This window comes from Amphiura filiformis, chromosome 10 (assembly GCF_039555335.1).
Source record: "Amphiura filiformis chromosome 10, Afil_fr2py, whole genome shotgun sequence".
NCBI lineage: Eukaryota > Metazoa > Echinodermata > Ophiuroidea > Amphilepidida > Amphiuridae > Amphiura > Amphiura filiformis.
Genome location: NC_092637.1, coordinates 35,953,164 through 36,097,342, shown reverse-complemented (window position 1 = coordinate 36,097,342; position 144,179 = coordinate 35,953,164). Strand labels below are relative to the sequence as shown.

Here is a 144,179-nt window from a genome sequence, read left to right as displayed (position 1 = left end):
TCATTCATATGTTTATTTATTTTATACAACCTGGGCCATTTCTACTGGTGCACATGCATTCTAATAATTTGTCTATAATACCTTATACAAGCATCATCAAGCACAATTTGTCACAAGATTTGAAAAGTAAATAGCCTATGTACACACTGAACACAATGTACATACAAGCTGTATTTAAATCCATACAGAAGCTGTCAGTATAAAATGATATATATGACCTTCACGATGCTGTTAATTTAGCCCAAAGATTAGGAAAACTAGCAAAACTGGTGAACTGGTACTGTTCAAATAAAAACATCTGCAAATCTTGCTGCAATTTCCAAATAGTATTTCTATTACTTAAATAATTATTTTTGTTATTTCTTTTAATACAAACACATTACTGCCTATGACGACTTTATCGTATTACTTACATATCAAAATCAAGTAATAATTACAAAACTCGCCGTAAACTATCACCTCTGTGGGTGTTTGGGATATAACCGACACGAATATTTTCTCAACACTGCGGCATGTGAAAAAGTAGGTCAATAGTCAGAGAATACAGGGCGGGTGCGGCACGCCGCACCCGCCCAAAAAGGATCGATTGTGCTGATTTATTCTAGCCGATTGGTTTTGGACAAAGTTTTCTGTCACCGGTCTGGAACTAAATCGCGATAAAAATCACTCGAAATTGAATATGTTGCAATTACATGGATTGGGAAATAATCAAAACGTTAGCACAATGCGATGTGAGGTCTGCTTCATAATATTGTAAATAATTTTACTTGTATGATGTATGAATAAGGCGATTAAGATTTATTTTTTGTGCTTGTTCAACCAATGTAAACAACATAAGAAATTAATCCCCCGCCTATTAACTTTAACATGACAATAATAATTGTCTAATGTTGAGACGAGAGTATTGAAAAGATACAAAACGTATTGATCAATATCTATGATCTGATTTTAAAAATCCAAGTTTCTGTAAATCAACAACATTGAATAGGCATATTTGTTTGGAAATTGTTCCCACACTCTACGTAATTCAATGGTATACAATGTGCATACGTCTTTTGAAATATTATTGTCAACGTGCGACCAATATCAAAAAGAAGAATTACTTGATGCGAAACCAGTAGCCAGCCATAAGTTTTCTAAATTGAAATTCATATCATTATATTTAAGGAAAGACAGTGCGCTTCATGTATTTACGCACACAGGACAGGACCAGGGCCTTGTCTTCCCTAACAAATATACCGGCATTCACAAATCAGTGTTTATATCCTTAGTATGGCCCAATTCCCCTCTTCATCACATGATCAGATATCCCCACTCTTCAGAGATACTATCTTGTATCTTGTATCTTGTATCTTGTATCTTGTCCCTCGATTTGTGCCCGGGATTTGGGTCATGCCATTGATGAGGTCAATTTTGCGGAAGGATATTCAGATATTTGCAATGGGGCTATGCAGTAGTTAGTTATCAGAAGATGTAATACTTGTGTAGAATAAGATAGAAAGAATCACTGCTAAACCTATACAAGTCTTTTAAAATCAAATAAATCTTTATGCCGTAAACAAAATAAAGAAGTCATAATAGTATTTATGGCTTCTTCGCATAACAAAAGAAAATCATCATGGGTATCCATTTCTTGGAATATTAGAGAAGATATATTATACGGATCACCCTGTCTTATTTTTTCATGCTTAAGGGATGGGGTATGAACGTTTAGACAGTATTTATTGTGGGACATTAGAACACATCAGACATATCGAATTGCATTCTGAATACGAAGAATGTCCTTCTGATATCAAATAATTTTGATTTTTTGAAATTCGCAATATAATACATATTATATGGCAAATGATTAAAAATTGATATTTTTGATATTTAACAGTACTGAAGTAAACTTTATAAATCTGATGATTTATACTTAAAGTGTATGTAGGTGGGATGAAAAGCCGACGATCAATTGAAAATTTTGACCTTTCGTATTGAAGATATGGATTTTTTCTCAAAACACCAAAAAAATTAGGTCTTTTTGGGAAAAAATTCATATCTTCAATATGAAAGGTCAACATTTTCAATTGATCGTCGGCTTTTCCTCCCAGCTACATACACTTTAAGAATATATCATTAGATTTATAAAATTTACTTCGAGGACTGTTATATATCAAAAATGTGAAAAATATCAAATTTTAATAATTTGTCATAAAATTTGTATTATATCGTGAATTTCAAAAATGAAAATTATTTGCTATCAGAAAGACATTCTTCGTATTCAGAATGCAATTCGATATGTCTGATGTGCGCTCATGTCCCACAAAAAAATACTGTCGAAACGCTCATTCCAGATCCCTTAAAGCCACAGCTAGAAACAACATGTGGAAATGAGAGTATCTGACCAGTAGATACCAGTTGTAATTCATGGCACATAGCCCAGGAGAAAGTTAGCCCATATTTACAAGACTATCCATGCCTTGAAGGTGAAATAAACCTACTAATGTTACAGCCTGACCATGGTCTGGCATACTGTCTGATCTTTCCCTGGGAAACGAGGTTTTCCAATTTGGGCCTTTAACTATCAGACTCGACTTGGGCACGGGGAAAGGCGGCATCAAAATGATAGCTACCAACATCATGAACATAGCGCTGTATATACCAGTTTCCAGTGTAGGCTAATGGAAGACCCTTTAAAAGGTAAAGCCAGCTTCAATGCAGAAGAGGCCTTGTAATTAGTTTGGGTGGTGGCATTTTTAGGATCACTCTTTTTTTATGATCCATCATGTTTCATGACAGTCCACCAAACCATCAATATGATGAGAACATGCACACAGAAACAGCAAACCAAACATTAACTCCTATAACTTCCTGTCAACTCTTTAATTAATTACTCCAAATTGTCTTTTTGTCGTTTTTGCCTTTTAGGCTACCCTTAGCTCATTATTAATATAAAGAAATACACTGCAGTTTTTAGTTAATTGGCTAAAAACGGCCATCCTACTTGCCTTACACATGCACATTCATTTTATATTAATTCGCAATTTATACTTAATATAGCACATTATAAAATGTATAAAGACTGATGATATTGTTCAATAGGCCTACAGGTATATAAATTATACCCATATCAAAAATAGGCCCTGAAATTGCATCGAATTTTTCCTGTTGAAAAGACAAAACTGATGTTTAAGATATCAATTATTTCATAAATGACATTTTGAGTCATTTTTATCCAAAAAACGATACAGGATATAAGATATTTTTACTTTGACTTTTATGTCCATAAAGGTTTTAATCATGTTATCAATACACTCACATCTCATGCTGTGCTGATCTCCAGGAGGTCTGCAAATGTAAATCTAAGAACGCCTGATAACAAGGATACTATAATTTTCTTTAGTTGATATGCTGTGGAAACTATTATAGGCCTGGCATCATAGGTATTAGTTTCCTCTAATACCTATGCTGGCATATAACTTTTAATGTCATATTTCCTTCAAACCATAACTTTTGAAATTCTCACTCGTTTTCATTCGTTGAAACGGCAAAACATACTTTCTGTTTCTTACAAATCGAATAACAGGTCTTACATATGTGATGCGATCAAGCAAAATCAGTCGGAACTCGGAAATATTGATTTTGAGATATAGCCAAATAAAGGAATTAGTTCCTTTTGTTTCTTCTTGTTTTGGAAACTCTTTAATTGCTCATATCTTTGGAACTGGTTGTTCAATTTCAGTGGGGTTTTCTGCAAAATCCAGCTTTGTAAATGTTTTTTACTACCCTGTAAGAAACTGAAAATTTATTATTGCCGAGTTCCGGCTGATTTTGCTTGATCGCATCACATATATTTTCACCATTAAAGGTTCCGCAAAGTAATTCAAACCAATACTAGTACCCCGTAATCTCTTTAGCAAACAAAAACGATCTCCGAATTAGATAGCCAGCTCTTAGCTGGCGAAAAGTACAGAATATAATAAAAATAAAAATTCCTTTAAAAAAGGAATGGGGCGCCCAATGTGAGCTTGGTCGTGATGTGGTGAATTTCATGGTGTTTAGATTTGGTATTATTATCTCTTGCAAACCCGGTGACACCTCATTATAGAAATCAGACCTGTTGATAGGTTGTAAGAGGGGATAGCCTTTTCCAGGCACAAATTGCACCATATATAAAGAAAGTTTTGCTACTTTGCAACACAATAAAAACTTAAATGCAAAATGAGATCCTGTAGGTGGCTCCCGATGGGGCTTAAAAAACTAAATGCAAAATGAGGTTTTAAAAAAATATTGTTTTGCAGAGTCAAGACGCAGGTATCATTATTAAGCCTCATATCACTTATTTATTGTCGAATAAGTGCAGAGTAGGTTAGATATGAATATTAAATGTTAGACCAAAGTAGCTCAAAGCACATGTACTATACACCTGATCCGTGAACTAGTCTTTTTTAAAGACAAATTCTTGTTTAAAGGTAGTTCTTGTTTCTGTTGAAAAGACAATATTGATGTCTAAGATCTTAATTATATCATTCATAGCATTTAAATTCAGGATATAATATTATCTATAAGAGATGGACAATGGATCTATTCCCTGATCCAGCATGTCTGCAAAATGTATATCATTAGAATTAACACCTGATAACGACTGTTGACTAGTATTATAAAACTTCGAACATATTTATATCTGCCTAAATTCTTCTGGTAGAATAAACAACCTTATCTCTGTTTCTGTTAGCCAATTTATCTTGAAGGTCATCACAAAAATAATGCATACGTAGTGGTGATGATTTCTTGTTGGTAAGAAGAAAAGCCCAGCATCATTTCAAAAGAAAATATCACATTTTCATCAAAATGTACCAACTTTTAATGTGTTTGGTATCAATCTGGACTGAAATTGAATCATTCGCCAGATTCCGTTGATTACAGCAAAATTCATCCACAAATAAAAATCATATTATTGGGTCACCATATTGTAAGTTTGGCAACTGTAGTTTGACAATAACCACTATATAGATTTTATGGTAATTAACAAACAAAGGCCATCGGTTTAACCCCAATACATTTGTACATTCATTGAATGACTTTGACACTTTGGGTACAAAAACTCATACTCTGCAACTTAGGTCAAATTTTGCATTGTTTAATTGAGGTTATTGGACTATGCCATTGAGATTAGGCTATTGTGGTCCATGGTGTTGGTCACCGTCTATCGGGTTCTAAGAGGCGGTAAACTGGTTTTTAAACCAGTTTAAAAGCCTTACAATTGGTACAAAGGTCACGGATTATTTGGTGTTTTTACAAATCCATTAATTTTGTGTTTTAAACAAAGAATATACGCACACCATTTTATCCCGTGCATAACAGAAAACAATAATAAAATAAAATCCAAGCATATTGTGGTTTTATTTCTGAGCAAGGGCATAATTTTAGCAAAACAATTGCGGAGTAAATCTAGTAAGAGTGAAATTAGAAACTACTCACAAACTCATGCCTATATTGTGGGACGCCTCCGTAGAGGGCGCCCCAAAAATAATTTCCCCAACGCAACGGAGGTGCTACTTCTCATAAGACTCTGGTAAATATTCCTATTTTGGGTCTCTATCTCGAAATGCCACATGAGGTATCCGTGTTCTATAAGCTGCATATCCTATCAACGACTGCTATACCTTGTTTAGGATAGGATAGGATAGGATAGGATAGGAAGCTTTATTTCACCACGGAGGCCCAAATCAACAAAGTTGTTCTTCCTTGGGGCCGTGGACATAACATAACATACAAAATATATTAATAAACAAAGTACAAAAAAAAAAAAAAAAAAAAAATTACATCATCATAAAATTGATAGATTTAAACAACAGTTAAAAATATACACTTTTAGCATTATTTTTGAAAATATGTAAGGTCATGGATTTTTGAATAGTTTCATCTAAATTGTTCCAGATGATGCCACCTCTGATAAACTATACGCTTCTTATAATCTGTCCTCGGTTGAGGGATCTTAACATTAAATTTACTCTGGCGAAAGTTGTAATGATTCTCTGGAATTGAAAATATGTGAGTTAAGTACGGAGGTGACAAGTTATTCAAAATCTTTAAAACAGAACAATTGTACTGCTGCCTATTAGAAACTGGTTTCCAACCAAGTTGATCAAGAACGATATTACTAGATGTGTCCCATTTAGCATTACAAATTATACGTGCAGCTCTGTTTTGGATAATTTGTAGACGTTTTGCTACAGAAATACTACAATTTCCCCAAACAATGTTACAATATTCTAGATGAGGCAGAACAATTGAATTATAAACCATCTTCAAAGTATCTTCAATGAGGAAATTAGATCTACATTTTTTTAACATGAACATTCCTTTAAGAGCTTTTTTACGCACAGTATCAATTTGTTGGTTCCAAGACAAAGTATCATCAATAATAACACCAAGGTGTTTGCTCTCTTGCACCCTCTTAATATTAACACCATTTATATGAACATGGACATCTGCATATCTTGTTTTACTGAATGTAACCTTTGTCTTGAGCCTATTAACATGAATTCTGTTTTGTCAGTGTTTAGACTAAGTTTATTACTTTGACGCCATTTGTTGATGGTGTTAAGATCATTATTTATACTGCTAAAAATATCATTAATTTTATTAGAAGAATAATATATTACAGTATCATCAGCATACATACTTACTTTACAATGTGTTACATAATTAGGAAGATCATTGATATAAATTAGAAAGGCAAGAGGGCCATCAATTGATCCTTGTGGCATGCCACATACTATTTCACATTGATCAGAGAGTACACCATCTACAGAAGTACATTGTTTGCGACCAGTAAGATAGCTTTCAAACCATTTAATACAATAATTACTTAAGCCATATATTTTCAGTTTTTTAAGAAAAATTTCATGATTTACTGTATCAAATGCTTTTTTTAAATCTAACATACAAAGTCCTACCATATTACCTTTGTCAATTTCATCATACCAGTCTTCAGTTATGTTAACAAGAGCAGAATAGGTTGAATGAGATGGTCTGAACCCAGACTGGTTGATATCAATTAATCCATTAGTATTTAAATAGTTGTACAGTTGGTCAAACACTGCCCTTTCAGCTATTTTTGAAATTACAACAAGTATGGAGATGGGCCTATAGTTACTGGGATCACTAGGGTCACCAGCCTTAAAAACAGGAATGACTTTAGCTCTTTTCCAGCATGTTGGAAATTAACTTGTTGTGAAGGAGTGATTGATTAAATGAGTTATAATTGGTGTAATGATAGGTGCTGCCAATTTGAGCAGCTTTGAAGGAATATTGTCTAAACCAGTTGCTTTGTTATCAGATAACTTACAAAGTTGATTAAAAACATAGTCATAAGTAACAGGAATAAAATCAAAAGTAGGTCCTTCCATATTTTGGCTGTTTTCATGGTTATAGTTACAAAAATCATTATCACTAATATTATCTGCAAGATGAGGACCAATTTTAGAAAAGAAATTATTTAGTTCATTAGCCTTTTCTTTTGGCTCTGTAAGCGAACCTTTTTCAGTCTTAATAAAAGAAATTTTTGTACCTTTACTTTTTGAAGGAATGACATGTTTCAAATGTTCCCAAGTCTTTTTAATATTATTTTTGTGTTCATTAAGACCTTGATTTAGAAATTTTCTCTTGTTATCTTTGATCATTTTGTTAGTTCAGTTCAGTTCAGTTCAGTTTATTTCATCCATTCAAAATTCATGTTAACATAATACAGAATAATATTTTCTTGTATAAAACAGTGTGGAACATTTTAAATTATATGACAAAAGTATAAGAAACAGAGGATGAGGATGCCACCAAACGCACAGCGTGATGTTGTGGCACCATATACATAATGTTTCAATTTTACAATAAGCAAAACAAAATTTAATACATTAGGAAAAAAAACGAACAAAGACAAACAAGCCTTGTAAGTAGAGAATATACAACATTTACAAATTATGCAAAATTCAAAGTATACAATGCATATTAAATATGAAATAATTTTATAACCAGTAGGCATATCTAGAATATTAAGTCATTTTAGGCAATTTCCAAAATATTACATGAAAAAGATGTATTGTAAATGTAACAAGTATTGGATATAGGCCTACAACCTTGAAAACAAAACATGCATGCATGAGCAAATCAGAGGCCTAAATCCAACATTTACATGTGAAATTGTAATAAAAATTCCTTTAAAAAAGGAATGGGCGCCCAACTGTTTGGATACTTTTTTTTTCTCTTTAAAACAATAATGTAATATTAGCATAGAAAGAAGTCCATTAATTTTGTATTTTAAACAAAGAATATACGCACAACATTTTATCCCGAACATATCAGAAAACAATAATAAAATAAAATCCAAGCAAATTGTGGTTTTATTTCTAAGCTGAGCATACTTTTAAGCAAAACAGTTGCGAAGTAAATCTAGCAAGACCGAAATTAGACGCTCTTTGCAAAGTCAAGCCAAACAAGAGAAATGTGTCTGATTGGGGAAGGTGTTCTGACAATCCAAATATAAACTTAGTCCACCTCAAATGACCTGTAACAATTTGTGATTGACATTACTTAATTCACCTCGGATGACTTTGATCTGACATTCAACTTTTTTTTTCTTACACCAATCATATCCATAACAATTTAACTCATACAACTTCCTGTCAACTCTCTAATTTAAAACTCTAAATTTCTATCTGTTTGCCTTTTCTGTCTACAGTTTGTTACAATTATTATGATAAGCAAACATTGCTGGGTAGATAACAGGATTTAGTTATTTACTTAATCCAATCATGGAGGTAGTATAGCTACAACCTTGGCGAAAAATGTTGCCACACCTGAGCGTTAATTGGCCAACATCCTTCCCCGCTCCCCTATTGCAATGTTGATTTGGACAAAATCGTCATCATTTCTACATTACAGTCTCCCAACATTGGAAAATGGGGGGGGGGGGAAGGGGCAAGTGTAATCTGAATGTGCATTTGCAACTATTATACAAAATAATACGGAACTATCCCATATTTAGCTTCGATTGCGTGCTTTTAACACCAGAACGTGCTGGTGTGGCCCTGGTGTGGCAACGAATTTCCGCCAGAGTTGTAGTAGGCTTACTACCTCCATGATCCAATCATGGCAATAACGTCAATTTTGGTCTTCAGTGTTTTAAAATACAACAATGTAGAACATGTATAATTAATATGCCGTGTTGTTTGCATACAGTTTTCCGCCCAATTGTGCCACCATATTGCAACTTTGGCAATAACCGCTATATAGATTCTATGGTAATTAGCAAACAAAAGCCATCAGTAGAGTCCTCGTTAATTGATTTTATCACTATGGACCACAATAGTCTCATCCCAATGGCATAGTCCAATAACCTCAATTACATAATCATAGTGCAAAATTTGACCTCAAGTTGCAGAGTATGAGTTTGTGTACCCAAATTTTAAAAAGGATGAAAGTAGGCCTACAAATGTATTAGGGCTTAAGAACTGTTCCCATGATAGATGAGCATGTTGTGGATCCTAGTGTATGGTCAAATGTCACCGTCTATCGGGTTTCTAAGGCACACGGTAAACTGGTTGAACCCATACAAAGGTCAGGATTTATTTGGTGTTTTTATAAATCCTAATTTTGTATTTTAAACAAAGAATATACGCTCACCATTTTATCCTGTGCATATCAGAAAACAATAATAAAATAAAATCCAAGCAAATTGTGGTTTTATTTCTGAGCTGGGCATAATTTTAGCAAAACAATTGCGAAGTCAATCTAGCAAGAGTGAAATTAGAAGCTTTTCACAAAGAATCACAAAGTCATGCCTATATTTTGGCGCCTCCGTAGAGGGCGCCAAATATTTTGGCGCCTCCGTAGAGGGCGCCAAAAAGGCTAGTACCTACAAAGTAAATGATAAATATAGCAAATGATAATGATATTCAATATTGGAGTTACATACAAAAAATAGTTGGAAGATAATTTATTGGGGACAAACTCCAACCAAGATCTACCCGCAAGGCAGAGGGAACAATATAACACAAACACACGAAAACAAGTCCAATCTGAGATATATTTTAATATAATAATAATAATAGAAATATAAAAAAATATTTGATCCATTAGCCAGAAATGTAGCTACTGATGAGATGCTTTTCGCCAGCCCATAGGGCTGGTACCTAATTCTGAGATGGGGTTTGTGTACACTAAAGATTAGCTAAGATTATAGCCTTCTTCTATTGGTATGAATTATTTTTTTTACTTCTCGTGGTGGAAATGTTTTTGATGTCTGCTAATTCGATTTGCAAGGAAAAGAAAGTATGTTTTGCCGTTTCAACGAACGAAAACGATTGAGTATTGCCAAAGTTATGTTTGAATTAATTATGACTTAAAAAGTTATCATAGGTTAGGCCTACACATATAAACATAAACTTGTTCAGCAATCAGCATATCAAAAAATGACATGGTCAAAGCGGGGGAATGATCACGAGGTCATATCAGTGGACTACTGAGTATAGCATGATGTTTGATTGCCTGTGAGTGCATAATTGATATGTTGATAACAGATCTAATAATGTTGTAGAATCAAAATCTTCATTATATGGACCACATTGAAGTCAAAGTAATTATCTATCCTATCCTGTATCGTTTTATGGATAAAAATGACTCTAAATGTTATTGCTGATATTATTGCTATCTTAAACATCAGTTTTGTCTTTTCAACGGGAAAAATCCGATTGAAAATAAAGTTTTTAGGGGCTAGCTATAATATTGAACAATATATCCCATATTTTGACATGCACTTAAAGAAAATAAATAAATTATTGTCTTACTTTATAAATTATAAATACTGTAAAATGACACATAACTAAAGTGAGGCCAATTTCTATCTTTTTTATTTGATTCATAAAATTACATTCAACAAAATGATTGAAGACTGAGAAAACACACAATGCAGACTATTACAGAATGGAGTAGGTAAGATGCCATGTCCATAGCTTTGCAGGAGTTTCGGACTAACAATCAACACATTCAAAAAATACAGTTTAAAAGTGAAGATTGTAGTGAATGATCAGTCCTTTATCATGCGCTTGCCACTATCTACTTTATAGTAAACTATACATTGCGAAATAATATAAAATTATTTTAAAATAAAATGTGCATGTAAGTTGAGTTAACATAGCGAATTAACTAACAACTGCAGTGTATTTCTTGATTTTAATAATAAGCATGGGTAAAAAGCAGTAAAGACAAAAATACAGAACAATTTGGAGTAAAGAATTAAAGAGTTGACAGGAGTTATAGGAGTTAATGTTTTTTGCTGTTTCAGTGTGCATGTTCTCACCATTGATGGTTTGGTGAACTGTCATGTAACATGGATGTAAGCGTGATCCTAAAAAATGCCTTTCACGGTGACCCAAACTATTTACAAGACCTCTTCTGCATTGAGGCTGGGCTTCCCTTTTAAAGGGTATTTTTATTAAAATTAGTTTTGAAGGATGACACAGAGGGGCTGGATTTGATTGACTGGGGAAGTGAATTCCATAGTAGAGCACCTTGAATCTTAATGGTATTATCAGCAAGTTTTGTTTTGGTTAAATTGACATGGAAATTACTGGCTTGTCTTGTGAGGTGATCGTGAATACTTGCGTTTGTAATGAACAAGTTATTTAGAGATAAGTCAGTTGGAAATAATTTGTGGTGGAAATTGAACATGAACGTTCCAAGTTGGTGAAAATGTATATCTTGAATCTTAAGGGATCTAAAATGAGCGTTTATTGCGTTTCGACAGTATTGTTTGTGGGACATGAGAGCACCTCAGACCTATCGAATTGCATTCTGAATACGAAGCATGTCTTTCTGATATCAAATAATTTTCATTTTTGAAAACCACAATATAAATACAAATTTTATGACAAATTATAAAAATTTGATATTTTTCAAATTTTGATATATAACAGTCCTCGAAGTAAATTATATAAATCTAATGACATATTCTTAAAGTGTATGTAGCAGGGAGGAAAAGCCGACGGTCAATTGAAAATTTTGACTTTTCATATTGAAGATATGGATTTTTTCCCAAAAAGACCTAATTTTTTTGGTGTTTTGGGAAAAAAAATCCATATCTTCAATACGAAAGGTCAAAATTTTCAATTGATCGTCGGCTTTTCATCCCACCTACATACACTTTAAGAGTATAAATCATCAGATTTATAAAGTTTACTTCAAGTACTGTTAAATATCAAAAATATCAATTTTTAAAGATTTGCCATAAAATGTGTATTAAATTGCGAATATCAAAAAATCAAAATTATTTGATATCAGAATGACATTCTTCGTATTCCGAATGCAATTCGATATGTCTGATGTGCTCTAATGTCCCACAATAAATACTGTCCAAACGTTCATACCCCAGCCCTTAAGTGTGTTTTAACACACTTAAAAGTTGCTTGAAGAGGGGTTCTGTGTGGGCCAGCCAAAGGGAGTTAGTGCACGTGCGGATGATTCTTTTTTGGAGGAGAAAAAGTGATTCAAGGTGCGAGTTGTTTTTGTCAGCCCAGATAATATTGCAGTATGAAATATAGGGAACTGCAAAGGTGTTGTAAAGTGTAAATAAGGATTCCTGAGGAAGAAAAGGACGAACTTTACGAATAATGCCATTATATTTAGAGACTATTTTAGATATATGGGACGTATGAGATTTCCAGGAAAGATTATCGTCAATTAGTATGCCAAGAAATTTGGTTGTGTGGACTTTTTCTAGTTTATTATTATTAATATGAATATTAATTTCCTTTTGATGTTTGGTAGTATGTTTATTTTTAAAAATCATGAAATTAGTTTTTTTAACATTTAATGAGAGTTTATTTAGCTTAAACCAGTTGGAGATAGTTTCCAATTCATTATTAATCAGGGTTTCGAGAGAATTTTGGTCCTTGTGAGAAAAGAGAATATTTGTGTCATCTGCAAAAATGATGAAGTCAGCTGTGGTAGAACAAAGGGGAAGATCATTAATGTAAATTAGAAACAAAAGTGGACCTAATATCGATCCTTGCGGGACACCGCATGTGATTGATGTCATTTCAGATGAGGTTTGATTGAATACAACGAACTGTTTCCTGTTATTAAGATAACTACGGATCCAATTATTAGCAATTCCTCTAATGCCGTAAGTGTCAAGTTTATTTAAAAGAATTTCATGGTTGAGCGTGTCAAAAGCTTTGCTGAGATCAAGGAAAATACCTACAGTGTGAATTTTATTATCTAAATTCTGGGTAATTATGCTATAAAGTTCATTAATTGCCATATAGGTTGATCGTTTTTTCCTTTGAATCCAAATTGGTTGGGACTAAGAATGTTGTGCGATGAAATGAAATCATGGATTCGGTTATAAATAACCTTTTCAAGTAATTTAGAAATGGCTGGAAGGATTGAAATTGGTCTGTAATTCGAAAAATCATGGGTGTCACCAGATTTAAAGATTGGTGTCACTTTGGCAATTTTGAGTTTATCAGGAACTAAGCCATGTTTAATTAAAATAGTGAAAATGTGGCAGAGGACCATGCTGACATTGTTTATGATTGATTTCAATAAGATGGTGCTGATGCCATCCATGCCTGAACTATGACTTGATTTTATAGGTTAGCACATAATTTGATTAGTTCCTCCGGTGTTGTTGGGGATGAAAAAATGCTATTCATTAGCATGATTAGTGGCGGTTTTGATGGAGCCTGAAAATCGTTTTATCAGCAAGGGAAGCACCAATGTTTGTGAAAAAATCGTTGAATTTGGTGGCAATTTCATGGGCATTGGTGATTTTGCTACCAATGTCATCAGTAAAAAGGTCAGGAAGTTTTGAATGTTTGTTACGCCCGAATAAATTGTTCAAAGTTGACCACATTTTTTTCATGTCATTATTGTGGAGCTCAATTTCTTTAGTGTAGAATGATTTTTTGGCAACACGGAGGAGACTATTAAGGTGATTTCTATATTATTTATATTTAATTTCATTATTATCAGTAGGTTTAGAAATATTTTTTGTATAATTTATCTTTAGTTTTGATCGATTTAATTAGACCTTTAGTAACCCAGGTTTTTTTAGGAGTATTGCGGTAGTTAGATTTAGTAGTTTTTATTGGGCAGTGAATATCAAGTAAAGTAAGTAATTTATCATTAAACTTATTATAAGCTTCCTCAGGGTCATCAATATCTTACACAGAATGCCAGTCGGATTGAGAAAGAGCATTATTAAGGCCTTTGATGTTATCAGGCTTGAATTGTCTAGCTTGCCTAACAGTTGGTTTGGGTGGTGGGAACAAAGTATTGGTGGGAAGAACCTGGAGCCCTTTGGTGATCCGAGAGATCTGTAATTAAAGCACCAGACTTGTGATTAGTTGACACAACGTTGGAGAATACATCAAAACATGAATAACCAGTGACGCCATGCCGGTTGCGATATACACGAGTCGGACGATCGATGCATGGATAAAAATCATGAGAAAAGAAAAGGTTAACAAATCTGTTAACTTTAGGCAATTGATCGTATTTTAGAAGATCGATGTTGAAGTTTCCCATAATATAACATCTTTTCTTTTCTTTAGAGATAGTTTCAAGGGTCTTTGTCAACTGATTGATAAAATCGTCAAAAATCACATATTCCGGCTTGTATATAATTCCAACAATAGTTTGTTGAGACTTGTGGTTAATCTCAACGAACACAGAATCAGATTCACAATGTTGGCAATCTAATTTAAGATCACATCTTTCGCGAAAATTGATACATGGATTGATATAAATTGAGGCGCCGCCACCATTCCTTTCATGCCTTACACAATTTACTGATGAATAATTGCTAAGATCAGCCAGATTAGCCAGATTTGCATATATATAAATCATCATGAGAAAACCACGTTTCCGTGAAGCCATTAATATCAAAGTGATGATCGAGCCTAGAAAGATAGTTTGCAACATCGTTGGTATGTTTGTTGAGGCTCCTGATGTTAAAATGCAGAATGGAAAGGTCGCTGGCGCCTAATTCAGTCGCGTCGGGTAAATTCTCACTACTATAATATTGACAGTTATTGATCTTGTTATAATTGAGGTTCAAGGTGTCATCAAAGAAATCATTATGAGAATTAAGTGAGCAATTAAAAGAAAATGGATCAAATTTGATATTGGACATGAAATCGGACATTATACGAATAACACAAAACTTAAACTACCAATAAATTTACTTAAATTACAACTTGTAAACAAATCAAAAGATTTGAATAATTAGTATAGAAGCGGGAGAGGCTGTGCCCAGTGATGAAAAAAAATGCACCAGTCTCTTAAGCTCTCAGACTCAAATATACATGTAAAATATGAACGAAACGAACTTGAATAAAAAACCAATTAAATGAACTGAATAATTTAAGCAATAACCAAATCATCAATAGAAAAAACAAATATAGCTCAAATGTGAGCATGGTATAGTAAATCAAACTATTTTGGTATCAAAATGGAAAAGATGAAACAATAAGCACATGTTAATAATACCTTTCGACATAGAGAAATATGAAAACAATTCTAATAGTCAGATCAGTCATGAAATAACAGAAACATAATGAAATAATAATCTGACGAATCATGACGTCATATATAGGTATTAAATTGTACAGATAAAACAAATAATCAAAATGATGTGGATGACATAGAATATCTGCAGCGTTAATGGGGGATGGGAATGGGAAGTGAGGATTTGAACTCATGTACACAGATGATATCAGAAAAGATCAGATGAAAATGGTAATGTGGTACGAGCAGCAGACCAGATACCAGTAGGTGTACAAGAGAGCAGATCTGGTTTCCACATAACACAGTCTCTGGTATTATGTTTTTTAATTTACACCAAGGCCATGGAAAACAGCAGGCACAGGAGTGAACCTCAGAACATTAAAACACAGAACTTATTAATAATCATGACAAGCATATAGAATACAAAAAGTAGTAAGATCATGGAGATTGAAATACAGTTAATTCACTGAAATATGTTTGTACGGATAAAACAACTATACATATATAATAATACATCCAAAATAATCAAAAATATTGATGTAAATGCCCGGGGGAGTTACTCCCATTGTGGCCTGTACACCATCCGCGATAATGAAAACGCGTAAATAGGGTCGTTTTTCGTCGGTAGGCACGATACGCGCGTATCGCGTTTAGGGTGTCAAAAACATGAAAAATTGGATAAAAGGGTAGCAAAATTGCAATTTCTAAATACGCGGAAATGAAATTTAGGGTATGAGATTTGATGTTAGGAATGAAATCCCTGTTTAGGGTGTCGTTTTAGCCAAGGGTTAAATCCTTGTTTAGGGTACTTTTCAAAAGTTGATTATCGCGGATGGTGTACAGGCCACAATGGGAGTGACCCCCCCCCCCGGGTGTAAATGACAAAGAATATTTGCAGAGCTAATGGGGGGATGCGTAGCTAGGGGTGGGCAGGGTGGGCGGCTCGCCCACCCTGGAAAAATCTGGGGGGAAATTTTGGAGCGAAAAGGGGAAAAAGAGAAAGGAAAGGGGGAAAGAAATAAGATAAGAATGGGAAAAGAAAGGAAAGAAGAGAAAAGAAAGGAAAGAAGAAAAAAGAAAGAAGGGGAGAAAGAAGAGAAAAGGAAGAGGGAATGGGGAAAGAAAGGGTCAAGAGGGAAGGAAAAGCAACAGAGAGGAAACCTGAATAAATATTTAAAAAAAGAGGGAAATGAAAAAACAAAAGGGAAGCCTAAGAGGGATGAGGGAAGGAATGGGGAAAGGGGAACGAAAGAGGAAAAAACAACTTGCATGTTTATTGTGGGGACGCAATAATGCACAGGGGGAAGGAGTGTAAGAAAGGGGAAGAAATTGAAAAATATGAAGGAGGACAGGGAATTTAAGGAAGTGATTTGAGGGGAAGTAATTTAAGTGAGTGTAATGTAAGGGGGAAGGAATTAGACAAAGGGGAAGAAATTGAAGAATATGAACAAGACGGAAAGAGAAAGAATGGAAACTTAGGAATATAAAGGGGAAGTAATTAGAAAGTAATTTAATGGAAGGGGGAAGGAATGAGAGAAAGGGGAAGAAATTGAAGAATGTAAAGAAGAAGGAAAGAGAACGAAGGTGAGAAGGGGGAAATAATTTAAGTGAATGTATAATAGTGAATGTAACTACTTGTTAAATCAACTCAATAATATCAATAATATTGTTTTATTGTATTGTTCTTACATTGTAAATTCACTTTTGTTTCCTTTCAGATAATTCTAAAAACAAAATTTACATTTTTTACATGGCAAAATTTTCACATAAAAACGTTACAAATGTATGCAAGGAGGCTTCTCCTCATGGTATAAAAATGCCCAAACCCCATGAGCTTCCAGGGGCTTCGCCCCCTGAACCCCCACCAAGGGCCCTAAAGCGGGCCCCTGGACCCCACGCCAGTTGTCGCTTCGCTCTATTTATTTATTAACTTGGGGAAACATTTTGGAGCCTTGCCCACCCTGGCAAAGAGGTCTGGCTACGCCCCTGGCCGGGGATGGGAATGGGAAGTGAGGCCCGGGGGGGCACTCCAACTTTGGAGGTGACGCGTATGTAGGGCTGTTAAGACCCCCTTTTCAGCATCGCTGTCACCCAAAGACCCCATATTTTTTACGAACACATGCTCTGTCCATGCTCTGTCACCCAAAGACCCCCTATTTTTCCATTTGATCTGTCACCCAAAGACCTTTGCAAGTCCAATTTGAACAGCAACTTTCATTTATCATGGATTTTGTTACTTATTTTGAAAAAACAAGGAAATTTGAAGCCATTTAGAACTAAATACTCAATTTTCGAGGTTTCTGTGGCGCTTTTTCGGCTCTCACCCAAAGATTCCATTTAAAAAAAAGGTCATGTTCTCACCCAATGACCCCATATTTTTCACATTTTGCTCTCACCGAATGCCAAAAATCATGCCCTCACCCAATGACCCCATATTTTTTACATTTTGCTCTCACCGAATGCCCCTTAGTGCGAAAGTGCCAGCCCTACACCTATATCCATTTCATATTGAAGTGCCCCCCCGGGAAGTGAGGATTTGAACTCGTGTACACATGTGATATCAGAATAGAGCAGATGAAAAGGGTAATGTGGTACGAGCAGCAGACCAGATACCAGTAGGTGTACAAGAGAACAGATCTAGTTTCCACATAACATACTCTCCGGTATATATATGTGCATTTATTTCGTATTAAGATCACGCGTAACAGCAGGCACAGGAGTGAACATTGAAACACAGGACTTCATTCCTAGCCTTGCGGTAGGTTTCCCAACAAGTGTGATCATTTCCTGATTTTATTCCAATAACTTTAAGTTTATCTCGTTTGAGCATTGCATTTAAAATATCATAATTTAACCAAGGGGCAGTTTTCTTTCGTGTTCTACGCTTCTTATAAGGTGCATGCCTGTCAATTATACGAAGAAGTATTTTCTCAAATAACTCAGCACTTTTGTCAACATCACTGCTATTTAAAACAACCTTCCAATCAGTATTTGCTAAATCATTCAAAAATATCTGTTCATTGAATTTTTTATAATTACGAGACTTTTTAAACTTGTGATTTTGCTTCTGTGTATGGTTACCATCTTTGCTATCAGTATTACTAGATTTAGTCTTACCCCAAATTGATGCATAAGTGAGTGAGTGGTCACTAATTCCAGTATGAATAACACCTGATTTGCTTATCTTGTTAATATCAGAACAATATATTACATCAATTAAAGTTTTACTATTTTTAGTTATCCTTGTTGGTTCAGTTATAACTTGTTTAAGGTTGAAATTATCACAAATTTCTTTAAGTTTAATTGTATAACAGTGGGGTGTGGTTGTCAAGAGATCACAATTAAGATCAGGACTTTCAAAAGAAGTACCTGCATGTGCAACCATGACTATTTCAAACTAACCCACTTAGGGTCAAAGGTCATTAAGGGGGTAAAATCTTACAATTGCCTTATCTCGACATCTGTAAGGGGTGTGGGGCTCAAACTCAGTGACAACATATCTCATGACCAGGGGAACATTTTACAGGGGTCAGGTCAAAGGTCATGCAGAGGTCAAATTTTAGAAATGCATTTTCTGAACATCTGAAGGGGTAGGCCTACAGGGCTCAAACTCTGTGACAATAAACTTACTGACCAGGGGAACATTTTTGGAACGCTATTCAGGGGTCAGGTCAAAGGTTATCTGGGTCAAATCATATAATTTAATTTTCTGGGCATCTATAAGGAGTATGGTAGGCCTACTCAAACTCGGTGTTGTGACAACAAACTTCATGACCAGGGGAACATTTTTGGAACAGTTTGCAGGGGTCAGATACCTCCAAACCACTAACATGCCCCAGCTAGGTTTGTGGTCTATGACCACCATTTGCCACTAGTGAAAATTTGATCGAAAAAGCATAAAAACCTGTGTTTTTTACCCGTAACACGCGCAAAGTGGATTTTTTTTTTTGAATGGAGGGTCTGGATGCGCGACCCCTGTGTACGATCATGGAAATAGACTATCTGTTATTTCCATGGTACGATGTGCCTTAATAAATAATCGGCGAAATTATATTAGTTTGAAAGCGAAAATATTTCACTATTAGACACAATTCTAATTTTAACACCAGAATATGTTTAAAAGATGTGGTTTTTCTGACATTACTGAAAAATCGAACGACTGCTTCCACCACGCCTATGCTTACAATAAAAAGTGCAGCTGCAGGTCAGTAGCGTTTTGAGTGAGTCCATGGTGATGCAAACTGGCCTTCAGATATTCTTTATTACCAACTTCTATTATAATGCGGCATTAAATGTCGGCTCAGCGTCTAGTCAGCGATAACAAAATTATAATGACAATTGCAATATATAATAATATTAGTCTAATATTTAAATGCTAAATCTGTGTCAGAATGCTACATGTAAGACGACGTTTAACCTTAATAATTAAGAAAGCGATCAGATTGATGATTTTATATCTGTCATTGTTAGGTGAGATCCCGGGGGTGAGATAATCCCACAGATTCAAGCAATTCCTACATTCAATCAGAGAAGATGAAAAGAGAGGAGATTTAAGGCTGGTTCAAAGTGAATATTCGAAGGCGAATATTCGGCTTCGAATACTTTTTGTGACGTCAAAATATATACGGCAACGAATAAAATATGATGACACGCCGAGTTGAACCGGATTAAATATCGCGCAACTGATAGTGAGATACTATTGATTTATATGAAAGGCTCGAGGTCACCTGAATATCGTTCAACGAACGATGATTTCAAAAATCCCCAATGAAAATTAAGGCATCTGGAATGAGCGTTTTGAGCGTTTCGACAGTATTTTTGTGGGACATGAGAGCACATCAGACATATCGAATTACATTATGAATACGAAGAATGTCTTTCTGATATCAAATAATTTTCATTTTTTGAAATTCACGATATAATACAAATTTCATGACAAATTATTAAAATTTGATATTTTTCACATATTGATATAACAGTCCTCGAAGTAAATATTATAAATCTAATGATATTTTCTTAAAGTGTATGTAGCTGGGAGGAAAAGCCGACGATCAATTGAACATTTTGCCCTTTCATATTGAAGATATGGATTTTTCCCCAAAAGACGTAATTTTTTTGGTGTTTTGACATGCTCTCAAGACTGCAAACCCGATTCTGCCATTTTTAATTCGCGGACCTATTTTCTCAATAATGATAAAAATGCGACTTTTTGGTGACTCAAATTTATGTATAGGCTTTCCACTTTTATTTAAGCTATAATTCGCCACTCTTTCTGATTAATAAGTCTAAAGCCTCAAATAGTTTCTGTATTTTACCGGAACTCATTAGGGTTACACAAATGGCGCATTGATTTAGTGGTGTGCCCCTTATTAGTGCAGTACAAGCATACCCATTTTTATATGATATGAAAATAAAGGAAAATGCCTGGCAGGCAATAGCATTCCAATGCTGTAGTGATGGTAAGTAATGTTTTATGCAAATAATATGATATTTAGGCTTACAAACATAACCTAAATGTACAAGTGAATGTTTCCATACTAACGTAGCTCCATTTAAATCGACTGATGCAGAAAAAAATTCAGATTTATGCCTCCACCCCGGTTTTACATAAATAATGTTTGGCCCCAGTTCTAGGTCCCCATATGCATCTGTCCCTGGCAGAGGATGTGTGAGGGTCTGGGGTGGTAAATCATTGGTTATTGATATAAAATGCATTTGCCATGGAGGTTCACCCATTTTTGTCATCTTTTCCGCACTAGCGGAATTCTTGACGTTTTTGGCACCTATAAACGATGTTATTTTGGGCGGACGGAATAAAGATGTAATGCGTTGTTATCAGTCAAATTCATAATTATAATTAATAATTAAGAGGGCAAAATAAGTAATATGTAGGAATGGATATATAGCGCTTTGCAATGAATATCTTCATAAACTATGCAGAACAACCAAAACCACGAGCGTTGGTACCATATCATTGCGTGTTCTTTTTAAATAAATTCTTGTTTATTTCTATAATTTGTGAATCAGGCATTAAAACACATTTAGGCCCTAGCAATGTAGGCCTACACAAGTCCGGAACGAGACCTTTTATCTTTTGACGCGTATTTCGGTCAAATGCCAAAATTGATTGCTCAATGAATCATGAAATGAGAGCAATACTACTTTGATGATACCGATCACAAGTGGATATCAGCCAATGAAAAAAGTATTCACCTGAAATATATTTGTAGGAGTTGAATTTTGTTGAACTCGACAGATATATATTTGGTTGGTCACCGTGGGTGGTCTCATATATAACACTTGTGAGGGCTGTCATATTTGTCGTCGCTTCAATCATATCTTATGATATTGATATATTTATTTATTTATTTATTTATATTTATTTATTTATTTATTTATTTATTTATTTATTTATTTATTTATTTATTTATTTATTTATTTATTTATTTATTTATTTATTTATTTAATTATTTATGTATTTATTGACTTATTTATTTATTATTTATTTATTTATATCTATTGACTCATTAATTTCTTGATTTGCTTTGCAGTTGAAACATACAAGAAGGTATGGGTCAACCTCCGCGCCTGTACGTTACAGGCAGGTCATAAATGCCCCGAAAAGCGTTAAACGGGTGGAGTCGGTGGGGTCTACTACGGGGGGTCCAGGGGCAAAGCCCAGGCGGGGGTCAAGGGGGCTGAGCGCCATGAAGCTCCTGGTTTTTGGCATATTAGAAAATATCAGTGTTTCAGAGTACAAATTTCACAATGAAAGTAGTAGGCCTATAGATCTTCTTCTCTCTCTTTCTTTCCTTTTCTCTTCTCCCTTGAGTCCCTTCCCTTTCTCTTCTCCCTTCCCCTTTTCTTCCCTCTTTTTCTTTTTTCTTCTTTCCCCTTTCTATTCCCTCTTTCTTTCCCATTTTTCTCTTCTCCTTCCCTTTTTCTCTTCTTTCCCTTTCTCTTCCCTTCCCTTTTCTCTCTTTCCCCTTTTCCCCTTCCCAATTTTTGACTCTTCCAGGGTTTTTTTCCGGGGGGCAGCTTGCATCCCCCCGGCCCCCACTGGTTACGCCACTGCTCCTATTTAGACCCATTTATATAGACATTAAATCATGACAATAGTTCAATGGAGTTTACCTATTATGATTTTATTTACTTCGTTAAGGAAATTCTCTAAATTTTGCTTACCTTGGTCAACGGGCAATACTTGTTAACAGTAGGGCAACGCTGTGAATTGTAGAAATATATCTTTCTCCGGTTCATAGTTTTATATTCGAAGCCGCATATATTTTGACGCCCAAAACGTATTCGAAGCCGAATATTCGCCTTCGAATATTCACTATGAACCGACCCTTAGATTAAGCTGATATCCCAATTATTGACTCCCACGTCAGCATTTGAAGTAAACATTACCGGGAAACATAAACCTTCATGGTTGAAAAGTTTCATCCTTAAGGGAACAACCCAAAAGTTCCATGAAGCCCTATAAACGAAAGTCCTTTCGTTAGGGAGGCATAGGAGGGAAGGGGTCAAAAAGTCCGATTACGTTTGTAAAAAAGTAGTTAAAACATCGCTCAAAGTTGATCTTTTTTAAGGATTTAATATATAAATTTTTGTATTTTCTGAAGTACGATATTGACATTTTACAGTGGTTGCTTCGAAATAATTTCAAATCTAGAGTGCAGTACTCGCAACCTGCAATTTGTAAGTTCATTTTTAATCAGCTGTACCGCACCTTGATTCTTTTTTATTTGACAATCCAGCAAGTCATAATTTTTTTTCGTGCCAAAAAGGTATGAAGAAAAATATTTTAAAATAAAATAGAATATTGGTTTCTTCCATAAACGTGATCAATATCATTGCATTGTTGCACTCCTCCACATCCCCATCCACCATAGCGACGGTCCTGTATCCTATGAATCCGGGTTGGAATTTTCGATATTTGAAAACTTACGTTAGAAGGGAGGGGGGATGGGGTTAGCCTTCTAACGAAAGGACTTTCATTTATAGGGCTTCATCGAACTTTCTAAGGAAAATTGTATGTTTTTGATCCATTGTCCATCAAATTGCAAACATATTTGAATTGGTATCCAACATCTTACAATCAGGTTTTTATAAAATCTGACTTTTTATATATATATGATATATCTACTATACTAAAATAACCAGCGAAGTCTGTGTGTCTGTCTGTCTGTCTGTCTGGTTGTCCGGCTATGCGTTTCGCCGCGCTTTGACGCATCGATCCGATATTTCGGATATGGATATGTATCGGGAAAAGCATGTTGACCGGGTGGTTTTGAAGGTCACCGGAGGTCAAGGTCAAAGGTCAAAATTTCAAACTTTGTCCGATCGGGCCCAAACTTGGTGGGTGGAATCCTTGATACGAGGGGAATGTATGCGCGAAATAAAATCCGAGGTCAACCGAGGTCAAAGGTCATTACGGAGGGTTCAAATTTCAAACTTTGTCCGATCGGGCTCAAACTTGGTGGGTGGAATCCTTGATACCAGGGGAATATATGCGCGAAATAAAATGCGAGGTCAACCGAGGTCAAAGGTCATTACGGAGGGTTCAAATTTTCAAACTTTGTCCGATCGGGCTCAAACTTGGTGGGTGGAATCCTTGATACCAGGGGAATATATGCGCGAAATAAAATCAGAGGTCAACCGAGGTCAAAGGTCATCATGGAGGGTTCAAATTTCAAACTTTGTCCGATCGGGCTCAAACTTGGTAGGTGGAATCCTTGATACTAGGGGAATATATGCGCGAAATAAAATGAGAGGTCAACCGAGGTCAAAGGTCATTACGGAGGGTTCAAATTTTAAACTTTGTCCGATCGGGCTCAAACTTGGTAGGTGGAATCCTTGATACTAGGGGAATATATGCACGAAATAAAATGCGAGGTCAACCGAGGTCAAAGGTCATTACGGAGGGTTCAAATTTCAAACTTTGTCCGATTGGGCTCAAACTTGGTGGGTGGAATCCTTGATACCAGGGGAATATATGCGCGAAATAAAATCAGAGGTCAACCGAGGTCAAAGGTCATTACGGAGGGTTCAAATTTCAAACTTTGTCCGATCGGGCTCAAACTTGGTGGGTGGAATCCTTGATATGAGGGGAACGCGTAAAAATATAATCCAGGTCATCCGAGGTCAAAGGTCATCCAGGGGCTGCATTTTAAACTTCGCCTGATTTCGGGTAAAACTTGGTGAAAGTAATTCTCCATATCACGGGAGCATGAACAAAATCAAACCGAGGTCACTCGAGGGCAAAGGTCATATGGGGTCAGTATGCCCAACTGGGCTTAAAAGTCCCAGCAAACACAAAACGTTTTCGACATCATTCGCAAAGGGTTATAAAAGGTTGTCAGAAAACGTTTAAATGTCGGGTTATATAAAGGGTATATTAAGGGCTGGGGTATGAACGTTTGGACAGTATTTATTTTGGGACATTAGAGCACATCAGATATATCGAATTGCACTCTGAATACGAAGAATGTCCTTCTGATATGAAATAAATTTGATTTTTTGAAATTCGCAATTTAATACACATTTTATGGCAAATCATTAAAAATTGATATTTTTGATATTTAACAGTACTCGAAGTAAACTTTACAAATCTGATGATTTATACTTAAAGTGTATGTAGGTGGGATGAAAAGCCGACGATCAATTGAAAATTTTGACCTTTCGTATTAGAGATATGGATTTTTTCCCAAAACACCAAAAAAAATAGGTCTTTTTGGGAAAAAATCCATATCTTCAATATGAAAGGTCAAAATTTTCAATTGACCGTCGGCTTTTCCTCCCAGCTACATACACTTTAAGAATATATCATTAGATTTATATAATTTACTTCGAGGACTGTTATATATCAAAAATTTGAAAAATATTAAATTTTTATAATTTGTCATAAAATTTGTATTATATTGTGATTTTCAAAAAATGAAAATTATTTGATATCAGAAAGACATGCTTCGTATTCAGAATGCAATTCGATAGGTCTGAGGTGCTCTCATGTCCCTCAAAAAATACTGTCGAAACTCAATAAACGCTCATTCTAGATCCCTTAAGAGTGTAAAACATTTTCATAATCTTAAAACACATATTTTGATAATCTACTGCTCAGCACACAAAAATGTTTTACAGAAAACGTTTAAATGTCGGGTTATATAAAGGGTATAAAAGCGTTTTAATAACATTCCAAAAACATTCTTGAAAACTTGATACAAAACATTCTAAACAGAATGTTATTTTAGGGTTGAAAAAATATTTTGCGAAAAATGTTTGCCCAAAATATTTTCAATAACGTTTTAAAAACATTTTCATGACCTTTATATAACCCGACATTTAAATGTTATTAAAAGGTTTTGAAGAAAACATTTAAAGAACATTTCTGTGTTTGCTGGGTTCAAATATTTTAACATAATGTTATCTAAGTATTGACACAATATTTGGCAAAAATGTTTGCAAAAATAGTTTACAATAATATTTTTGAAAACATTTAAAAATATTGTTGTAGTGTGTTTTCATACAAAATGTTCACACCACCACATTGGGTTCGTATATTTTAATGCACTCGGTGTTTCTACCGTCCCGACTCAAACGATTCTAGAAGTTTTTCTCACAAGCCCCGCCTACTTTCCCTGCCTTCTCGGCAACCCGGAAGTAACTTTTTCCATTGGTTTGTGTGGTGCAAAATGAGGAAAATACCAATATTTGGCAACGAATTACAGGAATTCCAGTCATAGATCTCGACTGAAATGGATACATTTAGGTAAGTAACACTTTCATTTATGTCATATCAAAAAATTGTAGGAGATCTATGACCAGTTTGGTAGATAATCGAGTTGAAATGTGGGCATGTTTTTGGCATGGTCTAGGTGGGAATAACAGGTTCGTACATGTAAACTCAATGGGAATCTCTTACGACTAGGCTAAAATACAACAATATTTTGTAAATTTTCCTCGTAAAGAAAAGATCGGTCAAGGAAACCTATATGAATATGTTGTCAATACTTCACTTGACCCAAATATATGATTTATTTTTGTAATGAGAGAATCGCACATGGAATTTTAGAGGATTTTGATAGCAGTTCCGCACCGTAGAAAAGCTGCTCTGTCATGAGCCGGAAATTCCATCATGAGCCTAGATCCTGATTTGTTTTGCCAATTGAAGCTTCTAATGTTGGCTGAATGTTTTTGATGATATCATGAAAGTCAATCTGTGACAAGATGTAATTTTGCTACGGAAAGTGCTATGACAAAACGATTTTCAGTTTTGGCTTTCTTTATAATCAAGGAGTTTAATTTGATATAAAATGATGCAGTGTTTGATGGCAAAATTTGACTGAATTCACCTTTCAGGGGATGTAATTTTCTTCGGCAGGGGTCATGAATATGTCGGTGACTGAAGTCAATTTTTATGACCCCCCTCCATCGCGGATCGCGAGCTAAAATTTTTACGACCCCCCCATCTGTCAAAATTTTAGAGCGGAGTACACGAAACGCGTTAAAATTTTTGACCATAAGCGTAAAGAAGGCGCACGGAGAGCGCAAAAATCTTGCATTGTATAAAGATTGTGTGCACATTTTGTTCAAAAAAGTGTAAGAAAAGTTACACCAGTCGCCAGCCCTTAATAATTCTATAACCCCCCTATTTTGATTGCTACAAAAATTATAACCCCCCTATTTTTGGTCTTAAAATTCTATGACCCCCCCAGTATCCTCATGTCCCCCCCTTCTGAAGAAAATGATAGCCCCCTTATACCTATAAGGGGCTCAGCTGTGCAATAATTATGAGCCCTGGAAGGAGGGTAAAATTGGGGGCAAGCAAGCGATCCGAGGGGGGGCAAGCAATTTTTGGCACACATTCATGGGGTGCCTTTTAAATAAAATGCTCTAAAAAGGCTTAGGAAAACAGTATGGAAACGCTGAAATATGCAAATTTTCATGCTCGCTGTGCTCGCAACATATCTAGACCTTTTAAGGTTTGTAAATTGGGATCCCAAAAATTTGGCATGTGTTGGGGGCAAAGATTTTGGCAGGCCAAAAGAGGGAGGAAAGCGATTATTTTGCAGGCTGAGAGGGGGGGCAAGCTATTTTTGGTGGGTCGTTCGGACATTTTATTACCCCCGTTAATTATTGCACAGCCCCTAATATGGCACATAAATGAACCCTGTGGTGTGCAACCGATGGTGGAGGGGGATTGGGGCACCAGTGGCAAAACTACACTTTCATTGCAATCAAGGAACAGCTAGCTGGGGTAAATCTGCCACCACCGCCAAGGGGGGGGGGCCTGGGGAATACAGATGCATGTGCTCATTTGGGGGACGTGGGTGGGCAAGGATTTCAAACCAAGCCGCTGTAACAGCCCCATGCGGGGGATTGTGCCACTGTCCCAGCTTTACCCTGACAAATTTTCTAAAATCCTCTTTTTCTTTTTCAGGCCTAATAAAAGGTCAGAGCTACACTGTACAAGTAACAACCAACTGCCAGACACCATTAACCAATGCCACTGTGAGCCATTTCATGTCACATTTTGCAGCGGAGGCAGATGGAAGTCATGGAACAAATGAAATATTAAAAAGGACTGAAATAATGACCGGATTCAGAAACGCACTTCAATCTCACTAATTGAAGAACAATACTTGTGTTGAAAGTCGGGACTCATAAATTAGGTGTAACAGAATGTGTGAAAATTTATTAAGATCTATTAGAAATATTCAATCCAATAGATTAGAATTCAATCTAATTCAATTTTAATATATGGGATTAAAATTGCTTAGATTGATTTTTAACCCCTTAGATTAAAATCAAATTAGATGTATTCAAATTAGATTTTTAAAATCCATCCAAATGTTTTTTAGATTAAAAATCAAATAAGATTGAATTCTAGATTGAATATTTCTAATAGATTAGATCCAATTTTGGATTTGTCCCAGATCACAATCACTTAGAGGGAATATGCTGAATTGTATTATAAAAATAAAGACTGCACAAAAAGTAATAATAATAATAATAATAATGGAGCGTATTTATAACGCGCAAAAATCATCAAAAAGATCTCAGGGCGCGAAAACAAAAAAGAACCAAAGGACACACAGTGAAACAAAAAAAACCTTAGGAATCAGGGAAAGCATGTTGGAAAAAATGAGTTTTTAGACTACATTTGAATTGAGCAAGAGAAGTGATATTGCGGATGTTGTTGGGAAGGGAATTCCAAGCTACAGGGGCAGCATAACGAAAGGAACGCATACCGGCAGATGATAAATTAACACGCGGGGTCCTGAGTAGCTTTTCAGATGATGAACGGAGGGAGCGTTGAGGAACATAAGTACAGAGAACCGCGGAGAGGTAAGACGGAAGGGTACCCTCAAAGTGCCGGTATGCAAACACACATAATTTAAACTGAATCCGGAATTTTATGGGTAGCCAATGAAGCTCATAAAGTATGGGGGTGATGTGATCATATTTACGTTTTTTAACAATGAGCCGGGCGGCAGAGTTTTGGATCCTCTGGAGGCGGAGAATTTGATCAGAAGTGATACCAGCCAAAGTGGAATTACAGAAATCAAGGCGAGACGTGATAAGAGAGTTAACAAGACACGACGTCGCTTTCTCAGACAAATATGGACGGATTGTGCTAAGTTGTCTTAAAGATAAATAAAGAGAGCGACATATATCGCTTATACCGTAAACGTTCGCCTAATGGCGCTATGGAGTTTATGGAAATGAGAGAGCGCCATCCCTGTAAAAGCCGACTATTATCACTGATCATTAAGGGTACGTGTAGTTAAAGGGTGAAACCTATCGACACATACAATTATGAACAAGATCGAACAAACTTGTTCATGATAACGCGGTAATCATTCACCTGATACGTTGTGGCCCAGTGAGCAGAGCATTAGACTATAGTGCGAGGATAAAGAGAACTTGTGGAGAAGATTGATGGTTCGAATCTCATGCAGTAATTTCTGACAGATAATGATGTCTGTCAATGGTTTTTTTTTTTTCTGATTTTGAGGAAATTTTATTCTCTATTTTCTTGATTTTATCTTTAACATTGATTATATAATTATATTATTTTATTATTTTTTTTGTATGTGTCTTTTTTTCATGATTCTTTGTTTTTATCGTTTCATTTTAGAGTAACTCAATCCATTCAATCAAATGTTGTAATGAACCTATTTGATTGTATAGGCATTTGTTATGTGTGTGAGACAAGTCTTTCAATTCGCGCGAGTGTCCTTGCCTATGCATCATATCAGTGGTCATAAGAGGTATATCATTTTATTCGAAAGGGGGGGGCAAATATACGGGGGTCATAAAGTCTTGGAAAGAATAATAGGATGGGGTCATAAAATGTTTTATGACCACAATGTAGGAGTCACACGATGACCACAGAAAGTGTATTATTTTATTCAAAAGACTGATTTCAATACAATTTTGGGGTTTGGGATCATAAAATTTTGTTGCCGAAATAGGGGTGCGCAATTTTATTGACGCAGACTTTTTGTAAATTTGGGACCCCCTCCGAAAAAAAATGATAGCCCTCTAAGAGGATTCAAAAGATAACCTCTGCCCCAATAATCCCTAGCTATATTTGTTTGAAACTGTTCCACGGAGGATGTATCATAATAGGCTCAAATATAAATAAAATTTGAATGAGTGAACGAACAAAATCATACAACGACCAACTGAATAGAGGCTGTGCATATGACGTATCATCCCGTTAATATGGCGGACTACTCAAATGCATTCAACAAAAGCATGATTGCATCTACCGCGACAGTTCGTCTCACACACATAACAAAATGCACTACGATCAAATAGGTTGATGACAACATTTGATTGAATGGACTGCACTGCGCCATGATTACGGGGAAGAAACCGGTTCAAATCCTTTGTTTGGAGCCAATCGATAAACGCAAGGCCTCTATAGCTATCATTGAATACTGGCTAGGATTCCACAACACAATGAGAACATGTTATAAGGCGCTTTGGAAGGCACACAATACCCCAATGGCTTTCCATATTATGTGCACTCAACAACTATTCAGTATCGAAGCCCGGTATCGAAGTTACGTAATGTTACTATGTCAACGGGATCACGCACTTAAGTAATGAACCACGATCGAAACAATCAGTACACAAAAAAGGCATACCAAATAGCGTGATCGTAATGATCGCCATACAAACAGTGCTTGGTTCCGATACCATCACGGAGTTACGTAACTACTTCGTGGTCTGATAGTTATATGATCAATGGTCTGATCTACTTGGGTTCGATCCTTTTAAGAAAAGAAAAAAATAGCTGATCATTTATAATGCATAAATGAATAAATTAATGTAGTTACACAATTTGCAATATTGAGGCCTTTCTATTTTTCAAAGGTCATTTAACTGTTAAATATAGTGGAATATATCACGCATTGATAGGTAGCAGGTGGAGCAAATTTTGTCAGCGGTTTTTGTTGCCGTTTGTTCGCAGTGCCTATTTATGTAAAAAAAAATAAGAAAATTAAATTTAAAAAAATTCATAATATTCGTTCGTAAAATGGGGACAAAATCCAAAATCATTTCTTGACCCTTCTTCACATAAAAGTGGGTGCAGAAATCAAGATTCGAACAAGTACCATTCACCATTCAAGGCGCACCCTCTACCGACTGAGCTAACGGGTCAGACAATAGAAGGGTGTAATTTTGAACTGAAGAATATTTAAAAAAAATGAAGAAATTACAATGTTATAAAAAGATTCACCAAAATGAGTTAGGTATAACGTATGAATCGATTTACAAATTAAGTCCAATGGCACTTTGAGAAAGAATACCTGAAGAAACCCCAAAACATTTGCTGTTCTAGCAACTAACCTAGTGACCTAAAGTATTGGGTCATGTCACGATATTTTTTTCTGAGGCATTATGTCCAGGTTGCTCAATTTAACATACACGTATCCTTAATGCTGTTGAGATTTTACAAGGATGGCGCTCTCACATTTCTAAGAATCCAAAAGCGCCATTAGGCGAACGTTTACGGTATGGTCAGACATGGACAGCGTTTGGTCCAGCCGAACACCGAGGTATTTAACAGATTGTTGGAAAGATATGTCAGAATTCAAAATCTGGATGGTATCATCTTCTTCTCTGTCAACTTGTTTTATGCGAGAGGACGTACCAACAGTTAAGATCTCAGTCTTGTCGGTGTTTAACAAAAGTTTGTTGCTATTCATCCAACTCAAGATGGAACTGATACAGTTTTGAATGGAAGATATGGTGAGCTCAAAGTTTATTGGGGTGTCAGATTGCGAGACTTCCGTGTCGTCGGCGTACTTGTGGAAATTACATTTGTGCATTATAATGATGTCGGATAAAGGTTGAGAATAAAGAGTGAATAAAACCGGCCCAAGTACGGAACCTTGAGGGACTCCGTACTGTAATGGAAATGGGTCCGAAACCACTCCATTAATATTAACAGATTGAAACCTCTCAGTCACGTATGAAGTGAACCACTCAAGTACAACTCCTTGGACACCGAAAGTGGTCGCCAGCCGCTCAATGAGAATAGAATGGTCAAGCGTATCGAACGCGGCGCTGAGGTCAAGGAGAGCCACAAGAGAAACTTTTTTCACATCGGTGTTGTTAAGAAGGCCGTCCAAGACACTCAGCACCGCGGTCTCTACGCTATGGCCTTTTCTATACGCGGATTGGTGAACTTCAATAAGATCATTGTCAAAGAGGTGTTTTTGGAGCTGTTTAAGGACGACCTTTTCAAGAACTTTAGAAATAAAAGGTAAGTTAGAAACTGGCCGAAAGTTCTTAAGACAGTTATTATCAAGACCGGACTTTTTTTGGATTTGTCCCAGATCACAATCACTTAGAGGGAATATGCTGAATTGTATTATAAAAATAAAGACTGCACAAAAAGTAACGCAGCTGTTATAAACATGCCTGTAGCGTTTGAACTAATAATTGTGTTCACAATATTTCAACATAGAAAGAAGGATGATTTATTTACGCGCATTTTGATACCCCATTAGTCCAATCTCGTTCAATAATAACAACACAGCAGTGTTTTTAAAGAAAAATACCGAATTGAAAGTTGCGGTTATTTGTATTGATATGAAGTCATTGATTGAAACCATTGATTGCTGTAAATGGCAACTTTTAAATTTGTGGTTTTTCTTTAAAAGCACTATGTACTGTGTTATCAGTATTGAACGACATTTCACAAATGGGGTATCAAAATGAGCGTAAATAAATCATCCTTCTTTCTATGTAGAAATATTGTGGAAATGATTACTAGTTCTGAACTTATAGGCATATTTCAGCTGTGTTACTTTTTGTGCAGACTTTTTATTGGATATCTTCCATCACACAATAGAGGATACATGTAGTAAAAAATCCCCATCATTTATTATCTATTAAGTAGGTGTGTTCAACTGTTTTGGTTTGTTGGACTTCCTTCTTCATACTTTTTAATGAAAAAATAGTGCTTTTATTTTTTCACTTCCTTACAGATCTCAAAATAAATTAAAACAATGATCAAAGCTACATATTCACCATGCATTTTTGTTTATTTCATGAACTCTTGTCTTTCTAATAATTATGTACCAGAGAAATAGGTGTAAAAAATACATTTAGTAATGAAGTATGAGATAATGAGTGCAAAAAGACCATTTATTTACAGTCTATTGGCAGCCACTAGTCTTTTGAGAAGGCTTTTGTTCAGACCTTCATTTTGGGGGGACCTTTGTCAAGGCCATTTGGCACCACTTGTCAAGAGGAATGAAGAACACCTTGAAGTTAACAAAGATCAGGGGCACAAAGGCCAAAACTGAAAAACTGCAGGCAATGGCCCTGACTGAAATTCGAGTCCAGTTTGTGTGTTAATATGGTGCCTTCACAAAAGACTACATTGTAGCATTGACTGACATCGGCTAGTCTTTCCTGAAGGCTTTGGGTGTGAATGCATTGATGCACAGTCACAGCTTTCATGAAAGAAACAGTGTCTGCCAATAATAAACTATGAACACTTAATTCACTCCTTTAAAAGCATTTATAAGTCAAGGGTTTACATGTAGGACCTTCTTTTATTTTAGTTTTATGTTAAGGGTTTACATGTAGGGTCTTCTTTTATTTATTTAATAAATAACAGACATTAACGAGGCCTTATCTGCAATAGCTGCCAAGTGTCATATTTTAGATAAATTATCAAAATGTCTATGGGGCAGCTATTGCAGTTAGGCCTTCTGGTCCTAAACCCTTGATTAGTGGACTGGATACTCATCATATTTACGGGGATGAAGGTAAACCAGTAGCAGCTACTAAACAATTTGGTCTACAATTACTCTATCCTGCATCCGCTAATCCTAAGGTGCGCTTAGTCATAAATGTCACTAGTCCAAGAAAAAAATGGTCGCTAGTCCTAATGGCTGCAGATTTTCCATTGCTAAGGTCTTGTAAACCTTATTTATTTTTGGACTTGTGAACCATTCCCTATTTTTTCGGACTAGCGATCCGTATTTTTGGACTAGGGAACCTTGGCTATACATTGGTTCCCCTCAAGTTCAGTAGTGACGTAGGTGCATATTTTAGTGGGCGCCGTATTGAATCGTGTGCTTATAGTTAATTGTGTAGCAAAAAAGGGTGGTTCGTGTGGCGCAGCCATGAAAAGACATTGACGTCACTGCTGAATTTGAGGCAAACCAAAGAAAAGTGCCTAGAACATTTCCAATAATTCCATGCAACTTTTACAGCCTGTAAGGAACTGCATTACGATTACATCACATGATGTCAGAGTCATTTGTTGAGGTCCTTATTATTTTAATAATTGGAGCAAACATTTACTAGTTAGTTTATGCACCACATAAATTACTATGCAAGTATTTAAGTTCTCATCAAATGTTCACCCTCCAGAAAAGATTTTCTTCAAAAATTTAATTGTTGACATAATGTTGGGAAAGTTTTCAATGCATGCAGTGATAGCCCTACTACGGCCTTTTGACTGTGGTGGTCCAAAACCATGCTATATCGTAAAACCTGGCTATATCCAGAGAACTGCTAAACCCAGACTGCTAATTCCCCCTTTTGGGTGGAGCGGTTAGTGGGTTTTAGCAGTTCTCGGATATAGTGTGTTTAACAAGCCCTATAGTACGGCTAGCGAGTGATGCGACAGATAAGAGATGCCAGCTGTTGACTTCCAAACCATCATCCTCTTTGTCTTTCACGAAACCAGTATCCTCAGTAGTACTGCTGCACCTGGAAATTGGAATAAAATAAAATAATAGCCAATGATTAATTATTACACATTATTATCAGGATTATGGTATCTAGGTTGTTTGTGTGCCTTATAGTAATTACTACACCTGCCCAATTTGTGCCTATTTGTGCATTTTCTCAAAATTATAGGGCATTGGGGACAAGTAAGATATGCATATTATAGGGGCAAGGACTACAACTACTGCACTGGAAATTTTATATCAGCACAGACAACAGTTGTGGAGTTACAGTCAAAAATGAGGGAAAACCAATATTTGATCAAAAAATCAATAACTACTTGCTTTGAGTTGCTGAATTTTCAGTACAGTAGTTGGGAGTCCTTGCCCCTATACATATCTTACTTGTCACCAATGTGCTATAATTTTTGAGAAAAAATGCAAAAAAATAAGCACAAAATTGGCCAGGGTGTAGTACTCCCTTAAAGCCTTAATGTACTATCTTTTTAAATTTTTAGATTTTCCTTCCAAAATGATAAATTATTGTAGCAGAGTCATGATATACTATTTCAATAGGTGTGAGGTCAAAGGTCATAAAATCAAAAGTAGTCACTTGCAATCATTTTGCAATTTTAATTTTTTTTTATGAACTGTGAGAGCGGAGACAGATTTAAAGCACTAATCTGTAATTTACTAAGTCTACTAGTCGTGCATAGTTTCATGGGCATAGCCATCTTTTTTAGTAAGGAGGGCAAAATAAAACTTAGGTGGTACACAAAAAAACTCTGCATTGCAAAAAAAGTTGCATCATACAATTATACATAGAGAGATTGTATGTCTTTGAGCTTCTAAAGACTAAAAGAGGGAGGAAAGCGATTATTTTGCAGGCTGAGAGGGGGGGCAAGCTATTTTTGGTGGGTCGTTCGGACATTTTATTACCCCAGATAATTATTGCACAGCCCCTAATATGGCACATAGCACGCAAAAATTTCGTATTTTACACTATTTTCGGTCATGATCAGGTTAATTTCGGTAGAAAAGGGTTCCTTGTCCCTTTTCTTTTCTTTTGCCCTTCTGATTTTCTCTTTTATTTTTTGTCAGTGGGGCACTTTCATTTCATATATACCTGTCGTGCCTGAGAATTAAATATAGGAACACATTGGCATTTTGTGTGGTGTGCTGCACCCCCTTGGCTACAACTTTGTAAATGAAATTACTTACATCCTCCTCAATAAGGAAAGCTGTGCTGTTCGGTTGCAGGTGCTTTGCTTCAGCGTGTGTTTATAGTTCAGATTTTTGGAAGATATGCCTTGCAGAATGGACCTTTCGTGTGCCAGTTTCTGGAAAGACAATACAGTATGACATTGTAATTAAAGCCATTGTAACATTTGCTAAGGGGAAAGCCCTGAATATTTTTCAAAATTCTGTTTTTACACGATTGCTTTGTAAACATATAGTAGTAGGCCTACATACTCTGCAAAAATCAAGACTTTATGTTTGCTCACTTGCTGTGGGTTGGGATTGAGACTGAAGATGAAGTCAAAATCATATTTTCCTATAGATGAATCAAATTTCACGCATTCCTGCACCACAATGGCGGCCATAGCCGCGACGGGGACCAAACTATCTCACCTAAAATGTGAAATGATGCGCCCTTGAAGGATATTTTCAACTGCATTCTACCACCCGTGTTACACGCAGACAAAAGAATGATGACAGTTTACAACACAAAAGAATCTCACATCAAATTTTAAGCAGGTTTAATCCACCCAATTGGGCACTCACAACACCTGTTTGGTGCATGCAGGGACCCTAATAAGGCCAAATAAAAAATAAACATGTTTCACGTCCCTCCCGCTTCCTTTTTGAGGTTTCTTCAAATATATTTTTATTTTTTGAAATTCGGTTATAACTTTTCAAAATATATGTCTAGGAAGTTAGGATGCTTTCTATAGCCTTGTTAAGATACAAGAAACACGTTAGGAAGGTTTTGTGATCATTTGAGGGGTGTAACTCTCCTCCTTTTTCCAGGCATTATTGTATACCCTAAAACACTGAGCTCTAAGTATGGCTATTTACACCAATTTTGTGATAAAAATAGAAAATAAAAAGACCCTCTTCCTCCTTTTTTCGAAAACCGGACGTGAAACATGTTTTTATTTTACTTGGCCTAATGGCCGACCAAATCCTGACCATGACTTGGCTCGTTGTCGTTGGATTCGTCTATATACTATAGCGAATCCTCACTGCCAGTTAAAATTAATGTTGTGTCGTTTAGTTTTACTTGTGCATTAAAAAAATTAATGAGTTATAAAAAGAAACTCACCTTGCAGAGTCGTGTACGTACAGACAACACACCCAACATACTCAGCCAGGAGAACGGTATACACATACACGACATACACTGTATTGCAATGATCATGAATGTACAGTCATGACAGTGCATGAACAACAGATCTGTGTGATGCAGTGGTGAATGGGACAAATCTCGTCATGTTTTCGTGTAGTCCGAGGTGCTCTGACGATAACACTCCGATCGCCAGGCAATCTACGTGTAGTAGGCCAGTGGGACAACGAAAACGCTACGTGAACGAGCTAGTTTTCGTGGTATATTCGATGTCCGTGGCCTTAAACTGTCCTTATCCATCATGTCATTTGCTTCTCTAAATATTCAGTGAATTGAATACTAATATTAGGCCTACTATTGCAAACTAGTCCAAGCACGTCGCTAAAATGAGGCAAATAATTCGATTTTCGCAACTGGATACTTCTGTCAGTGTTATGACTGTCGCAAAAACAGCTGATCGAGGTCAGAGGTGAAATCTGTCAATCAAACTACTTTCGCGCATGCGCAAATGGCACACCTGAACTTAGGGAAATATTTTGCCGAAGGCATTGAGGTGGTGTGCAAAATGTTTTAAAACGTTATCATGACCTTTATATAACCCGACATTTTAATGTTATTAAAACGTTTTTACCTAAACCAAAAGCCAAAATATAACTTATTTAAAACGTTTTTAAAACGTTTTTGTGTTTGCTGGGGTGGTAGAAAGAATCCTCGATATGAGAACGTGTCAAAAAGTCATTAGGGGTCAAATAGCATTGCCATCAGTTACTCTCACAGCAACGGGTGAACTAGTCTATCTATCTATCTTAATACTAATAACGGCGTGTCCGTCCGTCCGTCCGTCCGTCCGTCTCTCTGTCCGCGCGCTATCGCGTTCGCGTCCGCGCGGTGCACAATCGCGTGCTCGCGGGGCGCTATCGCGTAGTATCAATGCGGAGTGCCGGCCATAGACATCCGGCGGGAGCAGTGCGTGCATCGGAAAGCATTAGGCCTACTTTCAACATGACTATTCCCGAGGTCCTCAATGGTTAACATTATGATAAAAATAATCTGTTAATAAAATAATCAGGTAAGGCCTATAACCCGTAATATTAGGCCTTATTGGGTTGACATTTCTCCCGATTGATTTCATTACTTTAGTAACGGCCTACATCCAATCTAGATACTAATTTCGGGGTATTTTCGGGGTCCTCCAACGTAGTAGCAGGACACTCAGAGCTTGGAAGAGGCGAACGATGGGTTTCCAGATTATGGTACCGAAGTAAGCGTCACAACTACAAAACAGAGTTGTGTCAAGTTGGATCTTGATCATTGAGAGACGGCGAGGCCTATTAGTAGTTTAATAGGTCAGGGCAGCTATATGAGTAACGGGTGTTGGGCAATTAGAGATATAGGCCTAGCTATTACGAGAACCGCACAACCCGAGAACCGCGAAATCTAGTACTATAATAATCATAAGCGTTGTCTGTCTGTCCGGCTATGCGTTTCGCCGCGCTTCGCCGCATCGATGCGATATTTGGGACATGGGTAGGTGCCAGGAAAAGCATGTTGACCCTGTGATTTTGAAGATCATCGGAGGTCATTGGAGGTCAATGTCAAAGGTCAAATTTTCGAACTTTGTCCGATCGGGCCCGATCGGGCCCAAATTTGGTGGGTGGAATCCTTGATACGAGGGGAATATATGCCCGAAATAAAATCGAGGTCAACCGAGGTCAAAGGTCATTACGGAGGGGGTCAAATTTCAAACTTTGTCCGATCGGGCTTTAGGTCCGTTCATACTACCACCGCATTTGCGATGCGTTGCTTTGCGATGCCGATATATCGATTACTTTTGCCGCAACTCAACGCAACTCGTCGCATTTCCAGGTTAAAATGTATTTAACTTTATTGCGATATCGCAATGCAGTAGATGCGGTGCGACAATGCACCGCATCGCAAAGCAACGCATCGCAAATGCGGTGGTAGTATGAACGAACCTTCAAACTTGGTGGGTCGAAACCTTCGTATGAGGGGAGCATGAAAAACATTATATGGAGGTCATCCGAGGTCAAAGGTCAAAGGTCATGGATTTCATACTTTGTCCTATCGGGTTCAAACTTGGTGGGTGCAATCCTTGATACGAGGGGAATATATGCGCAAAACCAAAATTGAGGTCAACCGAGGTCAAAGGTCATGTAGGGGCTAAATTTAAACTTTGCCCTATTGGGCTTAAACTTGATAGGTGGAATCCTTCGTATGACTGAGGCACACCGACACCACCTGGCTAATAATTATTTGGTGGAGCAGAGACATTAAAATGAATACACGGGATCGATACACGTGAATTGCTATGCACGATTTTGATATCAGACGAAAATCTTCGGATAGTGGGTTAGAAATTGATGAATATCTCCCGCAAATGAATTTTTCTCAAGAAACCAGATGTGGTCTCATACACTTGAAAATACGTGTTGAACAGATATGATAGTCGCTAGAATGCGCTTTGAAAATTGGCCGTGCGCTTTGAACTCAAAATCTGACAATTTTATATTGCGTTGGTCCTGTATTACAGCGTGTAGTACAGCTGCACTCACTGTAGGCAGTATAAAAGTCGATGACCATTGACCTCAATGGGGTATACAAGCTTATTCACGCACAACCAAGATCAATTACACGGCTATTGTGTATAGCCTTAGTTATGTCCCTCGACTAATTATTGGTTTTAAAGAGCTTTAAAGGTTTGAACCAAATGGCTAATCGTGGCTGTGGATTCAACCTACCATGGCGATTCCTGCCATGAAGATATAGGGTCGATGACACTGTGTGAGGGGAGCATGAAACAGTATCGCTATCATGCCAGTGCTCTCACAGCATCTGGGCTCTCATAGCCGCAGGTGCACTAGTAGCCTACTAATAAAATAATGAGCTCCGTGTGTCTGTCTGTCTGTCTGTCCGGCTATGCGTTTCACCGCGCTTCGACGCATCGTTCCGATATTTCAGACATAGATGGGTACCGGGCGTGCGCTGTTTACCGGGTAGTTTTAAAGGTCATCGGAGGTCAAGGTCAAAGGTCATGGATTTCAAACTTTGTCCGAGCGGGCCCAAACTTGGTGGGTGGGATCCTTGATGCGAGGGGAATATATGCCCAAAATAAAATCGAGGTCACCCAAGGTCAAAGGTCATTACGGAAGGGTCAAATTTCAAACTTTGTCCGATCGGGCTCAAACTTGGTGGGTCGAATCCTTGATACGAGGGGAATATATGCCCGAAATCAAATCGAGGTCAACCGAGGTCAAAGGTCATTACGGAGGGGTCAAATTTCAAACTTTGTCCGATCAGGCTCAAACTTGGTGGGTGGAATCCTTGATACGAGGGAATATATGCCCGAAATAAAATCGAGGTCAACCGAGGTCAAAGGTCATTACGGAGGGGTCAAATTTCAAACTTTATCCGATCGGGCTCAAACTTGGTGGGTGGAATCCTTGATGCGAGGGGAATATATGCCCGAAATGAAATTGAGGTCAACCGAGGTCAAAGGTCATTATGGAGGGGTTAAATTTCAAATTGTGTCCGATCGGGCTCAAACTTGGTGGGTGGAATCTTTGCTACGAGGGGAGTATATGCGTAAAATATCATTGAGGTCAACCGAGGTCAAAGGTCATTACGGAGGGGTCAGATTTCAAACTTTGTCCGATCGGGCACAGACTTGGTGGGTGGAATCCTTGATACGAGGGCTTAAACATGGTACAACAAATTCTCAATATGACAGGAACAGGACGACTTCACCACTCCCTGCGAGGACTGCAATGTCCTCCCAGCATTCATAGCTGAAAATGATTTTTAGATTTCAAACGGATGTATCAAATAAAACTGAGGTCATCAAAGGTCAAAGGGGATCAAGCCAAGGTCATCTAGGGTCAGAGGTCATATGGGGTCATTGGGGGTCAAACAGCATCACTATCTGATGCTGGTGGTGCTCTCACGTAGCCTATCCAGCTATACAGTGCCCTCACAGCTGCAGGTAGGCCTACTCTAGTTAATATATAAATTTTGACCCCTGAGGAGCCCAATGCCCTAAATGTGCATGACTTTTGACCTCTTTGCGTATAACTCAAGTTGAGTTGAGAACATACACTCTGGGTAGGTCAAACGAGTCAGAATTTTTGGTAACACTGCATGCAAACGACTAACTCGTAATGTTGACTTTGTTATAACAAGATCTGAGCAATTTTGAAATTTGACCCCTGTCTGATCTCGAGCTATCTCGCACACCGACACCGCCTGGCTAATAATTATTTGGTGCAGCAGAGACATTAAAATGAATACACGGGATCGATACACGTGAATTGCTATGCACGATTTTGATATCAGACGAAAATCTTCGGATAGGCCTACCGTGTTAGAAAATGATGAATAGGCCTATCTCCCGTAAATGAATTTTTCTCAAGAAACCAGATGTGGTCTCATACACTTGAAAATACGTGTTGAACAGATATGATGGTCGCTAGAATGCGCTTTGAAAATTGGCCGTGCGCTTTGAACTCAAAATCGGACCAAAACTCTAATTTTATATTGCGTTGGTCCTGACTACATCGTGTAGTAGGCCTACAGCTGCACTCACTACTAGGCAGTATAAAAGTCGATGACCATTGACCTCAAGTAGGCCTATATGCCTAGGCCTACAAGCTTATTCACGCACAACCAAGATCAATTACACGGCTATTGTGAGTAGCCTTAGTCATGTCCCTCGACTAAATATTTGTCTCAAAGAGCTTCAAAGGTCTGAACCAAATGGCCAATCGTGGCTGTGGATTCAACCTACCATGGCGATTGCTGCCATGAAGGTATATAGGGTCGATGACACTGTGTCTCGGGTGTCTGTCATGTCTGATCTTTTCTCTTTTCTGTGCACGGGATTTTCTGACCGGAAATTGATTTGGGAAGGGGGGGGGGATGGTATGGTATGGTGTCCGTCAAATGACGAACTTTTATTAATCCTTGTCGCCCCCTTCCGGGGTATGAAAGATGCATAAACATTACAAAGACAACAGAGGGCGCAATGGCGCCAAATAGTTAACCAAATAGCAGTCTGCCAAATAGTGCAGTCAAAAAGATACATACATGTACATGTAATTTCTTAGAGGTACAATGTATTATGTAATACAGATTTTACTTGTTAAAGACTAATACTAATTAAGGTTGTTTGCTATGAAAGAAAATAAATTTCTGAACAAATATAAATACAATTTTATGTACAGGGTGAAGATAAAATAAAATATTTAAGCACACAAGTAATAATACCAATTTTTAAACCATACAACAATATTCACAAAAGGATGAAAGATAAGTGAGTTGAATCATGAAAAATTTTTAATGATAATTTTGAGTATTTTGAGTATTTGGGTTTTTGTAGTAATGTTTACTGCAATCACTTTTAATGTTTACTGATGTCTCTATCACTTTTATCTATGTTTACTGATATCTCTATCACTTTTAATGTTTACTGATTTCTCTATCACTTTTAAAGAAACTACAGGTAAAGAGATAATGCATTTCATCACCCACTAAGAGGCTACTAAGTCTTTTGAGCAAAGGTCCGGGGGGGGGGGGGGGCCGCTAACTTCATTGTTAAATCTTTTTAGATTTACAGGTATTCTAATATTACCGGTACTAGGCCTACATCTAAACTTACACAATGCTAATCTATTACTATAATCTAAGTTAACAAGGTAATATTCAAATGATTTGTTTTCTTTGAATATCCTGTACACTGTTGGCATGCAGGGCACCCTTTTAAAGGGTGCCACTTGGAAATTTGGAAAATCCTTAAAAGGGTGGGGGTTTAAACTTTGTTGGTAAAAAGGGTGGATTGATATAAAGGGTGGGAGTAAAATAAAAAGGGTGGGAGTGTCAGCTTACAATATAGGCCTATTTTCATTGAATGATAAAATAACCACATTCCATTTGATGCATGTTTACATCCACTAGGTTATCGTGTGATGATAGGTGCAGAATGCGGCGTACTTGATTTACTTCAAACCAAATTGCCTGTGACTTCATTAATGTAAACAAATTGCAATAGGGGAAAAAGCAAAAAGTGGTGGGGGTCAAGGATTTTCAGTAGCCTATAAAGGGTGCCTCAGTAAAAAGCGTGGGGGTCAGGTATTTTAAATATAAAGGGTGCCTCAATAAAAAGGGTGGGGGTAAAATAACAAGGGTGGGGGTCAAACCCCACTGCCAAGTATGTGTAATTGAGGCAGATTCTGTTACTATTTACATCATTGAGCCAGTTTTGTTCATCAATATCATCACTGATGTACGCTGATCAAGGCAGGGGGGGGGCGAGAGACGTTGGACAAAAGGTCTGGCAACCCAATTAACTAAGGACGCGCACCACTAAATACTTGAGATAATTCCAGATATTTAGACAAAATTATTATTGTTAAATTGTATTAATTGTTTTACTATTTACTAGGCTTTTTTATTAAGATCAATTCACAAATATTTACCAGTAAACTTAGCCACCAATTTAACATTAGAAATCAGAAAACACATTTTCGTGCACCAAAATCGAGCAAAAGCCACATCGAAATAAAGCTTGACAATTTTTAGCGCAGACCGCCCTTGCCCTTGGTTGAAAACAAAATGGCGTCCTAATTATCATTGGCCGTGGAATTTCGATGAACTGTTTGCATGCAATTTAGCAGATCGTGAGCAGAAAAGACCTCATTAATAAGCAAGAATTGAAACCATTTCAATCGCTAGGTATGTGCATAGAATTAATATCTGAAGGACATTCAAAAGATGCAAAAATGTGGCGTAAAGATAACGATCTTTTCTACTTGTGCAAAATTCGGAAGCTTTGCATGTTTGCTACAAAGTACTTCTTCCACTTCTACGTTGATACTACAGCATAATCCTCCAGAGGCTGTGGTTTAAACTGAAACTGTAGAGTAGGGTGCATCAGGAGCCCCATAATTTTCAGAAATGTTTGCATTGAACTTCTACCTACCCTTAATTTGTTCCACTTCCTTCCTAATTCATTGAACCCATCAATACAAAATTTGGTTGAAGTAGGGGGTGATCGTAGGCTAGCCCGAAATATCATGGCCCTGTTCCTTCCTCACTAGGGCCATGAGTGCCATACGTATGTAAAAACGGGGCACCGTGAACTCACGTCGCGGTGATGACGTCACACTGACAGCATTTATTTGTAGGAAGAATTCAAAACACGGCGACGATAACAGTCACAAGTCTGGTCTTTTACATCCTCAAATGTGCTCAAAATTTACGAACATGCACCAAATATGTTTTGTTTAAGTCTCATCTTCATGTGAGGAATGGTACTAGGAAGTGGTATTTATGAGAAAAAGTGGAATTTTATGTGTACCGTACCCTGGACCAGCTATGCTTAGGAGTCTCAGACCTTCGTACGGAGAAGGACAGTGGAAATCGTAATGACGGAGGTGTGAGTACCTCGGGCTAGGGCGATCCCAGTTGTAGAAGGTGCCATAGGGTGTCTTCAGTGTTAATTGTTTTCATTATAAATGTCGCAAAATATTAATATTTGCAATAATTAACAACCAGTTTGACCTCTCCATATATTCATGTATTGCTCACCTGTGTTTTCATATCATATTTTGTGGTGAAAAATGATTACAAATGTGTAATTTGCAATCATTTTTGCGGCAACGATTTCTTCATACTGACGGCTATTGTGTGTATGTGAATGCACATTAAACACATACAAACACATACACAGCACCTGTTGGAACTCCCGGTCGGAGCCGGGAGTTTCAATTATTGGAACTGGGGCGATCCTGACTTTTAGACCACCCGCGCTACATGTATATAGGGCTCAAATATTATTATTTCATTAAGGTTTAATATTCTAACAAGCTTAAACTAAAAGTTTCATCTAAGGAGTCAAGCTTTAAACTATTTTAAGCAAAAATATCCAACAAGCTAAACAATTTTTTACCCGTTTTTTAACAAGCTAAAACCAATTTTTGAAAAGAAGCTTAAAAACATAAATTTTTTCATCGTAAAAATCATCTAAAAATCTTTAAAAATACAGTGACCTACCTAATATAATACTAATCTATGTTTCCGATGATATCCAACTAAGCTAAAATATTGTTTAAAGGAGTATTTCGTGATCCTAGCATCCTCTTTTTATGACATTTATCAGTTCATATTCACGAAAACAGCCTATTCCAAAAATTCCAGTTGATTCGATTTGGCGCTTTGCGAGTTATGCATGATTATGTGTATTACACTGCTCCATAGACAATGCGTTGTAATTTCGTTCTGGTATACCAGAGCGAAATTCAAATTTCACGATATCTTTGCTAGACTTAATTAATCTGCAAGAAATATTTTGTACATACATACATACATACATACATAAAAGAATTTATATTGCGCCTTATCATGAAATATCAAAGCGCATTACAATAGTCTTAAGCTACAATAGTCTTACGCTACAAAAAACATGCAAAGGAATATAAACAAAAACAATATTATTAGGGTGGGGGCCTCACGGATATGCTGTGGAAGAGTATTCCATATCCGTGGGCCAGCAACATGGAAAGCCTGATCCCCTAGGCAGCGATTTGTATATGGAATGTGAAGTCTGGTTTTATCAAGAGAAGAACGAAGCAAATGATGTCTGGTGTTAACAGATGAATAAAGGTGAACATAATCCTGCAAATAAGTTGGAGCTAACCCATGTACCGTACACACTGAAATATGATCATGAGAAGTTTAAACTTTATTTGTTCTTTAACCGGAAGCCAATGAAGCTCAGTAAGATGAGGAGAAATATGATCACGACGCTTTAAACCACAAATAAGACGGACGGCCCGATTTTGGATGCGTTGAAGCTTGTTAAGATTGGTTTCTGTAGTTCCAGTTAAAAGTGAGTTGCCATAGTCCAGGCGAGAAGTAACAAGTGCACGAACAATGTGATTACATGAGTCATTATCTAAATACCTCCTAATGCGTGAAATGTTCCTTAGTTGAAAAATCAGAGTTTTACACAAATGAGAGACATGAGTATTCATTGATAATGTTGAGTCCAGGTGAATACCTAGATTGCGAACAGATGTAGACGGCATTACAATAGAATTTCCAACTGTCAGATGATCGGTAGAGTGTGTTCTGATATTATGTGATGAACCAAATAAAATGAATTCAGTTTTGTCCATATTTAACTTTAATTTGTTTAATTTCATCCAGCAACTAATTTCCTGTATACAAGCTTGAAGACGATGAATAGTAGAGATGTTTTCACCCGGTTTCTTTGGATCATAGGCACAGTATATCTGGGTGTCGTCGGCATAAATGTGAAAAAATAAATTGTGCTTTCGAATGATGTTACCAATAGGTTGGATATACGTAGTAAATTGAAGAGGCCCCATGATGGATCCTTGGGGTGTTCCACATTCAAGTTTGACTTCTTCAGATAAAGTTTCTTTGAGTAATGAGGGAAATTAAGGGGTAAAATACATCACGTTTTTCGAGAAATTCGCCATAAATGCAGAATTGCGTCACGCAGTAAAACGATATCAATCACGCTTGAAATTGCATGATACGCTAGCGTAAATTACCGTCAAAACGAGCGCTTGTGGGCATGTGTCATATGGTGGGGCACATTTGCATTACAAACACTGATTTTGATCATTTGTCCTCCTTTTCAGTTAAATTGTTACATGTCTAAAACTATACATCTCACACCAACAAAACAACATTTTTGGAAAGCTTATGTTTCAAGGAATCCAACTATGCAAAAATGAAGTTGGTATACAGGGTGCGTAAGAAAAGATATAAGGTGATATCATGAAAAAAACCTAATTTTACTAGTAAATTGATAATTTATTGCATTTGCTGCTGATATAGAATGTAGTCTTATTTTGTGGCAAGCAACACTATGAGCTTAAATAAAATGTATACTTTTGCTATGTTATGATTGACCAGTGGTGATACAGGGTGTGAAAATACCGTATTTCGTCAAATAAAGCCCCCCAGGGGCATTACATTTTCCCAAGGGGGGGCGTTTATTCAAGGTCAATTTTAGAACGATAATTCCCGTTAAAATCATTAGGTAAAGTAAAAACACACGCTAAAATGACGAACTATGAACTAAAAACACTGACTTCTGGCTCACTTCCGGGTTTCTGATCCAGATTTTCGCCAATTATTGACACTATTATCTTACTACACAAGATAGCATGGAAATATCGGCATTTTTGAAACATCTTGGTTGAAAAAAGTGGTGGGGGGCGTTTATTTGAGGGGGGGGGGCGACTATTTGACGAAATACGGTATATGTAACTTCGCACAAAAAATGTTGATTACATGAAATATTTTCTTTAAAGTTTATCCTACATTTATTTTAACTGCATATATGGATTCCTGGGGTAAAATGCTTTCCAAAAATGTATACTTTTCCTCTCTTAGGGTGTATAATTCTCAAGATACAACAATTGAAAGCCAAAACGCATGTTGTGGCTAAAAATCTAACATTTGTGTGTAAGTGAATAGGAAAAATTGAACTTCTTGTGACTTGCGGTTCTCAGTGAATACTTGTAAACATGATTAGATAAAATTAATAGCTGAATAAGAATAATGAATGATCAAGCTTTCATTTGAGGTATGATTTGCAAGTATAGCACACAATTTGGCAATGATATAATTTAAAATTAAAAAAGATGCCATATGTCTCCCATAGAGAATGCACATACTCCACTACCGCTTATCCACTACCGCTTATCCACCGGGTTTATCCTCGTTAACATTTTGGTATTTTTCACCAATTAAAAAAATTGGCATTCCAAATTGAGAAACATATTTGAAAATTAGAATAATCAGGCTGTATAATGAGCCCAAACTTGATGCAATTGGACCAAGAATAGCCCTGTGACAACAAGTTAAATCAGAAAGAGGAGAGAAAAATGTAACGTCACCAGGTATTTTGGGGTCCCACCATAAGACACATGACCTTGTGTTACGCTGAAAACTTCGGTAATTGGTCACTTGGGCCAAAATTTCAGTGGTTGTTGGATGGAATTTGGCCTGCTGGCTATCTGTTGAGAACCTGTTTTAGAGCTCATTGATCCTTACATTTCTTTGATTTTTGTCTTACAGAATTGAAACTTGCAACCATGGAAGGTAGCAGACTAGGCTCATCTTCAATCCCTGTATCTGGAGTGGACTTGAGGCATCACGTAAGTAAACTATAGTCTGTGCAGTAGAAGATCGACCATGACCCCATCCATTGATGTTTGTTATCTCATACACCCTATCCAAAGTCATGTTCCATCTTTCTCTAAATGATCTATAACAACTTAACAATGATCTGTATATGTGACACGATCAAGGGAAATGAGTCGGATGTCGCTAATATTGATTTTGAGTCTGAGATATTGGCAAAGAAAGTGTTAAAATTCTTTTGTTTTATATTGTTTTCAGCGATTGATAAATTGACGTAACTTCACAAAGAAAAGTCGTATCAACATGGGGTTTCCAGTTTCTGAAAGCTCTAAATGTCCTCTTTAGAAATGTGTGTATTTTCGACCAGACATGTAACTCATTCCCCCATATATGTACCATGGGTTCAGTTCAGAACCCGGTTCAAAATAATTTCTACAGCTGCCTTCAATCCAATGACTGTGTGATTTAAACATGAAATAATGTGTGTCTGACTGTGTGTTCTTGTTATACAGCTTCATCAGGTTCAACGTGAACAAACAGCATGGAGGGCAGTCCACGTATCAGACACGGTATGTATCTTTGGGATGCTTGTATCCGCATTCACTCTATAGAGGTTTACATAAATGTATTATACATGATATATTCTAGCTGTGGAGTCTAATCGCAACTGTGGAGCTCCTCAGTGGAAGTTCCACACTTGAGATGTCCACTGTTGAAAAACAGTGTCCTTGAGCCATAGAGGAGGGTATAACACCTCCCATTTTGAGATCCCTCCACAGTAAGTCGATTATGTACGGATGTGCGTGTATGTAACTCCACTGTTAGCATGCAGGTGTTTGAAACTCCACGGTTGGAAACACACATAAACTTCACACTTGGTGGGGGGGGGGGCATACAAGAGGGGGTGTGTTTATTTATTCCAACTTTCTTTACAGACCAGCTCCTTCAGTGTAAGAGCGCTGCTATTCTTGGATGTCTTGTGACATACAGAGTGTAATTTACTTAAATATTACACAAATATTACAAGAAAAAATAAACAATACCATCATAAAGAAATTACACAAATCATGAAAAATTATATACAAGTGAAAATCAATGAACAGAGAGAGCTCTTGATTTAAGTTCACTTAGGCTCAAGGAAATATAATTAGTGCGAGTGAGTACTCGGGGAGCTAGAGGCACCTCCTGTGCATCCCCCAGGACTAAACCAAACCAACTTTTTTAGGTTCCTGAGATGACCCCAAAACATAATCAGAATGTTCCCAAAAATATAAACTGGCCCCAAGTGGGTTTTTCCAAGATGGCGTCCAAAATGGCCCCCAAATGCAGGTAATCACTATAAATGACCATATATGAATACTTTTCTGAATCAAACTAACTTTTCTAGCTTAATTAAAGAGCCCAACATAAACTCAAGTTGATATAACGGATAAAGCGTCTCAAAAGTCAGTGTATTTTCAAAATGGCGCCCAAAATGGCCGCCAAATGCAGGTAATCACTATAAATGACCATATATAAATACTATTTCTGAATCAAACTAACCTTTTTAGCTTAATTAAAGAGCCCAGCATAAACTCAAGTTGATATAAAGAAAAGGAATTCCCAACAGTCAGTATATTTTCAAAATGGCTCCAAATACTGAAAAAAAGACTATAAATTATCATATAACGGGATTTTTCTGCACCAAACTATAACTTTTTGGCTTGATTTAGGGCCTAATATACTTCTAAGATAAGATAAAGGGAAAAAGCATCCCAGCCATCAGTATCCTTCTGTGATACCACCTAATACTAAAAGTGACTAAAAATTCTCAAATATTAATGCTTAGTCAGTCACATATAAAGTCAAACTTGAGACATCTTTGTCCCTGAATAAAAAAAAATTCAAATATTACATCACTGATGATATAAATAAATAAATGGGAGTTTCCTATAGCGGGTGTATACTTTTCTCGTTATTGCACAGGTTAGCATCAGCAATGACATATGTAAATAAATAGACATTTTCTAAAGCGAGTGTCCACCGCTTTCTACTCACGAACATTTAAACCTGTGAAAAATGAATATATAGCAAGTATTCTTTTCTCAATATTGAAGAGGTTAACATAATTAATGACATAAAGTGCCCACTATGGTTTCCGAGAGTGTGTGGTTCCCAGTAGTTTCTCTCCCTATATGGATAATACAGGCACACAGACTATCCCAGATCTGACCACACTCTTAAAACCATGCCCCTCCCCCTGTGAAAAATGAATATATAGCAAGTATTCTTTTCTCAATATTGAAGAGGTTAACATAATTAATGACATAAAGTGCCCACTATGGTTTCCGAGAGTGTGTGGTTCCCAGTAGTTTCTCTCCCTATATGGATAATACAGGCACACAGACTATCCCAGATCTGACCACACTCTTAAAACCAAGCCCCCCCCGAGCCGGCACCAAGCAGGGCGCAGCACGAAGGAGGAGACCAGCGCGCCGGCCGGGCCACCGCCCCTGCCATCCTAATCATAACAGGATTCCAAGACAAATCCCTGCAGAGGGCGAGACCAAGGAGTCCAACACCATCCGCCTCCGGGAGCCCTACACCAAGGAATTGGAGGCCAGGATGACTACCAGCAGAATCTCCGCGGCCGGAAACCGCGATGGATTGGCATCCAGCTGCCCCGGCCTAAAAGCACGTCCCATGCAGAGGCCCACACCTCGATCTTCAGTAGGTCCCTGCCGAGAGATGCAGCAGCAGCTTGTCTGTCCTCTCTAGACTCGATAAAGGTCATCAGGGTAATACCGTCGGCATACAAGATGGAACCATTTGTCAGCCTCCGAGAGACGACACCAATGAACATTACAAACAGGAGAGAACCAAGGACGGACCCCGCGGGACACCAGTACCGACTGGATGACCTGCCATTCAGCACTACCTTCACGGAGTGACCCGAGAGGCAGTCAGCCAACCATACCAACAGCCCTCCAGAGAAGCCAAGAGCAGAGAGCCTCCCCAGGAGTCCAGGGTGCCAAACTCGGTCGAATGCTTTGCCGACGTTCAGGCAGACAACAAAAGCCTCTCCCCTGCTGCCCAAGGCGCTGGTGAGACGCAGGGAAACATAAGCGAGGGCATCTGATGTCGAGTGGACAGCTCTGAAACCAAACTGCCGTCTAGACATCAGCCTCCGATCGCCGAAATGTGTCCACACAGCCCCGTTGACCAACTTCTCCATGATCCCGGAGAGAACAGGGAGGAGAGAGACGGGCCGGCAGCCGCTTGGAGAGTGCCTGTCCCCTTCTTGAAACATGGGACCACACCGGCAACCCCCCCACCAGGCCGGCATGCGTTCTCGCCGAAACAGAGCTGGAAGAGCCGCGCGAGAGGAGTGGCCAGCCTAGGTACCGCAGCTCTCAGAACCAGCGTGGGAATCCCATCAGGCCCACCTCGCTGACATCCAACCCTGTCAGCTGTCCCCTTACCCTCCCAGGCCAGAAAGCCACACTGGAGCACCCGGCGGCCGCCCTCCCGGAAGGCGAGGGAACTGCTTGCCACCCTCAGCCTCAGCAATGGCTGACCCGTCACCGGCTTTACACGTTCGTGAGTAGAAAGCGTGGACACCTGCTATAGAAAATGTCATTATCTATGTTAACCTCTTCAATAGTGAGAAAAGAATACTATATATTCATTTTTAACAGGTTTAAATGTTTGTGAGTAGAAAGCGGTGGACACTCGCTTTAGAAAATGTCCATTTATTTACTGATGTCATTGCTGATGCTAACCTGTGCATTAGTGAGAAAAGTATACATCCGCTATAGGAAACTCCCATTTATTTATTTATTTATATCATTAGTGATGTAATAGGGAGGAAACAATATTTGCTATATATTTGAATTGGTTTTTTTTTCATTCAGGGTCAAAGATGTCTCAGGTTTGACTTTATATTGACTGAATAAGCATTAATATTTGAGAATTTTTATTCATTTTAGTATTGGTGCCAATTTCAAGTGCCACTTTAGGTGCTATCACAGAAGGACACTGATGGCTGGATGCTTTTTCCTTTATCTTATCTTAGAAGTATATTAGACCCTAAATCAAGCCAAAAAGTTATTGTTTGGTTCAGAAAAAATCCCGTTATATGATAACTTACAGTCTTTTTTCAGTATTTGGCGGCCATTTTGGGCGCCATTTTGAAAATATACTGACTGTTGGGAATTATGTTTCTTTATATCAACTTGAGTTTATGATGGGCTCTTTAATTAAGCTAAAAAGGTTAGTTTGATTAAGAAATAGTACTCATATAATGGTCATTTATAGTGATTACCTGCATTCGGCAGCCATTTTGGGCGCCATTTTGAAAATACACTGACTTTTGGAACGTTTTATCCTTTATATCAACTTGAGTTTATGTTGGGCTCTTTAATTAAGCTAGAAAAGTTATTTTGATTCAGAAAAAGTATTCATATATGGTCATTTATAGTGATTACCTGCATTTGGGGGCCATTTTGGACGCCATCTTGGAAAAACCCACTTGGGGCCAGTTTATATTTTTGGGAACATCCTGATTATGTTTTGGGGTCATCTCAGGAACCTAAAAAAGTTGGTTTGGTTTAGTCCTGGGGGGGATGCACAGGAGGTGCCTCTAGCTCCCCGAGTAGAGTGTCAACATCAACAGAACTATTCCACAGATTTGCTCATTTTGCTGCTCTTACCTGAAACAATCTCTTACCAGAGTTATTGTTAAATTGTATCATGATCATGAGTGCATTTGGTAAATGAAAATTTGGAATCAGGAGCTCTACCAGTACAGTAAGGCATTTATATAACATAATAAGAATATGATTATTCCACCTGATATCTAGTTTGAGCCACTTTAGAGAAGACATCATTATAAATAGGCCTGGCATTTTCGGGTAATTTTGTACCCGGGTACCCGGCGCATTTTTCGGGCGGGTAACCGGGTACGGTACCGGTACCCGAAATTGCTTTAAAAAAATTTTTTTTTTTTTTTTTCGGTTTTGTAGTGTCGGTGGACCTAGACCTAAATGCTAGGATCATTCATGGTTGACCTAAAAAAAAAAAAATTTCGGGTACCCGGACAGGGTATTTCCTGCCCGGGTAATGTAATCTCGGGCGGGTACCCGAATACCCGCCCGAAAATGCCAGCCTTAATTATAAATGGCCTCAAACTGGGCCAAAGGAAGATGAACATTATACAACTTTTGGTCAATTTTGTCCCGGTATTTCTAGCCGGGGTGAACTTGCCCTCTGCTCTACCCCCCACCACCCCCACCACCACTCCAAACCCCCCTGTTGGTACGCCACTGTGACCAGTATTCATCCATTTACAGTGTGGTATGTGAGAAGAAGCAGCCAGTGCAAAGCAGATTGGGGTTATGTGACTATCAGGTTATTTGTGTGCATGTAACCATTTTCAGTGATAAACACACATTGAATTGAACTGTAGTTGTGGTCATTAGCAGTTTACAGGTGTCGAATTTGACCAGAAACTCATCAATCGTCATTTGAATTAAAATGAAACTTTGTCTGTATATATTTTGGCACATAATGCTTTGGTTTCCCTCTATTCTCACCATTTTTAGCTATTCCAGTTGTAATCCATACACCCCCAGGAAATAAGGCTCATGTCTTCCATAGGGATTGTGTGGAATTCCCACATGAGACTGAATTGAATTGTACTGATATTAAAAAGGCGCATACGTTGCCATTAACGCCACTCTAATCATTCTCTTTACAGGATGTTCCGTCAGACATTCGTCACCCACCACCAATGCTTCACAAGGACCACCAACAGCAGACCATCTTGTGGTCCAATGCCGCTGGCATGTCTGGTGGCCACCCTGTCCCGGTCAGCCTCTCCACCATGCAGCCCAATATGCCCCCACCCCACATGACATCAAACATGCCCCCTATAATGCAAGGACCAAACATCCCATCAATATCCCCGAATATGCACCCTCATCAACCCCACAACCTGTCAGCATCACCGCCCATTAGCATGCCCAACATGTCACAGGGCATGCAGGGTATGCCCCTTACGCATACAAGTCAAGCTGACATCATGCATGCTTATCATAGGGGAGAGATTCCTTTGGAGAGGAATGGAGATCCGCGGATGATGGGCGATGTTGGCGGTGGCAGCGGTGGTGGTGGTGGTGGTGGTGGGATGGGGGGGAGGAAGCAGAACGTATGGAACAGCCTGCGGTGAAGAAGAGCAAAGGAGCGAAAGAGAAAATGTAAGTTGATAAGAAATCATAATTCTCCAAAATCATGACATGTACACTACACTACACATGTATATGAATAAATACCAGGCACTTATATATTGCACTTTTCAAAAAATGCAGAACATACAAACCATACACACAAATAGTAGTAGAATTCTAACTCTATCCAACTCGGATATACAACAAAAAGTGAAAAAATCTAGACCATGAAAAGAGGGATTGGTAACCATGGTAACAGAATCAGGACACAACTTCTTAACTGCAAGATAATTATTGATATACTAGGGATAGAGCCCATTCAGTGACTTATGCCGTATTGTTTGTAATAAACGCCCCAGGGGCGTTGCATTTTTCCAAAAGGGGGGCGTTTATTGAAGGTGAATTGTCAATGAAAAAACTTAAATATCGGGTTAAATTTCCCAATGGTGCTCCTGTAGAAAGGAAGGGTTTACGGCTATACTAATTATAGTATTATGGCAATGCCATGGAAAATATCATTTTTGTGGTAAATTCATCAAAATTACACCTGTGACTGCATAAATTTGGCGATCGTCACTGACAAGGCTGACATGACTGATGCCAGTTTTAAGCTTACTCACACGATATAGCATGGAAATGTTTGCATTTTTGTCAATTTTTCACAGAAAAATTGGACAGGGGTGTTTATTAGATGGGGGGGATTTATTACAAACAATATGGTATACATACTAACAGGATTGCAAGCTTGATATTTTCACTACTTGAAATGAATCTTTGTACAAGTCTTTGGTGTTGATTGTAACAGCATATGAAAAACACCATCAAAATGAATGTTTTTGGCCCGTATTTTACAAATTGACCAAATAGTAAAATTTACTTTTATTGCCAGTTAGAACTTGTGAAAGGATTAGGATTTAACTATGTTTCATTTGGCAAAACAAGATGATAATTTATAAATTCCAAAAAGTTAGTGTTGCATTTTTCATGTTTTTTCTGGAATAGGAAGTAATGCACAACCAATGGATATATCATACAATAATTCCCTAACCACTTAAGGGAAGGGGTATGAGCGTTTCAACAGCATTTTTGTGGGACATGAGAGCACATCAGACCTATCGAATTGCATTCTGAATACGAAGAATGTCTTTCTGATATCAAATAATTTTCATTTTATGAAATTCACGATATAACACAAATTTTATGACAAATTATTAAAATTTGATATTTTTCACATTTTGGAGATATAACAGTCCTCGAAGTAAATTTTATAAATTTAATGATACAGTCTTAAAGTGTATGTAGCTGGGAGGAAAAGCCGACGATCAATTGAAAATTTTGACCTTTCATATTGAAGATATGGATTTTTCCCCAAAAAGGCCTAATTTATTTTGGTGTTTTGGGGAAAAAATCCATATCTTCAATACGAAAGGTCAAAATTTTCAATTGATCGACGGCTTTTTATCCCACCTACATACACTTTAAGTATAAATCATCAGATTTATAAAGTTTACTTGAGTACTGTTAAATATCAAAAATATCAATTTTTATCATTTGCCATAAAATGTGTATTACATTGCGAATTTCACAAAATCAAAATTATTTGATATCAGAAGGCCATTCTTCGTATTCAGAATGCAATTCGATATGTCTGATGTACGGTACTCTGATGTCCCACAATAAATACTGTCCAAACGTTCATACCCTACCCCTTAAGTGTAGGTTTCTTTTTTATGAGATTATGCACAGAAAAGGAGGCAGGCTTATACCTGCAAAAAAACAAGCAAGAAAACATCATTTCTTGCAGGGATAAGAAACTATATGGGTAACAGTTAATGCGGGCAAAATGTGGGATGTGTCCCTGCACCGATTTTGGAATTTTTGGAATATCTGTTTCATTGCATACTAGTTCTTCAACATGAATGATAAATGTCTACTTAATAACTAATTTTGTACTTTTGTTTTAGCAAAAAGGTGAAGAAACCACCCAAGGAGAAACCCCCCAAAGAAGCTGGTTCATCTGAACAAGATCCTAACAAGCCCACAGAGAAAAAGGTTAGTCACATTGTCTTCTTGTAGAGTCAGTCCAGCAATATTCTATGTGGCACGGTGTCCACAAGACCAACAAATATGATAGAGGTGGATTTCTTGCACGTTTAAAAAAAATTTCAAGAAAAAAATAGTGATAGTAGTAGTACCAGTCTTGTTTAGTGAGTTTTTCAGAATGATAAACAGTTTACTATTATAATATTAAGGGGGTACTACACCCATGTGGTAAATTTGTGACTATTTTTGCATTTTCTCAAAAATAATTACACACTGGTAACAAAAGTTATGCATATTATTGGGGCATGGAATCCAATTACTACACTGAAATTTCAGTGACTCAAGACAAGCGGTTCAGTATATATGATAGAAAACGAAGTACATCCTAGCGGTACCTTATTTCTGATCATAAATAACAAACCGCTTGTCTTGGGTCACTGAAATTCCAGTGTAGTAATTGGATTCCTTGCCCCTATAATATACATAACTTTTGTTACCACTGTGTTATTAGTTTTGAGAAAATGCAAAAATAGACACTAAATTTATCGAGGGTGTAGTACCCCTTAACCTGATCTAACCTGTGAAGTTTATTACACAAAATTTTAAAGTGAAATTTGCAGCATTTTCTGCTATTCTTAACATTTAAATTTGCCATCACTGAAATTTTCAGAAAGCAGGACAGTCCCTCAAAATGAGGGACAGTTGGCAAGTCTACCATACTGATAGTGATTGAATAAACTCACTAATGTCAATTGTTGATGAATTGTCATCTTTGCAGGTATCTAAGGCCAAGGTTTGTGCCTGTGAGCGCTGTGGTAAAGGATTTGTGAGCTGGCAAAATATGAAGATCCATTACACCAATGTACACAAGGAAGACTGTGTGGAGAAGCAATACAACACCAAATGCCCATATGTAAGTATCATGTCATCACACAAATAGAGAAGGAGAGTCAGCAGATCACATTTGGGCAAAATGCTCATTTTTGGAAAAAATATTTAAAAAACCAGGTTTTTGGCTCAAATTTTTTGGACCACGTAACAAAAAAATTCTTGAGTCAAAAAAAATTGTATGTGTTGTTAAGAACTAGATAAAAATATCTAGGAACCGTTTTTTAATTTTTTGATTTTTGATCAATTTCACCAAAAATATTTGAAAATTGGGTGAAAATCAGGCTTTTTTGAACAAAATTTAACATTTTGGTGCAAATTTCTCTTTTGATTCAATTGACGCGAGTGCCCTGTTAATGAGCGACATACGTAGAGAGCACTGTTTTGCGCTGACCAACGTTTTGATGCAAAATCAGCAAATCAGATTATCTGTTTGTTGATTGAATCGGCCAATCAGAACCCCACTTAGACCGTGTTTACACTGTGCGTGCTCTCAAAATGTAAACAACTGCCGTTCTTCTCTACCCGAACTGTAGAGCAGCACTAATGACAAGAGTATTGAATTTATTTTTGTTTCTTTATTTATTTTATAGGAAGGATGTGGTAAGTCCTTTTTTCATCGCAAGACCATGCTGAAACATTTGGAACAGGACCATGGTGTGCAAACAGAACAAGAACATTACGAGTTTGAAAATATGGATGCTTTCTTGGATTGGAAAGAAAGCGAAGAAGCAGAAAACCATGTTTACTATGTCAAACAAAGAGGACTGCGATTCCATAAAGGATGGTACGATCAACATTTCTACTGTCAGCGAGATGGCTCGGCGGTAGGGCGCACGTCAAAAGGGACAGCCTGAAAGAAAGACAAATAGAAGGGCGAAAAGGGTGTGACAAAGACCGGTATAGCGTGTCCAGCCAAAATGTCGGTTAAATACCAAAAAGGGGAGCGAAAAGTAAGCGTTATTTATACAAAAACTCACAGTCATGCGATTAGTATTACAGACACTCAGTTCCATCCGATTCCTAAGAGGACAATTGCACAACTAAGTGAGCAGTTTGCGAAAGGAATTCCGGTAAAGCAGGTACATCGTGAAATCAAAAATGTTGTGAATCAGTTTTAAATCCCCCGGAAGAGCCTAAAATGGATGAAGAAGCAGAGACAGAAAAACCTGAAGGAGAAAATGAAGAAAAGAAACCTACAACTCCTGATGAAAAAAGAAAAATACGTGAGTCCCCGCGTAAGCATCAATCACCTTCTGAAACTGAAATGTCACCACCGGTTACACCAGCGTTGATTCGCGTTTTAAACAAGCGTCAATTGCACGCCATCAAAGTGCAGGCGGATACGGCGAGGATACGCGACGCTTGCCAGAAACTCGTCTCGGTGTTTGAACGCAGCGCGAGAGTTCGGAAGAAGCTTCTCGATCAAGCGACACAACAGGTGGAAGACTTACTGGAAGAATGCATCTCCGTTGCTCTGGCGCCCTCGTCAACACCGACAAAACGCGGAAAAGGAAGGGGCTCATCCAAGAGCGGAAAAGGAGCAAAAAGGAGGAAAGTGCAACTCAAAGATGTCATTCAAGAGGCAGCACAGCAGGAGAATATTCCAAGTGATATACAAGAAGTTGAGTTGGAAATGGAGGTTGAAAATGTCCAGGAAACTCTGGTGGAGGACAGGGAAGACTCACCAGTACCTGAAGCAGGAGAATCAACCAGTAAAGAGGAAAATCAAGAAGATATTCCACATGATGAACAAACTGTTGAAATTCCATTGACAAACCTCGCTGAAAGCACAGCACAACTCCAAGAAGCCCTTCCTGAAGAAGAGAGCTGCGTCGTTACCCTCCTGGCGCAAATGGAAGGTCAAACTGTCATTGACTACTATAAGGATAAAGATCCAAATGTTCAAACTGTTGTCACAGAAGTCCGCACCTTTGACGGCGACGCCGAGTCGAGTCAGAATCAGTCATCTTATCAGGTTTTAATGGAACAATCTTCGGAGATAGAAAATCAGCAGTAGTGTTTCTTCGACATTTCAAGGCGATTTGTAAATTGCTTGCAGTTTGGAATTGTGCATAACTGGTTTCTGGAAGGTTAGTATGATATTTCAGAACTCCTCACAGAAGGAAAGAGGGAATGCCTCTGATGGTATGATCAAACCTAGCTTATGTACATGTAAAAGCCAAAGGAAGATATTTGTAGCATTTCACAATTACATCATGTTCGTCATATACAAGGGTGAAAATAAGCGGGCTACGGGCCATCATTCATTTGTTGTCTAGGCCTACTGTAGCCTATTGAGATATCACAATACCAGGCTACACTTTTTGTCCTGAGCAATAGTCTGTCACCATACAGTCTCAGAAGCAGATTTAGGGGGGCGCTTGACTTTGTGTGGGCGCAAAGCACAAAAGCATATGGCGGCTTCCCTATTGAAATTTCCTGGATCCGCCCCGGAGTCTATTAAAAGATAGCCAAGAAATACGAAATTGTGAACCAAAATGGGTTTTCTCTGCAGTGTGAGGTCAGAATTTGAGCTGTTATTGTTGAAAGTAAACCATTTGATATTAGACCATTCTGGCATCAATTCTGACACTAGCTAGAACAAAAATGAGTCATATTTAGACTAAAGCGAGTCCTGGTCCCACCTAAATCAGGTGAACCAGGACTTACTATTTTCCCAAGCTGAGTTCTGGTACACATGATGGACAAGCTCTTATTTTCATCCTTGGTCACATAACATAAGTCTAGTGTGATAGGACAGATTGAGAATGATACATGAGTTACAGTTTTCTCAAAGTCAAGCACGATACCGTAAAAACTCGATAGTTAGCATATGTGCTTACAAAGCGCTTTTAAAAACATGAAATTATACCAAAGTCTGGTGCTTTACCAACTGAACTAATGGGGTTGAGACCCACATATGCAGGTTTAGTTGTTTGTATAACTACATGTATGTGTATCGATGATTTGCTTAAAACCCATTACCCTTTTGTGGATGGGGCTCTTCATGTTTGCATGTTTTAAAAGCACTCGATAGTAAGCACATATGCTAGCTATAGAGTTTTTACTTACTTACTCTATCGACTCTTGCTGTCGGGCATCAATGATTGCTCGCCATAACCGCCTATCCTGCATGCTGGTCTCAATTTCTGCCATTGTTTATCCTGTGTCTACTTGAAGCAGGTCCACAAAGGAACGTCCTTTTAGTTTTTATGGTATTTGAAAACTTAAGGGAGGCTGATAAATTCATGTACCATGGGAAATCTCCATCCAATTTTATCATTATTATGTTTTCAGAATAAATAGCCTTTAAAATTATACAAATACGGCTAATGTCCGAGTGGTGAAATAATCGGACAGCTTGGTTATGTACAATGGTATAGGATGCAAGATTCTGAAAACATAATGATATAAAATTGGATCGATAGTTGAGCTATGAATTAAAATATTGGACAAGACATAGTCGAGTCCAATATTTTAAAAACTCATAGTGAGACCAATAAATATTGGGCGCAAAGCATCCAATTTTATCATAATTGTTTTGGATCCAATATTTTCATACACTTGGATTCATCAAAACATAATAATGATGTTTATTGGTCAGATCAAATACCTTGGGGTACTCAATGGGTAATTTAGGGTGTCATCAGCTAGCCACCTGTCTACCTGTAATTTTGGACGGACACACGCCGGGCGGAGTTTGCTCCTGGGACGGATGGGCACATTTTCTACCTGTAACAGATGCCCAATTGTGGGACACTGCAAACATCTTCTTTGGTGTAAAAGCCTAAAAGCTATCCAAAGTATCCAGTTGAACCATGTTTGACTTGAAATATACAAGTCTTGTGAAATTTAAAAAAAATGAATTGATTATTATATTTGATTGATAATAAATTGTAAATGTATATTTGCCAATTATTTAAGATGGAAATTTCTCCTGCAAAGATTGGGGACTTCATTTCTTTCTGGTCTATAAATTTTACAGTAGGAACTTTTTGTTTGCCATTTTATCTACTTTTTAGCATGTCATTTACAAATGTATGTAATAGAATATCATCTGCATATTCATCATTATTTAATTAGTTTTAGTGTCATTATATACTTTGTTCATCTGGTAATGGGCAAAGAAAAAAAGACGATAAATGATATGCGAACCAATCACAAAACATAGATAGTACACTAGGTGAAGGCCCAGGGTTTCTAATCTTATTTGCTCATGGGCAGGGACAGGCGATTTGCACGGAAAAAAAGAGCAAATTGCACGGAACTTTTTTTTCAGTGCAAATCATGTATCCCTGCCCATAGGGAAAAAAAATAGCCAATTGCGCGGAAAAACAGTTCCACACAAATCGCCTGTCCCTGCTCATGGGTCAAACTCTGTATTTGAGTGCCAGATACACTCCTTTTTGCTATGTTTACATTTCAGTGCTAGGGCCAACGACAATTTGTTGACAGGCCGAATCTGGCCCACGCGTCGCCTATTGAGAGCCCCTGACGTATGCATTGCACACCCAACTGCATGTAAGCCATTTCATGTCAATGCGACAATGTTAAAGAGTCTTTCCCATTAAATGCTGAACAAAGTGTAGCATTGATAAATTATAATTAACTAAGATACTGCCAAAAACTCAAATATGAACCATTTGTATTTTTTCTTGTTTTCTTCCTTTTTATAAACTTGTGTATAAAGTCGGGGTTGTTAAACAATGTACATCATTGGCTCAGCGGCACAAAGACGTAAGTCCCTAAGCTGCCCTATGAACGATTTAACAACATAAAGATGTAGGTCCACAAGGACAAAATGGAGTTATGTTGCACATTGTCTTTTGAACCCTTGGCTACCTAGATGCATTTATTTGTACGTCAGTTAATGGACATACGTCTTTGTGCCTCTGAAGCATATAAATCCTGATGGAACTTTTCAAAAATCTGTGTATATGAATATTTTTTGTATGATATCAACTATTGTTCCTGTGAAGACTTGTACAATACTTAATCATGTCTGCAACTTATTCAAATCTGCAACAGCTGTATGTACATTCAAGTTTTGTGTTTGTGTGTTTCCTGTAGGGTAGCACATTTTGTTGTCTGCATCACATACTGCGGTATCTCAAAAGGCTGCCTTGTGCGATTTTTATTATCATTGTTGTATTTCATATTGTTATTTTATACCAGTATTTCAGCATGCTTCTTGCTTTTATTAATGGACACGAGATTGTAATAATACCTGGAAAAAAAAAAAATTTTAATATGAAAATTGATAATTTGTATTCATGTCATAGTCTATTAATGATTTCAAAATGCATTGAATTTGAATGCATTTTGAAATCATTAATAGAGTATGATTTATGAATACAAAGTATCGATTTTCATATTAAAAATACAAAATATCTTGAATTTTTTTTAATTTTATTTTTTTAGGTCAACCATGAATGATCCTGGCATTTAGGTCTAGGTCCAGGGACACTACAAAACCGAAAAAAAAAAAAAAAAAATTAAAAAAAAAAAAATTTAAAAAAAAATGCCAGCCTTAGTTATGAGATACTGTAAAATTATCTTTATATATTAATTTTGAAGTATTATCACAATATTACAATCTCGTGTCCATTAATAAAATTACCCGAAAATGCCAGGCCTACTCCTAACTTATTAGATGACACTAATAAAAAAAATCACACAGGGCAGCCTTTTGAGATATAACAGTATGTGATGCAGATGGCAATTCGTGACTTTAGTCTAGTGTTGTCAGCAGGTGTGACACTTAAGTTAAAACAAACGTGACCATCCACCACGAAATGTACTGTATTGTCAGCAGAGCTTGTTTTGAGATATTGTCCATTAAGCTTCTCTCAGAAATAAAATTGATAATAAAGGATTTCTTAACTCATTTTTGAAAACAAACAACTGTCCCATCTACAAGTTTCCACATGGTGCCCCTGGACTTCACGAAGAAGAAGAAACAAGCAACAAGGACATGTAAGGCAAAAAAAAAGTTTTGTCTCAAAGCTTACGAGTGGTTTGAAAACAACTGTGAAATACGTTTGTTTTGGTTTTTTTCTTTTATTCCCGACTTGGTATTTTTATGGTGTTTTGAGAAAAAAAGTCTGATTTTCGCAGAATTTTTCCGGAAAAATCTATTAAATTTCTGCATTTCCTTTTTTTTTTCAAATCTCGCGATTTTACAAATGCGCGGGCAACCTTTGAGACAAAACCTTTTTTTTTTTTTTGCCTAATATATCATTGTAAAGCTTATTTTGAGGAGAATTTGCCTGTCCAATATCTCAAAAAGTGAAAACACCGACATTACAGCCAAATTGTGGCGGACAAATTTCTATCCCAGTAACGTTATATTTCTATAAAACTTTATTTGGGCTTACTCTGTTGTATGTCATATATATTTTATATAACACTCGCCAAACTCTCGTTTGGCCTGGCTCTATCAATCTGTTTGGAAAGATTCCACATTATTTAGTGGATTCCACATTTTTTTCCAAGCCAGAGTGCTAGTTTTCATGAAGAGCAACAATTGAAGGATAAGGTATATTGCTGATAGCAATTGATAGACAAAAGTGATGCATGCTGGGAATGAAAAGGGCTCAAAATCAAATTGGCTGTCGCGGGTGATGAATTCGATAACTTTTGAGCCCTATTCATTCCCAGCATGCATCATGTTTGCCTGGTGATTGCTATCAGCAATATACCTTATCGACCCATGTTGTCCTGAATAGCAAATCGGTGCAGGAAAGAAATGTATTGTGCGAAGTGCAAGATATCTTCTGAGTGCAAGTATTCATAAGAGCAAGTGGACTATTCCTATGGACGAAAAAGATAAATGAAATGCGACTTGCAAAACTGCTTTGCACTTACGGTGACTTACCGCGTATTTTTACGGCCTATCATGAATTTTATTTTAATATGTCAATTTAAATTTATAGTGGTGTAAACTGATTGGGAAGTTTGATTGATTTGGAGAGAAGTCCAACTTTTACAGCATGAAATTATTACACAATTCATTTCCTTGATATGTTTATGCAGGATGAGCTGTACCAGTTGAAATCATTACACCCCCTATGGAAGACATGACCTTAATCTCCCACACAGGGGGTGTAGATTTCAAATGGAGTCACCTATTCAGATAACCCCATTTGAAATCCACACTCCCTGTGTGGGAGATTAATGGTATACGATGTTTTGTTTGTCGAAGCAACAGAAAGAAAAGTAGTTCACAGCATCTTGCGAATGGTAGTGAGCTTTAGCAAAAATTGCATTGCACAATTCATAGCGAGCATGTAGAAGAATTCAAATATCACAGATATACTTTTGTAGGTCCTGTGGTTCTTGAGTTATGTTGTCAAGAGGGCTGAAACAACAGCACTTTTGTTAAAAGTACATAACTAAGTATATGATTTGTAGAATGAACTTTTGCAAAACATCAAAGTATCATTTTTCAATAATATATTGATTCAGATAATGAAAATCGATTTTTTTTGTTTGGCTGCTTCGACTAACAATACCTCGTATACCCTTAAGGTCATGTCTTCCATAGGGGTGTATGGATTTCACCTGGAAGAGCCTGATGCATATGACTTTGTTACAGTAGTACTCCTGATTCCAGAAAAATACAGCAGTAATTTTTTGGAATTAAAAAAAAATTATCTTGTTTTGCCAAATGAAACATAGCTAAATCCTTCAGTTCTAACCGGCAATAAAACAATATTTGTGCAATTTGAGGGAAAATGTGCCAAAAACATGCAATTTTTAGTAGTCACAAAATTGTAAGCTTTGGCACAAGTCTAAGCATTCAAAATCTTATAGTATAGGCTAAGAGTTGGCTCATAATTTCAATATTTTATGTTATTTTGGATTTTTGATAATTGGTTTTGAAAAATGTTAGGAAATGTGTTTTCTAAAAATTAAATTGCGTAACTTATACAAGTCTTTCGGGATTTTTGTCTCAGTATACGAAAAAATGCCCTAAAAATGCATGTTTTGGCCCCAATTTCCAAAAATTGACCAAATATATCATATTAAAATTTGTCTTTCATTGCCAGTTAGGACTAACTAAAGGATTATGATTAGCTATATTCCATTTGGCAAAGCAGGACAACATTTTTTAACCCCAAAAATTAGTGCTGTATATTTCTGGAATATGGAGTAGGTCATGCTTGTGTGCACAGCCCTTTGACATACTTTATTTGCACCATTTAGTCTATTGGCAATGGCGTGATTTAATAACAAAGGATTTAAAGCACAACTCACGATTCATAGACTGTTGACATGGTTTTGCTGTGGAGTAATTCACCTATATTGCTCTGTGGTTAAAAGTCTGATTTAAATGGAAAATATTGCAGAATAGATAACAATATTTACTACAAAATATGTCGCAAGTTTTTGCTTTATTTTGATTTTAGAATGTTCATGTAAAATGTACATGTATAATGTGACATGATCAAGAGGAATGAATCGCATGTCAACCCTGGTCGAAAATGAGTTTTACATACGTTTATAAAGAGGACATTTAGAGCTTTCTGAAACTGAAACTGAAACCCCATGTTGATATGACTTTTCTTAGCGAAGTTACGTCAATTTATCAATCGCTGAAAACAATATAAAACAAAAGAATTTTGACACCTTCTTTGCCAATATCTCAAAATCAATATTTGCGACATCCGACTCATTTCCCTTGATCGTGTCACATATATTGACTGAGGAAATGGAAGTGGGGTCCTTATTGTTGCTAATTGAATCTTATTGACTGAGCAAAGGACATGTGCCTCATGTGATCCAAGAGACCCATATTTACTTGAAGATGTCCAATTTCAGGTAAAGTTTGGGATTTTCCAGATCTGTTCTCACAAAATGAGCGGAAAGTTGCTAGGAATGAAAAGGAGATTATGGTTCATTGTAGATGTTAGAAAAGAATAGAAAACAAAATAATTTTTCATTGAAATATTGACTTTTGAAGACCAAGTAGAGAGCAACCCTGACTATAGTCCATATACTAAAGCCATGATTTTTCCGTGTTACAAAATTTAAATTCTGTGTTACAAATTGGACGATTCCGTGATTTTCCGTTTTACATTATAAAGCACTGAAAGTGCATACATTCCCATACAAGCATGTTTTTAAAAGTGTAATTTGTCTTATATAATTATATGTACCTTTTTACTGTAGTCTCCCCTCAACATCCCCATTAAAATTAAGCATCATCAATTGTCTTGTGTGTACTTCCGATGCTGTATCGGACAGAATCTTGCATCATAGGCCTAGAATAAATGCTAGAATGGATTGTTTACTGGTTGATTACTGCTAAATTATCACTTTTCTTTGTTTTGTTTTTTGCAAATCAACACAAAAGTTAGACATTTTACACAGATTTTTACTACTTTGTGGCATTTTCAAATTTCCGTGAGCAAACCCCGAATTCTGTGAATTTTTCCGTATCACGGAAAAATCATGGCTTTACAATATACCTTGCTAGAGTTAGTAATTTATATGTTGTTTTTTATTGTATCTCTAAATCTAATGATGAGAAGTGTATAAAAGTATACATTTTCAGAAATAAAATGATGCAAGGAATCCAACTAGAATAAAAGATTCCTGCCAAAATAAAAAATCTCAAAATTTGATTTTAATTTACTGACTCTAGGAAGGTATATGGACTATAGCTATATATCATGGTAAAGCTTATGATCCAGAGAATATGAATCGGGACATAACTCAAAATATAAATTTGCAATTTTTAGTCTCATTTTGTGGGAACAGGTTTCAAATGTGCAAGAACATTATGTAAAAGTGGAGATTTGTGTGTAATTTGTTTTTTGCTCTTTGCTAAATTTGGAACTGGGTCACATTTTTTTAATATTTGCAATTCTAAGCTTCCTTACATCAAACTTTACACAAAAGGAATATATTTGTGCATTGTTATTTTCACTTTAGCGGGGGTTGGGGGGGGGGGAACCCCCAGTCAGAATTCTAACCCCCCTTAAAAACCCAAAATTGGTTAATTTTGCTCCCTGAAATTAATTTTTTCCCCATGCCCCCCCAAGAAAAAATTCCTGGCGCCGCCACTTTAGCTGCTTTTAACACATACAGTGTGAAAATAAATGCCTCACAAAAATGTCCACAGTTACAGCGCTGAAAGGTTTAAAATAGATGTTTGCTTGATAACAGAACAGCATATAACTTTCAACATACTGATTGAAAATATGTTATACTTGTTGTAATGAATAAGTGAGTACTTTTAAATTCACTACTATTTAGTTGAAACTAAAGTAAAATAAATGCTCCATAAAATATTTTGCTAGCTGTAAAAAGAAAATGATTGGAATATAACCTTGAACTTCTATTGTATTGTCAGACTGTAAAGTGTTTTATTTATGCCAAATCATGCTGTTATTATTAGATTCTAGATGTCAATAGGTCTATGTATGTGAAAGAAACTCCTCCAACTATTATCAGCAACATGGTCCAAAATTGATTATAAAGTTCGACATGGATGGGGTTCAATCAAATTGTTACTCAAAATGTGTACCAATTCATATGCTGAGTAGCCCAACTATTACCAAATAAACCAAAAGTTCAATGAAGTCCTTTAAACGAAGTGCTTTTGTTAGGAATCGAAGCTGACCCTGTTACGGAAGTGTGAAATATTGGAAATGTCAACCTGAAAAGATCAACATTTACCAATATTTTATTACTATTTTTTTTACAAATATACAATCCCTGCCCCTAACGAAAGGACTTTCGTGTTTTGGACGTCATCAAAATTTTGGTTGCTAAAATAATATTAGTAATAACTGTTTCTGTATAACCAAAAGTACAAGGTAAAGTGAAAGAAACCTCTCCAACTATTTATTATCAGCAACAAGGTCCAAAATTGATTACAAAGTTGGAAATGGATGTAGTTCAATCAAATTGTTACTCAAAATGTACCAATTCAAATGCTGAGTAGCCCAACTATTACCAAATAAACCAAAAGTTTGATGAAGTCCTACAAACAAAGTGCTTTCATTATGAAGCTGACCCCTCCCTGAAGTGTGAAATATTGAAAATTTCAACAAGAAAAGATCAACATTTACCGATATTTTAACTAGTTTTTTACAAACATAATCAGACTTTTGACCCCCCCCCCCCCAGGACTTTCGTGTTTAGGACATCATCAAGATTTTGGTTTGTTCCATACATATAGGTTATGTACTCAAAGTGGACCCTTGTCTGTAATATATTAGAGAGCTTTATATCTTGTGTAGCATATGTCACGTGAAAACTTTGTCGATAAATTATTTGTAATAATGATTTCATGTGATTAAAATTAGTTATCATGTATTAATATATGATAATAAAATAGGTGCTGCATGCATGGTGTCCGATATTCAAGCTGAATGAAACTAGTTGTTGTGTCTTCATTGTTATCCTTATGAGAAATTTTTGCAAGCTTTTATTTTTGTGTGTTTAATGGTTAATTTCAGAACCGCAAATTTAAAAGCCCACAAAATATTTTTTACCCATAAGGCTTTATGTGTAACTGTTTGTTATCGTAAATGTTACAAACTGAAAATCTGCTTTGAACTGTTCTTCTTCTTCCTATATACGTGGCCGTGCATACCTCAAATTGAGTATTGTCGCACGGGCTTAACGTGCAGTTTTTTTTTACCTATGCACGATCCTGGAACCTAGGATTGATTGCAGATATCAGAACCGGGGATGGTCCCCCTTCTCTTTTCGAATAGCTCTGACACTTAACGTGCACAGGGTTTGAGTCTTCCTGTACACGGGACCAATGGCTTTACGTGACTTCCGTATCATGGACGAAGCTCATACACTACCTATATCTGCACGTGATAAGCAGTGTATGGGGGCGAGAAGAAATTCTTCAATTAAATTCTGAAATTAATAACTGAATTGAAGGATTCCTGACCATATAGGAACTTTTTGGGAGGGAAGAGAATTTTCACCTAAGGCAAGCCCAAGGCTCGAACCCTCGTCGATCGTATCTCCCGGCCGGCAGCGCAACGCCTTAACCACTCGGCCATCTCACTCAACTGTTCAACTCACAATAAAATTAATACGGTAAAAATATAGGGATGCATGAAAGCACCTGACACTGTGACATACCAATGTCATGAGTAACAATTTATTTCAGTATGCGTGTACAACTGTACACAAGTTATGCTAAACCCTAATCCCGTAGCGGAAATGATCTGGGATTTTGTACTACAGGCTTCCAGCCCTTATACTGAATTTATACTGAATCTTTATCAAGATTTGTTGCCAAAGAGATTAAACTTTATATGGCAAGGTTGAGACACATGTACAAATTGCAAGGCCGAATGTTGTATATTTTCTCTTACCCCACTTGCTGTAACACATGTACAGATCTAAGAGGAAAAAAAGGAAATCAACCTGCCGACCCACTCCTTTCTACCCCATGTCTGGGCAAACAAATAACTTTTTTTTGGCCTAACCACCATGAACATTTTTTGCAAATTGAGCTATTCCAGTTGAAATCCATACACCCCTGTGGAAGACATGACCTTAATCAAGGGGTGTAGATTTCAAATAGAGTTACCCATTCAGGTAAACCCATTTGAAATTCTCACTCCCTGTGTGGAAGATTAATGCTCTGCAATGCTAGCCATGCACTTCAATGGAAAAAGTTTTGAAATATTTTCTCAAAATATCAAGAACTATCTTAAGAACTACCGAATTCAATACTAGGCTTGTTTGTACTCATTTTAATGCAATTTTCATGCTCATTCCAAATATGGTCATGAAAATTTACATTTCTGAAATTTTTGAATTTTTTATATTTTTTTTTAACTTGTCGTCTGCAGTCGACACCCGCGTGAAGAGAGTTAAGGTGTATAGATTTCAACTGGATTACTATCCAGTATCCAATGCACTTCAAGCAAACAATCAATTGGTTAATAAAGCACACAATATACAATTAAATTATAATTGATACAAAAATCATCTTTATTTATTTAATTTGCATATAAAAACAAAATATACAAATGGAAGTACTTTATGTTATTTTCTTACAATAGAACTATAAATTTCTTTCAATATTTTACAACCATTGATGGTTTAAAAATCTAATTAAAAACAGTGATTACACAGAGAGATGGGACTCTACCATATTTGTGTGTCACTTATTGCGGACAAAATAGAGTACCGTATTTGTTCCATTTACCGCCAAGACCACTTAACAAAGTCATTTAGGTGGGCGCTTATTTTTTTACATTGTTTAAGCCGACAATACGTAAAAAGGCACAAAATACTCATTGATCATCATCAGTGTATCATAGGTTTTAGACCATTATTTAGATTTGCATGGGCATTTAATAAACTAACATCACAGTTCGCTTGTTGTGAAGTTACTGGGTGGGCGCTAATAGGGGCATGGGCAATTAATGGAATGAATATGGTATCTGTAGATTATTTTACCATGGGCTATTCCAGTTGAATTTAATACACCCCCTGTGGAAGACATGACCTTAATCCTCCACACAGGGAGTGAATTTCAAAAAGGGGTTACCTCAATGGATGACTCCATTTGAAATCTACACCCCCTGTGTGGGAAATTAAAAGTCATGTCCTCCACAGGGGGTGTATGGATTTCAACCAGAATAGCCCAATATCACACCTGAGCATTGGGCTATTCCAGTTGAAATACATACACCACCCTATGGAAGACATGATTTTAATCCTCCACACAGGGAGTGTGAATTTCAAAAGGGGTTCCCTCAATGAATGACTCCATTTTAAATCTACACCCCCTGTGTGGGAAATTAAAGTCATGTCCTCCACAGGGGGTGTATGGATTTCAACCAGAATAGCCCAACATCACACCTGGCAAACTTTGATATAAAGCATAGTGCCTGTTTGCATTATGCATGTAATGCACTGGGCCAATAATGCACACTAGTGCATCGTATGCAAATAGTTGTAAGGAGTCATACCAGTAGAAAATCCATACACCCCCTATGGAAGACATGACCTAAATCTCCCACACAGGGGGTGTAGATTTCAAATGGAATCATCCAATTCAGGTAACCCCATTTGAAATTCACACTCCCCATGTGGAAGAATAAGGTCATGTTTTCCATCTAGGGTGGTGTATTTCAATAGAATAGCCCAATGCTCAAGCTTTACAACACCAATAGCTGGGTTCCAAATAAATGCATGAGACACTCTATTTTAGTCCCCCATGCATGACAAACCAATATGGGGTTATTCCGAGGCAGACTCATGTAGCATTTTGAAATCTTAATTGTCATCATTTCTTTCTTTTTAAGTCTTAAATTGTAGATAGATATATAAAAACAAAATGAAATTATTTCTTTACTTTAGAATTTCTCCATGGTCATAATTTGTCATAACTATTGTAAATAATATTGTGATCTGAGTACTATTTTTGTTTTGTCATCTGCAGTACTGAGTGCTAATCAAAGATACCAGAAATCACAAGGATTGATACTGTTGTATAGCATTACATGCCACTGCCTTAACAGAATTGATCGCAACTTAAATTCTCTCCTGTGGTACTGAGCTGACCAGATCACCATGATATTATTATACACTATGGACCACAATAGTCTAATCCCAATGGCATAGTTCAATAACCTCAATTAAACAATATAGTGCAAAATTTGACCTCAAGTTGCAAAGTATGAGTTTTTGTACCCAAATTTTCAAAGGTCATTCAATGAATGTGCAAATTGTATTGGGATTAAAGAATTGTGCCCTGATAGATGAACATGTTGTGGATCCTAGTGATACTAAAGGCAGATGAGTCAATGAGTTAGATACGATTATCTTGAGTTGTGTTTAGTTCCCAGGAAGTGAGTTAGATAAGATTATCTTGAGTTGTGTTTAGTTCCCAGGAAGTGAGTTAGATAAGATGATCTTGAGTTGTGTTTAGTTCCCAGGAAGTGAGTTTTCCCTGAGGCAATTTGTGGTTAAATGTTGGCAGTTCACTACTACCATTGATTTGGTTGAAAATGGAGGCGAGAAATGATAAATTAAGGCAGTGGAACCTAATGCTTTACTTACAGGGACTTACAGCATGATCATATGATAAGTTCTTGCATCGGAAGCTCACCGACTCAAATGTGATTCATACTTTGATCTACACATTCAGAGACAATAAAAAAGTGTGGCCTTATAATTACTTGTTTGTTTTTTGTTTTGTTTTATATAAATCAGAATAATTAACAAATGCAGTGTACACCCATACCAAAAGTTATACATAAGTTTTAAATTTCAGAAGAAAATATATGTTGGATATGATTAAATACTGTGAAGTGCAGAATTAAGAATATATTTATTTTAAGTACCATACCGCCAGTATTCAACATTCTTAGTCAGTGGGCGTGGTTCAACTTTTAAACCTTAATTTTAATTGGTTCCTGGGTGTCGTCTATGAGACAGTGACCACATTTTCTCCATGCTTTTTAGAAAATGGCACACTGGTTTATAGAAGGGTGCTTTCTCAAAATGTCAGAATGCTGGTTTGGGTGCTTTCTCAAAATGTCAGAATGGTAGTTTGGGTGCTTTTTCAAAATGGCAGAATGCTAGTTTGGGTGCTATTTCAAAATGGCAGAATGCTAGTTTGGGTGCTTTTTCAAAATGGCAGAATGCTAGTTTGGGTGCTATTTCAAAATGGCAGAATGCTAGTTTGGGTGCTTTTTCAAAATGGCAGAATGCTAGTTTGGGTGCTTTCTCAAAATGGCAGAATGCTAGTTTGGGTGCTTTCTCAAAATGGCAGAAAACTGGTTTGGGTGTTTTCTCAAAATGGCAAAAAATTGGTTTGGGTGCTTTTTCAAAATGGCAGAATGCTAGTTTGGGTGCTTTCTCAAAATGGCAGAATGCTGGTTTGGGTGCTTTCTCAAAATGTCAGAATGGTAGTTTGGGTGCTTTTTCAAAATGGCAGAATGCTAGTTTGGGTGCTATTTCAAAATGGCAGAATGCTGGTTTGGGTGCTTTTTCAAAATGGCAGAATGCTAGTTTGGGTGCTTTCTCAAAATGGCAGAATGCTAGTTTGGGTGCTTTCTCAAAATGGCAGAATGCTAGTTTGGGTGATTTCTCAAAATGGCAGAAAACTGGTTTATATAGAAAGGTGTTTTCTTAAAATGGCAGAAAGCTGGTTTATAGAAGGTTGCATTCTTAAAATGGCAGAAAGAATTTGCCGCGGTTCACATTTTTAATTGCTTTTTCTATAATTTTAGAAAATTACTGGGTTTCAGAATCCAATTTGAACATCTCCTGACCAAATCAAGACACCACCCTCCCAGGAATTACAGAAATGTTTGATGTCTTTTGAAGACATTCTAATATGTGATCTGCTACCACAAAACAAGCTGAAGTTGAATGGGGCAAAATGGGCCATTCACAAAGGACATACTACTGGCTTATATAGGTGCACAACAAACAAAGAACATCAGCTCAGCTCAGCAGTCAGGATGTTTCAAAACTACCAACTTGCGACTTTACTCTCATTTGTGGTAGCAGGTCACATATAAGGTAAACGTGACTAACTTAAATATAAACTTTATGTTTCACACATATAATAATCCCACTTTACTGTAAGGCAACTTCAGACTACCAATTACATTTTAGGCTTTAGGAGGCATTCCAGCTACGATCTGCGATTCAATTCCGCATTCGTCCTTGCCTCTGAGGATCTTGAAGAAGCCCTTGTTACCCCAGTCTGGGTTCCAGGAGTTGGCAACAAGCCAGTATGGTGTACCATCTTCAGTACCCCAGCCAAGGATCCTGATGGCATGACCTCCAAGGGCTTCGCCTGATGTATGCTGGTACACACCTGTGGACAGAAAGTAGAAGTGGAATCACATAGTCTATTTCACAGAATTAGATATCGGAGCCAGAGATAGAATACTAGTTTGCATCTGATGTCATCTGTCAATCAAACACAGTTGTTGTTATGATTTAGCTTGTCTTATGATTAAACACATAATGGTACATTTTTAGAGAACCCTACCCCACTAATGCCCTGTAAGGCAACCCGAAAATCCAAAATACTCAGGACCAACTCAGACTGAAAGCGGATTGGATTTTATAAGTCAGACGGATCGGGGAATATATATATATATATATATATATATATAATTAAATTCAGGTGAGTTGAAACCATCCAAAAGAAAAGTACTCAACCCGTTAGGGGAGCATAAACATAAAGAATTTGGATTTGGTTGACACTACATAGTTTTACAGAGCTGTTTCGTAAGGGCCAATAGGCCCTCACTCATCAGAAACTTAATGCAGAATGAGGCCAGTGTTGCCAAAACTTTTCAGCGCCAAGGCGCGGCGCATTGACTCGCCAGGCCGCGGTAAAGGACTCTCAAGTAGCCCAATTTTTTAAGCTTCCAAAAAAGCGCCCAATACTGAATATTTGGGCGGATTATTACGCAATTAGAACGCAAATCACCCAATTGGGCGGAAAAGCACTTGCCTTTGAAACTTCCGGTACTTACTAGGAAGTTACTGATCGATCAATAAATGGTCACAAAACCCATTGTAATTGCCATTTGGAGCTTTAGAGACTCAAAACCTTTATAAATTGGCTAAATTGAAAGAAAAATACATCAAATTACTGCGCTGCCTGACACTGTCAAAAGTAGCCCAACTTTAGGCAAGTAGCGGCATGCTTTTTTGAGTAGCGGCAAGTGATCGCCAAGTAGCCCAATTGTGCGCCTAAGGCGCGGCGTTGGCATCACTGAATGAGGCATAAACTAAAATATCCACAACACCTAGCTTCAAGAATAATCATGCACAAAAGGATTACATAATGTTACATAAAATCAATAGACAACATGTCATAATTTCAAGTGCGTAAAACCATAGAAGTCAATATGCCATAATTTCAAGTGCGCAATACCATAAAATTCAATACAGATTGTCTGAATAGACATCATAAAAAACTTGATCACAAAGGAATATAAGTGAGGAATCCACTTCAATATGTCAAGTGGACAGGATCACAGGATCAACAACTCTCAGTGAGTATGTATGGTCACTGAAAGATTCCAACATCCCATTCGCAATCAAGTGGAAGATCATGAGCAGAGCAAAATCTTACTCGACTTCCAGTAAACGTTGCAATTTGTGTATTGAAGAAAAGTACTTCATAATCTACAAACCTGAACTATCTACTTTAAACAAAAGGAATGAACTCGTTAGCACCTGCCGTCATCGCAAAAAACATTTGCTCTGTAATTATAATTAATTAATTGCCTGACTCTGAAACCAATATATTCTGAAAGACACTAATCATTTGATTGATGATTGTTTGCAATTTGTGTATAAGCCTTTATAGTCAATATCATTTCTGTGTATGATCAAGTGTCATAATGTTCATTATCTTATTATGATGTCTACCTGGTTCCACAATTGTTATCATTTTGAGTAATCAAGTGTATTGTGTTCCTCTTAGCAATGATGTCAGAATCACCAAGTTTTAGTTTAGTTTAGTTTATTTGGTTCGCTCCTTCAGGAGCCGGGTCATTGCTGAGAAGCTTGACCCCTGGATTGCTAAAGACTATTCATAGAACAGTGACTAAGTTAACTAAAACTAAAATCCAAAACAAATTAGCGCTGTTGGCGCGGTCTGAAAAACTTGAAGTTTTTAAGTTCCTGGTATTCGCGAAGAGTTTGGGTGGACAAAATGTTAATTGCTAGAAGCTGTTTATCGATAACATGCTGATCAGGTTTTAAGTGCTCAAGGAGTTGTTCGCGAAGCGCCGCTGTTCGTGGGCATTCGGTGAGATCATGAACACATTGACATGTGATATCCTGGTCGCAGTATGCGCAAGTGAAATTATTTTCTATAACTATCCTAGCAGTTTTTGCTTTAACCCTCAACGAGTTGATTGCGATCTGCGTTCGTCTTGGTTGCCTGTTTAGGGCGCTGCGGCGCCTGGTGTGTTCGGAAGCGAAAGCCTCCAATTAACAGACCCGGACTGCGATTGCTGGATATGGTCTTGCCACCTGTGGTGTGCAGTGTTATGGAAAGAAGTGCGTGCTTGACGGCGGCTAATTGGAATAGTGATATCTGGTTGTTCTTTAGTCGTTCCTGTTTTCGCTGCGGCATCCGCTTCCTCGTTGCCTGGTATACCGATGTGGCTGGGGATCCAATTAATGATGAAGTTTTTGTTGCTTTGCCGAATAGCTGTTTGAATATCTTTGTTAAGCAGAATATTGTCGCGGTGGGGCTTTCATGAGATTGTCAATTGCACCTTGACTGTCGGTGTGAATGGCGACTCTTGTTTCTGGCTGGCTGTTGGCGTCTCGGACTGCCTCACGAATGGCTGCTAATTCTGTTTGCACGGTGGAACAACCATCGGATGCTCTAAAAGATTTTTTCGCATGAGGGGCTACAAACGCAAATCCACACGATCCGTCTTCGTTCACTGAGCCATCGGTATAGTACACTAGTGGTGGTGAACTGAAAGCTTGTTCGGCATCGGTGATACTTTTTATCGCGCGCCGCCGCTACAATTTCTGGAGGAGCTGATGTTTTGCTGTCATAAGGACGATGGACGCGCAAGTCCGCGGTAGGAGACGACCATGGATTAGGGACTTGAACAATTTCTGGCGCTGGAACTTGGTCGCTATTGCTGTGAAGATGATAGGCATCAGATGCTTTTAGTAGCCAAGTCCTGTCGGTAAATACTTCTCTGGACTTCTCTATGCTTTTTGAAATTACGCTGTGAATAGCATGATCAGGTTTTCGAAGAACTTTATCAACGAAAATGGCCTGGCGCGCTTCATGACGAAATTGGAGTGGCAGAATTTCAGCTTCAAGTTGGCAGGCTGAGGTACCGGACCATCGTGGGACGCCTAGGATTGTACGAATTGCTTGGTTCTGGAGTTTTTCGAGATGGCTATAAGTTGTCTTGGGGGCGAAGGCCACCGCTACACAGCCGTAGTCCAAAATAGGGCGAACAGTGGCTTGATATACTTTACGAAGAACTTTTGAGTTAGCACCACCGGTGATGCCGCTGATAGCTCGCATAGCATTTAGACGACAGCGAACTCTTTTTGTCGTGTACTTAATGTGACTAGAGAAGTTAAGATTTCTGTCGATTATGACACCTAGATATTTGAACTCGGAGACCCACTCGATGGGATCATTGCGCAATTTGAGATGGGAATCTGGAAAACCCGTCTGGAAATACATGGCTTTTGTTTTTGCCGTTGAGAATTTAAGCCCAAGGGTGTCTGTGACACTTTGAAGCGAATCAAGTGTTTTCTGACAGTTGCGAACTGAGTTCTTAGTAGAAACGATAACCAAGTCGTCAGCGTAAGCGAACATATGCGTCATTGGCGGGAAAGTTGTGGTTCTAAGGATATCATCGATAAGAAAATTGAATAGAGTTGGGCTGAGCGGGCTGCCCTGTGGGGTCCCGTTGTGAAATGTTTGGTAGCCTGAAAAGGCTCCTTGGAATTTGACTCTGGCTTGTCGATTAGTGAGAAAGTCTCTGCACCAGCCAAGAAGTTTCCCGCCTAGACCCGCGTTGATCATGGCCTGAATGATAGAATCTTTATTTGCTAATTCGAACGCTTTTTCAAGATCAAGAAAGACAGCAGTTACTTTACGGCTAGTTTTAGCATTCTTTGCACTCGAGATGTGGCTTATAAGAGATGCGATGGCGTCTTCAGTGCCCACGCCTTTACGAAAACCAAGAAGGTTAGGGTGGAACGGCCTAGCAGAGCTATTAATGCGCTGGAGAACCATTGACTCCATAATCTTGCTGATGCATGATAATAAGGAAATTGGCCTAAAAGCGTCTTGCGCAGGTTTTGGGATCGCCGCGAGGTTGGCCTTTTTCCAGGTTTCAGGGAGTGTCATTTCATTCCACGAGTGGTTGATCACTTGTAGAATGAAAGACTTCAGGGATTTCGTTGCGTGCCTGACCATGGAGAAGGTCACTTGATCTTCTCCAGGGCTTGTATCTTGCCTATGCGCTGACGCATTATTGAGCTCGTGCATGGTGAATGGAATGTCGGCTGGGTGATCTTTGCTAATTGCCTCGTCGGCCTGTTTATTCCTAGAAGCGCGGAGGGTCTGAAGTTTTTGGAGTACATCTGCAGCAATGTTATGTGAGCTTGACCGATCGGCAAACGTTTTACACAGTTCGTCAGCTTTGGTAGCAGGGTCTGGGTGACGTGGCGTAGACAGCGTTTTACAGCCATTAACCATTTTAACGCGCTGCCAGAGATCTCTGGCATTTGTTTGATCATTTAATTTTTCTGTCCAGTTGACCCACGATTGGGTTTTTGCCTCTTTGCATGTTTCGCGGTGAATTTTGAGCGCTGCTGTCAACTCGGCTTTTGAATTTTCCGTAGGATTTGTTCTATGTCTTTTTAAACGGTAGTTGACTTCATTTTTGGTGACCTTCATAGCATCATTCCTAAACCAATCGTTTGGGTGTCTCGAGCCAGGCGAGCTTTTTGGGATTGAATCGCTAGCCGCTGCGTTAAATACATTTGTAATATAATTTGATTTTGCCTCCAGGGATTCGATTGTCGCCGGGCGCGGGATGTGTTGACATATATTCCTCAATCGCTACCTGAAAACTAGACCAATCGGCTTTGCGGAGTTGCCACCGTGAGTCGAAGGACTCGGGGGGTGGAAGTGGTGTATTACGGATTGTTATCTGGACTGCGTAGTGGTCGCTAGCCAAAAAAGGGTGAATTGACCACTCACTCTTCGCCGCGATGCTATTTGATGCAATTGTGACGTCAATACCTGTGCCGCTTATATGAGTAGGTTCGCCAGTGTTCAGAACAGTGTGACTTGATGAAGATTCAATTTGATCAAGGAGAGCTTCGCCTGCGCGGTCTTGGGTCGGACCCCAGACCAGATGGTGAGCGTTAAGGTCGCCGCAAAATATGGACGGTTCTTGGTTGGCAATGGCTTGTCGTAGATCAATATTACCGTCTAAACAATAAATGTTATGAACAACGAAAGTGGAGGACTTGAGGTGGACGCGCGTGCTGACGTGCTCGGTGGAAGTGCCAAAATTATATTCTGAGCTAACGTCTTCGTTCGGAAAATCTCTACGTATTGCTGTCCATATGCCATGACAATTATCAGATTTTGGACGCTGGTGGATATCGAAATTAGTAAGATTGAATTTTGAGCGCGCAGGGTTATCTTCTCTAGGTTCCAGACGAGTATCTTGAAGGCAAATGATGTCGAAAGATCCTTTGGAGACTGCTTCTTCGATTGCTGGTTTCTTGTTCCTGGCTGACTGGCAGTTGAAGTGAAGTAGCTTGATGTCCCTTACGCTTGATGGCTGAGTTGGTCGATGAGATTGATGGTCTTGGTGAGGCTGTCGAGTAGTAGGCAGGTTGCTTGGCTGACGTAACGGCCGTTGAAGTTCCTTAGGAGTGCCCTGAATGAAGGTACAATCATTCTGAAGACCTCGTTGTCGCGTCTCTGCTTTATCCTTTGTTGTTCCTTGTCCACGGGTGGTAGCTTGTAGTCCATTGGGTCCTTGTCCTTCTTTTCCTTGTCGGGTTGACTTGCTGGTGCGGTTGTCGATGAAGGATGATTCTGTGTCTGGAGTGCTTGTAGCCATGCTGGTTGGGTGGGGGCTGGTTTCTTTGCTGCTTGTTCTTGTTTCTTTGGTGATCTGGCTGGTTGCTTGGCTGGTCGTTGTTCCTTGGTTGTCTTGATGGTTTCCATTGTCTTTCGTGGTTGTTCCGTCAGTTTCGGTGCTGGAGTCGCCTTTGGTTTCATAGCTTGTACTTGTCGTCGACGAACTGGGCAGGATGCAGATGCTGCTACGTGATTCCCTTCGCAGTTGGCGCATTTCCGTTGTACGTTCTCTCCTTTGGTCCTCTTTTCTAGGCAAATCCTGGTATCGTGGTTGTCTCCGCAAATTCCACATTTCTCCTGTCTGGCCGTGCATTCCCTGGCGATATGTCCGTAATTCTGGCAACGGTAGCATCTGGTTGGGTCTGGTGTCCATGGGCGTACTTGGATGGTTCCTAGGAATCGTGTCCGTATGAAGCTCGGTAGATCTCGGCTGTTCCATGTAACACGTACCGATAGTGTGCTGTAGTTCCGTCTCGTTTCTTTGTCGTATCTCATTAATCTTCTTGCCGTGCTTGCCTCCGGTATGATGTCCATTATGTCCTGTTCCGAGATGTGTGGTGGAATCCTGAAGAGCACGGCTTGCCTGGTTTCTGGGAGTCGGTGGAGCTGGATGGGTTTTGAGTCTGGTGCTGTCATATCCTCTAGCTTGGCTGCTGCAGTGGCGTCCTGTGGTTTCAGTAGTCGTTTTCCTGATGTAGTCCTGGTTGTTTTGACTTTGAGGTTCTTGAAGTACTTCTCGAATATAACTAGCGCTAATGATTCTGCGTTGACTTGCTTGTTGAGTACTATTCCATACGTTGGCCATTTTGTAGGTCCTCTCTCCTGTGGTGGCGCAGTGGTCCTTCGGCGTTTTGCTGGGGTGCTGATCCTGATAATCGATGAAGCCTCGTTGCTGATGTTGCTGGTGTTCATACTGTTGTGTAGCTCCTTGGCGCGTGGGCTGCGGCGTCCTTTCTTCGAGTATGTTGCTGTAATCCATTCTTCCTCGTCGTGTACCCTCTTGGTCATGGCGGAAAAGCGCTGAGTGATTTGAAAAGCGTGGACGATTTGATATGCGTGGCGTTGTTTAAAAGCGCTGAATGACTTGAAATACGTTTACTGGGAAAGTGTGGATAATTAGATATGCGTGGCGTTGTTTAAAAAGCGCGGTATGACTTGAAATACGTTTGCGCGATTAAGCTGGTGGCTCTGAAAAGAGCTGTTCAAAAAAGCTGGTGGCTCTGAAAAGAGCCGTTCAAATTTACTTACAATGTGAACTGCATATACTGTAACAGAAGTATACGGCTTACCAGGAGTGTTTTGGCCTCTTATGGACCGTACTGTATATACTGCAAAGTAACTAGAATCGGTGTAAAAACTGACCAAACTGTTTAGAAAATTGATTATTATTTCCTCAGCTCGTTAACCGGTCAAGCCAGTACAACGAGTTTGCTGAAATAATAGTTAGTGAATTTGTAATTACTATTCCCCCAGTCCGTTAACCGGTCAAGCCAGTACAACGAGTATGCTGGAATAATAATTAGTAGATTTGTTATTATTATTTCCCCAGTCCGTTAACCGGTCAAGCCAGTACAACGAGTTTGCTGAAATAATAGTTAGTAAAATCTAGGTTGCTAAAAAAGAAAGAACAGTCTGGGTTGCTAATACACCTGATGCTGATCACTGTTTACTGAACAATGCAGCTGACTGACTGCTGACTGAAAATGCAGCTGACTGATCACCAAGCAATTTGCATTGACTTTTATATGATCCTGTCCACTTGACATATTGAAGTGGATTCCTCACTTATATTCCTTTGTGATCAAGTTTTTTATGATGTCTATTCAGACAATCTGTATTGAATTATATGGTATTGCGCACTTGAAATTTAGTGAGGGAGAGAGAGCTCTGGGAAGGTTGTCTGCTGGAATTAATTCCTCAATCGACAATTTTTGTACTGGTAGACGTGGCTTCAATTTTTCTATCACATATCCAAAATCGACCAAAATCCACCCTGGGCAAAAATATCTACAGGCATTTGAAAATCACTATATTTTACAGTAAAAATACACAAATCACGTAACGTTTCCGACTGTTAAGCGCAATTACATAAACATGGTTACGCGGCGTCCACGCTTACTGTTTTGTATTTGCATCGCGCGCAACAAGTGAGCGTGTTGGCGTTGCATACTGCGTAAACCAGAGCGTCGCGATCGCGTCACACGACACAAAGTCAGTGTCTAATTGATCGACACCTTGTGTAAGTTTTACCTGTCATACCTGAATTAAAATGTCCCCATTTGTTGAATGGATATAAAAAAATACATATTTAAGTACCAGTATTGGTCCGAGTATAGTCCCACCCGCTTTTTATGTGAAAATTTTTCACAATTGGGGGGTGGGATTATACTCGAATTTAAAAAAAAAAAATTTCAAGATATTTTGTATTTTTAATGGGAAAATTGATAATTTGTATTCATGTCATACTCTATTAATGATTTCAAAATGCATTGAATTTGAATGCATTTTGAAATCATTAATAGAGTATGACATGAAAACAAAGTATCAATTTTCATATTAAAAATACAAAATATCTTGATTTTTTTTTGATTTTTTTTAGGTCAACCCTGAATGATCCTAGCATCTAGGTCTAGGTCCAGGGACACTCCAAAACCGGAAAAAAATAAACTTTAAAAAAAAAAAAAAAAAAAAAAAAAAATTTTTTTTTTTTTTTACAATTCTGAAATTTTTCGAAAAATGGGGGGTGGGATTATACTCGAACATGGGACTATACTCGGACCATTACGGTAATACATTTAATGTATAAAATACATTGATGTCAATTCACCAATTAATTGTAATTAAGCCTAGTCATTAAACCTAGACCTATACGTCATTATAGTATAGGCGTACTAAACGTCTAATCAATTTAGACCTTATATAGGTCTATAAATAAGCCCATAGGCCTTAACACTTACAGCCTAAATAAATACAAACTTATCAGAACGATCGACAAGAATGTAGGCCTATATTGTTTTCTGTGGAAAAAGTATAGGACTTTGTTATGAAAAAGATATTAAAGTATAGGCCTACATGGTATAGGCCAGACTAGATCGGTATATCAGACATTACAAGAAGCCTACAAGTTAGGCCCTACAACGGAAATTAATAGTTATTTAAACCTAAGTATCTCTGTGGATTGGCTTTCTCTCATTTCCCCTCTTTTTCCATGCACCTTTATTCCGTTTTTTAACCAGTTGGTTCGATAACCATTTAGTTAATTCCTATAAGTCTAAAACCATTTGGTCTAATAACCTTTTGGTCTCACAATTGGTCTAATAACCCATTTGATCTATAAACCATTTGGTCCGACAAGCATTTAGTCAGCTAACAGATTGGCCATATTTGTTTTCTTGTAGTCTTTAGTTGTAGGGTAAGTTTTCTGTAAAGTGCAATGATCATTTCTTTGAAATTGCGCTATATAAATGCCGTCGGTATGTATGTATGTATGTATGTACTAACTGGGTGGTCTATAAGCCTATTTATATGCAATTATTTTGCTAATGCAATAGATTTATCGTGTTTTTATTTTCCTAATGTCCCGCCTAATGTAGGCCTATAATATAACTGACGTCCTATTAGTAATAGGACTATAGGCCTACGTCATTATATACCTGCATGCACAGTATGCTTATGATTTCACACCACCAAATAGTATTATACGGTCGTGCGCCCTGAATGCATTTCTCAGAATTAAGCATTAAAATGAGCAGAAATTTGCATAACTTTGGCTAAATTTGGATTGGTCATGATTAGTAATATCAAATCCTGCAAGTGTAGGCCTACCACAGATGGGAGAGATCGAGTATTTTTTTAATGATTTTAATGATTTTTTGGGGGTAAATTAGGACAATTCCCGGACATCATAGACTTCGAGGGCCAGTCGTAAAAAATAATGACGGTCAACATATACTTTAATCCAGTCAGAGGGATCAGGCTAGGGCTAATTTCAACCATCATAGCTGTCGCTAAGAACTGAGTTGCTCTTGAAGCTTCATGAAGAAAAAATGACGTTTTTTGAGGTAATTTAGTACATATCTCTATGGGGATTTATTTGGTGGTGTGATATTGGGCTGTGTATAAGAACATTGGTGTATAGGCGACACGCTTTGTTTACATCTCTGTGATAGAAAATTGTCATTTACAATAATATTTAACCAGATTAAGTGCTTTTCTTCTGTTTTGGGTAAGTTTTCTGTTAAATGTAGGCCTACAATGGGGGGGGGGTGCTAGATATGACGACTTTAGACTGAAGTGTTGACTTTAAGCTTACAGGAAATATTCTTACACTGAGCTGAGCTTGATAATGCTAAAGTACATGTAGACAGCTAATCTAGAAAATTCAACTTGCACATGACTGACATTCAAGGCCTATAAACTGAAAAATCAGGGTTTTGTCGAGTAGGCTTGACAGCGTATGACTGAGTTATGTTAGGTCTGTGTAGTTGCAGAAATCTGTCTGATTTCAATTTTGTTTTTGTTCAGGTGTGTGACAATCATGGCATCAGGGATAAAGTGATAGAAAATATCCCTTTAAGCATTTGTGACTATTTACCAGCAAGATTAACAAAGAAAACCCTGAACAAAAAAGCCTTTAAAAAGAGATACTGGTGTCCATGAGTAAGTTTAATTATGGTGCTGCCTACTTGAAAATAGATCTGGATATATTAACATTTGTTTCAACTTTTACATGTGCCCTGTGACTCAATTGAAAACATCTAAAAGATTGAGATACAAAGAATTAGGCCCTGCCTAATTATGATATCTGAATGTTGCTATCTTCAGTAGATAGCATGTGGTTAGCAATGCACATGCTGTATTAATTTGAGTCAGCATCATACTTAAACTTGAATTATTTAAATTTTAATGGTCAAGATATGTTGAGATAGGCCGAAGATGATGTAAAATAATCCTTTTGAAAAATATTTGCTCCCTTCAGATTTCACACCACCAAATAGTATTATACGGTCGTGGGCCCTGAATGCATTTCTCAGAAATACACCTGTGATATCGCATTTATTTGATAATTATTAGGCCTATACCATAATCCATGACTATAAGCCTAAATGATGATCTGTTGATTAAAATAATTGTTGGCAATATTATCCGATATCAGTTTAATGATACCCAGCAAACACAAAACGTTTTCGACATCATTCGCAAAAAGTTATAAAAGGTTGTCAGAAAACGTTTAAATGTCGGGTTATATAAAGGGTATATTAAGAGTATTAAACGTTTTCATAACCTTAAAAAACATTTTTTGATAATCTACTGCTCAGCAAACAAAAATGTTTTACAGAAAGCGTTTAAATGTCGGGTTATATAAAGGGTATAAAAACGTTTTAATAACATTCAAAAACATTCTTGAAAGCTTGATACAAAACATTCTAAACAGAATGTTATTTTGGGGTTCAAAAAAATATTTTGTGAAAAATAATTGCCCAAAATATTTTCAATAACGTTTTAAAAACGTTTTCATGACCTTTATATAACCCGACATTTAAATGTTATTAAAAGGTTTTGAAAAAATCATTTTAAGAACATTTCTGTGTTTGCTGGGTTCAAATATTTTAACATAATGTTATTTAAGTATTGACACAATATTTGGCAAAAAATATTTGCAAAAATAGTTTACAATAACATTTTTTGACAACATTTAAAAATATTGTTGTAGTGTGTTTTCATACAAAACGTTTTAAAACGTGATCATGATATATAACCCGACATTTTAATGTTATTAAAACGTTTTTACCTAAACCAAAAGCCAAAATATAACTTATTTAAAATGTTTTTAAAACGTTTTTGTGTTTGCTGGGTACTTATGGTAATTAATGTTATTTTGTTCGGGAAGAAATGTAGGCAAGAGTTATTAAACGTGAACGTAGCCTATTGGGTCATTATATTGATTTGATTGAAATGTTATCGCTCCATGAAATTGAGTCACTGACAATGATGGCGGATTATCATTAAAACAACCTTGCTCAAATATTATTTTATTTCTAAGCGAAAGTTGACGGAACTTAGTTTAACCTATAGCTTTAATACATTTATTTGTAGATTTGTATAGGATTGAAGTAAAACACGTTTAGATTTTTATGATTGATAAATCCAGTTTCTACTCTATTAGACTTTCACCATCTTGACACCGTGATTCACGAGGGAAAAGGTCAATCGGGACACGTACTACACGCTACCCTGGACCCTGTGCCTGGACATAGGTATAGGCCTACGATCCACTTAAAAGAACCAAATATCATGGAAGGTTCTGTGATCACATATAGGCCTAGCCAAATTAGATGGGCCCTACCCCCGGGGGCCTACCTCTCAGAACAAATAACTAGGCCCTAAGCCCTTGTCTTTTTCCAGACATATCATTTTGTATACGTTAGATTATTCATAAGAAATAAAAAAGCAGCTCTTCCTCTTTTTGTTTTTAAAAACCGGACTAGAGCCGAGGGCGAGAGACATGGTTTTTTCCTAATAGACCTAGTGGGGTATCGAGCGTAGGTGCATAACATAATTATTATTAGACTAATACTAAATACGACACCTTGAAACAGCGTGCCTTGAAATATCTTGTAAGCTAAAAATATGCTGAAGATCCAAATTAACAACCGCATTTCATTGGTAAAACAAACGTAAACAGTCCGCCGTCAATAAATGGCAAAATATATTATGCAATCAATGCTGCAGCTGTGTCAGCGGAAGGATAATTAGGCCTATAATAAAATGTGATTCAGCGCGGAAAACGGTGTATGCACGCAGTATACGCAATTTGACGCTCATGTATCAGCGCGTAATGCCGTCGCGATAGCCGATGCGACCACGCTCATAAAAGTATTTTTATTTATCTCTTGAATTAAACGTGCTCAAAGTTAAAATAAGTGCAATTTTCAAAGGTTTGTAAATTTTTTTGCCCAAAGTAGTTTTTAGTCGATTTTTGTTATACAATATTACAATATATTCTACACCCATTGGTACAAAAAAATCGTCGACTGAGGAATTAATTCTACCTAAACTGCTTTCACTCCCTGACTAATTATGGCATATTGACTTCTATGGTTTTACGCACTTGAAATTATGATTTTATGTAACATTATGTAATCCTTTTGTGCATGATTATTCTTGAAGCTAGGTGTTGTGTATATTTTAGTTTATGTCTCATTCTGCATTAAGTTTCTGATGAGTGAGGGCCTATTGGCCCTTACGAAACAGCTCTGTAAAACTATGTAGTGTCAACCAAATCCAAATTCTTTATATATATATATATACAGATAAGTTGGGCTGCATTGGGGTGATTTATTACCAAGTTTTAACGAGCTAGTGTTCTTTCAGGTCAGGATCAGCAAAAAAATATATTAAATCTCAATATAATATCAAATAAACAATAAAAAGTACAGATCGATGCTTCCATCAGCCATGTGAACTGAGTAAGAACACTATGATTGTTGTATATATCAACACAACATATGATGTTCACTAACTTTATTCACTTCAGGTGAGTACAAGTGCATGTGGTATCATGGCATGAATTGGTCACCATTCTAGCTTTAAATTAACATTAATGATAGGATTAGATCTGGAAATCAAATAGGCCCGGAGCGGGCAGAATCAGTCCAAATTGTTCATGGCGGGTCAGACCGGTTTGGTATTATTCAGGCAACGCCAGGACCAGGGCATTATTACTCCTTGGTGTTTTCTTACCCGATTTGTAGGTTGGGAAGTCGGCGTAGACGGTGAATGCAGCCTCCACTGGTCCATTTGTCATGATCTCAGTCTGAATCTGATCTACATCAGAGCGGACTGAGTACGCAGATGCCCCTGTTGATCAAGAGGTCAAAGGTCATTACAAAACAGTGATTTACAGATTGAGAAATATATAACCATTGGGACTCGGCGACAAAAAAGTTAGTCCACAATTTTACTTTTTATATCAGAAGAGGGAGGTCCTCCGGCATATGAAGTATTGTACAATGATTTCATAACACTGTACGTACATTACTTACATACACATCAGGTCAACCAACCTCAGTCATGATTGACAGAGACACACATACACACAGGCGGCACTGGAACTAAATAGCGATTTTCTTTGTTTTATCTCATCTGTTTGCTTCACGATTAAACTGGGACATATCTGACAGTGAAAACTAACATTATGTGGGTAAAAAATAAAAATCTAAATCTCTTTTTATATAACAATATTGCTTTAATAGCCCTTAAGGGATCTAAAATGAGCGTTTATTGCGTTTGACAGTATTTTTTGTGGGACATGAGAGCACCTCAGACCTATCGAATTGCATTCTGAATACGAAGCATGTCTTTCTGATATCAAATAATTTTAGTTTTTTGAAAATCACAATATAATACAAATTTTATGACAAATTATAAAAATTTGATATTTTTCAAATTTTGATATATAACAGTCCTCGAAGTAAATTATATAAATCTAATGACATATTCTTAAAGTGTATGTAGCAGGGAGGAAAAGCCGACGGTCAATTGAAAATTTTGACCTTTCCCATATGGATTTTTTTCCCAAAAAGACCTAATTTTTTTTGGTGTTTTGGGAAAAAATCCATATCTTCAATAATGAAAAGGTCAAAATTTTCAATTGATCGTCGGCTTTTCATCCCACCTACATACACTTTAAGTATAAATCATCAGATTTATAAAGTTTACTTCAAGTACTGTTAAATATCAAAAATATCAATTTTTAATGATTTGCCATAAAATGTGAATTAAATTGCGAATTTCAAAAATCAAAATTATTTGATATCAGAATGACATTCTTCATATTCAGAATGCAATTCGATATGTCTGATGTGCTCTAATGTCCCACAATAAATACTGTCCAAACGTTCATACCCCAGCCCTTAATAGGCTTTTAAAAAATCTTACCCTTGTGTTTGTCATCTTCATATGAGCCCTTATAACTAGCTTCACATGTCTTCTTGCACTTAGGTGTTGGTAGGGTTTCACCACATGGCTTCAGTTTGCCAACAACATGGTGATCACAAGCTGGGATCTCATAGGGCTGACATCCTTCATTGCTGTTGTATTGTCCTCCAGTGACAATGCCTTCACTTTTCCAGAAATCCCATGCAGCCATTGGGTAGCCCCCTTCACATCTTATGAGTAAAAAGAAACAAAAACAAAATTGGCCAATGTTGTACTACGCCTCTTGCAGCAAAAGCCCGAAAAGGTTGACCCAATTTTTTTCCATCCAGGATGGTGCTCCAGAATTAGTTTTCAATAATTTTCCGCACTTTTTCATTAATAATTCTTCTTGTCGCCAATTCTACCCTGCCCTTTTTTCTTTAATAATTCTTCTTGCCGCCCCTTCCATCTTCCGCCGCCCCTGCTTTTTTGCCGCCCCTGCTTTTTTGCCGCCCCTGCTTTTTTGCCGCCCCCTGCTTTTACCCCGGGGGCTCACACCCTCAAAGCCACCCCAAAATATGTGCGTGCTATGATACCCAGCCAAGATGATCCCAATGTATTGCCTTTACAGGTTATACAAATACAAAAGTGTTTTATCAAATTCAAAGCCTCAAAAATATCAAAGTTTATTTGATCAGCCAGGACCGACCCAGAGAACATAACTATCTTACCTTCTCATATTACAGTGGCAACTAGTTAACACGATAAGGAGTGTTCAGAAATACTTTGGTGGGGGGGCTGGAATTTGACCCCCCTCATATAAGTTTCAAAACTATTTTGCCCCCCCCCCCCCCATTATAATGTGCCATTCTACATTAATGATACTAAAATTTGTATTCATGCAATGAAATTGTCCCGGGAAATTGTACCCATGTCATTGATATAAAATATGTGGAATTGTGGAAATGTTTTATCATTTTGTAAAGTAGCTCATAAGTATGTTTATGCAACCCAGTATTAATAGCATTTATGATTGGAATCAGTGGCGACGGAAGCATTACAATTTACAATTTAGGTGAGGTCGGGGGACGAGTATATTTTGTTCTGGTTTTACTAGGACTTTTTGTTGCGGCGAAGTGTGCAAAAATCTTAAGACTATTTTAGCCCAAAATACAGGGGCGCAGCCAGTTTTCTGGGGGGGGGGGCAAAATAAAATTTTGGGGGCACAGACGAACATTGTAGTTGCATTAAATACATATACCAGTTTTGTTTTTAGAGAGACTGTCTTTTGGCTTAAAAGAAAGGCGTTACTTGGACGATGTGTGAAAAGGGCTCCATTGTGACAATGTACGCGCGAAGTGCGCAAAATTGTCGTAATTTACATGATCGGGGTGAAATTTTGTGGAAAAGGGACTCCTTGCCCCTTTTCCTTTCCTTTGCCCTCCAGATTTTGTCTTTCATTTTTTTTTTGTTTTGCACTTTTTTCTTTCATTTTTCGTCAAGGACACTCTGCCCCCCTTGCCCCCCTGGCTATGCTACTGCCTCAAGTTATAGACAAGACAATTTTTAACACTTTATAGTTATATATCTCTGACTATTGAATGATTTATCAAAATACATAAAGCACCCTATCAAATGTTCTGGTTCAGAGTCTTAGCTAGAAATTGAGGGTTGCCCGTCATTTGAATAAAATTGCCTGTCCTAATTTGACCTTTAAAACATTTATCAGACGTCTAAAGCCCATTGGGGTTCAAAGAATTAAAATATGTGCTGACATGGCTTTGTTCTACAAATTGGGTTTACTAAAAAGGTCAATTAGCTTCTCAAAACATACAATTTATAATATAGCATATCTGTCAAAGGCATTAATTTTGCCCGTCCCTAAAATGACAGCCAGACGGGTGGCTAGCTAAGGGGCCGTCCATAATTTTCGCCATTTTCACTTACGTACAAAGCGTATGTAACTTCTTACCCCCCTCCCTCCCTCGAGTTACGTACAAATAAAATGGCGAAAGATTTCCACGAGTAGGCCTACTACTAATAGCAAAATTGAGATGTCGGGTTGAGGTGGGGGGTTAGAGTTTAGGTTAAAGGTTCGATTAGGTTTGGGGTTAAGGTTATATTAGTGTTCCAGGAGGGCAGTTGGTTTTGCTTAATGTTTTTACAGATACGTAAGTTGAGAAATGTTGAAAAAACTTTTTTTAAACCATATTTTCATGAAAGAGAAAGCCATCAATAAATTAAAGTACAGCTTAAAATGCAGCCGGAATCTAAACTAAATGACTAATGCACTCCAAAATCTGCTGAACATCCTATACTCTCTTTTCCATTGATTTTCCATTGAGAATCCCCGGGGTCACATCGAACTGACAGGGGGACATCCCTTTGGTATGTTTGGTGTATGTTCTTGCCATTAAACTATGGGGTTTATGTCTTTTGTCGCAACAGTGACAATCCACACTAGAGCCTTTGCTGCGATTGATCCTAGCGCAGATAGAAAATACTTTGTTAAGTATTTTGGTATGAAATAAATTAAGTATAATGTAAAATAGGACCACTACTGTGCATATTAGACTCAAAATTAAAGAGAAATCATTGTTTGCATGGCATGTTATAGAAACTGTTAAAACGAATTGAACCATTTTAGGTCAATTGGTTATAACTTATGAATAAAAAATATATTGGAAAATACCATAATTTTTCACTTTCATTTTTTTATTGCTCAAACAAATCGCCATTTTTCTTACGTACACATGCCCAGAATTTTTACCCCCTCCCTCCCTCTTACGTACGCTTTGTACGTAAGTGAAAATGGCGAAAATTATGGACGGCCCCTAAGACCCTGTTCTGGTTTAAGTGGAACATTTGCGCGCACAGCGCGCGAAATTTTTACCCCCCCCCCCCCCACGGGCTATTTTTTTTAAACCCCCTGTTCATACACCCAAAACTTTTTAACCCCCTATTCAGAACTCCTAAAATTTTATGACCCCCCTACATATTTTCCAGCCCCCCCACCAGAGTATTTCTGAACACTCCCTAAGATGAAGTGTTTTTAAAGTCCCAAGCTTATTATTCTACATTGTAATACAACCTGATAACACAAACTAGATCATGAGGCCCAGACAACTTTGTGTTAATGAGTGACTGTATTAAAAGTTCTGTATGATTCTGTTTCATCTGGGTATGATAAATTTGTTATTGTGCTTGATTTAGGGTCGGATACGGATTATCACGGAACCTGTACATTTCTCTCCCTTTACTGGCACATGAAATATCTTTTTGTTTTACGCCAAAAACCTTTATTCTCATTCTTAAATCGATCAGTCCTGTTTTTGCTATGCGCCTCCGATTTGTTCAAATAATGAGTACGCGTATCACATCGATGCGCACATGTAGCTGTACCACATTATATTGTGTCATATCACAGCTAGAGCTAAGATCCAATAAGATTGCAGGAACTTTCTCAAGTGTTTACGAATGATATTTAACTTTGTGATATTTCAATATTTCACACTCAATAAGTTAAGGGGGTACTACACCCCTGCCCAATTTTGTGCCTATTTTTGCATTTTTCTCAAAAATTATAGAGCATTGGTGACAAGAAAGATATTTATATTATAGGGGCAAGGACTACAACTGCTACACTGGAAATTTTATTTCTGCACAGACAACAGTTGTGGAGTTACAGTCAAAAATGAGGGAAAACCAATATTTGATCATTAAATCAATAACTACTTGCCTTGAGTTGTTGAATTTTCAGTGCAGTAGTTGTAGTCCTTGCCCCTATAATATACAGGGTGTCCCAGAAAAAATTACCGAGTGAATAAAATTGAACGTAAGTCGAGAAATAGACATCAGAATCAAAAATTCAAAATGTATAGCATAGCCTATTTTGTTGTGCATCACATACAAAAATTTTATTGGATTCTGTTGACTGGTTCCGAAGAAATGAACGATTGCATAATGCGTGCATCTTTGCAGTTCATTCCAAGTTTAATCAACAGGCCCGTTTTTCATTCTCGCTCACTGCTTCCTAAAGTTTGTGTATCTCATTAAATTTAGTCCACATTATCTATTAAAATCCGACGGTGTTATGTCATTCATGCTTTCACTGAAGATGAATAACATTTTGTCCGAAAAAACATTGATTTCTGCAATTGGTAGCTCTCCAAATTTAATTCTTTAGGTTGTGCGAATATACTTTACAAAGAACATTTGAGCAAAGAACATGAAGAATGACAATGATCAAGTGTTTACAGCTTTACGTGTGATTTTTGATACCACATAACATTAATGTTGAAGTTTTAAAAGATTTAAACTTTGCATTACAATTTCTTGGAAATATTCGAAAACATTAATGTGTGTGAGAATTTTAAGCCAGCTGGAATTCTTTATGTAGTAATTCTTTATGCAACATTTATATCAACATTAACGAAAAAAGATATTTACAAATACCGAGCATCATGTTACATGAAGCTTTTATTTTGAATATCGGGTAGGTTTTCAAATTTGAACAAAACCTAATTAAATGTTTTGCAAGAAACAGGTTGTTTAAAAATAACGAAAATGATTTCATAGAACAAAATATGAAGCTCATTGACAGTTTAACCACTAGCGCGCATTGTGACGTGTTGAATGATCTTTCAGGCAAACTTGGAATGAAGTGAATTGACGCATGCGTTATGTAATCGCTCATTTCTTCACGATCAGTCAACCGATTCCAGTAAAATTGGCGTATAAAATGCAGCATAAGATGGGCTTCACGTTGATGTTTAGATTTTTGGATTCTGATGTCTAATTTGCGACTTACGTCCAAATTCATTTGCCCGGTAATTTTTTCTGGGACACCCTGTACATATCTTACTTGTCACCAATGCGCTATAATTTTTGAGAAAAATGCAAAAATAAGCAAAAAATTGGCTAGGGGTGTAGTACCCCCTTAATAAAAGAGTGACCTCCAGACTTCGTCAGGCATCTGACCCTCTGGACTGATCATGTAATAAAGACAGTTCGTATTGCACACCTTCTTTTGCTACTCGTTCATAATAATCTCGATACTCACCCATTCCCACAAGATGTACAGCAAGATGTCAGATCTTCAGCAGAGATGTGTGGGTTCAGAGTTCCATTGGAATGGATGCAATAACGATCAGTCATTGCCTCTACTGCACCAAAGGCCTAACAAATATGGAACAGAAATTAGGAGAGCATAATTAGTACAGTTCAATTAAAACAACAGTTGCAATACTTACTATTTAATTTGCAGAGTTTATAACTATTAGTTAAAGATAATCCAGGCATGCAGCATAGTGTTGCAACATGTATGCAACATTATCAAGAGGTGCATGGATTTCAATGGCGTGCTATTCAGATTTATCTTGGTGCAACTTGAAATAAGCTTTGGACGTGTATGTGCTTTATGTGTGCGATTTGATACTGAGACCAGCATGCCTGTACTTAGGATTTTTTCAGATGGAATTTGTAAATGCAGACCTTTTCAAAGAGAAATCTTCATTCTGGCCACAAGCAGTACCAATTCTGTATACTTCCTTTGTGCAATCGAGTATACTGCATGTAGTGACCTCTTTTGACATAAGATGACTTGCAGTGAATTTTAAGAAATGCTATTGCTTAAGGGTAGATGAGGTATTGTTGGTCGAAGCAACCTAAAAATCGATTTTCATTATCTAGATCAATATATTATTGAAAAATAACACCGTGATGTTTTGCAAATGTTCATTCTACAAATCATATACTTCGCAAACTTGCTTTTAAATTTATTGTTGTTAAATGAGTTATGTACGTTTTACAAAAGTGTTGTTGTTTCAGCCCTCTTTACAACGTAACTCAAGAACCGCATCACCTATAAAAGTATATCTGTAATATTTTTATTCTTCTACACGCTCGCTATGAATTGAGCAATGCATGCAGTTTTTGCCAAAGCTCACTACCATTCGTAAGATGCTGTGAACTACCTAATCACAACAGTTTAAAATAGTTAATAACCTTAACAATCGATTTAGTCAATGCACTCAAAATGCTGTAAGTATGAACTTAAAAATGATCCACATGACCGTTGTCCTTTGGATACTCTTGCAGACAGGCCATGGGTGCATGCAGGCACGAAAATGTGTCAGAAACAGCTTCAAATGTTAGTTATTATAATCTTACCCAGCATGATCCACAGGATCCCTGATCTCTGACCTCCTGGATACTCTTGCAGTTTGGCCATTGTTTGCGGGCATCAAAATCCTTAGGAAGGTCTTTGTTGATCTCATGAACCATGAGTGGAAGCTTCATGCCTTCTGGTGTTGGAAGAACACCCATCAACCCACGCAGATGATCAAGAGTGGTGTTTAATGGGTAGTTATATCCAGCCTGTATGAATGAATGCATCATTAGTTATATCTAGCCTGTATGAATACATTATCAATCAATTATTTGTTCACAATTTTATTTGGAAGAATCAGTGATTTGCTAAAGCAGAACACCCAGCCCTCAAATTAACCCTAAACCACAAGACTGCCCTACCCAAACCCTCAACCCTAACCCTAAACTCCATAAACGAGGACTGGACTCAAGTCTAGCAAGTTGCTCCCTATTCAGCAATTGTACCCCATGGTGCAATCACCCCCAAGTCATATACGCAAGGGAATCGCTGGCTACCGGTCTGTGGCTACCGGTCTGTGATCTTGAGCGTGGCACGCGAAGGGTCCCAGGTTCAATTCTGGGGGTTCCAAGTGACTTTTTTGTTTATCTTCTCTCCTTTTTTGTTTCTTCTTTGCCTTCCGATAGCAAAAAAAAAACATGGGCAGTGCTAGGTTTTAAATCAAACTTAAAATTTTGTTTAACCATGCAAATGGAAAACATAAAAGCAATGCATGTATACAAACAAGATCTGAATTTTGTATGATATTTAAGTACAAGTACAAACATACTTATTCTTGTACAAGTGAGGCTGTCAGAGACGCAATCAGTCCGCATTCTGGGATTAGCCACTAACCTTTACAGAATCAGACATTTACAGAAAACCAGATTGCCTACATGTATTTAAGAATGTCATCAGTTCTATGAAGTCCAACATAATTTAATCATCCACAAAAACAGTTGAATTACATCAAGTATAAAAAGATGTTGCCATGTTTTTTACACTCTTTTTTCTGTATTTCTTAAATGTCCATTTCACAGTACGGTACCGGTATATCCCATCTGAAGTCCCAAACCCATTGTTGTGATGGTTTTGGGCTTACAATTGGTTGCAGGACTTGTAGACGTACGATGCGTCCCAACTCTTGTAATGAAAACTACCTGAGGCACATAAATTATTGGTAAAAATTTGGCTCTGCATTACGCTCACAGACCAACTTTAGCCATCCCTCCACATCTCAACAATTGTTGAGATGCTTGAGAGGATTTGAAATGCATTCTCGGGGGGTCACTCCCATTGTGGCCTGTACAGTACACCATCCCATCCGCGATAATAAAAACGCGTAAAAAGGGCAGCTTTTCATGGGTAAGCACGATACGCGCGTATCGTGTTTAGGGTGTCAAAAACATGAAAAATCAGAAAAAGGGTAGCAAAATTGCAATGGCAAATACGCGGAAATGAAATTTAGGGTATGAAATTTGATGCAAGGAATAAAATCCCAATTTAGGGCATGAAAACAGGCACGTGTTACCTGTTTAGGGTATCGTTTTAGCCAAGGGTTAAATCCTTGTTTAGGGTGCTTTCCCCGGGAATGCATTAAAACTTCACTATTCTGATTCCCATGTTACCTAAACAAAGCTCATCTTAGCTCATACATCATCATCAATTATTTGGAAAAATCAGTGACTTACTTTATACACTTAAATTCATCTAATTAAGTTAAGATTGTGATTTTTGCTAATAACATGGCAAATAGAAAACATAAAAGCAATAAAACAATATCTGACATTTCAAAAAGAAAGATAGGATAAAAGAAGATAGGAAAGCCATCTCAAAAATAAATTGTGTTGATGCTTGCTAGAAGTTACATTAAAATTTAAATGATCTATTTCCCATTTTTATTTTACTTACAATGAAGCACATCTTACCTTCCATGATGTTTGTAGCCTGTTAATTTTGACGATCATGTCCCTCTGCCATGTTTGTATTTTGGCAGAACTAACCACTGCCAAGGCTGCTAGACAAACTAAGAACAATTTCATGGTGACAATCTGTGTAGAAAGAAATTGATACAAAATTTGAAATTAAAAAGTTAAAAATAGTCCGGGGGGCCAACTAGACACTGTTGTTTGATGTGATCATTTATTAGTTTTTCAAACAAAACATCATGTACAACCCAATTTTTAGGCTTAAACAGCTTAAAGCGGTATCATACTAATGTATATAGATGCTTTTGAGTCATTTTCAACTTTAATTTCCTCTTATTTACAACATTATTCACTTTCACAGCACTTTTTAAAGCTTTTTCGGATATAAAATGTATCTATTTATGACAAGATTGGTGGCGCTATTTCAGTGGCGGATCCAGGATTTTTGAAAAGGGGGGGCACAAACCTAGAATCATCGGCGCGACAGCGGCGTACGTCGCGCTTGCGCGACGCAGGGGGGTGTCTGAAGGGGGGTGTGGCCCCCTCAGAAGTGAGAAACTTTTTCAAAATGAAGACATAATTGAAGCTATTTGGTGGACCATTTTGGCACTATAATTGTGTAAAATTTTAATTTGAAAAAGCCGAAAATTCTTGAAATGACGGTCGAATTGAAGTCATTTGTCGACAAGCTTTCACTATTATTGTGTAAATTATTGCTTTAAACATAAAGTGTCGGGTGTCCAAAACAGAAGCGAAAAGGTTAACTTCTTTATGCATACGCAGGGGTGTCTGAGGGGATGTGCCCCTGAGAATTGAGAGACTTTTGCAAAATGAAGACCTAATTGAAGCCATTTGGTGGACCATTTTGGCACTATTATTGTGTAAAGTTTTAATTTGAAAAGCCGAAAATTTGTGAAATGACGGCCCAATTGAAGTCATTCGTCGACAATTTTTCACTATTAATGTTTGCTTTAAACATAAAGGGTCTGGTGTCAAAAGCAGAAGTGAAAATGGCAACTTCCTTATGCATACGCAGAGGTGTGATGTTCCCTCCTGAGAAGTTGGAAAATTTTGCAAAATAAAGGCCCAATTGAAACCATTTGGTGGAAAATTTTCACTATTGTGTCAATTATTGCTATGAAACATAAAGGGCCTGGTGTTCAAAGCAGAAGTGAAAATGGCAACTTCTTTATGCATACGCAGTTTACCCACAGGGGTGTTTGAGGAGAGATGTCCCCCCCCCCCCGATAAGGTAGGAAATGTGTGAAAATGAAGGCACAATTGAAGCCACTCCTAGACCATTATTCACTATTAGGCTACTGAAGGCCTAATTATATTGCTTAAACATGTTAAAACATAAAGTGTACGGATGTCCAAAACAGAAGTGAAAACGGTCGCCTGTTTATCTCCCCTCAGAAGTTGGAAAATGAAGGTCCCATTTAAGTCATTTGGTGCATCATTTTTACACTTTTATCATTGCTTAAAACAAAAAAGGCCCCGAACTCAATTTGCAAAATTTTAAATATTACACTTGTCCCGGGACTGGTCCCGACTGACACTTTATTAGGCCTAGCATGCACGGATTGGTGTTGAAGTCAACATTGAGTCCGTCGTAATACTGGTGATAAAATGTGACGGGCCCTGCGTATCGGCGGGCCCGCAGTAATTTCACAGGCTTTTGGGCAGAGGACTCGCCTTCAAGCAATGCCTAAAATAATCACAGACAAGTATAGGCTTGGGCCCACTCAATTACGTGCAAATATTTCCCCCTTCTTCTCACCGGTCTTCTCCATTTCCTCTTCTTTTCTCATTTTCGCCTTTCTCTTCTCTCCTTCTTCATTTCTTTTAGCGTGAAGGGGCTGGCATGGGCACGGGCCTGTGTGCCGTTCCATTTGGATCCGCGCCTGGTCCAAAAAAAGAAGCCTATTGACTTTTTTATCCATACGCGGAGGGAGGGTGTCTGAGGGAGGATGAAACCCTCATAATATTTGGAAAAAAATAAAAAATAAAGGCCGAATTAAAGCCAATTCATGGACCATGAAAGGGTACCGTCCGGTGTGCCCCTGCATGCATCCGCCACTGGCATGGGAGGCAGTTGATGTAAAAATGAAAAGTAAAACAAAGGGGTTTTATTTTTTTTCCAACAAAATTGTACAAAAAAAAAAAAAAAATTAGGACCCTCGAAAAGGGGGGGCACGGGCCCGGTGTGCCCATGCCTGGATCCGCGCCTGCGCTATTTAGATACTGGAAATTACTCTTTCAGACTTTTAATAAAAATAATTCCTTTTATTTTTTGATGAAATATGTTTATAAAATTTTTTTGTTGCTTGTTTCACCTATTCCACCTGTTTAAATGGCAGTATTGATTACCTACCCCTTGCAAATTAAGAAATATGATTTATGATAAATAGCGCCATCTATAGTTTGCATTTTCTTAATAATGAAGCCAATTCTATATACATCAAACAACCGTGTAGACTATTATAGCAGTCTAGTTGCCGGCCTGGTCGGCCGGGAACTTTTTAAAGCTCAAAGTATCACTTTACGAAGACGTTATAAAATAAATTTAATTTCAAAAATTCCAGATCTTTGAATGGTTAACCCGCCGCTTCGACAAACCTATTCTGTGCATTAAATTTAGTACCAACGTATTCAGCATGCTTGACAGGTTGCCGCGAAAAACAACCCCTGTTTGAGTATAATTTTTCCTGTACCTGATGTCTAAAAATTTGCAGGCATCAGAATATTAAAAATAGCATAGAATAACTTACTGATAAGCAATTATCTTAGCAGATAATGGAGATATTTTAAGTACAGTATCAGGGTTGGACTTTTGACCGGTCAAAACCTGTACTTTTGAAGCATTAATGCTCTACTAAATAAGTAACAGGGCCGGATTTACCTTTTGGGGGGCCCTGGGCCAGGCCAAAATTTGGAGGCCCCAAACGCACCGTGAGGAAGGCATGTGTACTCAAGTGGCCAAGCTTTTAGATTGTAATAGGACAATTGCGCGCTTGAAGTGCATGAAAAAATTCCAATTTCAGACTATTTTAGCCCATAACAGGCCAGTGCGCGTAAAGCGCGCACAAATTTTGCAATTTTTGTACCCTAATTTGGCCCAAAACATGTTTGACTTTGAAGTCTTGAAGATCTACATGGATGCAATGCATTTAATATGAAAATAAATTGAATACTGATGTCAAATAAGATGTAGTGGAATAGGTATTATAGATTAAAAGTAATGAGTTGAGGAAGAATTATTGCAAATGTGCCAAATAACTTACTTAGTCTGAACATGTTAATTAATAAGAAAACTAAAACCAATGGGGGAAAACATTGCTTTTAAAATTTTGATAATTAGGCTAATGGATTTAAAACTCTAGCATAGCCACTACGGAGTAACAAAAAGTGACATCAAATTGTTGCACTTGTATGATACTGGCAACATTTTTGAGTGACATTTGTATCAAAATAAATGTCAAGTGAGGTAGATTTTCAAACTTTTTCCTTTATTTTATTTTGTAGCATCAAAATGGTTTTGACCAGTTTTGACCACTTTTTAGCGGTCAAAACTGGGCGGTTTAAACCTGGTTTTAACCACAGGGTTTAAACCGGGGCAGTTTTAACCGGCCAACCCTGACGGTAATTAAGAATTAATTTGCCCCAATTTTCATGATATTGCTCTGAAAATGCAATGCTTTAATGTATCTTATTTACTACTTTGGTGATTTACTGTAGTGTAGACAAATATTGCATTTTAATATTCATAGATATCCATTTCTAAAACCACAAACAGGATGTTGTTAACAATACTATGTTTTCCTTTTTTTTCTTTTGTGCATGAAGAGTTGAAGACACTTTAAATTCCTGTTTAAAAGCTCTAAAAAGTTTGGGCCGGTAACTTTTCAAAGTTACAGGCCTGTTTGCCATGTAACTTGAGGCATATTTCTAACACACGAAGGGGGGGGTCACTGGGTGAGAGATGGACCATTTAGATCTAAATTAGGGGGCATTGGGTGAGAATATGGCCTTTTTTTAAATGGGATCTTTGAGTGAGAGCCACTAAGCCTAGGAAAGTGAATTTCTAGTTCTAAATCATGGCTTCAAATGGCTTTGTTTACCAAATTAGTGACTGATGACTTGTTGCTGTTCAAATGGAACAATAAGGGTCTTTGAGTGACAGATCAAAAATAAGGGGTCTTTGGGTGCTCATGAAAAATATGGGGTCTTTGGGTGATAGCAATGCTGAAAAAAGGGGTCTTAACAGCCCTACATACCGTATTGTTGGTAATAAACGCCATGTGGGCGTCACATTTTTCCAAAAGGGGGCGTTTATTGAAGGTGAATTGTCAGTGAAAAAAACTGCTCCTGTAGAAAGGAGGGATTTACATCTATACTAATATAGTATTATGGCGACGCCCATGGAAAATATTTATGGTAAATACATCAAAATTACACCCGTAAGTGCATCATCAAGCAAGAATCTGGTGAAATTCTACCATAATTAGGCAATGGAATGGATGGAAGTGTGAGTCATAATAGGTTTTGTCCATGCAATTTAGCGATCGTCACTGACAAGACTGACATGACTGATGCCAGCTTACTTACACGATATAGCATGGAAATGTTTGCATTTTTGTGAAGGGGGCGTTATTAGAGAGAGAGCCTCTATTACAAACAATACGGTACGCGTCACTCCAAAGTGAGAGTCCCCGGAATTTAGTGCACATCTGGATGATCTGGCATGTTTGTGCTTTGCCAGAAAAACCAAGAACAACATCCAGGTCAAACACATGCACTCTGATGTTGATGCATTCCTGGGGAGGAGCAGTTGCACTTCTAGACCATTTAAGGTTTAGCAAATTGGGATCCCAAAAATTTGGCATGTGCAAAGGGGGGGGGCAAAGATTTTTTGGCAGGCCGAGAGGGGGGGGGGAGGCATTTTTTGGCGGGGTGATTTGGAAATCCCCCCCCACCCCCTGTGGCTCATAATTATTGCACAGCCCCTCATGATTTGCAACCCTAATAAGCAACACATTTTGTACCCTTTATGGTCAAGTAAAAACCCTAAATTTTTGTTTTTTTAATACCCTTTTCAAGTTTTCACATGCTTGGTCATGAAAAAAGACCTAATATGTGAATGTTTGTTTAAAACAGATGATTCCCACCGATCAGACTGATACAGCAGGGAAGCTGTTAAATCATGGTAAAGATCAGTTCCAATAATTGAAACTCCCGGCTCCGACCGGGAGTTCCAACAGGTGCTGTGTATCATCAGTGTATGTGCTTATATGTGACCCCTCAGCACAACTGAGCCCGGATGTCGCCAGTGCCACTATTGAGATATGCTCCATTGAACTTAACAATAAACAATAGGAAACAAAGGATTTATTGACTGTTTTATTGATTTTCACTACTTAAATGTCAAGTACTATAGACATGATATACATCATTTTAAAGCTAATTTCAAGTAGAATATTTTGGTTGAATATCTCAAAAATGATGATTGGCGACATCCGGGCTCAGTTGTGCTGAGGGGTCACATATGTGTTTAACATGCATTCACATACATACTTTACTTAGCCGTCAGTATGAAGAAATCGTTGCTCCAATAATGATTGCAAATTACACATTTGTAATCATTTTTCACCACAAATAATAAGATATGAAAACACACAGGTGAGCAATGTATGAATATATGGAGAGGTCAAACAGATTGTTAATTATTGTCAATATTAATATTTGCGACATTTATACTGAAAACAATTAACACTGAAGACACCCTATGGCACCTGCTACAACTTGAGAACAAGTCCTCAAACGTTCAACATTTGTAGTTGCTACAACTGGTCCCGGGGACAGCTGTTATTAATCCCAGGGGGGCCACTCATATATAAAAGTTGTAAGCATGCGTGTGAATGCACTTCAGAAAAGCACCCTTAACAAGGACAACCATTGTGTCTTCAAAATGACCCTTAACAAGGATAATGGTTTGTTAACCATACCCTTAACAAGGACAAAGTTACAAGTGGATTAAATCCAACCCTTAGCAAGGATGCATGATCAATTTTGAAGAAAAAAGTAAAAGACATCAACTTTCAAGGTTTCTTATTTCCTTTATTATTATACTCTAATTGGATACTTCCTAACTGGATTTGGTAGGCTTAGGCCTACTCAGTTATCATTATTCAACATTTACATAATTATCGCCTGCATTATTTAGGGCAGTAGGGCCTATACATTATTATGACGATTGTAGGGGTATAGGAATGTGATTAGATTTAACTACACTTAGCACGGACACATGGTGTCAAAAAAGACACCCTTATTTGCTATAATCAATGATTTTGAGACCCTTAACACGGGCCCGTGCGGGCCCGTGCTGCAGTAGAAAAAACCACCCATATTCCGCGTTTTTGTTCACACGCATGCTTACAACTTTTTATATATGCAATATATAATCTTTTTAAAGGGTACATAACACAAAATAGCTTTCCATAGACTTTACGTGCAAAATAGGGGTTACGTTTTAGGCCATAAGTCGAGTTACCTCTTACTTTAAAATATATATTTGATATCATCTTAATCAGAACAAAATTCTGCATAACATATCTGAAAATGACACAACATTTTCCATCTACTTTTTGAGAAAATTAGCGTCAAATAAAAAGGCCAGATTTTCCCGTGTTTACATTGTACATCCGACTGCTAACCGCGTTTTGACCTCGTGTGTTCATGCGCCCATAATCGTAAACATCACTTAAATTTTGCATTTTCTTTTCAAATTTGCAGAGATCACATTCACAAAATCTAGTAAAACACGATTTTTAATACTAAAATTGTTAATATTGTACCGATTTTCGTCAATTTTGCATGCAAAGTTGGGACTATAGTCGTGATAAACTTTTACCGGAAACCGCTTCACAGGCGGATTTAGTGGTATGAACTAGTGATGTGGTCGACATGCCTTATGTCGACATAATGTCGACGTCGGCACGTATGCCGACATGTCGACATCAAAAAATCATGTCGACAAAAAAAAATTTTTTTTTTTTTTTTTTAGTTTTCAAAAAATATTTTTGGCCAGAAAAGCAAGTTATAGGCCCAAACTGACTTGTTATTCAAGGTTGAAACCAGAGAAATACTGCTACTAAAAAAAAAAAAAAAATGCCAATTTTTTTTTACAAAGTTGGATGAACTTGTACATTTTGATTACCTTTGCTTCTATTGGACAGTCAGGGACACATTGAATTAGTATGCATTGCTAGCTGTTCAATAGAAACAAAAGTAATTCAAATGTACAACTTTTTCTAATTTTGTAAAAAAAAATTGGCATTTTTTTTTTTTTTTGAGTAGCAGTATTTCTCTGGTTTCAACCTTGAATAACAAGTCAGTTTGGGCCTATAACTTGATTTTCTGGCCAAAAATATTTTTTGAAAATTAAATTTTTTTTTTTTTAGAATTTTTTTATGTCGACACACCGTCGACGTCGGTATACGAATTATATCGACATGTCGACAATAAAAAACGGTGCCGACCACATCACTAGTCTTAACAGCCCTACATACCGTATTGTTGGTAATAAACGCCATGTGGGCGTCACATTTTTCCAAAAGGGGGCGTTTATTGAAGGTGAATTGTCAGTGAAAAAAACTGCTCCTGTAGAAAGGAGGGATTTACATCTATACTAATATAGTATTATGCGACGCCATGGAAAATATTTATGGTAAATACATCAAAATTACACCCGTAAGTGCATCATCAAGCAAGAATCTGGTGAAATTCTACCATAATTAGGCAATGGAATGGATGGAAGTGTGAGTCATAATAGGTTTTGTCCATGCAATTTAGCGATCGTCACTGACAAGACTGACATGACTGATGCCAGCTTACTTACACGATATAGCATGGAAATGTTTGCATTTTTGTGAAGGGGGCGTTATTAGAGAGAGAGCCTCTATTACAAACAATACGGTACGCGTCACTCCAAAGTGGGAGTCCCCGGAATTTAGTGCACATCTGGATGATCTGGCATGTTTGTGCTTTGCCAGAAAAACCAAGAACAACATCCAGGTCAAACACATGCACTCTGATGTTGATGCATTCCTGGGGAGGAGCAGTTGCACTTCTAGACCATTTAAGGTTTAGCAAATTGGGATCCCAAAAATTTGGCATGTGCAAAGGGGGGGGCAAAGATTTTTGGCAGGCCGAGAGGGGGAGGCATTTTTGGCGGGGTGATTTGGAAATCCCCCCCCACCCCCTGTGGCTCATAATTTTTGCACAGCCCCTCATGATTTGCAACCCTAATAAGCAACACATTTTGTACCCTTTATGGTCAAGTAAAAACCCTAAATTTTTGTTTTTTTATTACCCTTTTCAAGTTTTCACATGCTTGGTCATGAAAAAAGACCTAATATGTGAATGTTTGTTTAAAACAGATGATTCCCACCGATCAGACTGATACAGCAGGGAAGCTGTTAAATCATGGTAAAGATCAGTTCCAATAATTGAAACTCCCGGCTCCGACCGGGAGTTCCAACAGGTGCTGTGTATCATCAGTGTATGTGCTTATATGTGACCCTCAGCACAACTGAGCCCGGATGTCGCCAGTGCCACTATTGAGATATGCTCCATTGAACTTAACAATAAACAATAGGAAACAAAGGATTTATTGACTGTTTTATTGATTTTTCACTACTTAAATGTCAAGTACTATAGACATGATATACATCATTTTAAAGCTAATTTCAAGTAGAATATTTTGGTTGAATATCTCAAAAATGATGATTGGCGACATCCGGCTCAGTTGTGCTGAGGGGTCACATATGTGTTTAACATGCATTCACATACATACTTTACTTAGCCGTCAGTATGAAGAAATCGTTGCTCAATAATGATTGCAAATTACACATTTGTAATCATTTTTCACCACAAATAATAAGATATGAAAACACACAGGTGAGCAATGTATGAATATATGGAGAGGTCAAACAGATTGTTAATTATTGTCAATATTAATATTTGCGACATTTATACTGAAAACAATTAACACTGAAGACACCCTATGGCACCTGCTACAACTTGAGAACAAGTCCTCAAACGTTCAACATTTGTAGTTGCTACAACTGGTCCCGGGGACAGCTGTTATTAATCCCAGGGGGGCCACTCATATATAAAAGTTGTAAGCATGCGTGTGAATGCACTTCAGAAAAGCACCCTTAACAAGGACAACCATTGTGTCTTCAAAATGACCCTTAACAAGGATAATGGTTTGTTAACCATACCCTTAACAAGGACAAAGTTACAAGTGGATTAAATCCAACCCTTAGCAAGGATGCATGATCAATTTTGAAGAAAAAAGTAAAAGACATCAACTTTCAAGGTTTCTTATTTCCTTTATTATTATACTCTAATTGGATACTTCCTAACTGGATTTGGTAGGCTTAGGCCTACTCAGTTATCATTATTCAACATTTACATAATTATCGCCTGCATTATTTAGGGCAGTAGGGCCTATACATTATTATGACGATTGTAGGGGTATAGGAATGTGATTAGATTTAACTACACTTAGCACGGACACATGGTGTCAAAAAAGACACCCTTATTTGCTATAATCAATGATTTTGAGACCCTTAACACGGGCCCGTGCGGGCCCGTGCTGCAGTAGAAAAAACCACCCATATTCCGCGCTTTTTGTTCACACGCATGCTTACAACTTTTTATATATGCAATATATAATCTTTTTAAAGGGTACATAACACAAAATAGCTTTCCATAGACTTTACGTGCAAAATAGGGGTTACGTTTTAGGCCATAAGTCGAGTTACCTCTTACTTTAAAATATATATTTGATATCATCTTAATCAGAACAAAATTCTGCATAACATATCTGAAAATGACACAACATTTTCCATCTACTTTTTTAGAAAATTAGCGTCAAATAAAAAGGCCAGATTTTCCCGTGTTTACATTGTACATCCGACTGCTAACCGCGTTTTGACCTCGTGTGTTCATGCGCCCATAATCGTAAACATCACTTAAATTTTCGCATTTTCTTTTCAAATTTGCAGAGATCACATTCACAAAATCTAGTAAAACACGATTTTTAATACTAAAATTGTTAATATTGTACCGATTTTCGTCAATTTTTATGCAAAGTTGGGACTATAGTCGTGATAAACTTTTACCGGAAACCGCTTCACAGGCGGATTTAGTGGTATGAACTAGTGATGTGGTCGACATGCCTTATGTCGACATAATGTCGACGTCGGCACGTATGCCGACATGTCGACATCAAAAAATCATGTCGACAAAAAAAATTTTTTTTTTTTTTTTTTTTTCAAAAAAATTTTTTGGCCAGAAAAGCAAGTTATAGGCCCAAACTGACTTGTTATTCAAGGTTGAAACCAGAGAAATACTGCTACTAAAAAAAAAAAAAAAAAAAATGCCAATTTTTTTTTACAAAGTTGGATGAACTTGTACATTTTGATTACCTTTGCTTCTATTGGACAGTCAGGGACACATTGAATTAGTATGCATTGCTAGCTGTTCAATAGAAACAAAAGTAATTCAAATGTACAACTTTTTCAACTTTGTAAAAAAAAATTGGCATTTTTTTTTTTTTTTGAGTAGCAGTATTTCTCTGGTTTCCAACCTTGAATAACAAGTCAGTTTGGGCCTATAACTTGATTTTCTGGCCAAAAATATTTTTTGAAAATTAAAATTTTTTTTTTTTTTTTTTTTTTTTTTTTTTTTTTTTTAGAATTTTTTTATGTCGACACACCGTCGACGTCGGTATACGAATTATATCGACATGTCGACAATAAAAAACGGTGCCGACCACATCACTAGTATGAACCCTTAACCTAACCGATAAAATCACAATTGAGTGGTGCAATCATTTAAAATCATGTGATCATGAATCATCATTCGCATGCATGATCAAAACAATGGAAAATGATAATTAAGATTCGATTCCTGATCACATGATCAGTAAGCTTATAAAATCTCCAAATTAACAGTATACATCGATTGATTTAATACGATTCCTATTCTACATCTTAAATTTCACATAAACATTCATTTAGACACAAATATTTTCAGAAAATGAAGAAATTAAACGACAATACTCACAGTACTCGTCAGAAGTTGAACGACGTGTGTAACCCGGAAGTAAGAAAGACGATGTTTTGTTTTTCTGATCACCGGTGTTCCTATTTCGTTTCTGTAATATAGTTTCCCTCCTGAATTTGCACCCCTAAATCACACATATTTAATGTTACAAGAATGGAACAGTTTTGGTGTTTACTAAATATTTAGGAACCAAAACTTTGGATAATTTCGTTTTAAAGAAACCTATATAATTTAGAGTATTTCTACTTTCAAAATCACCGAGAGAGACCATCACATGACTTTTGGCTGACTTTTGGCTTGCATGTGACCACAACATGTGACTTCGATATATATCATATGATGTACTTCGTTGCTGATTGGTTCACGTGGACCAAAAACTTTCTACCAATCAAAATGCGCTGAAATAAAAGTTCGAAATATGTTGGCCAAATTTATCTTTGAAATGAAATTTACACACAGAAAAAGTGATAACAATTATTAATTATTAACTTTTAAGTCCCTTCAAAGAAATGTTTTTTTTTTAAAGTTTTAAAAAACTTTAAAAAAAAAGAACATTTCTTTGAAGGGTCGACCCTGCACCGATTTTTGGCCAATTTTGGGTCGATTGGTGGAGGGCAAGCAATCAATTTTTTTTTGCCAATCTGAATTGAACAACTATTTGCGAGTCAATTTTGACAATAAAACTTGTCAAAACCTGCTTGTCCCTTAATTTTTTTTTAATGCTTCCACCGCTAACTGCTAGCTGGAGGGAGTCACGAAGCATTGTGATTTTAGGTCCAAATTCCAAAATCGGTTAATTTATTGTCTTTTTTTCAAAGGAGACACATGTCTAGGGATTTTATCTTTAAGACATAGCCCATACATCCATATCTAAGGAAAAGGGGGAATTTCTTCTTCAGGAGATTGAATAATAGGCTACCGTAAAACTTTGGGCACTTTTCAGAGTTTTTAAACCACTGCTTTCCAAACAAAACCAATTATATTTCTAATTTTCTCTTTTTTATGACATTAGGGTTCCCTTCTACACCTTGAAGTTGAAAAAGATTTTAAAATAATTTTGAAAGGGTGCCCTAGGGGTTAAAATAGTCTGACCAAAGTTACCCCGCATTTGGGGCAACTTTGGTCAGAGTATTAGGCCTACATTCCATCCATATAAAAAAAATGATCTTCGCTGTATATATATGGGCAAGTTTTTGTTTTTTGTGACATTTGAGCCCTTGCAAAATTAATCAAGCATACATCCTTGCTCACAAATATCGATTTTTATTTTTTCTGAAATTTTTTTTTTAAATGCTCATTTATGGTCAAAAATGCCGATATTTTCGTTAATTTCAAGGAAATTGGACATGAGCGACTAGTATTTCTTCCAAATATATTTCTTAACAAATTCAGACCAAATATGACTAAAAACAATATTGCTGTACGGAAATATGACCATTTAAACAAATATATTTGACCGACCAAAGTTACCCCGCTGACCGAAGTTACCCCATTTTACGGTTATGAACAAAAGTGTGGGAACTGGGAAATTATGTGGATCTAATATGATTAGACCTACATTTAGTCATCCCCAGGTCAAAAAGTCAGGGATATTAGCCCCCCCTGTTGATCACAAGCGGCTAGGGGACGCAGGGGTAACCTTGTCAATCAAATACTTCATCTATTGTGTCCAATACTTAATCCACTAAGTGATCGATGTATAGGCCTATCGATAACTGATCAAGATCGTAGAATTAAGCCTTGGCTATGGCGGCACGTTTAATACTTTACGATTCAGCCAGGTACCTGGATTCAGCAACAAGATATGTCATAATTATTTATTTATAATTATTTATGACAATAGGCCTACGATTAAAAAAACCCAGAAAAAAACAATAATACTATAAAATAATGAAAACATTAAATTTTTAGTACGTAAAACACCATATTTTGGTTGGTTGCGCTGCTTCGTGTGCAATGAACAGAATAGCAAAAAACACATCATTTGGGGCTAAAATAGTATGAAATTATTGAAAAAAGTCCCAGTAAAACCGGACCAAAATATGCTAGTGAGTCGTCCCATCCCCCTCCCCTCCCCACCGTACCCCACCCCTCAATTTTAATGCTTCCGCAGCCACTGTATTGGCTCTCACCATAAGGCCACAAAAATGTTTGAGTGGCATAGCCCGACCGACCATAAAATTAGGCCCGACCCTAGAGTTTTTTCCTTTGTTTTTGTTTGTTTGTTTTTTGCACAAAAAAATCAATTTAGGAAGAAAAAAAGTTCCAAGACCTTTATCAAACGCAATTTTAACAGCTTTAAAAACAACAACAACAACAAAAATCCGACCTACCTACCCTAATTTTTTTTTAATGTTACGCCAATCAAACAATTTTCTTTTTGTGGCCTAATGAAGACAAAAAAAACTTACAGGTTGCACCGGGTTGTTACTTAGTGGCTGCATGGGCACCGCGGGAACTTTGAAGAAACGTCAGCGCGTCACGGCGTAATACCATTGCGTGTGCCTTTGTTCACGCACAATGCACGCGCGCACCTGCATGATGTTGATAAATAGCAACCAGCCCTGGCAACTTGAACAGCCCGAGCCGAAGCAGCAGTGTTTTATAAAAGTCTCTCGTCCAGCAAATTTGCATTGCCTGAAGTTCATCAAAGTTACCAAGGTAAGCTTAACAAAGTTGAATTTTCGGCTTTAGTTTTTAGTCGCACGACATTATGCAGTTACTGTCCGTTTTTCCTATTCAGTGCACACACAGCGCTCCAATTGATGATTGACCTTTAGCTCACTCACTTTAGGGTTCTCGGTTTCATCAAAAGGAACCTGAGATCTTGTCCAAGCAATTTAAGATCAAAAGCTTTCCAGACACTGGTCCGTCCTCACTTAGAATATTGCTCAACAGTGTGGAATCCTCATACCAAAGAGTTGACTGATAAAATTGAAACCATCCAGAGAAGAGGAGCAAGATTCGTGTTCAGTGATTACAGACGTACCAGCAGCGTTACCACCATGATGAAGAAACTAGACTGGAAACCACTCCACCTGCGGAGGAAAGTCGCATGTGTATCTATGTTCCATAAGATTGTCAACAATCAGGTAGCCATCCCGCCACACGAATTCGTGCAGCCGGTCCAAACGCCTGCAAATCTTCACGCCTTGGCCATAATCAATCGTACAGCAGACTAACAGGAAGAACTGATCAATACATGAACTCATATTTCCCACTCACAACCAAGAGTTGGAACAACCTGCCGCAACAACTAGTGGACATTAAACTATCTACACAATTCAAGACAGCCGTGGCTGAGCACATCTTCAGCCAGGAAGAAAGCACCCAACGAGAATAAGCAACCGAAAGCACCCTCAACATCCTCTCGCCTGACCTCCGAAGGAGGTGTTGAGAGTACCTATCAGATTCAGATTCAGATTTACTTTAGGTATAAGCAATAGACTAGTTAGTGGGCTGGAGGGAAAACCCTTCACCCAATAATAGCCATAGAGGCTCACGTGTGAATTATAATGTTCATCCTTAACATACTACAATTTGAAGTAAAAAATGTCATGGGAAAGCTGTTGTCGAGCTGTTTTTACGAAGAGAGACTTCCTAAATTTCATAACAGTCGGACGTGTAATTTTAATGGCAAATTGTGCTCAACAGCTGACTCGAGATAGCTCCAACTTCGAGCGAGCACCATCGTGTGATCGGTTTGATCAATTTTCGCCATAGAAGCTGTAAAAAAACTTCAATTCTTTCCCTGACTATGGTCATCTAAAAATGATTAAAATGCGATTTTGGGAAGATTGTTGTCGAGCCCTCCCAAATATGGAGTTCTGACTGCCCGATAGGGAGCTAAAAATGGAAAAACTTTTTCCAAACCGTGTTAAGTCTAAAACGACATGTTTCTCATTTACTTGTGTGATACGATCACAATAAATGTGACAAGTTTGACATGAGTTGTACCATCAACATGGCTGGATAACAATATGCAGACTTTTGTTCTCATTTGGAAACAAAGGCCACGCTCAGTATTGTAAATGTGCGTTTGCTTTGTAATGGTGCATCCAACTGAAATTATAATGCCTATTTCATCACAGCACAGGTAAATCAGAAACATATATTTATAGATTTATCCAGGGATATGAGACACATCCCTGATTTAACATAGTTGAGCTGTTTTGAATGAGGTTTAAGTCCTCCAAAGGTCGTGGTGAATTCTGCTGTACATGTAGACATGACTGCATAATGATGCAAGTAATTTTCTAAGAAAGTTGTCCGCAGAATGATGGTAAATTAACTAAATTTGATGCATTGCATGGAGGGAGAGTGGACACTTTTATGATATAATCGTGGTGGTAGCGTTGGTGGTGTTCATAATGATGATGATGATGTTGATTATGATATTGATAACATTTTCCAATAGCTTACAATGACGATAATGATGATGAAGTTGATTCTGATATTCTGTTTTTACAATCACAGCATACATACATAATGATTTTATAGTGATCATGGCACCAAGCACACAAGGCCATCAGCAGAGTGGCGGGGTACAAACGGGTGTACATGTGGGGCATCCTATCACCATCGTCAACCAACATGCTGTGCATGCGCATGAACTTACAAAGTTCTTAAAACAACACTTCAAGGTACCCACAGGTAGGTTCAAGGATGGATTCTGGGGAAGGGTCCTACCCCCTTCTAAAATTGTTTTGGAATTTATTTAGCTATTTAGACCCTGATTTTGGACCAATAGAGCTTCATTTTCAGTCTAAATGTCACACTGTTTTTGATTGTACTGCTATCTACTGAAGATATCATCTGTAAAGCCAGTGCTATCTACTGCAGATAACATTTGCAAAGGCAGTGCTATCTACTGAAGATAACATCTGTAAACCAGTGCTATCTACTGAAGATAACATCTGTGAACCAGTGCTATCTACTGAAGATAACATCTGTAAACCAGTGCTATCTACTGAAGATAACATCTGTGAACCAGTGCTATCTACTGAAAATAACATCTGTGAACCAGTGCTATCTACGGAAGATAGGCCTAACATCTGTAAACCAGTGCTATCTACTGAAGATAACATCTGTAAACCAGTGCTATCTACTGAAGATAACATCTGTAAACCAGTGCTATCTACTGAAGATAACATCTGTAAACCAGTGCTATCTACTGAAGATAACATCTGTAAACCAGTGCTATCTACTGAAGATATATATGTAAACCAGTGCTATCTACTGAAGAAAACATCTGTAAACCAGTGCTATCTACTGAAGATAACATCTGTAAACCAGTGCTATCTACTGAAGATAACATCTGTAAACCAGTGCTATCTACTGAAGATATCATCTGTAAACCAGTGCTATCTACTGAAGATAACATCTGTGAACCAGTGCTATCTACTAGTGATGTGGTCGACATGCCTTATGTCGACATAATGTCGACGTCGGCACGTATGCCGACATGTCGTCATCAAAAAATCATGTCGACAAAAAAAAAATTTTTTTTTTTTTTTTTTTTTTCAAAAATATTTTTGGCCAGAAAAGCAAGTTATAGGCCCAAACTGACTTGTTATTCAGGTTGAAACCAGAAATACTGCTACTAAAAAAAAAAAAAAATGCCAATTTTTTTTTACAAAGTTGGATGAACTTGTACATTTTGATTACCTTTGCTTCTATTGGACAGTCAGGGACACATTGAATTAGTATGCATTGCTAGCTGTTCAATAGAAACAAAAGTAATTCAAATGTACAACTTTTTCCAACTTTGTAAAAAAAAATTGGCATTTTTTTTTTTTTGAGTAGCAGTATTTCTCTGGTTTCCAACCTTGAATAACAAGTCAGTTTGGGCCTATAACTTGATTTTCTGGCCAAAAATATTTTTGAAAATTAAAATTTTTTTTTTTTTTTTTTTTTTTTTTTTTTAGAATTTTTTTATGTCGACACACCGTCGACGTCGGTATACGAATTATATCGACATGTCGACAATAAAAAACGGTGCCGACCACATCACTACTATCTACTGAAGATAACATCTGTAAACCAGTGCTATCTACTGAAGATAACATCTGTAAACCAGTGCTATCTACTGAAGATATCATCTGTAAACCAGTGCTATCTACTGAAGATAACATCTGTAAACCAGTGCTATCTACTGAAGATAACATCTGTAAACCAGTGCTATCTACTGAAGATAGTCATCTGTAAACCAGTGCTATCTACTGAAGATAACATCTGTAAACCAGTGCTATCTACTGAAGATAACATCTGTAAACCAGTGCTATCTACTGAAGATAACATCTGTAAACCAGTGCTATCTACTGAAGATATCATCTGTAAACCAGTGCTATCTACTGAAGATAACATCTGTAAACCAGTGCTATCTACTATAACATAATGTAAACCAGTGCTATTTACTGAAGATAACATCTGTAAACCAGTGCTATCTACTGAAGATAACATCTGTTAACCAGTGCTATCTACTGTACTGAAGATAACATCTGTAAACCAGTGTTATCTACTGAAGATAACATCTGTAAACCAGTGCTATCTACTGAAGATAACATCTGTAAACCAGTGCTATCTACTGAAGATAACATCTGTAAACCAGTGCTATCTACTGAAGATAATATCTGTAAACCAGTGTTATCTACTGACTGAAGATAACATATCGTCGGTCGCAACACATAGTGGCGTAGAGTGATTTTTCAAACTTTCTGTTTCACTTAGTGGCGTATTATAGGTTTAGAGCTGGCTATTGTCCTATAATAGTTTTTCCCTGTTTCCTATTAAAGATACAGTGTAATAGGTTGAACCTTAAACTTCAATTTCAAATAGAATTAGGCCACTGAGAGATAACATTGGACGAGTATCGACTCCGTTACTAGTGTCATATTCTTCAAAAACGTTTTGCTCGGAGACATATTTTGTCATTCACGTATGCCACTTTGTGTTGCGACCGACGATATGTAAACCAGTGCTATCTACTGAAGATAACATCTGTAAACCAATGCCCTCTTAGCTGGTATCAAATCTCTCAGTGTAATACCTCAAGTTTTATATTGATATTCACGTACGCCACTTTGTGTTGCGACCCGATTTATATGTAAACCAGTGCTATCTACTGAAGATAACATCTGTAAACCAATGCCCTCTTAGCTGGTATCAAATCTCTCAGTGTAATACCTCAAGTTTTATATTGATATCTATGCATACCCAGTGGTAGCACCAGGGGGGGGGAAGGGGGGTAAACAATTTTAGGATAGGGGGAATATATCAAAATAATTTATATAAAATTTTGCATTTTAGGCCTAACAAGTGGACATTTTTCAAATTTTGACTGGGAGGAGGAGGAAGAAGTGGGAGAAATCCAAGATGATGGTAAAATGTCTCCCTGACATCACCACTGCCAGCCCATCACTATTTGCTGAGGAGGGCACCCTCAATATTTTTCAAAATTCTGTTTTGTACACGATTGTAATGTACTTTATTAAACTAACATCTAGTAACATACCCTGCAAAAATTAAGACTTTAGGTTCTGTAGTTATGTCAAAATGGTAGTAAATTCCAATTTTCTTTGCTAGTTGTTCGGCTTAAAATTAAAATAGGACATATTTGACAATCAAAGCTAACATTTTATGGACAATAAATACTAATCTATTTTTTTATGGCTTCAAGTTGAGTGTCCTCCACTTAGTAATTTGAAATGAAACCATTTAATTATTCTTTTAACAAACAGCACAGCCATACAAGGCCGAGAAATTGACTCGCAGGACAAGTAGAACATGTGTAGGAGAATACGACAAAGAAAAATGGCGGAAGCATTTTGCCAGAAGACAAGACCATTTGAATGAAGGGTTCTTTACATCACAGTGTGAACCTTACCAGTCTATTGGCAATATTGAATTAGAATCTAAACATATGGTGCTTGATGTCCTCGCTAAATGTCTGCCTAAAAAGGTAAGCCATGTCACAAATATTTGCATTCATGCAGGGGGCAGCCAGTGGCGATACCAAGAGAAGCCATGACCCCCTCCCAAGAAACAAAAAACAAACAAAAAATTGGCTTTACCCTCCCCCAATCCCAAACTCAGAACAAAAATTATGAAAAATGTACTATTTTGGGAAGATATAGAAATTTACCCCCCTATTTCACTTTTTCCCACTTATTACCCCCCCCCCATACCTGGTACCACCACTGGTTGCAGCATCATGATGGCTAACTTCCAAGCTACATTTTAAAAACAGAGACTTAGTTTTGAAATGTTGGTGGAGAGTTGTGAAAGGGCCCACTCTGAGGGCATCAGGAATTTTTCCTTGGGGGAGGGAAAGTCAATAAGAGAGTGAAATTGTGTGGGGGGGCATGAAATGACTGAGAGGAAGGTAATCAAGAGGGGGGGGAGCACAAGTTGAGCAATTCCACAGGTCCTCCCTTGGCACCACCACTGTAAAAGGCTCCCCAACCATGCCAACTGTTCTTAATTAAGGAAAGGCTGCAAGAAGTGTTCGCAAAAACTTTGTCCCATGAATTGTACCCTGTTCATGACTCAAAATACTTGGTTAAAATTGAAAAGTATGCATCTTCCATTTTACTCATGTTTTCCAAAATTTAACTCTTAAGAGTATCATATATTTTCAGTTATAATGTGCATGTATAGTTGTTTTGAACCAGCTGAGATCAATAAATTTGCATTTATATCATTTTATATGTACAATCTTGTAATATGGATGGAATTGGTTAAATTTTTTCAAACCTGATTTTTTTGGCTTTATTTTGCAATGCTTTCACATGTCCCAACTTGCACTTAAACCAACCAAATTTGTTGTGTATGTCAGTCAACAAAGCAAAGTACTTCATAAAGTCATTATGTCTTCCCATAGAACTGCATATTAAACCAGTAGTGTTTCTTTCACTTTCCCTTGTTATTTCCTTAAAATGGACAGAAACCCAGAAACCCTGTCGGGAAGGGTTTCTGTCCATTTTAAGGAAATAACAAGGGAAAGTGAAAGAAACACTACTGGTAATAACTGTATTGTTTCAGCATTTTGATTATAGAATAACAAATTTAAAATTTGTAGGAAATCATATATTATGGCTTTAAACTCTGGCCTCAGTATTCATGGTAAGCACCTGGTCTTCTTTTATTTTTTAGGATATAAATTGGTGAAAATTTGTCTTCATATTCATGATATTCTTTGGAAATAACTGTTTGTTAAGTAAATTATGTGTGTCCTTTTTTTTAAAAACAAATTTAAGTTTTTATATTTCCTTTGTGTTCAGTTACCTCTTCCTGGTATAGGATTTGGAGGTGGACATCATGTCACTGTGTCACCAACAAATGAGAATGAGGCCAGGCATAAGGTGAGAAGATGATGCTGATGCTGATGATGATGATGAAGATGGTGATGATGATGATGATGATGATGATGATGATGATAAAGATGAAGATGGTGATGATGATGATGATGATGCTGATGCTGATGATGATGACGATGATGATGATGATGATGAATGATGATGATGATGATGATGATGATGACGACGACGACGACGACGACGACGATGATGATGCTGATGATGATGATGATGACGATAAAAATGATGATGATGACGACGACGATGACGATGATGATGCTGATGATGCTGATGATGATGATGATGATGATGATGATACTGCTGATGATGATTCATGATGAATATGATGATGATGATGATGATGATGATGACGATGACAATGAAGAAGATGATGATGAGATGAAGATGATGACAATGATGATGATGATGATGATGGTGATGACAATGACGATGACGATGGTGATGATGATGGCGATGATGATGATGATGACGACGACGATGACGACGGCGACGACGATGATGATGCTGATGATGATGAAGATGATGATGATGATGACGATGATGATGATGACAACGACGACGACAACGATGACGATGATGATGATGCTGATGATGATGATGATGCTGATGCTGATGATGATGAATATGATGATGATGATGATGATGATGACGATGACAATGAAGAAGAAGATGATGACGATGAAGTTGATGATGATGATGATGATGTTGACAATGATGATGATGGTGATGAAGATAATGATGATGATGATGATGATGATGATGATGATGATGATGATGATGATGATGATGATGATGATGATGATGTTGATGATGAGGATGATGATGAGGATGATGACAATGATGATGATGATGATGATGATGATGACAATGATGGTGATGATGATGATGATGATGATGATGATGATGATGATGATGATGATGATAAAGGGCTCAAGCAAACTAGGAGAAACTTGAAGTAGAAAGTGGAAGAAAAAAAACTAGTCTCTATAATGAAATTATTATCCATAATGAATACAATTTGTCACTTTTTTCAGCAATTATCCCCATCAGGTGATAAGGGTGGTGAACTAAGCGAGGTTGACATGGCAACAGCAGGGTTCACATTCATACGCGACTACCTTAAAGATACAAGGGCGTTGCTTGTAACCGGTAAAGGTGGACAGGCATTTGAAAAGTGTGCCAAAGAAATTGAGGTGAGTAGCCCTGATTTTGAAACATCCAGGCAAACACAAAACATTTTACAGAAAATTCAAATGCTGGGTTATATATATAAAGGGTATAAAACCTTAAAATAGCATTTTTGGAACTGAATGTTTTTTTGTTTGCAAAAAGGTGTGCCAAAATACAATTTACAATAACATTTCGACAACATTTAAAAAATGTTTTATATTGCTGTAGTGTTTTCATATTACCGTATTCGTCCGAGTATAGTCCCACGTTCGAGTATTATATCCCACCCCCCATATTTTTTTTTTTTTTTTTTTTTTTCGGTTTTGGAGTGTCCCTGGACCTAGACCTAGATGCTAGGATCATTCATGGCAAGACCTAAAAAAAAAAAAAAAAAAAAAAATTCAAGATATTTTGTATTTTTAATATGAAAATTGATAATTTGTATTCATGCCATACTCTATTAATGATTTCAAAATGCATTGAATTTCCAGGATTTTTTTTTTTTTTTTTTTTTGAAATTGAGTATAATCCCACCCCCAATTGTGAAAATTTTCACATAAAAAACGGTGGGACTATACTCGGACCAATACTGATAAATGTTTAAAAATGTTTTTGTGATCTCTATATGGTCGAATCCAACCAAAAGTGTCCACGGGCCAAAAATAAAAGTCCGAAATAAAAATGTCTCCACAATTTTTTCCTTTTGCCCATTGATTGATGACATATTGGCCTTATAGGAACCAAAAGTGCCATTACTAATCTTGAAAAATAAATCCAGGACATGTGATAGTAAATGTGATATCAAAACCCAATGTTACCTACGAATACCACTAGGATGCTTTCACTATCGTAATACTAATCAACCTAAAACAAATGGAATATTCCCATTAACGCTTTTTTCGTGTAATGTAGACCACAGGGTGTCAGGAAAATGCTAGCTCAACCAGAAAATATTTGTTTTTATTTTTATAACGCGATCAATATGATCTTTGTCAATTTATGCTAGTTTATTTTTGAAAATGAAGTTTAGGTCAGTTTCTGTATTTTATTTATCAAATGAGTATGAATCAATTTACACATTGTATAAGAACGAGTAGGATATATGTTTTCAAGAATATTAGGAATTATACGCATACACCTAACGTTTTATACAATGAAAAGGTGAAGAAACCCGGGTATTCGTAGGTAACATGAGCGATTTAACAATATCTATATTGAGTTTAGAGGTTTAAATTTGGCTATTATGGTAATGAATTAATAAAATGGTAGTTTTAGATCTCTTTCAGATGGTACGTCCAAATGAATAAATGCTATTACCTTAGATCAAACATTTTTGATGCTTTTAGCAAGATTTTGACCACTTCATTTTGATACACAAGTAGTTAATCAGCAATTTTACATAATAAATAATTGTTGAATGAATCCGTATATGGGTAATAATAGTGTCCTGGGGTACCGCTTAAAGTTTTGACAATTAATTTCCATTGGTAGGGACACTTCATTACACATGTCATGTATTATGCTGTATTCGTAAGTAACATTTCAGTAATTGTAGGTAAGAATTAGACTTTTGGTGGATATCGCAATCAAAACTTCATTTTATAAAGCACTTTGAATGTAATATTTTCTTTATGTGCGTTTATTGATACTTAAGACCCTATCATGTATTAATAATGTCGGTTCACAGCGGTTGAAAGAGGATTGAAGTAAGAAACAAAGGCACGAAAGTGACTTTAATTTGATTAATTGCACACAAATCGCTTAAAACCGTTATTGCAGACTTGTGAAGTCCATCTTGGAGTCAGTTACGTCTTGTGGCCTTTCTTTTGAGGGCAACTACAATTAGCTTTATACCAGGGTCCATCACTGTGTTGTCTAGATCATGAGACAATGAGAACAGTCGTTTTTTTCCATGGTATTCGTAGGTAACATTAGCGAAAACGTCAAAAGTTACTTTCGAATAAATGAATTTGGACACAAATTACTCAGAAACCAGAAGGTCGGTAAACATTTAAAATGAAGCACACATGACAGTTGACAAATCCAAGTATTTATCCCCTTCTAATCTTCTTTGAATCTGATTTTTCTTTCAAATGTGCAGACCGTCGTCTATTTCAGTACATATTTTTCAACAATTAAGCCGTATTCGGTTTTGCATGGTGGGCATGTATGTGAATTCGCAACTTTCATTGACATATGATTTGATAGCAAACATACAGGCCATCGTTATGTACCAATATGGACATTGGCATGAATGGCGGTGTTTCACAATACTGTCATGATGTCAAATTGTATTCGTAGGTAATATTCGGTTACCGAAATTTACCTACGAATACTTGCTTTTATTGTTGCCATCTCAGAAATATTTAAACGCAGGCTATTGAAACTTGGTAGAAATAAAGAGTGTATTACCCTGCACCTATTCCTTAACTATTGTTTACTATTCTCTCACTTTGTGGAAATGACACAGCTTTTAACATGTATTCGGAGGTAATGCATATTTTTTTACCAAACCTACCCTTGTGCCATTTAGAATTTCTGGCAGCTAAACACAATAATAAAGATGTCCAAATACAATGCATTTCAGTATTGGACATATCAAAGCTTGTATCAATTGCGCATTTATTAGTGATTTCCATTTTTAAAGATATATCTAGTGCTATGAAAAATTGTATTCGTAGGTAATGTAAAAAAATACCACTCAAAAAATAATCACAGAAAATTCATAATTATGTACAAATATGTGAAAAATTGAACAGGCAATCTTTGAATACACACCTTTTAGGAAATCAATTTAGATTCAATCCAATGAATTCTTTTCATAACTGATTTAGATGTTTTTAAAAATACCTTAAGAAATATTTTGAAAAAATGGGTAAAAATAGCATGTTTTGGGGTCTCTGTGTCTAAATTTTTCACAGAAGGGGTTTTATTATATATGGCGCGAAGCGTATGATCAAGGCGAATAAACACAATATAAAAACGAATGTCAATTGATTAATACTTTTAAGTTATGGCCCTGAACATGCCGTGTACACTTTTGGTTGGATTCGACCATATAAATCTAGACATTTAAATGTTATTGAAACATTTTGATCACAACCAAAACATGTTTATAACATTTTTATGTCTGATGGGATGGTTCAGATAGTTTACCTGACTACAAATAAAACAAAAATAATATTATTTGTTTACAAAAAACACTAACAATTTCATAGGATTAAGGCATACAGGGTGTATCAAAATGATTAGTACCCATCGATATCCAGTGAGTATGGACAAGACTGCCGCATCAAAATGCTGTGAGCATAACATCCACCGTTTTTGTTGATTTATGTCTTAGGTCATTAAACAATAACTTGACAATAGTCATTTTAAAGGGGCACTTCGTGATCCACAGCCTCATCCCCCACTTTTCTCAAAAAAAAGTTGAGATTTTTATATCACTGGAAACCTCTGGCTACATAATGTTTATGTACAAAATATTTCTTGCAGATTAATTCGTTTTGCAAAGATATCGTGAAATTTGAATTTCGGTCTGGTGCACCAGAACGAAATTACAACACATTGTCTATGGAGCAGTGTAATACACATAATCATGCATAACTCGCAAACCCAAAATCGGAATCAACTGAAATTTTGGAAATAGGCTTTTTTCGTGGATATGTACTGAAAAATGTCATAAAAAGAGGATGCTAGGATCACGAAACACTCCTTTAAAAGAAACTAATGTTGAATATTGTGTAAAAAGCAGACGTTTCATTAGACAACAAAGCTGATGGGTACCAATCATTTTGATACAGCCTGTATTCAGTGATTTGTTCATCCGGGGAATCTTACAAATCATAAAATTTAGATTTTAACATCTTTGTTATTGTCATGTGCTAGCATAGTCTAATCTGCAATTTCTCAAATTAGCTTCATGTATTTGAATGGTGCTTTAACTTTGTCAATAGGCCTACATTTTTTGGTCAAATTTGTTCATTTCTAAAATACCTAATGACAATTTTAATGACTCCTATTCTTCACTTTTAGGCAATTTATATTACAATTTTAATTATTTTTCACTTTCGCTAGGATCACTGAATCTCTGGGATCACTGAATGGGCTTATAAAGTACAACATTTTCCAAAAATGCCCCCCTTTGTAGGCCCAACAAATTTTTGGCACCCTGTTCCCTTCCCCCAATTGCCCTCCCCCCCCAAAAAAAACCAAACAAACAATTGAGTCACCACCACAGTTTATCTTTCTGGGCAGGGTTTTCTTTAAGCATTTTGCTGAAAGGGTATTTTCAAATTTTTTTGACCCTTTCAATTGTGAATTTTTCCTCTGAAGGAGTCAAAGACATTGCCCAAGGGGTATTTTTTATAATACTATTTTTGAAGACATTTTTAACAATATGTGTGTTTTTGGAGCCATAGATGTAGATTTTTTGCCAGGGGGATGGTCCATACAATTATCCCCCAATGTTGACGCCTGTATGTGGGTTTCTGACCAAATTAACCTCATAAGTGGCCATTATAGTCCCAAAAGTGCAAATTGTTGCGCGCTTTAATAGTGCGAATTTATTCCACTTTTGCACCAAATTTCAACAGTTTAGCTTCAAAATGGTAAAATGTTTTGTACCATAAACTTATTCTTTCGCCAAAAGGTGCTGGATTCATTATACTTCAAGACATTTTTCACCCCCCCCCCCAGTCAATAAGAAATATACGCCACTTTTGGGAGCAGTGGCGGATCTAGAGCAGTCAGAAGGGGTGGGGCAATTTTAAAAGAAAATAATAACATTTAAAATAATAATAATAATAAAAGAAGTAAAAAACTTGAAGACCTAATTGAAGCAATTTGGTGGATCATTTTGGCACTATAAAAAAACAGTGTAAAATTTTAGTTTAAAAAGCCGAACATTTGTGAAATGAGCAGTCCATGGAGCCTTTCGTGGACGGCAACTTTTCCCTATTATGGTAGGCCTATACAAATTGTGTTAAACATAAATTGGCAAATGTCGAAAGCAGAAGTGAAAGTGGCCGTTTGTTTATCAACTACGCAGGGTGATGTTCCCCCCTCAGAACTTGGAAAATTTGCAAAATGAAGACCTAATTGAAGTGATTTGGTGGACCATTTTGGCACTATTACTGTGTAAAATTTAAGTTGAAAAGCCGAAAATTGTGAGATGACAATCCATAAAGCCTTCGTTGTCACGTTTTCCCTATTAGGCCTATAAATTGTGTTAAACATAGGGCCTAAATTGGCAAATGTCGAAAGCCGATGCGAAAAATGGTCACTTGTTTATCCACTAGGCATGGGGGTGTCTGAGGGGGATGTTCCCCCATGAGAGGGAATATTTTGCAAAATTAAAGTCCAACTGAAGGCATTTGGTGCATCATTTAAACAGAAAAAAGGACCCGAACCAAATTTGCAAGATTTCAAACTTTTTTCAAATTTTTCAAATTTTACTAATCACTAAAACATGCATGGATCGATGCTGACAAAATGTGATGGGCCCTACATATCGGGAGTAGGTCCTAAATGCCAAAAGCCGAGAATAAATGCACAATATCGGGTGTTTCTCTATTCAAATCTTGCAATATCTGAACGCGTACGTTTTCAAGATTTTATGCAGCGTTGGACTTTGGGACTTTGGATTTGAAGGAGTCAGCAAAGTGCCTGAACGCGTAAATACGCGTGTTTTGTGCGTTAAAGAAAACCCTGTTTCTGGGTGCACACCAGTAAATAGCTCCCATTGACTTTGTGTACAAACAGGGTCTGGGAAAACGTCATTTTCTTGACTCTAGAGCGACTCAGTTCTTCAAAACTCACCCTTTCTGCAAGTCGAAGGTCAGATGAAGACATTCATTGAAGAAATTATATATGGAGTCCAGCATTTTTTCGCAGAAATGCCGACTAGATCACCCTATAGCCCACACAGCTTACGCCACGTAACAAATAGCTTGGTGTTTCTGAAATGTAACACATTTTGAAAGTTTAGCCAAATTGTCATAAAAAGTCAGATCCTGCTCATTTTTCACAGAGAATCTATTTCCCAGGCCTAAATGAGGATTAAAAATGAATCAAGTTTTTTAAAAAAGCTTTTGCTAATGTATTTAATTTAGTTGTATTGCACGTTTCCTCGTTTGAAACACTGATTTTTTCCTCCCAGGGTGTAGGAGACTTGTATTTACTGGTGTGCACTCTTCAATTTTATAGGAAAGAAAACGTCAACTGGCAGAAGATGCTGACACAAGTAACAACACCATAACCTTCCTACCACCGGAGATGTCACATCGTGACGTGACAGGCTTTCCATCATCTCATTACAGTCCGCTTCAGTATGATCGTGCTGCATCCGCTTTATCTACTGAGTCTATGAGAAGTACGCTCTCAACGGCATCAAGAACAAAACCAGTAGATAGTGAAGTAGAAATGGAACGCATGAGGTATGATTTGTGAATTTTATAAAATGAGACAATTTTGCTAATGTGACAATTTTGCTGTAATTATTGTTTTTGCGAAAAGCTGATAATTTGCAACAACAGCAGATTACCGGGCTTCAAGTGATCATATATTTGTCCTACGTTTTTAATTCAAAATGTTCCTATATTAAAGGGGCATTTCGTGATCCACAGCCTCATCCCCCACTTTTCCCAAAAAAGTTGAGATTTTTACACCACTGGATACCTCTGGCTACATAATGTTTATGTACCAAATATTTCTTGCAGATTAATTCGTTTAGCAAAAATATCGCCAAATTTGAATTTCGTTCTGGTGCACAAATTACAACACATTGTCTATGGAGCAGTGTAATACACATAATCATGCATAACTCGCATAAGCATAAAATCGGAATCAACTGAAATTTTGGAAATAAGCTTTTTCGTGGATATCTACTGAAAAATGTCATAAAAAGAGGATGCTAGGATCACGAAATCCTCCTTTAAGTCGTTGGTTTAGGACAATGAGAAGGAGGTCCCTAACCCTAACCCTAAATATGACCTCCTCTAACCTTAACCCTAACCGTGACCTCCTTCTCATTGCTCTCATCCAGTGTTTACCTATATTTACAATGGCTGGCTTGAACCCTTGAGATTGAAAATGATGGTCATTTGGTGAAAAAAAAAATAGTAAAGGGTTTTTTGGATGACAAGCATGGGCATGGTCAGCTTACTTGGTCACAGTGGGCAAAATTAAATTTTTGTCCTGGTTTTGGGGGCATTATTATGGCTCGATATTGGCAACATATAATGTATACCAAGATATGTTTTTTGAGAGACTGTAAGGTCTTCCTGTTTTAAAAGGGGGGCTTTATTGGGAACTAGATTTCGCGGTTCTCGGGTTGGGTGGTTCTCGTGATAGGACTATCTCTAATTACCCAACACCCGTTACCCATATAGGCCTACCTGCCCTGACCTTTTAAACTACTATGATATACGTCTCTCAATGATCAAGACCCAATTTGACACAATTATCAACTTTTGTAGCGCTTACTGGGCCATAATCTGGAAACCCATCGTTCGCCTCTTCCAAGCCCTGTCCTACTACCACACTAATTATGAGGTCCCCCCCAAATACCCCGAAATATGTGTTGAAAATAGGCCTATTGATCCGATGAGATGCACCTTGACAATTAGCCACACTGTCATGCTTTCCGATGCTTGCACTGCGCCCGTCGGTACTCCACGCACTACGCGATAGCGCACCGTGAGCACAGAGAGACGGACACGCCATGATTAGTATTATGATATGTGCACACAAATTTGGCATTTACACTATTTTGGCCCATAATCAAGCTGATGTGAAATGGGTAACACAAAGTATGTATAGGGCATTTGGGATGGTTCTTTCATTTTTTTCCTCCACTTTTCATTTTTTTCATTTCCTTTTTTCCTCCTTTCCCCTTTTCCTTTTCATTGCCTTCCTGATTTTTTTGCCCCTGGCTATGATGTTACTGATGACATGGTCCTAACAAGAGGGTTGGGTTGGGTATGAGATTAATCTGAATATATAGGGGTCTATCCGTCCTTCGCACGGATCCGCCATCTTGCTACCAAAACAAGGTTCTCCATGCAAATGCATGCGCAAAATGTGCATATTTGTTTCTCGCGCTTTGCTAGCAACATGCCAGAAGGCTTTTGCAATGCTTACACTGTAATTAAAGCATGCATTTGGCAGGCGTACACACACACCGCACACACTTTGTGGGTAGAACCTTGTTTTAAGAGTGCGATCGGCGAATTAACCCATGGGTGCACCCAAATGAGATCTCATTCTTCATGTAATGCAGAAGCATATCAAGAATGGCATCATATTGGGTGGGGGGCACCAACCATGATTGGGGGCCGGGTCTGATGGGGGGGCACAAGCCATTTTTGGCAATTTTCCTATGGGATTTTCTCAATTTTGCAATCGATTGGGGAAACGTGCCTCCATTCCCCCGGTGCCCCTATGGTGCTATGCCACTGGTAGAACACTAAGAGAAAGCTTAATGATATTTTAAAAAGATAAAATGATTTTGTTCATAATTATTTCTCCGATGATAAACATTAAATACAATCTTATATTGCTACTGTTACATTAAGGGGGTACTACACCCCTGGCCAATTTTGTGCATATTTTTGCATTTTTCTCAAAAATTATAGTGCATTGGTGACAAGTAAGATATGTATATTATAGGGGCAAGGACTGCAATTACTGCACTGAAAATTCAGCAACTCACGGCAAATAGTTATTGATTTATTGATCAAATATTGGTTTCCCTCATTTTTGACTGTAACTCCACAACTGTTGTTTGTGCTGAAATAAAATTGCCAGTGCAGTAGTTGTAGTCCTTGCCCCTATAATATACATATCTTACTTGTCACCAATGCGCTATAATTTTTGAGAAAAGTGGAAAAAGAGGCACAAAATTGGTCCGGGGTGTAGTACCCCCTTAATGTTGTTTACTATCACTTTCTCTTCTCACTGTGCTTTTCTTCAGGCTTTCCTTTAATCGTAACCGAAGAGCCGTTATTCAAAAACTTGATGCCATCTACAAGGTAATGAATGCTCTGCATAACATGAAAAGTCGTGACTTGAAGACCAGGGTTCCACTCCCACATGAAGCTGTCAAATACCTGTACAGAGAGGTTCCAGTTGCAGAGAGAGGTGGCATAAGGTACAAATTTTTCCATTTTTCTAATTTATTTTTTTCATTAGGCGCATATTGTTTGCAGTTATAGCAATTATATTATTATTTGATTTTAATCTTAATTTTACATGGTTTAAACAAAACAAAAAAAATCTCCCAAAATGCAATATCTGGATCGGTCGGGCCCATAAAACGGTGTGTTTTTATTTTCTCATCACATTAACTCAGTACTAAAGTAAATTATGAAATATAGATCACAACTTTCAAAAACCACCAAAGACCAGCATCTATTTTGAATCTAATTTGTATTATTACTTTTTTCTTACGAAGTCGGCCAGCTGGAACCATGACTACAGCCTGCACCATGACATCTACAAGACCCACGGCTCCAATGGAAACCATCCGATCATCAGCAACCTTTGGTGGGTCCAGTGACTTGAGTTCAGCCCAGACGCAGGGTGGCGCTAGGCATGCAGGTGGCGGCGGTAAGGTAACATCCCGATCGCATCTGACACGACCCAGTTTTGCACAGGGTGGCAGGACACAAGATGGAAATCTCTCACCAACACAAATTGCTTGGAAAAAGTAAGTGAATTTAGAGTAGTCCAACGGGTAGGTCCCCAGCAAACACAAAACGTTTTCGACATCATTCGCAAAAGGTTAAAAAAGGTTGTCAGAAAAGCGTTTAAATGTCGGGTTATATAAAGGGTATATTAAGGGTATAAAACGTTTTCATAACATTAAAAACATTTTTGATAATCTACTGCTCAGCAAACACAAAATGTTTTACAGAAAACGTTTAAATGTTTTTGTGTTTACTGCATGCAAATATTTTAACATAACAAAAATAGTTTACAATACAATTTTGAAAACATTTTTAAAATATTGTTGTAATGTGTTTTTATACAAAACGTTTTAAAACGTTTTCATGATCTTGATATAACCCAACATTTTAATGTTATTAAAACGTATTTACCTAAACCAAAAGCCAAAATATAACTTATTTAAAACATTTTTAAAACTTTTTTTGTGTTTGCTGGGTCCTTTTTCTTAGTAACCAGACCATCTATACTCAGATGACTAAGAAAATATCAGGTACTCTTTCGACTAATTCAATGTAGAATACATTATTTATGGGCATTACTAAGACCACCTTATTATCATCTTGGGAAGAGGGGGCATTTTTCCCCAAACATGGGTCCCTCCCTGTTTTCCCCCATGCCCCCCACTCCCACTGCCCCTCTCTGGTCAGAAAAAAAAATCGGGACATAGTATATTTGTACAAAATTTCAATTTGACAATTTTTCAAATTCCCCCTGATTTCACTTTATGCCCCCCCCCACCACCACCCAATTGTCCCCACGGAAAAAAAATTGTGGTGCATAACTGGAGCATGGACTTCATTTTTCACTTTTACAAGAATGACTTTTGTGTACAATTTTTGTTGCAGGTTTGGTAGAGTCGGTGGTATAATTAGTAAGATGAAGCCACAACCTCCAGAGAAAGACCCCAAAGTGGCAGGCAAAGTGATAGAGACATGGGAGGACTTATTGGCAGTACAAACCCATAACACTGGAGGACAGCAACATAGACTTAGTGTTAATCCTGGTATGTCAGTCAAAATTAATAGATAAATTTTCACGGGAAAATTTTCTGGACATGTGACACCCATGGGTGCAGACATATTAGCATTATGGAGTGTGACCCCGAGCACAGCGGGTGTTCTTCCAATGTATTTGAATAGGAAGAATTCTCCCTTTGATACAAAATAAGTTACTTGTCGCAAGTTAATAATATTATGGTAAGAGTTTCCGTAGATAAATATTTTTTTCCGTAGATAGATATTTTTGAAATTGCGTTTTGATGATATTGTGAAGAAATTAAGATTACATAATATTTAATAAATTTGCAATGCACACATTTCTATCAAAATTGCGGCCAAGAATACTATTCCAATTCAAAATTACTAAGACTTGAATAGCGAGGTCACTGCCAGGGGTCAAGGATCAGGCTCGAGGTGGTCATGTGTCCAGAAAATATTCCCGTGAAAATTTACCTATTGTTGACTGTATGTGTATGACAACCAAAGAGATTGGTACCAAGGAGTACCAACTCTGTCATATTTGCTTGTCACTCTTGGAGGGTGAAATAGTGTACCTCTGGATTCAGTATTTTGAGATGCAAGCAGGAAACTTTGATTTAACCCCCTCATCTAACAGCATTTCTGATTGGTTGATAACTTGAAATGCTCATTTCAATTGCTAATTATGACTAGGCTTTAAACTATTTATGGTCAAACTTGCATTTGCAGATGATCTTATTATAATACCCTGCTTGATTGGTTAAAAATTGGATACAATATTCATTTTGGCCAATTGGCAGATAGTTCTAATGGGGTATGCACTTGTTTGCTATGTGCCAAGAACACACACTATGTGCTATGTGCTAACACTTTTGAAATACTCAAGCTTAAATATGCAAATTATTGCAGGGGGGCCGGCCAAGATCGACTGAATTTTGACGTCGTCATTGGTTTTACACGTAAACATGAAAATGTCTCGAATATTTCCAAAAGTGTATGTATATTATCAAGCAATATTTTATCAGTCTAAATCCGTTGAGGTTCGACAATGAACCTCATTGTAAGTACTATTTTTTTGAATTTTTTGTATGAATAACGCACTATGTTATGATACAATATTTTAAAATTCACCCATGTTTCGCAATAGCCCTCCGTGGTCTAGTGGTGTGCAGGATTGCCTGCCACCCACACGGTCCGAGTTCGATCCCCATCCCCGCCCCAGCGCAAGAATTTTTTTCTTCACATTCATTTGGGATCCAAAATCATTTATTTTCATGTGAAAATGTTTATATTGCACTAGGAAATATATTTTGTGCACTTTTTTTCTGTAACGGGGCCAATAGAGCTCGGGGAAAAATAATATTAAATTGCGTCGAACGTCCAGGCAGTGTTGCCGTCATATTGTTTGTTTTGTTTACGATATTGGCTGTTACCGCAGCAAAATGACGTCGTCCACCATCGTCTGAATTATTGTTAGATTTTGGAATTTGCCAATCAATGCCACTATTTTTGTCCCCTATGCATGACAATCCAAGATTTACGGACAAATCAATTCCAAGTCAGAATTATTTATGTTTTTCCAGTGGAATTACTATTTTCCATTTTCCCTTTGATTAAACACATTGAGTGGTATGCTTCTGCCACAAATATACAATGGCATTGAAATAACACATAATCATGAAATCTTCACAAAAAATAATGTGTTATGTGATGTCAAAGCAAAATTATATTATTCAAAAACCGTTGAGGTTTGGCAAAGTACCCCACTCTAAGTATGTTGCTTGTATTCGTAAAGGCTAACCGTCTATTTTGAATGGGCTCAGTGGCGGCGCCGACGGGGGGCATGAGCTCTTGTCCCCCTGTTGCCCCCAAGAAAAAACCCAAAATTACGAAAATTTCCACTTTTTACGGTAATTTTGCGAAATTTTTGTTGACACAAATCAAATAAAAAACTACAAATTATTGGATTTCTGGAGTTCCTGTGCATCCAATGTTAGGCCTATATCATGTATGCTGGTGTTATGTTAACAAAAGCCTCCCCTCACACCCCCCCACCCAACATCCAAATGCCTGACTCAAATATGTGTACATCCATATCAAAACGTTGCACTTGTCGGCTGCTACATGTGCCTCATTTGACATAATATTAACAGCTAGGAATAAATAGCAGACTCATCTCAAGTGGAAGTCACTTCAAATCGTCCCCAGGTGACATGGTTATGGAATGTTCTCGGTATTATTAAGCCATGTGATTTGGGGATGATATAAAGTGATTCCCACTTGAAATGAGTCTGGTATTTATTCCCAGTTATTGTGTGAAATGAGAAACATGTAGCAGCCGACAAGTGCATCCTTTTGATATGAATGTACACATTATGTCTTCATTAATCAACATTAAACATAACCCATTGTCTCAATGAATGATTATATTCCAGAAAAGAATCCAGGTTATGGTATGAAATGGCTTCATCTGCACAGACATCATGATCATCACCAACCCAACAAGCAGCCATATTGGCTTTCTGTAAGCTTATCAAGTGCTGAAAAGGGTAAGAATCAAAGTGTCCATCCCTTGCAAGATCTTCAGTCAATTATTGCTGAAGGAAGCAACTTCAGATTGAAGGATGCCATGCTTTCTTCATATTCTGTTACACCTTGTCGCCAGGCCCACATGCAGGATTTTTTTTGGGGGGGTGCTGATTTTGAAAAAGTGGGACTTTTTTTCCAAAGGGGGGGGGCAATTTTGTGAAAAGTGGACTTTCTTCCCAAAATGTGGACCTTTTTTTGACCAAAAAGTGTAAAAACCTGATTTTTTGATTGTGATTTTTGGGACTTTTTAATACTTTTCCAAATGGAGGGGGTTGCACCCCCTGCATTATATGGGCCTGCTTTTTGGTATTGTTTGGCATAGTGCCGCCTACCAGTGTTATCCAAGCTTAGTGCGTCATCAGCATTGAAATTTATGGCTCCAAGTTTCAGTTGCGGTTTAGATTCTTGAAATCTTTGTTGATCATGAAGATCAATGATGTTACCAACCTTGATAAATTGTTTGATTTTGGACGTTCAACAAAAAGAAAGGCAGGTCTACACTAATTTAGTTCCCATAAATACGGATTCAATATGAGGTGATTATAGCCATGTTAGTCTTGCACAGTGAGCTATATGGAGTCCTGGGTGATGTAATGGAGTCTGAGCTATCCTGTCATAACATCTTTGTACACATAGCGGATATGGCACTGAGTTGGTCAGTGTAAACTGTCACAACAAATTGGACCAATTTAACATGAAGAGCATTATGTGACATAGGCCGAATACAAATGAATGAGGGTTTTATCTGGGGAAGCAAAATTGATACATATCAATTTGTAAGCACTCTTTAGCAAACTCACAGTTCATTGAATTTAAAACCGTATGACAAAACAGGCGAAAATAGTAACTTTTTGCACAAGATTTGCAATTTAAAGATAATTGGCCATTGCTCATTCTAGTGACGCTAGTATATGGACAATATAAGTGTGCTTTTTCAGTTAATGACATAAAATTTGAAAAATATTGTAAGGAACACTTGAGGTTTTGACTTTTAAAACCTGCTTTTTGGTCAAAAAAATGTGCTTGGATAGGTAGTTTTCAACAGAGTTTTCCACATTCCCCTTGCTATAGTATAACATTGAATTGTTTTATCTGTTGACCTAGTGATGAAAAGTGTTATAGGGGGAAGTGTTAGCTTTCATTTGATTTTAAAAAAAATTCTGATTGGATGAAGGGAACACTTGCGGTTTCGACAAAAACCAATCAAAGAGGCCCATTTTTCAGCTAGAAGCTCCACAGCTCTTACATTGCTATGCACTCAACCATGTAGTGTAATCAAAGACTGTGCGGAGACAATTCACTGCTTGCGTGAGAGCTTTTGGAAGAAAATGTGTGCTCAGGTGTAACGAGGTGGAAACTGTGCGTAGATGGTTTATAAGAGAATCGTTTTTGTATAGAAACCTTTCCATATGAATTGCTAATTACGCTCTACCAGATTTCTATTTGGTTATAATTAAAAAGTTCAGGATTAATGTAATGGAGTCTGAGCTATCCTAATCTATCCTTTTTGAGCTGAATAGATTTCAATTTCTTAATAACAAAATAGTCACAACAAATTGGACCGATTTGTCATGAAAAGCATTATGTGACTCAACATAAGTAAATGTCTGAATAGGAACAAAATTGAGACATTAATTTTATATCATGAATCAAGGCACTTAACTGACATGTTATTTACCCCTGACAGTGTGCAGTAGCGTAGCATGGATCACCATATTGGGGGGGGGGGGGGGTACCGGGTCTAATTGGGGAGCACAAGCCAGTTTTCAGAATTTTCCTATGGGATTTTTTCAATTTTGCAATCGATGGTGGGGGGGCACGTGCCCTTGCCCCTATGATGCTATACCACTGACAGTGGGTATTTACATGATGGAGGAAGTGAATTGAGTGATCCGATTCTGATGTCAATGAGCAGTAGCACCATGAGCTCTTTCTTTGTGTGTCACTCTACAAATGCACCCGAAATGTACACTAATATTTTGGTTATCGCCATCTCACTATGGACCACAATGTCCTCATCCCAATGGCATTGTTCAATAACCTCAACTGAACAATCACAGTGCAAAATTTGACCTCAAGTTGCAGAGTATGAGTTTTAGTACCCAAATTTTCAAAGGTCATTCAATGAATGTACAAACGTTTGGGGTTTAAGAACTGTGCCCCTGATAGATGAGCATGTTGTGGATCCTAGTGTCTTGAGTCAAATGAGACCAAGTACACATTTTGAAGTTTTGAAAAGTAGTTTAGCAGGTGAACTGACCAATAAATTGGGCTGTTCAGTTCACCAATAAAACCACGGTTTAATCTGTAAACTTCGATATCACATCAATATTAGGGTAGCAAAAGCGAAGTCAAGAAAGATATCACATTGGCCTAATTATTTCATTATTTTATAATCACATGATACCTATCATGACCTTGCTTGTTATTACATGATATCGATGTGATATTGATGTTTACATGGTACAATTTACCGAATAGGGTGCAACTTGTTAGACTTGAGTCCAGTCCTCGTTTACGGAGTTAAGGATTAGGGTTTGGGGTTGGGGTAGAGCAGTCTTGTAATAACACTAGTACAGTTGCACCCTATTCGGTAATCGCTCTGTTTACTCCATCAACAGCAGGAAGGTGCCAATTATAGGACTGGTCTATTATATGATGTTGATTTGTTAATTTTTTCCTCTTTAAAACAGCTAAGAGACCCATCCAGGTATCAGCCAATGGCACAGCTAAGGATAAGCACAACCCCGAAAAGACGCTCCAATCTTTGAAGGAAAATTTCACAAAAACCCAGAGAAAATTAACCAGAGAAATCATGACTGACTTGGAGAGAATGGAAAGGTATGTGACGTTATGTTGTTCCATGTTTATGAGCAACTTTATAACTAACTAGATTTCGCGGTTCTCGGGTCGGGCGGTTCTCGTGATAGGCCTATTTACCCAACACCCGTTACCCATATACCTGCCCTGACCTTTTAAAATACTATGAAATGCATCTCTCAATGATCAAGACACAACTTGACACAACTTAATCAACTCTGTTTGTTTTGTAGCTCTGATGCTTACTTCGGTAGTTCGGTAGGCCTACCCATAATCTGGAAACCCATCATTCGCCTCTTCCAAGCCCAGTCCTGCTAGTTGGAGGATATATGTTGAAAATAGGCCTATTGGTCCGATGAGATGCACCTGTTAGTCACACTGTAATGCTTTCCTATGCGCGCACTGTACTCCGCGCACACTCCGCGATAGCACACCGCGAGCACGCAATAGTGCACCACGCGAACACGATAGCGCGCGGACGGACGGACACGCCGTGATTAGTATTATGATGAAGGTCTAACTGATGTGTAGGGGAGACCGATATCAGCACACATTCATTTTGCAGTGTGCATTTGTCCCAGAGAGAAATTTTCCCAACTTTATTTTACCAATATGGGTTAAAACATACTTTTAAGGCATTTGTCGGAAGAATTCTAAGATTGACACTTGAAATCAGTATAAAAAAACCATTGTGTGTAAGAATGTAACTTTTTTATACGTTTCTTGTTATACCTTATGAGAAGATTTGTTTTCTTTTATTCAGGGAACGATGTCGTACATTTCGTCAGAAATTTCACTCATGCGATAGCAGTCCTTTATTTGAGAAGACAGTGAAGCATATGAGGGATGTGGCCCCTGTCACTCAAGTTGGTATTGTACCGGATGATACTGATATTGAAATTAAACCATCAAAATGGTACGTAAGACATTATAGATAATATGTTTGGATTTAAAGACTGATCCTTTGAAGATAAACCATGTCAGGGGTGTAGCAAAAGCTTCAAGGCCCATGGACAAGCTAGGGAGCAGTGGGCGGCCCTTTTAAGGGATCTGGAATGAGCGTTTGACAGTATTTTTGAAATTCACGATATAATACAAATTTTATGACAAATTATTAAAATTTTATATTTTTCACATTTTTTATATATAACAGTCCTCGAAGTAAATGTGATAAATCTAATGATATATTCTTAAAGTGTATGTAGCTGGGAGGAAAAGCCGACGATCAATTGAAAATTTTTCCCAAAAGACCTAATTTTTTTTTTTTTTTTTTGAAAAAATCCATATCTTCAATACGAAAGGTCAACATTTTCAATTGATTGTCGGCTTTTCATCCCACCTACATACACTTTAAGTATAAATCATCAGATTTATAAAGTTTACTTCGAGTACTGTTAAATATCAAAAATATGAATTTTTAATAATTTGCCATAAAATGTGTATTACATTGCGAATTTCAAAAAATCAAAATTATTTGATATCAGAAGGCCATTCTTCATATTCAGAATGCAATTCGATATTTCTGATGTGCTCTAATGTCCGACAATAAATACTGTCCAAATGTTCATACCACATCCCTTAATATCTCCTTTATCATTTTTCTCATTTTTGCTTTTGCTTGGGCCCCCTGAACCCTCTGGGCCCCTGGACTTTGTCCATCCTGTGCACCCGCTTGCTATGCTTTGATTAATGTGAAGGTACTGTAACATTTTTGCGCTAAATTTGATTTTGGGTTCGAAGCAGCTAATAAAAACAATGTGGGAATATATGTGATATAATCAAGGGGACTGAGTCATATACATTGGCAGTTTACAAATTAATGCTACATTTTGATGCAAACTCCATCAAAATTGGACATCTAGTTACCGAGTTACGAGGAATTTATCAATGGCTGAAAACAGTGTAAAACAAAAGAATTTGCACACTGTTTTTGCCAATATCTTAAAAATAATATTAGCGACATCCGACTCATTCCCCTTGATCATGTCACATATTTCTTTTGTAAGTGAGTCTGTACAGGGCTATGCACAAGAAGAGCATTCCATATGTGGGATACATGGTAAGAAAGATCTCTGGAGGCTGACAGGTCTTTGATCTTGGTATCAATTCAGAACAATTAGCTGCTATTGTTACGAACAATAGAACCCAGAATGCCAGCAGTCAAATCGACTATAAGTTCTGAAGCCATCCCTCACAAAAAATCACTGCTCATGAGTACAAAAGTTTAGCCCTATTTTTATTTTCATTTTATGTTGTAACAGGTACGTAGACATGAAAGCAGAAGCCGAGTCTGCTGTAGGTAAAGACGACCCAGAAGTGTCAGAATTGCTACAGAAAGTGGCTAGATTCTACCTGGAGGACTCTAGATCTATACCAAATTCAAAGGTATTTTTTTTACTAAATAAATGAAACAATCAAACCAAAGGGTGGTCAAATTTCAAGTTGATTGTTGAGCATTATTAGGCACTGCATCAATGTCTGGATGACTCTGGATATTTGATTCAATTCAAGAGATAAAGACATTCCTATAGTTTTTCAGCTTAGTTTTCCAGAGAGTGATATCACACTTTTACGCAACTATATTGCATGAGTTAAATTTTGCAGCATTTGGGAACTAGCGTATATACAAATCAATTTATTGTTTCTACCTTTGGAAAATGCACCTATGTCACTGACTGGGAGGTTTTAATGTGCTTTTTTTCTTTGATATGATCAAGAAATAGATGAAGGTGTCATATTATTAGCAACACTACTTCAAAATATGAGGACAAATAACGAAAGAGGCTGGTAATCTGTTCTAACATCTTTGTAGCTCCGCTCTCTGACAACTCCTTTGCTTATTTTGGTTTCTTTCTTTTCTTTTAGGAGAAGCTCTGTTTACTGATGATGTCAATGCCAGCCAGTCAACTCCTTACCATCCCCATGCAGCAGGCCATTCAGTTTGTCATGGACAACATCATCCTAGCACCCCCAGAATATTTCTCTCAGTGGTTGCAGCAACGTAAAATCCCACAGATCATCCCTAGTAGTCAGATATAATGGTATCAACCTGATACCATCAACCAATCAAATTGTTTGATAGGGAAAATTTGGGTTTGAACATTGATAATCAAGGGTATATGCTATTTTGAACATTCTTGCAATTATGGTATCTACCAGATAATTTGTTATCAATAAATTGAATTGTTTTAATAGTGGAATTTTGATTGGGATATTTTGTTATTGGTGTTTTTCAACACTCCTCTAGTTGTCTGAAATGGTACCTTCCAGACTGTCATTAACCAATCAGATTGCTTGATAATGGACATTTGGAGTGGGACATTTTAAAAACAGGGGTGCATGTTATTTTTAAACATCCATACACTCTTGTCATCTACAATGGGATATTATTAACCAATCATATTGGTTGATACTGGACATTGGTAAACAGGAATGTCTTATTTTTAACAGTTTCTACTATCATGGTAATTGGATTATAATAATTTATGTAACATACGATTAGGAGAATACATTTTGTTTGCAGCAATGAATTATATTAAAGTGCAATATCTGCAACTGTACAAAAAATATATTCTTAGAAATTATATTTTTGAACATTTTGCGAAAAGGGATATAGTTGTTATACAATTTGATTAATAAATAAAAATTCAGGGGGGGCCGGCCAAGATTGGCTGAATTTTGACGTTGTCATTGGTTTTACACGTAAACACAAAAATGTCTCAAATTATTCCAAAACTGTACGTATGTTATTAAGCACTATTTTATCAGTCTAAATCCGTTGAGGTTCGCCAGTGAACCTCATTGTAAGTACTGTTTTTGAATGTTTTGTATGAATAACGCACGGTATGTTTATGATATATACCTAAAATTTCCCCATTGTGTATCACGGTTCGCTTGGTCTAATGGTAGCGGGTCTCGCCTGCGGTGCATAGGGTCCCGAGATCGAGTCCCGCTCACTCCCGGCTATAATTTTTTTTTTTCTTCACATTTATTTTGAATCCAAAAATATTTATTTTTATGTGAAAATTTATACATTCACTGAGAAATATATTTTGTGCATTTTTTTTTCTGTAACGGGGCGAATAGAGCTAAAAAACATCTCAGCGCGGGGCGTCTAATGTCCAGGCAGTGTTGCCGTCATATTGTCTGTTTTGTTTACGATATTGGCTGTTGCCACAGTGAATAATGTAGTCCACCATCGTCTGTAAAAATTGACTTCTCATAAGTTTTGGCCTTTTGTCTTAATACATTTGTTACCAATGAGTCATTCTGAACATAGTATGCCAAAGTTATGCTGAGAAATGAAGTTTGCTGCCTACATGTCAAATTTTACAGTGTGTTGCTAGCATGGTTTGAATGGTACAGTGTGTTGCTGTCTACCCCTGATAGCACAGAATGCATGGTACAGTGTGTTGCTGTCTACCCCTGATAACACAGAATGCATGGTACAGTGTGTTGCTGTCTACCCCTGATAGCACAGAATGCATGGTACAGTGTGTTGCTATCTACCCCTGATAGCACAGTGTGCATGGTACAGTGTGTTGCTGTCTACCCCTGATAGCACAGAATGCATGGTACAGTGTGTTGCTATCTACCCCTGATAGCACAGTATGCATGGTACAGTGTGTTGCTATCTACCCCAGATAGCACAGAATGCATGGTACAGTGTGTTGCTATCTACCCTGATAGCACAGTATGCATGGTACAGTGTGTTGCTATCTACCCCTGATAGCACAGAATGCATGGTACAGTGTGTTGCTATCTACCCCTGATAGCACAGTATGCATGGTACAGTGTGTTGCTGTCTACCCCTGATAGCACAGAATGAATGGTACAGTGTGTTGCTATCTACCCCTGATAGCACAGTATGCATGGTACAGTGTGTTGCTGTCTACCCCAGATAGCACAGTATGCATGGTACAGTGTGTTGCTGTCTACCCCTGATAGCACAGAATGAATGGTACAGTGTGTTGCTGTCTACCCCTGATAGCACAGAATGAATGGTACAGTGTGTTGCTGTCTACCCCTGATAGCACAGAATGCATGGTAGAGTGTGTTGCTATCTACCCCAGATAGCACAGAATGCCTGGTACAGTGTGTTGCTGTCTACCCCTGATAGCACAGAATGAATGGTACAGTGTGTTGCTGTCTACCCCTGATAGCACAGAATGAATGGTACAGTGTGTTGCTGTCTACCCCTGATAGCACAGTATGCATGGTACAGTGTGTTGCTGTCTACCCCTGATAGCACAGAATGAATGGTACAGTGTGTTGCTGTCTACCCCTGATAGCACAGAATGCATGGTACAGTGTGTTGCTGTCTACCCCTGATAGCACAGAATGCATGGTACAGTGTGTTGCTGTCTACCCCTGATAGCACAGAATGCATGGTACAGTGTGTTGCTATCTACCCCTGATAGCACACATGGTACAGTGTGTTGCTGTCACCCCTGATAGCACAGAATGCATGGTACAGTGTGTTGCTATCTACCCCTGATAGCACAGTATGCATGGTACAGTGTGTTGCTATCTACCCCAGATAGCACAGAATGCATGGTACAGTGTGTTGCTATCTACCCCTGATAGCACAGTATGCATGGTACAGTGTGTTGCTGTCTACCCCTGATAGCACAGAATGAATGGTACAGTGTGTTCTACCCCTGATAGCACAGTATGCATGGTACAGTGTGTTGCTGTCTACCCCAGATAGCACAGTATGCATGGTACAGTGTGTTGCTGTCTACCCCTGATAGCACAGAATGATTGGTACAGTGTGTTGCTGTCTACCCCTGATAGCACAGACTGAATGGTACAGTGTGTTGCTGTCTACCCCTGATAGCACAGAATGAATGGTACAGTGTGTTGCTGTCTACCCCTGATAGCACAGTATGCATGGTACAGTGTGTTGCTGTCTACCCCTGATAGCACAGAATGCCTGGTACACCCCTGATAGCACAGAATGAATGGTACAGTGTGTTGCTGTCTACCCCTGATAGCACAGAATGCATGGTACGGTGTGTTGCTATCTACCCCTGATAGCACAGAATGCCTGGTACAGTGTGTTGCTATCTACCCCTGATAGCACAGAATGCATGGTACAGTGTGTGTTGCTGTCTCCCCCTGATAGCACAGAATGCATGGTACATAGTGTGTTGCTTACCCATGATAGCACAGCATGCATGGAACAGTGTGTTGCTATCTACCCCTGATAGCACAGTATGCATGGTACATAGTGTGTTGCTTACCCCTGATAGCACAGAATGCATGGTACAGTGTGTTGCTATATACCCCTGATAGCACAGTATGCATGGTACAATGTGTTGCTGTCTACCCCTGATAGCACAGAATGAATGGTACAGTGTGTTAGTGTCTACCCCTGATAGCACAGTATGCATGATACAGTGTGTTGCTGTCTACCCCTGATAGCACAGAATGAATGGTAGAGTGTGTTGCTATCTACCCCAGATAGCACAGAATGCCTGGTACAGTGTGTTGCTGTCTACCCCTGATAGCACAGAATGAATGGTACAGTGTGTTGCTGTCTACCCCTGATAGCACAGAATGAATGGTACAGTGTGTTGCTGTCTACCCCTGATAGCACAGTATGCATGGTACAGTGTGTTGCTGTCTACCCCTGATAGCACAGAATGCCTGGTACAGTGTGTTGCTGTCTACCCCTGATAGCACAGAATGAATGGTACAGTGTGTTGCTGTCTACCCCTGATAGCACAGAATGCATGGTACAGTGTGTTGCTGTCTACCCCTGATAGCACAGAATGCCTGGTACAGTGTGTTGCTATCTACCCCTGATAGCACAGAATGCATGGTACAGTGTGTGTTGCTGTCTACCCCTGATAGCACAGAATGCATGGTACATAGTGTGTTGCTTACCCATGATAGCACAGCATGCATGGAACAGTGTGTTGCTATCTACCCCTGATAGCACAGTATGCATGGTACATAGTGTGTTGCTTACCCCTGATAGCACAGAATGCATGGTACATAGTGTTGCTATATACCCCTGATAGCACAGAATGAATGGTAGAGTGTGTTGCTATCTACCCCAGATAGCACAGAATGCCTGGTACAGTGTGTTGCTGTCTACCCCTGATAGCACAGAATGAATGGTACAGTGTGTTGCTGTCTACCCCTGATAGCACAGAATGAATGGTACAGTGTGTTGCTGTCTACCCCTGATAGCACAGTATGCATGGTACAGTGTGTTGCTGTCTACCCCTGATAGCACAGAATGCCTGGTACAGTGTGTTGCTGTCTACCCCTGATAGCACAGAATGAATGGTACAGTGTGTTGCTGTCTACCCCTGATAGCACAGAATGCATGGTACAGTGTGTTGCTATCTACCCCTGATAGCACAGAATGCCTGGTACAGTGTGTTGCTATCTACCCCTGATAGCACAGAATGCATGGTACAGTGTGTGTTGCTGTCTACCCCTGATAGCACAGAATGCATGGTACATAGTGTGTTGCTTACCCATGATAGCACAGCATGCATGGAACAGTGTGTTGCTATCTACCCCTGATAGCACAGTATGCATGGTACATAGTGTGTTGCTTACCCCTGATAGCACAGAATGCATGGTACATAGTGTTGCTATATACCCCTGATAGCACAGTATGCATGGTACAGTGTGTTGCTGTCTACCCCTGATAGCACAGAATGAATGGTACAGTGTGTTAGTGTCTACCCCTGATAGCACATAATGCATGGTACAGTGTGTTGCTGTCTACCCCTGATAGCACAGAAAGAATGGTACAGTGTGTTGCTATCTACCCCTGATAGCACAGAATGCATGGCACTAACAGTGTGTTGCTATCTACCCCTGATAGCACAGAATGCATGGTACAGTGTGTTGCTGTCTACCCCTGATAGCACAGAATGCATGGTACAGTGTGTTGCTGTCTACTCCTGATAGCACAGAATGCCTGGTACAGTGTGTTGCTATCTACCCCTGATAGCACAGAATGAAAGTGTTTGTGAGGATAAGTGTGGAGATAAGATTAGTTAAGGGGTTTGCTTTCATAATTATGTGCAATATAATTTTTGTGTTTCTCTTATGCTTTTTTGATGCTTATTTGATTTGGTGTGTGGTGCGTATTATTTGTGGTCACTGTGTTTGGGAGTAAGAGGTGTGCTTAGGTGTCAGGGGTGTGTGTGTGAGTGTGGTGTGATGGGGTGAGTGTGGAGATAAGCTTTTATAATTATGTGCAATATAATTATAAATATTATATGTTTTTCTTATGCTTATTTCTTGTAATATGTATTTTAATAACTTTTATGTGTAATAATAGTAAATAATGTTTTGATGTTTTAATATTGTAAAAAGTAACGCAATTTGGCTATTTGCCACGATGTTATTTTCAATAAATATGAAATGAATGAAATGAAATGAAATAACAATATCATGAATACACATGAATGGTACAGTGTGTTGCTGTCTACCCCTGATAGCACAGAATGAATGGTACAGTGTGTTGCTATCTACCCCTGATAGCACAGAATGCATGGTACAGTGTGTTGCTATCTACCCCTGATAGCACAGAATGCATGGTACAGTGTGTGTTGCTGTCTACCCCTGATAGCACAGAATGCATGGTACATAGTGTGTTGCTGTCTACCCCTGATAGCACAGAATGAATGGTACAGTGTGTTGCTGCTCTACCCCTGATAGCACAGTATGCATGGTACAGTGTGTGTTGCTGTCTACCCCTGATAGCACAGAATGCATGGTACAGTGTGTGTTGCTGTCTACCCCTGATAGCACAGAATGCATGGTACAGTGTGTTGCTATCTACCCCTGATAGCACAGTATGCATGGTACAGTGTGTGTTGCTATCTACCCCTGATAGCACAGAATGCATGGTATAGTGCGTTGCTAGCTACCTGACACACCTGATAGCACAGTATGTCAGAAAAGTATGCATGGTAGTGTGTGCTGCTATCTACTCCTGATAGCATACATAATATGCATGGTACAGTGTGGCAGCTCAGGCGGCCTATACATGGTCAAGTCAAGTGTGTTTTACTATCGACCCCTGAGAGCATTTGTACCTCATTGCAATGTGCTGAGTACCATACAATTATCTAATAAAGACCCCCAGGGTGTAACATTTTCGAAAAGGGGGCATTTATTACAAGTGAATTTTCCAGGAATATTCAATGAAAACACCTCAAGCAAAATTGCAGCAAAATATGACTTCCAATTTGAAATACCATATGGGGGTGCGGTGCACTGCATGAAACCACATTATCGATAAAAATAGGCTACTACAAAATTAGATCTGTAAGTGCAT

General features: G+C 37.6%; 3 protein-coding genes across 3 annotated transcripts; 2 read left to right on the top strand and 1 right to left on the bottom strand.

Moving 5' to 3' along the window:
* The first annotated feature begins 43,707 nt into the window (after window positions 1-43,707).
* LOC140161825 (uncharacterized) lies at window positions 43,708-58,297 on the top strand. The gene is made up of 7 exons (XM_072185122.1): window positions 43,708-43,854; window positions 48,238-48,317; window positions 48,816-48,872; window positions 54,041-54,539; window positions 56,474-56,561; window positions 57,331-57,465; window positions 58,034-58,297. Exons 4-7 carry the CDS (start codon window positions 54,493-54,495, stop codon window positions 58,295-58,297), a joined length of 534 nt encoding a protein of 177 aa, XP_072041223.1. The 5' UTR covers window positions 43,708-43,854; window positions 48,238-48,317; window positions 48,816-48,872; window positions 54,041-54,492.
* A 14,366-nt stretch (window positions 58,298-72,663) lies between these two features.
* LOC140162799 (cathepsin B-like) lies at window positions 72,664-108,335 on the bottom strand. The gene is made up of 7 exons (XM_072186103.1): window positions 108,205-108,335; window positions 97,069-97,191; window positions 95,164-95,370; window positions 94,055-94,170; window positions 89,014-89,243; window positions 87,817-87,933; window positions 72,664-74,271 (listed from the first exon to the last, which is right to left on the bottom strand). Exons 2-7 carry the CDS (start codon window positions 97,180-97,182, stop codon window positions 74,063-74,065), a joined length of 993 nt encoding a protein of 330 aa, XP_072042204.1. The 5' UTR covers window positions 97,183-97,191; window positions 108,205-108,335; the 3' UTR covers window positions 72,664-74,062.
* A 4,374-nt stretch (window positions 108,336-112,709) lies between these two features.
* On the top strand, window positions 112,710-138,245 carry LOC140161824 (uncharacterized). The gene is made up of 13 exons (XM_072185121.1): window positions 112,710-112,857; window positions 115,944-116,164; window positions 117,486-117,566; window positions 118,616-118,774; window positions 124,959-125,188; window positions 127,726-127,902; window positions 128,206-128,460; window positions 129,326-129,483; window positions 131,893-132,006; window positions 134,740-134,887; window positions 135,630-135,782; window positions 137,128-137,251; window positions 137,732-138,245. The coding sequence occupies exons 1-13, from the start codon at window positions 112,710-112,712 to the stop codon at window positions 137,903-137,905; spliced, it is 2,142 nt and encodes a 713-aa protein (XP_072041222.1). The 3' UTR covers window positions 137,906-138,245.
* The last annotated feature ends 5,934 nt before the right edge of the window (window positions 138,246-144,179 follow it).

Excerpts from the sequence above, each read along its gene's own strand:
- LOC140161825 (XM_072185122.1), top strand. The coding sequence starts at position 54,493 with ATGGAACAGCCTGCGGTGAAGAAGAGCAAAGGAGCGAAAGAGAAAAT. Across the intron at positions 56,562-57,330 it reads ACAAGCCCACAGAGAAAAAG|GTATCTAAGGCCAAGGTTTG; the intron begins GTTAGTCACATT and ends TCATCTTTGCAG. Across the intron at positions 57,466-58,033 it reads ACAACACCAAATGCCCATAT|GAAGGATGTGGTAAGTCCTT; the intron begins GTAAGTATCATG and ends TTTATTTTATAG.
- LOC140161824 (XM_072185121.1), top strand. The coding sequence starts at position 112,710 with ATGGCACCAAGCACACAAGGCCATCAGCAGAGTGGCGGGGTACAAACG. Across the intron at positions 127,903-128,205 it reads GCAGAGAGAGGTGGCATAAG|TCGGCCAGCTGGAACCATGA; the intron begins GTACAAATTTTT and ends TTTCTTACGAAG. Across the intron at positions 135,783-137,127 it reads GAAATTAAACCATCAAAATG|GTACGTAGACATGAAAGCAG; the intron begins GTACGTAAGACA and ends ATGTTGTAACAG.
- LOC140162799 (XM_072186103.1), bottom strand. The coding sequence starts at position 97,182 with ATGAAATTGTTCTTAGTTTGTCTAGCAGCCTTGGCAGTGGTTAGTTCT. Across the intron at positions 95,371-97,068 it reads GGCTACAAACATCATGGAAG|GCTGGATATAACTACCCATT; the intron begins GTAAGATGTGCT and ends TCATTCATACAG. Across the intron at positions 74,272-87,816 it reads CTTCCCAACCTACAAATCGG|GTGTGTACCAGCATACATCA; the intron begins GTAAGAAAACAC and ends TTCTGTCCACAG.